We start from the raw sequence: 122,151 nt of genomic DNA, 5'->3' as shown, positions 1-122,151 counted from the left end.
CTTAGTCACGCAGGAACGGGCAGCGACCCATGTCCTGAAACACAAAGGGTGGCGTTCTGGCTATCTCTGTCTCCTAGGCGCACAGGACTCAGGACAATTGGACACGGTCAGGGTCGTTCTTTTCCCCCAAGCTTTCTGTCGAATGCTTCACTTAGTTGTTTAAATGCCAACACAACGTTGTCACCTCTGTCATCGTATAATTCACTTAGTGAGATCCTGTACGAGATGAAGTGCTTCCATTATTATCATGGTTTTTTGTACTTAAAGACGTTCAGCTGCTTATAGGAACTTCACATGCAGGGGCGTTTACTCTACCTGATGGTCTGAGTGACAAGCACAAAATCTGTGATTAACTTAAACACATCGCCCATGTTTAACCTATAGAAAAAAAGAGAGTAACATTGTAGGAATACATTTTGTTTTGATGGGTTCTCAATCTACAGCCAAGGAGAAGATAAAGTACCACTGAATTGCTGGCCCTTCCAGACACAAAATAAAGCCAGACGTGGAGATACCTCAGGACATACCCCTGTGCTTTGCAGCCAGAGCCTTACACTGTTCCATGTAGCCCTAAATTGACCAAACTAGTAATCGTTTGGCTAAAAAAGCATGGCTTTTAGTGCTCTTATAGAGAAGCCCATTACTATGACCAAAGCTGTTATTTTACATGTTAAAACAGTGCCAAATGTGAGTGATGTCACCAAAGACAGCAGAGCAGGCAGGAGGGCCCATCCCTGCACAGAAACATCAGAAACTCAAGCAAAAGCGGCCAGAAGGGTGGAAAATAAGCCAAGGTTTAACTCAGGGTCAAGAACAGGTTAGAAAAGTAGGAAAGCGCTGAGACATTTTTGTTCACCCTTTCCCCACCCTCCTTCCAGCTTAGAGTCAGCCTTGTTTCCCAGTCCCCGAGTCCCCAGGGACCAGAACCGGCCTTGTTCATCTGTCTGTCCTGACCTGTCTGGGAGCTGCCGGAAGGACTGAGGTGAGGGGCTTGTCTTTGTTTGGCTGAGCTCACAGCTCAGTCAGGGAGGGAGACAGCGAGGCAGCTGCTGAGGGTGAAAGATGACAGTCGAGACTGTCGACTGAAAAAAACGCACAGCGTGAGAGTTGTGAGTTAAGCTTTATCTGGGGCAAAATGAGGACTACAGCCTGGAGACAGCATTTCAGAGAGCTCTGAGAAACTGCTCCAAAGAGGCTGGGGTCAAGGTCAGTATACATGTGATTTTGGCGAAGGGGGAGTACATGCAGTCAAGCACATATTTTTTGCAGAAGGTTTCTGCCGGTCACGAGGAGCAGACGTCACCAAGAAAGATTTTAGTGCTTTTCTAGATACGAGGAGATGCAAGAATTGGGCTCACAAAATTGGCTCCGGAAAATATCTAACTATCTGAAGACCTGTTCTGCCCGTTTTCCGCAGAGCCCAGAGCACCTGCCTCATTCCTGCTCTCCACCCTGAACTCCTCTCAGTGGGTGCTGAGGGTCAGCAGCTGCAGCGGGTCAGGATTTGATCCTTGCAGAGGTAGATGGCAAGTGCCAATTTGTAGGTGACAAGACAAAACAACTGAGTAACGAAAACCTCTGAGGAAACTCTACACAAACCCACATGCGTCGGGGAATTCAGACAGCCATGCAGATGCCTAGGGCAGGACACATACTTAGAAAATACCTGAGAAGACCCCAAGCCTTCATTACTGCTGGTCTCCAGGATGAGTGCAGGCAGGACCTGGGGGTAGGGTGAGTCATAAAAGGCTTCAGTGTTGCAGGAGATCCCAGCACAGAGCCAATCTGCAAAGAACAGAAGGAAGATTTTTCTTTCCTTTTCTTCTTCTCCTTCTCCTCCTTCTTCTCATTTTCTTCCCGTTTCTCCTTTTCCTGCTCTTCCTCCTTCTTCTTCTTTCTCTTCTACCTCTCTCTGTCTCTCCCACTCCCCCTTGTGTTCAAAAAAATCTCTGTCCAAACACTAGCTGAATACAATCTAAGGAAACAAGGACTTCAGGGACTTCCCTGGTGGTCCAGTGGGTAAGACTCCGTGCTCCTAATGAAGGGGGCCAGGGTTTGATCCCTGGTCGGGGAACTAGATCCTGCATGCATGCCACAACTAAGAAGTCCGCATGCCATGACTAAGAAGTCTGCATGCCACAACTAAGACCCAGTACAGCCAAAATAAATACACAAAAATTTTTTTTAATTAAAAAAATAAAGAAACAAGGACTTCAGAGGCCATACATGGTGAAAAATATACACAGAATTTTATAAAAATAGTTCAGAAAAGTCACTAAACCAAACAATGCCACAGCGGATCCCTAGAAACATAAACCCTGAGAAAGGAGACAATTCCAGAATTACCACGTTATTGTATTCAAAATGTATAGTGCTCAAAAAAAATTTATGACACATAAGAGAAACTAGAAAGTATACCCATTGACAGATAAAATTGCCAGAAACTATCTCTGAGAAACAAAAAAGAGCATAAGACTTATTTTAAAAAATATCAAAATGGCAAAAGTAAGTCCTTCCTTATCAGTAATTACTTTAAATGTAAGTGGATTAAATTCTCCAATCAAAAGATTGGCAGAATGAATTAAAAAATACATAATCCAACACTTTACTGTCTATAAGAGATGAATTTTGGATACAAAGATGTTGAAAAGTGAAAGAACAGAGAAAGATATTCCATGCAAATAGTAAATAGAAGAGAGCTGGGGTGGCTGTACTAATATAAGAAAAAAATAGACTTTAAGTACAAACTGTTACAAGAGACAAAAAAGACATTATACGTGGATAAAAGGGTTGATTCATGTAGAAGATATAACACTTATCTAGAAGATACAATAAATATATAGACCCCAAATAACAGATCCCCCAAATACATGAGGCAAAACACTGAGAATTGAAAAGAGAAAGTGACAGTTCTAAAATAATAGTTGAAGGGGACTCTGGGAGTGTTCACGCCAAGGAGTACTTCCCAGAACCTCTGCTGCCACTGTCCTTGTCCCCACAGTGAGCCACAGCCACCCCCTGCCTCTGCAGGAGACCCTTCAACACTAGCAGGGAATCCTACTAGACAAGTCCAGTGGCTCCAGCACTCACACAGAAGATGCCTGCTCATCATTCACTTGTCTGAGAAAATTTCACCTCATGTATTGTCTCCCTCACTGGAATGCCAGCTCCCTGATAGCAAAGGTTCTTTTCACCTCTGTGCCTCTAGACTAGTCCTTAGAGGAGTGGCTGGTATATAGGAGGTATGCTTGGCACATGGAAAACTCAGTGCTCACTGAATTGCTGCATTCTGAAGAGAGTGATTTTCCAAAAATAACTAGAGTCTAAATGGCAGCTATTCAATACTGAAACTGGGTCATCAGTAGCCATCTACAGTTTGGCAGAAAATACGTTTAAAAATTAATCTAAGATATCAGGAAATTCGCTCAAGCCTCTTAGATAGCCTCATCCACCAGAGGGCAGACAGCAGAAGCAAGAAGAATTACAATCCTGCAGCCTGTGGAACAAAAACCACATTCACAGAAAGATAGACAAGATGAAAAGGCAGAGGGCTATGTACCAGATGAAGGAACAAGATAAAACCACAGAAAAACAACTAAATGAAGTGGAGATAGGCAACCTTCCTGAAAAAGAATTCAGAATAATGATAGTGAAGATGATCCAGGACCTCAGAAAAAGAATGGAGGCAAAGATTGAGAAGATGCCAGAAATGTTTAACAAAGACCTAGAAGAATTAAAGAACAAACAAACAAAGATGAACAATACAATAACTGAGATGAAAACTATACTAGAAGGAACCAATAGCAGAATAACTGAGGCAGGAGAACGGATAAGTGACCTGGAAGACAGAATGGTGGAATTCACTGCTGCAGAACAGAAGAAAGAAAAAAGAATGAAAAGAAATGAAGACAGCCTAAGAGACCTCTGGGACAACATTAAATGCAACAACATTCACATTATAGGGGTCCCAAAGAAGAAGAGAGAGAGAAAGGACCCGAGAAAATATTTGAAGAGATTATAGTCAAAAACTTCCCTAACATGGGAAAGGAAATATCCACCCAAGTCCAGGAAGTGCAGCAAGTCCTATACAGGATAAACCCAAGGAAAAACATGCCGAAACACATAGTAATCAAATTGGCAAAAATTAAAGACAAAGAAAAATTATTGAAAGCAGCTAGGGAAAAATGACAAATAACATACAAGGGAACTCCCATAAGGTTAACAGCTGATTTCTCAGCAGAAACTCTACAAGCCAGAAGGGAGTGGAATGACATACTTAAAGTGATGAAAGGGAAGAACCTACAACCAACATTACTCTACCTGACAAGGATCTCATTCAGATTCGATGGAAAAATCAAAAGCTTTACAGACAAGCAAAAGCTAAGAGAATTCAACACCACCAAACCAGCTCTACCACAAATGCTAAAGGAACTTCTCTAATTGGGAAACACAAGAGAAGAAAAGGACCTACAAAAACAACCCAAAACAATGCAGAAAATGGTCATAGGAACATACATATTGATAATTACCTTAAACGTGAATGGATTAAATGCTCCAACCAAAAGACACAGGCTCGCTGAATGGATACAAAAACAAGACCCATCTATATGTGTCTACAACAGACCCACTTCAGACCCAGGGACACATACAGACTGAAAGTGAGGGGATGGAAAAAGATATTCCATGCAATTGGAAATCAAAAGAAAGCTGGAGTAGCAATACTCATATCAGATAAAATAGACTTTAAAATAAAGAATGTTACAAGAGACAAGGAAGGACACTATATAATGATCAAGGGATCAATCCAAGAAGAAGATATAACAATTATAAATATATAGGCACCCAACATAGGAGCACCACAATACATAAGGCAACTGCTAACAGCTATAAAAGGAAATCAGGGCTTCCCTGGTGGCGCAGTGGTTGAGATTTTGCCTGCTGATGCAGGGGACACGGGTTTGTGCCCCGGTCTGGGAAGATCCCACATGCCACGGAGCAGCTGGGCCCGGGAGCCATGGCCACTGAGCCTGCGCGTCCGGAGCCTGTGGTCTGCAACGGGAGGGTCCACAACAGTGAGAGGCCCGTGTACCGCAAAAAAAAAAAAAAAAAAAAAAAAAGAGGAAATCAACAGTAACACAATAATAGTGGCGGACTTTAACACCTCACTTACACCAATGGACAGATCACCCAAACTGAAAATAAATAAGGAAACACAAGCTTTAAATGACACAATAGACCAGATAGATTTCATTGACATTTATAGGACATTCTATCCAAAAACAGCAGATTAAACTTTCTTCTCAAGTGCGCACAGAACATTCTCCAGGATAGATCACATATTGGGTCACAAATCAAGCCACAGTAAATTTAAGAAAATTGAAATCATATCAAGCATCTTTTCTGACCACAGCGCTATGAGATTAGAAATGAATTACAGGGGAAAAAACGTAAAAAACACAAACATATGGAGGCTAAAATAGTAGTTGAAGACTTCAATACCTCACTTTCAATAATGGATAGAACATCTAGACACAAAATCAGTAAGGAAAGAAATGACTTAACACCCTAAACCAACTAAACATAATAGATGTATTTCAAAGACCACACCTAGCAACAGCAGAAGATTACACTCCTCATAAGCATATCAAACGTTCTCCAGAAGAGACCATAAGTTAGGCTACAAAACAAGTTTCAATACATTTAAAATTACAGAAGTCACACAAAGTCTTTTCAGACACATTTCAGAGCACAGTGGAATGAAGCTAGAAATCATTAACAGAAGGAAAATAGGAAAATTGACAACTCTATGGTAATTAAACAGCACATAGACAATGAGTCAAAGAAGAAATCACATGTAAATTAGAAAACAAAGACAAATGACAGCAAAAGCAAAGCATACCAAAACTTATGGGATACATGAAGCTGCTCAGAAGGAAATTTATACCAGTTAATGCCCAAATTAAAAAAGATGGAAGATCTCACATCAGCAACCTAATTTTACACTTAAGGAACTAGAGAAAGAAGTGTGATCTAAAACCTAAGCTAGCAGAAGGAAGGAAATAATAAAGATTGGTGTGGTGGAAAATGAAATAAATAATAGAAAAATAGAATCAGTGAAACAAAAGTTGGATCTCAGAAAGGATCAACAAAATTGACAGAATCTTTAGCTAGAAGAAAGAAGATGCAAATAAAATCAGAAATAAACATAGGGAAAGATGCTACAGAAATAAAAAGGATTATATGAGGTTATTATCAACAAATAACATTACAACAAAAAATTAGATAATCTAGGTTAAATGGATAAATTTCTAGAAATATACATATTACCAATACTGATTCAAAAAAATAGAAAATCTAATAAAGCCTATAGTAATTAAATAAACTGAGTCAGTTATCAAAACCCTCCTAACAAACGAAAGTCCAGATCAGCTGGTAGTGAATTCTACCAAACACTTAAAGAAGAATTAACACCAATGTTTTTCAAACTGTTGCAGAAAAACAGAAGAGGAAGAAATGCTTCCTAACTCATTCTATGAGGCCCATTTTACCCTACTACCAAAACCAGACTAAGACATCAGAGGAAAAGACCAACTTCTCTTATGAACACAGATGCAAAAATCCTCAGCAAAGTACCAACAAACTGAGTCCAAAAGTATATTTAAAAGATTACACACTATGACTCAGTGAGATTTACCCCAGGAATGCATGGATGATTCAACATGAGAAAACTAATCAATGTAACACACCACATTAATAGAATAAAAGAAAAAGCCACCAGATCACCTCAGTTAGTGCAGAATAAGCATTTGAAAAAAAGTCCTTTCATAAAAATACTCAGCAAACTAAGAATATAACGGAACTCTCTCATCATGATAAAGAACATTTATGAAAAGCTCACAGCTAAGGTCAGATTCAATGATAGAAGACTGAAATATCCTCCCTAAGATCAGGAACAAAACGAGGATGTCTGCTTTCACCATTGCTAATCAACATTTTACTGGAAGTACTAGGCAGAGCCCTTAGGTAAGAAGAAGAAAAAGAAGGCATTCAAATTGGAAAGGAACAAGTAAAACTCCTTTTTTCACAGATGGCATGATCCCATATGTAGAAAATGCTGAAGAATCCACAAAATAACTATCAGAGCTAATAAACAAATTTGGCAAAGTCATAAAGTACAATATCAATACTCAAAAACCATTTGTGTTTCTACATGAAAGCGAGGTACTTTCTGAAAATAACATTAAGGAAAAAGTTCCAACTGCAATAGCATGCATAAGAATAAAATACCTAGGAATAAATTTAACAAAGGAGGTCAAAGACTTGTACACTGAAAGCTACAACATTGCAGAAAGAAATTAAGGACGACCTAAAAACGGAAAGATATCCTGTGTTTATGGATTGAAAGACTTAATATTGTTAAGATGTCAATAGTACTCAAAGTAATCTACAGATCATTGCAATCCTTATCCAAATTCCTACAGCCTTTTTTGCCTTTTTGGCAGAAGTGGAAAAGACATTCCTCAAATTCATATGGAATTACAAAGGACCTTGAATAGCCAAAATAGTACTGAACACAAAGAGAGTTGGAAGACCCACACATTTCACAGGCTATAGTTATCAAAACAGGGTGGTACTGGCATGAACACAGACAGATAGACTAACAAAATAGAACTGAGAATTCAAAAATAAACCCACATATCTGTCAGCTGAGGTTTGACGAGTTACCAACCCATTCAGTGGAGAAAGAATTCAACAAATGGTTCTGGGGCAACTGTAAATCCACATGCAGATGAATGAAGTTGTAAACTTATCTCATACCATACACAAAAATCTATTCAAAATGGATCAACAATCTAAATATAAGAGCTCTTAGAAGAAAACATAGGGAGAAATTTTCATGACCTTGGATTTGGGAATGAATTCTTGGATATGACACCAAAAGGATGAGTAACAAAAGAAGAATTAGGTAGGTTGCATTTCCTCAAAATTAAAAATTTTGTGCATCAAAGGACATTATCAAGAAAATAAAAGATAACTTACAGAGTAGGAGAAAATATTTGCAAATCATATATCTGACAAGAGCCTAGTATTGGAATATCTAAAGAATTTCGACAACTCAACAACAAAAGATAAACAACATAATTGTAGAGTTATGGAGGGCAAGGACTTGTAGAGTTATGGGCAAAGGACTTGAATAGAGATTTTCCCAAAGACTATATACATCTCTTTCATAACATAAAATTAAGCTCAAAATGTTTAGCATTGGGCTTCCCTGGTGGCGCCGTGGTTGAGAGTCCGCCTGCCGATCCAGGGGACACGGGTTCATGCCCTGCTCCGGGAAGATCCCACATGCCGTGGAGCAGCTAGGCCTGTGAGCCATGGCCACTTGGCCACTGAGCCTGCACGTCCGGAGCCTGTGCTCCACAACGTGAGAGGCCACAACAGTGAGAGGCCCGCGTACCACAAAAAAAAAAAAAAAAAAAAAAAAGAAAGTGATAGAAAGAAATTATCAAGATTACCATTTTAGTGACATGTAAAAAAGAAGAAAGGGTTGATAAAGCCAAAGCTAATTATTTGAAAATAATAAAATCAACAAAGTTTGTCATCATTTCTCAGGGAAAAAAAAGAGATAACAAAAATAAATAATTTTAGGAATAAAAGGGGGATCAGAACTACAAAAATGGCAGCAATTTTACAAATTAGAAAAAGTACTATCAACAGGTATATCATAAGAAATTTGAATATTTAGATAAAATGGAAATTTTCGTATGATATGCCAAGCTAAATAAGAAATAGAAAACTTTAGGGCTTCCCTGATGGTGCAGTGGTTAAGAATCCACCTGCCAATGCAGGGGACAAGGGTTTGAGCCCTGGTCCAGTAAGATCCCACATGCCATGGAGCAACAAAGCCCGTGAGCCACAACTACTGAGCCTGCGCTCTAGAGCCTGCGCACCACAACTACTGAGCCCACGTGCCGCAACTACTGAAGCCCGCACACCTACAGCTCATGCTCCACAACAAGAGAAGCCACTGCAATGAGAAGCCCATGTACCACAATGAAGAGTAGCCCCGACTCGCCACAACTAGAGAAAGCCCACGCAGAGCAACAAAGACCCAATGCAGCCAAAATTAAATAAAATAAATAAATTTATTTTAAAAAAGAAAACTTTAATAGACCGATAAACATTTAAAACTTACCCCAATCCTCTTCTCCAATTAAAAAAATAAAAAGCATCTTTCAAGGAACATATTATTCCAACCCCATCAAACAGTTCATAAATAGAAGATAAATAAAAAAGAAAGAATGCTCCCCAATTTGAGTCTAAAATAAACTTTTCAATCAAAAAAAATCAAACATAGGAAAGGAAATTTTCAGGTCTGTGTCATTAATTTATATAGAAATAAAAATCCTAAACAAAATATCTGAAAGAAAAATCCTAAACAAAATCCTAAATAAAATAATAGCAAACCTTATCCACCAAGGTATAAAGAAATAAAACATAGTTTATAAAACCCTTCCAAAATAAGTTCACATCTTTTATTGGCAATTTCCTAACTCTGTAAAGACCTCAAATGTCTCTAACCTGCTTCTTCAGCCCCAAAATTGGAATAATATCTTTCTCTTTGCAAGAATTAAATAACAAAATAATACCCTGTATGTGAGTCAGTGTTTTATAATCAAAGGAAAAAGAGATTTGGAGCCAGACAGATCTAGGTTCACACCACGGCTTGTGAGTTCTTCTGAGCCTCAGTTTTCTCATCTTTAAAACAAAGCTGATAAGCATAACTACTTTTCAGGGCTTCCCTGGTGGTACAGTGGTTGAGAATCTGCCTGCCAATGCAGGGGTCACAGGTTCCATCCCTGCTCCGGGAAGATCCCACATGCCGCGGAGCAACTAAGCCTGTGCACCACAACTACTGAGCCTGTGCTCTAGAGCCCTCAAGCCACAACTACTGAGCCTGCACGCCTAGAGCCCGTGCTCCACAACAAGAGAAGCCACCATAATGAGAAGCTCACACACCACAACAAAGAGTAGCCCCCGCTCGCTGCAACTAGAGAAAGCCTGTGCACAGCAGCAAAGACCCAATGCAGCCAAAAATAACTAAATAAAATAAATTTTAAAAAAAGAATAACTATTTTTCAAAGTTGTTTATAGAATTAAAAAATAACTTATTAGAGACTAGAGTCCAGATCAGGATAGCAGAGTTGGAAGACCCTGAGCCCCACTCCCCCAACGGACACACCAAAACCACAAGTACCCATAGAACAACTCTCTGAGGACGACCTGAGAACAAGCAGGATGGGTTTTCTAGGACTAAGGATATGAAGAAGGGCCACACGGAGATGGGTTGGAGGGGCAGAGATGCAGTCCAGTCAGAACCCACAGCCCCACGTAAGTGACCCACAAGCAGGAAGGTATCACAACCGCAATGTTCCCCTGAGGAGTGATGGGTCTGACCAGCTCCAGGAGGACAAGCCCCCATAGCGTCTGGCTTGGAAAATCAGTAGGGCTTCTATCCGGGAAGCCTGGGGGGCTGTGGGGAACTGAGACTCCACTCTTGAAGGAGATTCATTGACTAACATTAGGGTGGATGCCAGGCAGGCAAGGACCTGGGGAAACTTTCTCCAAGGACAGAAGTACTGGTTGGAGACCTTTTTTCTTTTTTTTTTTTTACTCTCCTTCCAACTAGCAGGCCCGGTGCTGGTGGGGTCGTTTCTATCACTCTCAATCAACCTACCTAACACCATGCGCCCTGCCCTGGTGTTCCCCTGAGGACCCGCCCCACCCAACCCACCTCTCCAAAGCAGCTCCTACCCCACTCAACTGACAGGCAGCCCTGGCCAGCACCAATGCCCCCAAAAGCAGATCCTACTAGAGAGGGCTGGCCCCACACACCCACAGCAGTCATGGTCAGGACAATCAGCCAGATGAGCTAGGGGCCAGCCCTGCCCACTGGTGCATCCACAACCACAATGGGAGAGCACACACAGCCCACAAAGAAGGTACCTCAGGAGCACCTGGCCCTGGGGACCAGGAGGCATTGAGCCAAAGGACCCCATAGGACACCTTCTATACAAGGCAACTCTCTCAGGAGTGAGAGATGTAGCTGATATGCCTAATCACTGAAACTAACACAGAGAGTTACGCAAAATGAGGAGACAAGGAATACCTTCCAAATGAGAGAACAAGACAAAACCCCAGGAAAATTACTAAATGAAATGGATATAAGCAATTTACCATATGAAGAGTTCAAACTAATAGTCACAAAAATTGCTCACTGAACTTGGGAGAAAAATAAATAAAATCAGTAAGAAATTAAACAAAGAGAGAAAATATAAAAGAGAAAACAAGGAACTGAAGAATACAGTTACTGAAATGAAAAATACACTAGAATGAATCAACAGTAGATTAGAGGATGCAGAAGAATATATCAGCAATCTGGAAGATACGGTAGTGAAATCACCTAATCAGAACAGAAAAAAGAATCTTAAAAAATAAGGATAGTTTAAGGGACTTCTGGGACAACATCAAGCTTACTAACATTCACCTTATAGGGCTTTCAGAAGGAGAAGAGAGAAAGGGACAGAAAACCTATTTGAAGAAGTAACAACTGAAAATTTTGCCAGCCTAATGAAAGAAACAGACATCCAAGTCCAGGAAGCACAGAGTCCCAAACAAAAAGAACCCAAAGAGATCTACACCAAGACATACTGTAATTAAAATATCAAAAGTTAAAGCAAAGGAGAGAATATTAAAAGCAGCAAGAGAAAGACAATTTGTTACAAGGGAACCCCCATAAGACTATCAACAGATTTTTCAGCTGATAAAAATCAGAAGCAAAAGAGAAGTTAGCAATACCACAGAAATACAAAGGATCACAAGTGATTACTGTGAACAATTATATGCCAATAAAATGGACAACCTAGAAGAAAAGAATAAATTCCTAGAAACACACGATCTCCCAAGACTGAATCAGGAAGAAGTAGAAAACATGAACAGATGGATTATCAGTTATGAAATTGAATTGGTAATAAAAATACTCCCAACAAACAAAAGTTCAGAACCAGATGGCTTCACAGGTGAATGCTACAAAACATCCAAAAATGTATTAACACCTATCATTCTCAAACTTTTCCAAAACAACTGAAGAGGAAGGAACACCTGAACACATTCCGCAAAGCCACCACCATCCAGTTACCAAAACCAGACAAAGAAACCACAAGAAAAGAAAATTTCAGACCAATATCCTTGATGAACAGAGATAAAAAATCCTCAACAAAATGCTAGCAAACCAAATACAATTCAATAAAAGGACTGCACACCACGATCAAGTGGAATTTATCCCATGGATGCAAGGATGGTTCAATATCCACACAGCAATCAATGTGATAAACCAAATTACAAAACAAGGATAGAAATCATATGATCATCTCAAGCGAAAGGAACTACATAATGCTCTGACTGAACAAATCAAACTGCCTATTTTCAAAGGGCATTTTACTTTCAAATTAAAGGTAAAGAGTTCCGGGCTAACTCAGTCTGCAGAATAGCATCAATATGATGAAAGATGCCCATTTTTAGCCAAGCTGTCAGCTGTGGTCAATGCTTTATATTAGTGAATTTTAACGGCAGTTGTGAGAGCCTGAAGAATGCAAAGGATTAAATATCACTCTAGATTGGGTTGCGGGAGGTGGAGAAATCATACAAATGTTAAAAAATGTTTGAAGCTGCAATGATTAAATAAAGGAACACATCAATTTGGAGCCACTGGGGAAAAAAATCATATGATCAGCTCAATAGATGCAGAAAAAGCATCTGGCAAAATTCAAAATCCATTGTGACATAAACTCCCACAAAGTGGGTATAAAGGGGATATACCACAACATAATAAAGGCCATATATGACAAACCTACAGCTAACATCATAAGAGTGACAAGCTAAAAGCTTCTCCTCTAAGATCAGGAACAAGACAAAGAGGCTCACGCTTGTCACTTTTATTTAACACAGTCTAGGAGATAAAAGTCATCCAAATTGGAAGGTAACAAGTACAACTCACTAATTGCAGATGACATAATACTATATAGAAAACCCTAAAGACCCCACCAAAAACCATTACAACTAGTAAATGAATTCGGTAAAGTTGCAGGATACAAAATTAATATACAGAATCAAACCAAAGTCATTAGAACTAGTAAATGAATTCACTGAAGTTGCACAGTACAAAGTTAATATACAAAAATCTGTTGATTTTTATATACCAATAATGAATTTTCAGAAAACTAAATGAAGAAAACAATCCCATTTATAATTGCAAAAAGAATAAAATACATAGGAGTAAACTGAACCAAGGGGGTGAATGACTTGTATCCTGAAAACCATGACACTAATGAAAGAAACTGAAGACTACACAAATAAATAGAAAGATATACCATGCTCAAAGATTGGAAGAATTAATATTGTTAAAATGTCCATGCTATTGAAAGTAATCTAGAGATTAAATCTACAAAACAAAACAAAAAAATGTCAAAGGCATTTTTCACAGAACTAAAAAAGACAATTCTAAAATTTGTATGGAACCACAGAAGACCCCAAATAGCCAAAACAATCTAAATAAAGGAAAATTAAGCTTCGATTGGTCATGCTCACTGATTTCAAACTATACTACAAAGTTATAGTAACCAAAACTGTATGCTACAGGTGCAAAAGTATACACATAGATCAATGGCACAGAATGCAGAGCCCAGAAATAAACCTGTACTCATATGGTCAGTCTTTGACAAACAAACCAAGAATATGCAATGGGGAAAAGTCAATCTCTTCAATAAATGGTGTTGGGAAAACTGGACAGCTACATGCAAAAGAATGAAACTGGACTACTTTCTCACACTAAATACAAAAATACATTCAAAATGGATTAAAGATTTAAATGTAAGACTTGAAACCAGAAAACTCCTAGAAGAAAATATAGGCAGTACACTCTCTGACATCAGTCTTTGCAATATTTTCTTTGGGTCTCTCTCCTCAGGCAAGGGAAACAAAAGCAAAAGTAAACAAATGGGACTTCATCAAACTACAAGCTTTTGCACTGTGAAGGAAATCATCAACAAGACAGAAAACCCAGGCTACTGAATAGGAGAAGATACAAGTAGACCCTGTTTTATTGCACTTTGCTTTGTTGCACTTTGAAGACCTTGCATTTTTTACACATTTGTGGCAACCAGCAAGTCTATAGCCATTTTTCCTACATTTGCTCATTTTATGACTCTGTGTCACATTTTCCTAATTCTCAAAATATTTTAACTCTTCTACCAGCAGAAAGAGTATGACTCACTGAAGGCTCAGATAATGGCTAGAATTTTTTTAGCAATAAAGTATTTTTAACTGAGGTTATTACATTGTTATTTTAGACATAATGTTATTTCAAACTTAAGAGACTACAGCATAGTATTAACATAACTTTTTACTCATTATGAAATCAAAAAAATATGTGACTTGCTTTACTTTGATATTCACTTTATTGCATTGGTCTGGAACTGAACCTTCAATAGCTCAGAGGTATGCCTGTATTTGCAAATGATATATCCCATAAGGGATACGTAAAATACGTACATCCCAAAATATGTAAAAAAAAAAACCTCACACAACACAAAATTAAAAGAACAAACAATCTGATTTAAAAGGGGGCAGGGGATCTGAATAGACATTTTTCCAAAGAAGACATGCAGATGGCCAACAGACACATGAAAAGATGCTCAACATCACTAATCATCAGGGAAATGCAAATCAAAACCACAATGAGATATCACCTCACACCTGTCAGAATGGCTATCATAAAAAGGCAAGAAATAACTTGGCAAAGATGTGGAGAAAAGGGAGGCGTTACACACTGTCTGTGGGAAAGTAAATCAGTGCAGACACTATGGAAAACAGTATTGCAAGACGTACTTTTGTGTTTTCCCCTTTCTAATAGGTCCAAAAAAGGAAAAGCTCATCTGGTGGGATGCTACACAGAGAAGTGCTATTTGACGTGGGCTTTAAAGCATAGCTAAGATATAGATAAAGAGGAGGGAAACTCAGAGCCAAATAATTGGTCTTAAAAAGAGGAAAATACAAACCTTATACTGGAGGACCTTCTGTGAACTCGTTTAGTTTGGCCAGATCATGAAAGATATGTTGACAAAGCATAGACAATATGGCTCCAAAGATAGTTTGATGCCAGATTGTAGAGGAAGGAGATAAAAGCAGAGCTCTGATTAGCTCCACCTCAAACTGCCTTGTTCATGCCCACTGATGCCAGGTTGGGGGAGGCTGGATGCCCTGATGACACAGTAGGGAAGCAGAGCGGTGATTTACTCTCAGCAACTTTCAAATACAGTTGATCCTTGAACAACATGGGTTTGAACTGCACAGGTCCACTTATACTTGGATTTTTTTTCAATAAATACACAGTCGGCCCTCTGAATTCTCAGGAGCTGTGTCCACAGGTTCAAACAACCATGGATCGTGTGCCATGATTACTATCCACACGTGGCTGAATCTGCAGATGCAGAGTCTGTGGATACAGAGGACCCACTATGGGACTTGAGCATCGAGGAGTTTGGTATCTGCAGAGGGTCCTGGAACCAGTCCTCCACAGATACCATGGGACAACTGTAGACAATACAGTATTATTACCTGCATTCACCATGCCATACATTACACCACATGACTTAATTTATAACTGAAAGTTTGTACTTTGGACCCCCTTCACCTGTTTTGCCCACTCATCACCTCCCACCTCTGGCAACTACCAATCTCTTCTCTACATCTATGAGTTCAGTTTTTTTGTTTTACTAGATTCCACATAAGAGATCATATAGTCTTTGTCTTCGTCTGATTTAGCTCATTCAGCATAATGCCCTCAAGGTCCATCTATGTTGTCATAAACGGCAAGGTTTCACTTTTTTTGGCTGAATTTTATATATATATATATTTATACATATATATAATGTATGTATATATATATATATATATATATAAATTTTTTAATCTATTCGGCCATCAATGTACACTAGTTGTTTTTATGTCTTGGCTATCGTCAATAATGCTTCATTGAAGATGGGGGTGCATACATCTTTGAGTTAGCATTTTCATGTCTTTCAGATAAACACTCACGAGTGGGATTGCTGGATCATATGGTAGTTGCAATTTTAATTTTTTGAGGAATCTCCATACTGTTTTCCATAGTGGCTGCACCAATTTCCAATCCCATTAACAACAGTGCATAAGGGTTCCCTTTTCTCCACATTCTTGCCAATACTTCTTCTCTCTTGTCTTTTTGATAATGGCCATTCTGACAGGTGTGAGATGATATCCCATTGAGGTTTTGATTTAGATTTCCCTAATGATTAGGGATGTTAAGCATGCTTTCATGTGTTTTTTGGCTGTTTGTATGTCTTCTTTGCGAAAATGGCTATTCAGACCCTCTGCCCATTTTTCAATCAAGTACTTGGGGGGTTTTGTGAGTTCTTTACATATTTTTGATATTAACCTCTTATCAGATATATGATCTGCAAATATTTACTCCCATTCAGTAAGTTGCCTTTTCATTTTGTTGATGGCTGCCTTTGCTGTGCAGAAGCTTTTTAGTTTGACATAATCCCACTTGTTGATTTTACTTTTGTTGCTTTTGCTTTTAATGTCAGATTCAACATATCATTACCAAAACCTATGTCAAGGAGCTTACCCCAATGTTTTCTTCAAGGAGTTTTATGGTTTCAGGATTTATGTTCAAGTCTTTAATCCATTTTAACTTTTATATGTAGTGCAGGATAGTGGTCCAGTTTTCCAAGCACCATTTATTGAAGAGACTGTCCTTTCATATTGCATATTCTTGCCTCCTCTGTTGTAAATGAGTTGACCATACGTGCATAGGTTTATTATTTCTTATAATACCATAAACATCTACAATTTTCTCAAAATAAAAATTTTTGATAAATGGCTCTTCCAGAAAACCCTTTATAGGCCCATTGCAAATATGATTTTCCCTCTCTTGGGAAAAAGATGGGAATAAATTATGGTGGGAATGATGATTTTCCAGCAATCTCATCAAGGTCTTTATACATGTTTCTCAGAAAAATTTCACATCGATACAACAAATGGAACATAAATCATTTTGTTTTCGGAGTTCCTATGTAAATTCATTCTTCATAAGTTGTTCCAAGCTACTCTTTAAAGTTGTTGCTAAAAATCAAAAAGGAAGCTGCCCATTAGACCCACCTGGAAGAGGTTAGGTGTAACTCCTTCTTGCGAGAGAATACCACGTTATAAGAAATAATTTTATTCTCCTCCTAAAAATTAGGAAGTCAGATTGGCTCAGTCATATGGAAAAAATCTTCATGTCTCCATCAAACTTACAAAACTACAAATAAGGGGTGGAAACCCATGTGACAATATAGTAATACTGTGTACCATTGTGTTTTAGTTTAGTTTTGTTTTTTTATTGGAATATAATCACTTTACAGTGTTGTGTTAGTTTCTGCTGTACAATGAAGTGAATCAGCTATATGTATACCTATATCCCCTCCCTGTTGGACCTCACTCCCATCCTTACCCATCCCACCCATCTATGTCATAAGAGAACCGAGCTGAGCTCCCTGTGCTATACTGCAGGTTCCCACTGGCTACCTATTTTACACATGGTAGTGTATTTATGTCAAACCTAATCTCCCAATTCATCCCACCCTCCCCTTACCTCCGTGTCCACATGTCCATTCTCTACATCTACGTCTCTATTCCTGCCCTACAAATAGGTTCAGCTGTACCATTTTTCTAGGTTCCACATATATGCACTAATATACAATATTTGTTTTTCTCTTTCTGGCTTACTTCACTCTGTATGACAGACTGTAGGGTCCATCCACATCTCTACAAATAACCCTATTTTGTTCCTTTTTATGGCTGAGTAATATTCCATTGTATATATATACCACATCTTCTTTACCCATTCATCTATTGTTGGACATTTAGGTTGTTTCCATATGCTGGTTATCATAAGTAGTGCTGCAATGAACATTTATAATGTGCATATATCTTTTAGAATTATGATTTTCTCATAATATATGCCCAGTAGTGGGACTGCTGGGTCATATGGTAGTTCTATTTGTAGTTTTTTAAGGAACCTCCATACTGTTCTCCATAGTGGCTGCATCAATTTACATTCCCACCAACAGTATAATAGGGTTCCCTTTTCTCCAGACCTTGCGCAGCATCTATTGTTTGTAGATTTTTTTGACGATGGCCATTCTGACGAGTGTGAGGTGATACCTCATTGTAGTTTTGATTTGCATTTCTCTAATTAGTGATGTTGAGCATCTTTTCATGTGCCTCTTGGAAAACTGTATGTCTTCTTTGGAGAAATGTCTATTTAGGTCCTTTGCCTATTTTTCAATTGGGTTGTTTTTTTTGATATTGAGCTCCATGAGCTGTTTGTGTATTTTGGAGATTAACCCTTTGTCTGATGCTTCATTTGCAAATATTTTCTCCCATTCTGAGGATTGTCTTTTTGTCTTGTTTATGGTTTCCTTTGCTGTGCAAAAGCTTTTAAGTTTAATTTGGTCCCATTTGTTTGTTTTTGTTTTTATTTTCATTATTCTAGGAGGTGGGTCAAAAAAGATCTTGCTGTGGTTTATGTCAAAGCGGGTTTTCCTCTAAGAGTTTTAGAGTATCCAGTATTAGGTCTTTAATCCACTTTGAGTTTATTTTTTGTGTATGGTGTTAGGTAGTGTTATAATTTCATTCTTTTACATGTAGCTGTCCAATTTTCCCAGCACCATTTATTGAAGAGGCTGTCTTTTCTCCATTGTATGTTTTTGCCTTCTTTGTCATAAATTAGGTGACCATAGGTGTGTGGGTTTATCTCTGGGCTTTCTACCTCATACCATTGATTTATATTTGTTTTTGTGTCGGTACCATACTGTCTTCATTATTGTAGCTTTGTAGTACAGTTTGAAGGTGGGGAGCCTGATTCCTCCAGCTCCATTTTTCTTTCTCAAGATTGCTTTGGGTATTCAGGGTCTTTCGTGTTTCCATATAAATTGTAAAATTTTTTGCTCTAATTCTGTGAAGAATGCCATTGGTAGTTTGATAGGGATTGCACTGAATCTGTAGATTGCTTTGGGTAGTACAGTCATTTTTCACAATATTGATTCTTCCAAACCAAGAACATGGTATATTTCTCCATCTGTTTATGTCATCTTTGATTTCTTTCATCAGCATTTTATAGTTTCCTGAGTACAAGTCTTTTGCCTCCTTAGGTAGGTTTATTCCTAGTTATTTTATTCTTTTTGTTGTGGTGGTAGATGGGATTGTTTCCATAATTTCTCGTTCTGAATTTTCATTGTTACTCTATAGGAATGCCAGAGATTTCTATGCATCAATTTTGTATCCTGCAAGCTTATCAAATTCATTGATTAGTTCTAGTAGTTTTCTGGTGGCATCTTTACGATTTTCTATGTATAGTATCATGTCATCTGCAAACAGTGGCAATTTTACTTCTTCTTTTCCAATTTGTATTCCTTTTATTTCTTTTTCTTCTCTGATCGCCGTGGCTAGAACTTGCAAAACTATATTGAATTAAGAGTGGCATGAGTGGGCAGCCTTGTCTTGTTCCTGATCTTACTGGAAATGCTTTCAGTTTTTCACCATTGAGAATGATGTTTGCTGTGGGTTTGTCACATCTGGCCTTTATTATGTTGAGGTAGGTTCCCTCTATGCCCATTTTCTGGAGAGTTTTCATAATAAATGGGTGTTGTATTTTGTCAAAAGTTCTTTTTGCATCTATTGAGATGATCATATGGTTTTTATTCCTTAATTTGTTAATATGGTGTATCACACTGATTGATTTGCATATATTGAAGAACCCTTGTATTCCTGGGATAAATCCCACTCAATCATGGTGTGTGATCCTTTTAATGTGTTGTTGGATTCTGTTTGGTAGAGATTAAGAGGCAGTAAAAACACTGCTTTGGTTTCTAAATGTCTGGTTGTTCAGAAATTGTTGTAGTGCATGTTTTAAAATAATGAAAATCAGTTTCACCAAAGAAAGGAGGGACCCCTAACACGGCACATGCAAGGATGGGTCAGTTCCAGGGAAAAGAGTATTCTTCTATCTCCAGACAAAATGAACCACAGGGGTTTTCTAAGCCGATGTAATCTGTGTATAAATAATGCCATACAAGGGATCATCTTTCAGTAAGACATCTTGATAGTAGGAGAGAGCAAACCTTGCCCTGAGGAAAAAAATGCTCTGTTCAAGTTTAGGGTCTAAAATAGGTTCTAGAATGATAAACTGAGGTGAGGCTGGGGCAGGAAAGTGACCATATATGAACTATGTTCTATAAAATGCAAATGTGTATGCAAGAGGATGGAAAGACATGTGAATTTAACACAAAGAGACCAACGGTAAATAGATTAAACCCATTTTATTTGTTTGTGGTTTTCAGTTTCTTATGTAGAATTAAAATCAAGCCAAATCATCAGGTATGTTTTTTTTTTTTTTTTTTTTTTTTTTTTTTTTGCGGTATGTGGGCCTCTCACTGCTGTGGCCTCTCCCGTTGTGGAGCACAGGCTCCAGACATGCAGGCTCAGCGGCCACGGCTCACGGGCCCAGCCGCTTCGCGGCATGTGGTATCTTCCCAGACCAGGGCACAAACCCACGTCCCCTGCATTGGCAGGCGGACTCTCAACCACTGCGCCACCAGGGAAGCCCCAGGTATGTTTTATTTAAAGCACCATGGAATTTATACCAAATTCCCATCATGTCTTATAAAAAGTAGTTTAAGTTCACTAAAAGGTACTCTTCCAACAGCCATATCTAAGTCATGGAATCACATTTAAATTAAATAGAGAGAATATATTTCAATGTCAGGATACTGTAATCATTTATTCTAGCCTTAATAGACTTTTTACAAATTATAACATTGAGGAGAAAATTGTTGAGAATGTAATATTTGTTTAGGCCTCACAGAGCAAACATTGTTCTTCAATCTCATACAAAATCCTTGCATTTCGCAATTAATCTACAAAGTAGCTGAGACATAACCATTGTTACTAAACGATACAAAGAAGCCAAGGTTTAGAGATACTAAGTGATTCATCCAAGGATGCTCACAGGAGAGCAGGGCAAGTTTGATCAGAACCCTGACTCCAAACTGCTTCCCTTTCTACTTCATCATCTATGTATTCCCAACAAAAAGCATGAGAATCATAAAATATGACTTTAAAAATGCCCAAGGCAATCTTTTAATTAGTTTGGATAGACTTCATTTTCAAATGTTCTTAAATTTTTCAGAAAAGGTTTTACTCAGTTGTTCAAATGCTAAGACCACGTTGTCCTCTTCATTTTCACATAGTTCACGCAAAGAAACACTGTAAATGGAAATACAGATACACATAAAACTCACCCATTCTAATGAGCGTCAGTATCATAAGAAGGGCTTTCCCCAGGGAGGTAGAGCTAAGTAAATCCCACTAGATGATGAAATGTGAGCAAAATGAGGAAAAGAATCATAAGGAACATATTTATCTCAAAAACAAAAAACAAAAAAACACCTTGTCAATGAATCAATCAATCAAGACAATCACCGTGCAGCTCCTCTCCCTGTATTTTACCAAGAGGATTTTTTTTTTTTTTTTTTTTTTTTTGCAGTACGCGGGCCTCTCACCGCTGCGGCCCCTCCCGTTGCGGAGCACAGGCTCCGGACGCGCAGGCTCAGCGGCCATGGCTCACAGGCCCAGCTGCTCCGCGGCATGTGGGATCTTCCCGGACCGGGGCACAAACCCGTGTCCCCTGCATCGGCAGGGGGACTCTCAACCACTGCGCCACCAGGGAAGCCCCCAAGAGGATTTTAATGGCCACCAAGTCCCATGTAACCAGATCCCTCCTCCCTTCAATAATAGCAACACAAATCCCCTTCTTTTTCCCCACATTTTTTTTTATGGAGTCATTTTGTGGGTTTTTTTTTTTCAGTATGCACTTAAACCCACAGGCAACTACCTCTACAAAAAGCAAAGCAATCCTCTGTTTACCTAGATGTATGAGAAAATTAAGAAAACATGGCATGATAAACAAAATAATGGCCCACAAAGATATCCATGTCCTAATCCCTAGAAATTTATAAATCCTTAGGTTACATGGCAAAGGAGAATTAAGGCTGTAAATGGAATTGAAGTTGCTAATTGGCTGACCTTGAGGTGGGGAAATTAACCTGGATTATCTGGGTGGCCCACTGTTGTCACAAAGGTCATTCTAAGTAGAAGACAGGGAGCAGGAGAGAGTGAATGTCAGAGTGACCTGATATAAGAATCTGCCCCCCAATGCTGGCTTTGAAGACAGAAGGGGCCAAATCAAAGCATCTAGAAGCTGGAAAAGATAATCAAATAGATTGTCCCAGAGGCTCCAGAAAGGAATGCAGCCTGACAACACCTTGATTTCAGCCCAGTGAGACCCATTTTGGACCTCTGACCTCCAGAACTGTAAGACACTAAAGTTGTGTTGGTTTAAACACTATGTTTGTGGTCATTTGTTACAGCAGCAATAAGGAACTGATACCCAGGTGATGAGAATGGAGAGAGGAAATTCAAGGATGGACAGTGCAGCTGGGCTCATCAAGGACTTGGAACAGTCAGGACCTGACCTTTCATCAGCCTTTTGTAACCTGTACCTGCCTTGATTCCACTAGAGGTCCAGTTTTTCCCTGGTGTCTTCATTGACCTACTGCAAAGAATGACCAGCTCTGTACCCACAATACTGAATTTCCTCCTAGTTACAGACTCACAATTGTGACTCCTGGACATTTCCTCCTGAACAATATTCAAGAGATATAATGTGACACATACCATCTAACTCACTGGTTTTTGTTCTCAGTCCTCAGATCTCATCCTCGCGCCTATGTTTTTACGTATCATTAACTAAAATGGAAAACTTGGTTGTGGAAACTGAGAACGTGAGGGTCTAGGGATTCTTGAAGCTTTGGGATACTGCTGCCTGTTGGTCTAAAGTGCCTGGGCTGAGGCTCTGGTCTAGGTGAAAGTTCATGGATTTTGGAATTAGTTCTATTATAGAAACAATGCAACAGAGAGTTGAGGAGAAGGTCTACAAAGTCTCTGGGGAGCTGAAATGCTTGGCACCTAAGAGGCTCAGGGGCACCTTTAAGTATGAGCTCAACAGTTTTCAAATTACCATTAAATTATTAGAAAATCTGAAATCAATATTTAAAATGTATATCATACCTGATAGATTGAATGGTGAGGCAAAAATCTTTCAACAACTGATAAGCAGCTCCTTCATTCATCCTAAACAAAACAACATTTTGAAAATTAATGGTATAAAGACATTAAAGAATTTATTTCATATTGAAATGTTGGATTGGTCATTAATGGATTACTTTTGTCTGTCAAGATGTATTTACTAAAATCATTTCTGCCACAGACTCCCAGATGATTTAATCTGTGAGAATGACAATTATGAACTCCAGTCACAAGTTCACAACCAGAGATACGCAATGAACATGGGAGGCTGACCTTCTAGGAGAAACCCAAGTCGCAAAGTCAAGATCAGGAGCGTGGATGGGGCCAGAGAGTCAAAGAGAAGAACCACGTGAATTACTCACTGGTGTCACAACTACTTTATTCACACTAATGAGTCCTACTGTCAAAAATGATGTGTTTCTCAAGAGGGTCAGAAGTTTTAAATACTTGAATTCACTAAAGATTGTTCGAAAGGTATTTAAAATGCACACTGAATTCCCGATGGTGTGACAGAATTCCCCTCCCCCAACACACCCACACACACGTCCATGTGCTCAGTGACTGGGCCAATTTCTCCATTCCCAGTAAACCCCTGCACACTGTTTTGAAAATGGTTTCCCTGCCAAAGAGTTAAAACAACTGTCATAGTCTCAGTCCTCAGATGTGTGAATTATATTCTTTTCATATACTTCTCTCAGACAATGCAGAGCATGGCATTATTTGTTATTGTTATCCATTTTTAACTATATAATAATAAATAGTACTAAATAAAAAACATATCTGTGACACAGACCTACTAGAGCATGGACTTGAGGATATGGGGAGGGGGAAGGGTAAGCTGTGACAAAGTGAAAGAGCGGCATGGACATATATACACTACCAAATGTAAGGTAGATAGCTAGTGGGAAGCAGCCGCATAGCACAGGGAGATCAGCCCGGTTCTTTGTGACCGCCTGGAGGGGTGGGATAGGGAGGGTGGGAGGGAGACGCAAAAGGGAGGGGATATGGGAACATATGTATATGTATAACTGATTAAATTTGTAAAATAAAAAAAATAATAAAATAAATTAAAAAAAAATAAAAAAAATAAATAAATAAAAAAAAAAAGCCCTTAAAAAAAAAAAAAAAAAAAAAAAAAAAAACATATCTGTGAACATGTGCAAATATTGATAACTGTAGTGTAAATCTTTACACTAAGTCAGCCTAAGTCTCAAGATTTTGCTGGTCAAACACGAATAACAATACCACCAAATGTATTTTCTCTTGCCCTTAGTCTGTAAGAAAAAATTTCAGTACATTTAGCATGATTAACCTATACTTGAAATTATAAGAAGGTGTTTGCCTAATATTCATTACATTCATTTATTAGATGTAAAGATGCAGATGAAGATGGATATAGAAATAGAACTGGAGGTAGAGGCAGAGGTGGAAATGACAGAGAGAGGTAGAGGTGAAAAGGATAGAGAGAGGTAGAGGTAGAGATGGGGATGCTGGGGATGACGGGGATGCTGAGGATGACGGGGATGCTGGGGATGCTGGGGATGATGGGGATGCTGGGGACGACGGGGATGCTGGGGATGACGGGGATGCTGGGGACGGGGATGCTGGGGATGACGGGGATGACAGAGATGCTGGGGATGACGGGGATGCTGGGGATGACGGGGATGATGGAGATGCTGGGGATGACAGGGATGATGAGGATGCTGAGGATGACAAGGATGCTGGGGATGACGGGGATGCTGAGGATGATGGGGATGACAGGGATGCTGGGGATGACGAGGATGCTGGGGACGACGAGGATGCTGGGGATGACGGAGATGCTGGGGATGACGAGGATGCTGGGGATGATGGGGATGGCTGGGGATGGCTGGGGAGGGAGATGGAGACGGAGACAGATAAAACACACCTGTTGTCCTGGACCAATCCTGTCAAGGAACCGTGTTTATAGAAATCGAGTGCATAAGCATTGAGCTGCATTCTTCTTCCTTGGTGATCAAATTCCTGTGGTCTCAGCACAGGAGCCTGAGTGCTATCAATGCCAATGGTGCGCAGAGTGACCTGAAGAAATAGAGCTCTCCTTAATTTATTATTTATGTGTAAAGAAAGTTTATGATTTCTTACATTGTGCTTCATAGTTCCTTCCTAGAATCAACATGTTTAAAGCACACTCTTCACAGTGAAGGAAGAGGGTGTCCCTCATACACACTGAGGTAGTGCTGTCCCAAGTAGGACAGTAGGACGGCTTGGCTCCACCGATGAACATCACTGCCTCACAATGTACAATAAAAATGTTAGCTACCTGGCCACTAGAATATAGCAAGACTCGCTAGGAAAGAAAAGCTAATTTAAAATTTTATGAGTATGCTAATTGGTGCAGGAAATACCTTTGTACACAGAGTGTCAGGGAGCTGGTGCCTTGCATGTCTGGAAAGAAGGCTTAAACTGAGGAACTCTGACAATCTTTGGATCCCAATTACTGGAACAAAAGGGAAAGGGAGGAAGATGGAGGGGAAAGGAAAAGGAAAATAAGAAAAGGAAGAAAGCACATCAGTAGTTTTCCATGTCTGCTCATTTTCTGAAAACTCTATGGGGTCAACAGGAACTCTAGTGCAGGGCCAGTGAGAGTGCACACTGGTACAGCTACTTTCTAAAATGACTGGGGAGTAGCTCAGAAAGTTATTATTATTAAAAGTCCTTAGAATATTCTTATTCCGTTATGATCCAGAAAATTGTTTTGACCCCGAAAATCTGGAAGATTTGCAATCAAGGGGAATTGGTAGATAAGTAAGGTAAAATTATGTGGGGGAATGCAGAATCTAAACACAAGAGGAAAAGAACTATATCAAAATTTAAATCATTAAAAGTTTTATTCTTGACTGTTTTTGACAGTTATGGGTGTTAAAACACTTTAGTATTTATATTCCATTTTATACATTTAAAAGGATGATGCAATGGTTCTATTTTAACATATCAACATTTATCTGAAAATGTAATCTGTATCATTAGAAACTATTTAAATATATGATAAAAATATATGTGTCTATTTAAAATGCACAAGGGTCTATACAGTTTTTCAAAATTCTCTGAAAACTGTGGAGGTTTCTCAAAAAACTAAAAATAGAGGTACCATATGATCCACTGATCCCACTCCTGGGCATATATCCAGAAAAGACAAAAACCATGATTGGAAAAGATACATGTACCCCAGTGTTCACAGCAGCACTATTTACAATAGCGAAGGCATGGAAGCAACTTCAATGTCCATCAACAGATGACTGGATAAAGCAAATGTGGTACATATATACAATGGAATATTACTCAGCCATAAAAAAAGAATAAAATAATGTAATTTGCAGCTACACAGATGGACCTAGAGATTATCATATTAAGCAAAGTCAGAAAGAGAAAGACAAACACCAGATGATATCACTTACATGTGGAATCTAAAATATGACACAAATGAACCTCTCTATGAAACAGAAACACACAGTCATAGAGAACAGACTTGTTGCCAAAGGGGAGGACGGGGTAGAGGAGGGATGGTTTGGGAGTTTGGGATTAGCAGATGCAAACTAGTATATATAGAATGGATAAACAACAAGGTCCTACTGTATGGCACAGGGAACTATATTCAGTATTCTGTGAGAAACCATAATGGAAAAGAATATGAAAAAGCATATATATATGTGTGTGTGTGTGTGTGTGCATATATATATACCTGAATCACTTTGTTGTACACAAGAAATTAACACATTGTAAATCAACTACACTTAAATTTCCACAGGTTTATTCCAACATTCAAATGGGTTATCCAGCATATTTGAAATGTATCTAGTTCTTTATACTTCATTTTTGACGTCACTGATCCAGAATATATGGGATTTACAGCGTCTACAGCAATATTGGGAAAGCCTGAATATAGTCTTATGTGCTCTTTTCACAGGAAACCTCTGTCAATCTCCAGAAAAGTGGTGGGGATTTCTGTATAATGGAACAGGGTTCCTCAGGCCAGGGTGAGAAGCTGGCCTCAAGAGCACCTTTTCCTGGATATTTCTGTTGATACATGTGAAATGCTTTTCAATTTGGGGAAGTTGAAGTCCTTGCTAAGCTGCCTGGAAGTATAAATCCAATTCTTTCTTAAAGACGTTTTATTTATAAGCCTCGTTTTCCACTTACATGGTCTGAAGTTTCTAGATGAAGCAAATTGCCATCAGAGTTCCCAGACAGACAGGCAAACGGAGAAACGGCTATTCTTCCTTCCTTGCAGCTCATCAAATGAGACACAAGTTGCGAGTCTTCACACTCTTTACCTGAGAAATCTGGCCATAAGAGGTTGGCACAAATCAGCTTTGAAGATGAAGCCAGATTGCCAAGCTTTACACACCTGCTCTAGACCAGGTGGCAAAGGGGAGCCATTCAACTTTCAAGGACCAACACTGTAATGAAGACTGAATGAGACAGATCACCTGCAGTAGCAGCACATCCTGGTGTAGAACGCATTCAATAAATGTTAGTTATTAACACTATTACCAACAGTGTAAGATTTTGTATTATATTTTAGTTGCTCGGATCAACAGGTCATAAAAGACTAAATTTAAATTGTATCCTCTTTTAGCCCAGAATTGTTATTACCTTGGTCCTTTTTCCCACCGAACTCAGACTTGGCTGCAGAATCCTTCTAGACAGGCTGATTGATTCAAGCAGCCACCATCCGCAGGTTTGGAAATGGCGTATGAGAAGCAGTGTGTTTTCCATTCCTCCCTTTGTAAAGCGCCAGAGGGCGCGTTCAGAGTGGGCTCTCATCTGTGACTGAGGCCGAACCTTCCCACTCCTTTTCTTCCTCCTCTGGATGCTCGCCACACCCACTGCCACTGTCTGCTTCCTGCTTTCACGCTGTCCAGGAAGCTACACGGTCCTCCTCCCTGACTTCTTCCAGCTGAGGATGTTAGGAAACCAGGAAATGGCTACCCAGAGCTCACCCCTTTCCCTGTATCCCTGTCACCGTTTCCAGTTTAGTTTCTCCTGGAAGATTTCCATCCAATAGCTCATGAAAAGTAAGAGCAAAGATTAGGAGTGTAGACTACGTGCTACGTGCTGTTTGGAGATAGTTACAGACATTGGCTTAACTATTTAAAGCTCACCCTAGGTGGACAGTGTCATCCTCCTCATTTATCTGTTGAGAAAATCGAGGCAGGAATATGGAGTCCCCTGCTCGAAGTCCCACTGCTAACAAGTAGCAGAGCCAGAGCTTGGACTCAGGTCATATGCAGAGAGTTTATGCTCATGACCACCATGCACAGCTCCTCTCAAGGAAAAAGTGACAGAATCGCTTCTTGTTTCTCCTCATCTCATAGGTGTCCTTACTCCATTTTCCAGGCGTGTCCCAAATCCAACCTTTAATCAAGATGGTTTATAAATGACTCTATTCAATGTCATTCTCCACTGTCCTTTACTTCTTCTTTTTTTTTTTTTTTTTGCGGTACGCGGGCCTCTCACTGTCGTGGCCTCTCCCGTTGTGGAGCACAGGCTCTGGACGTGCAGGCCCAGCGGCCATGGCTCACGGGCCCAGCCGCTCCACGGCATGTGGGATCCTCCCGTACCGGGGCACGAACCTGTGTCCCCTGCATCGGCAGGCGGACTCACAACCACTGCGCCACCAGGGAAGCCCTGTCCTTTACTTAATTCTAATAATCATACCTTCTTCCTTGAGAGAGCAGAAAGGACCCCCTTATTCTAAGGCAGACTGATCTTTCCAGGGCTCTATTCTTTTTATGGGATAAAATATTCTTAGGCAAGATTATTTATTTTTTAAACTGTTCCACAATGGAGCTAAGATACACTTACCTATTTTTGACAATGGGAGCTGATGTTCTTGTCTCATATCAGCCAGTTTGGAAACAATCAGTAGGAAAGAGGCAAAGTCCTTTGTCACGTTTGTATTATACTCATCTAGAGCAGCCTTGAAGTCCTCAGGGAGATCCTCCAGAAACACCTAAATCATCAAGGAGGTCATCCAAAAAAAAAAAGCAAAAAGAAAAAACTGGAGGCCAAATATTTTTCAGAGAGATCTATGTACCATCCTTGAAAACTGAAAGTTTAGAAGAACTGCAAAGAACAATGTAATATAATTCTATAGTTATCTATCTATTCAGTAATGTAACTGTTCCATTCTTTCATCTATGAAACTCAGGTGAAATTCATTTTTTATTCCTGTTTGTGTTATAAAAACCAATACCTTTACTCTTAAAAATTTGTTTTCATGCTATTTAATCAAAACTCTTTTAAATAGAAGTATGCCCTCAAATGACATTAGACTTGTGAATATTTCAAAGAATCTAGTGACATGTTTGGAAAGCAAGCAACAATATAAAGTCCCCTTTGTGCCTAGAATAAACCTCACTTAATTGTGAGGGTCTTTAAAAAACCACTGGATTCGTTCTTCTAATATTTTGTTAATTATTCTTCCATCTATATTTTCATAAAAGAGATGCATCTCTAATTTTTTATAATGTCCCTGTCAAGTTTTGATATTAAGTTTAAGTTTTGTTCCCTCTTTTTATATTCTCTAGAAGAGTCTGTGAAAATTTGCTGTTATTCTTTAAATGTTTAAAAAAGTTCACCACTGAAGCCATCTGAACCTGGGTTTTTTTAAATGGGAAATTAAAAAAATATGGTTACATTTCTTTAATAGTTATCAGATATGAAATTATTCATATAGTCCTTGGTTAGTTTTAGAAAGTTGCATTTTCTAGGAATTTGCCCATTTTGTCCAAATAGTCAAATGTTTTTTCCATTTGATGTACTACATAAGATCTGTAATTATGTCTCATTTTCTTTCCTGATAATTGTAATTTGTGCTTTCTCTCCCTTCTTTGTCAATGAGTCTTGCTGTGTATTCATCACTTTTATTATAAATCTTAACAAAGAAGCAACTCAGGCCTTGCTGATTTCCCTTTTTTTACAATTGTTCTCAATTTACTTTATTTCTGCTCTCATTTTATTATTCTTTTTCTTGTATTTCCCTTAGGTTAGATATTCTGTTTTATTTATTTTGCTTTGTTTTGTTTTCTCCTAACTCCTTAAGCTGAAAAGTCAAATCACTTGATTTTTTTTCAGCCTGTCTTCTTTTCTAAGATGTGGTTATAAAGGCTATAAATGTCCCTCTAACCATTGCATAAATCACATCTTATATTTGTATGTATTCTTCATTATCATTTAACTAAAATATTTGATAATTTCCATTTTATTTATTTTTTGTCTTATGTGTATTTAGAAATGAAACGAGTTTGTTCAATTTTAAGGCAATTAAGGTGTTTCTGGTCCAGAAACAAATTTCACATATATATTACCAGCATATATTTGACAAAGGTACCAATAACACACAACAGAGAAAGGATAGTCTTTTCAAAAATGTATTGGCAAAATGATATATACATGTAAAAGATTGAAATTGGACCCCTACCATATGCGGTACATAAAAATAAACTCAAAACGGATTAAAGACTTAAATGTAAGACCTAAAACTGTAAAATTAATAAAAGAAAATATAGCGACATTGGCTTTGGCCATGATTTTTTAATGTAACATCAAAAGTATAGGCAACACAAGTGAAAATAAACAAGTGAGACTACATCAAACTAAAAACCTTCTGCACAGCAAAAGAAATAATCAACAGAGTGAAAAGGCATTTCTGGAATGGGAGAAAATATTTCTAAACCAACCATCTGATAAGGCGTAATATCCAAAATACATAAGAATCTAGTACAACTCAATAGCAAAGCCAACAAACAAAAACACAAAAAACAAAAGCAAAAGAAAAACGGGCAAAGGACTTGAAAAGACATTTCTTCAAAGAAGGCATACAAATTGCCATCGTGTATATTAAAAGTTGCTCAGCATCACTAATCATCAGTGAAATGCAGATCAAAACCACAATGAGATAGCCCCTCATACCTGTTAGAATGGCTATCATCAAAAAAAACAAGATTATAAGGGGTGAAGAAAAATTTTAAATGTAGAAAAATTCGAACCCTATACACTGTTGGTGGGAATGTAAATTGGTGCAGCCACTATGAAAAACATACAAAGTTTTCTTTAAAATATTAAAAATAGAACTATCATATGATCCACCAATTCCACATCTGGGTATATATCCAAAAGGGTTGCAATCAGGATGTTGAAGAGATACCTGTACATCCATGTTCACTGAAACATTATTCACAACAGGCAAGACATACAGACAACCCAAGTGTGTATCAACAAGATGAATCGATAAGAAAGTGTGCTGTATACATACAGTGGAATATTATTCATTCTTTAAAAAGGAGATCAACATGGATGTACCTAGAGGACATTATGTTAAGTAAAATAAGCCTCACAAGAAGGACAAATACTGCATGATTCCACTTACATGGGGGACCTAAAATAGTCATACTCATAAAAGCAGAGACTATTGTCAGGGGCGGGGTGGAGGTGGAAATGGGGAATTGTTTTTCATTGAATATAAATTATTGTTATGCAGGCTAAATAATTTCTGTAGATCTTCTCTACAACATAGTACCTATGTTAACAATACAGTACTGTGTACTTTAAACTACATTAAGAGGATAAATCTCATGGTAAGTATTCCTAAATAAATAAATAAATAAAACCAGAAGAAAAATTTTGGACATGGTGGATATGTTTAGTGCCTTTGTTGTGGCAATGATATCACAGGTGTATGCATATGTCCAAACGCATTAACATGTATACATTAAACGTATGCAATTTTTATATATCAATTATACCTCAAAAAACTTTTTTTTTAGTATGTATGATGCTCTCATTTAAAAAAAAACTTTAAAAATAAGGTATGCATATCCTCTTGATATGTCATGAAACCAATCACAATATATTTACCGTTTTAACTTATGTTTAAAACATACGCTAAGTATCTGTACACATTCATGCACAAAAATAAACAGAGTGGAGTGAAAATTATATTCCCATTTTCTTCTGCCTTCCATTATTTTGGTCAGAAAGTCAGCTAACAATCTTATTATTGCTTTTTTCAAGGAAATGTTTATTTCGGCTCTAGCTGATTTGTGTTTTTCTCTTTGTTTTTGATTTTCAGTAGTTTTAATGTTTCTTTATCCTTCTTGAAGTTGACTAATCTTTTGAAACTATGGAGTGCTGTCTTTCATCAGCTCGGGAAAATTCCCAGCTATTATTTTTGAATACCCTCCTGCCATTCTTCTCCCTCCTCTTCTTCTGGGATTGCCATTATATTACATTAAACTTTTTGAATGTGATCTACATTCTCATATGCTATTGCTTTTATTTTCTTTTTTTTCTCCCTGTGCTACAATTCAGATACCTTTTATTGAGCTATCAGTCAACTCACTGATTTTGACTTCTGATATGTATATTCTGATCAGACATCACATTTTTCAATTCTGGACTGTCCAGTTAATTACCTGGTGAAATTCTCTATTCTTTCATCAATTTTGTAATTATCTAGTGAAATTCTCCATCCTTTCATGAGTTCTATCTCTTCACCCATTTTCTTGAGCAGTCCTTATATTCTAACTTCAATATCTGAATCATCTTCGTGTTGATTATTATTGCCTCTTTCATTCCTGCTAATTGGTCATATGTTCTTGCTTACTCACTTTTTTAGGTTTTTTCTTTTCTTTCACCAGAAGTGTTTGTAAAAGGACCTGATAGACTTCAAACAATGTTATCTTCCACTGGAGTGAGCTCCCCAATTTTGTGTTTGGCCAAGTGAGTGAAGATGTGATCACCTCAGTGTAAGTAGAGATTGAAGTGGATTGATACTGTTTTCCAGTTTTAGTAAGTCTCAGTCTACATCTGGTGCATCTCTGCTCCTAGGCCCTCTTGGGTTTTGAGTATGAGGCTGGTGGGTCTCAGTCTTCTCAGCCCTAAAAGATTCCCAAAGATCCACTTCATTCCTGTAGAGCTTCATAACCTACATTTACACCTTCCAGCCCTAGATGGCTTTAAAAATGCCTTGAGGGTAATATAAGCCTATGAATAAATTCAAACTCTTCCCTCTAGTGGGTTTTTATTTAATAAATGCTACAAGACTGCAAGAAATTTGGTGTAACACCCCAACGTTTCATGCAGATATGACCCAGTGAATGTCCTGAGTTAACACTCTCTCAAGTGTCTATTCTGTCACTCCAGCCCCATGGAATCACTAAAAGCTTTATTGTTTTGTTTTGTATTTTTATCTCACAGGAGAGGCTCTCTGGATATGTTAAGTACAACTTTCAACCTCATCCAGAATCAACAAGTTCTTTGAGAGAAAAATCATGGTTGGAGAGTCCAATCACACCTTGGATAAGTTCTTGCCATTTTATAATTTTAGCCAATATAATCCTCATCCCTTCCACAGCTCTCTGTTGCAACAGGAGTGATGGCCACCTAGCATGTCCCACCTGGAAGTGCTCAAATTTCTAATAATCTTTAAAGGAAAAAAGAGAGAGAAATAGGAGGCCTCCACTCAAAACCTTTTTTTATTGTACTTTTTTCTATCATAACCATCTGTGTAAGAATAGAGATACTGACTTGTCTTTTATAAGAAAAATAAGTTTACTTAACCAAAACAAATAATAGTCCAAGAATGTACATGTGATGAAAAAGATATGAAGATGAAAAGTCAATGACTAAAACTGTGTTCACTGGTCTAGAGAACATTCTGTGAGGGCTAAGAATGGTAACTTAACATTGTGATGTTAGACAATATAGATGAACTCTTCTCTTTTTGTTCTTCTTTGTCACCTTTTACCAAGGTTATCTGGTATAACCAGCCCTTCCCACTTTCTCAGATTCTAGTTAAATACATTAGTAATAATATTTGATGCTGATTTAATGACAGGGAATTATGATCAAAGAAGTCATTTCAAATAAAATCGGACAACAGTCTGTGTGTCAAGGGATGATTCTTAGATGACTATTCTATTTTTTCAGTGAGAACATTATAGTTTACAGCATACACTTCCTGTCCATAGACCTACTGCAAGGTAAAAAGATGCTAAAAGACCTAGAGATTCAATGATGGGAACTATTAGTTCATTTAATGTATAATTACGCACATTTTTTTTCTTTAGCCACTGATTGCTACACGTTTATACAATCCAATGGAAAACATGAGCAAAACTTTTTATCCCATTTTTCCTCAAGGCATTTAATCTTTTGATAGATTTATAGAGGAGACATGTGAATTAAAGATTAAATATAACACTGATTACAGAAGAACAAATTATTTCTATAAAACAAATGAACTCTATATTAATAAAATTCTACTGCTGTGGAATCATTTATGGTAGGATCTATTAAATGATCTTAATTATTTAATGTTATCAGAATCATAAATTTTACCTTGGATTGATAAAACTTGAGTGTAGTATCTTGGAACTTTGCTGGAAGATACTGTCTTCCAAACAGATTTGCCAGTACTAACACTAGCTTTTCCATAACATCTTGAGAAAATTGTTTTGAGCCTATACAAAATAAAATATCTTGTCATAAACATAAAAAGTGCATTAATCCCATTTTTAATGTTTAAACTGAACAATATAAATTGAATGTTATATTGCATGTTATTTCATGGAGACTAGAAATTTGTAACAAGTATAGCAACTAGGGAATGACTATCTCTGCTGGCAGTTTTACACCTGTGCCTTCTTTCTCCTTCTTACTGCTCCCCCTCTACTTCAGACTCTTGTAACTCCAACCAAAGATCCTTGTCCCCTTACCTGGGACCTTCCTCTTTAGTCTATGATTGGTTTTCTTAAGCATTTAATGATCATGATCTCACCTCCTAAAAAGCCTCTGATTGCATCTCAATGCCTCATAAACAAAATCCAATCTCCTCAGCCAAGCACGTAAGGGTTTCCAAAACTAACCCACAACTGACCCCCCATCCCCCTCCCCTCCCCTCCCTGCCACTCATGTTAATATACTATCAACCCCTAACACAACATGGTAAAGGAACTATACTCCAATTATATATATATATATATATATATATATATATATATATATATATATATATATATATATATATATATATATATATATCTCCCATCAACCTGACTCACTCCCATCCTCCACAGCACGTGACTGTTACATGGTCATGTTAACAAGTGCCACCTTTAATAACTTGCTCATATTTGAATCTTGGCTCAAGACTTACAATATTTAGGTTTTGTGACCATGGCAATTTGTTTAACTTCTCTGTTTCTTCATGTACAAAATAGCAACGTCCATATTATCTGCCTCATAAAGCTTCTGTCTCCATGTTTATAACTGCACACACCTCCCTACATACACACACACAGCAATAACACAACTGCACTTCTTGTTGCCTGAAATTATTTCTCCTCTTACAGAGCTTTTGGGAGACAGAACTTCCTTAGTATCCTTGTTTCACAGAACAATGCACATTCAGAGCCCACTGACATTGTGTAAAACAGAGTGTTCCTGCCAGTCAACGACGGAAGATAAAGCAAAGTTATGCTGTGAAAGGCAAGGAAATCAATAGGCATCAGGAACTACAATGAACTTAAGCACAAAGACAGAAACATTTCTTTTAGGGACATAGTTTAAAGATCTATGGTTTAGTTATAAAAATTAAAGGCTTTTATAAAAACTGCATTAAATGAAACATTAGATGGGCTTTACAAATGGAATTCACAAAAAATGTACACAATTTGACAAAAGCAAATCTGGGGGAAAACAAGTTTCTAGACCATGCAACTAATATGATATCAGCTATTTAAATACACTATAGAATTATATTCAAAGAAAATATGATTGGAGGAAAATATTCACAAATACCAACAGTGAATATTTTTTTAACATGATGGTTTCCTATACCCTTTTTCTATGAGTATATATTACATTTAATTAGAAAAATATTTATCAAAAAATCATATATTAATATTTCTGAATCCTGGAATCAAGGAATCTCTCAAGTTAATAAGAAGTTGTTATTTTTAAATAGTTGCCACAAAATATGGCTTTCTCCTAGGTAATCTATATTAGTAGGTATATAAAACTTTATTTTATCTAATTTGGTATCTCCAAATTATCTAAATATTAACTTGTATTTTCTTTGTAGAAAAAAAAAATTTCCTGAAGTGTTAGCTTCACTAGAGCATCTTTGCTGTTTTTAGACCATACGTATGAAATGTCAAGCTTACCTTTCCTGGTTGGCTGACAGAGATTATGGAAAAGGCCTCTTACAAGAAAACTGACAAAAACAAGATTAGAAGGCTCGTGATAATGCAAATGTGACACAAGTCCAGCAAAGCCTGTAGGATTACCTTCTTGATCTAAATAGCCCTAAAGAACAGACATAATTTATTAGTTTGACTCAACTCAACCACATACCTTAATTAATAGACAACTTATTAAATGCCAGTTTAAAGTAGTACTTAATACTGAGAACTAAAACATTGCCGGCCATATCAGTAAACAAAGGATGTTGCAGCCATCAAGCCATCACATTACAGCAGCCTGGACAGCGAGCCCTGAGGGAACTCAGGATGGAGACAGGATGCTCCACCATCAAGCCCTCAGCCACTGCAGCCCCCACAATGGTGCACCTGAGGACACTCAGGATGGGAAAGCACAGGACGCTGGCCCCAGAGAGCTGAGGTGCAGATCAAAGGAATGATTCCAGTGAGCCCAGACTTTGCATCTTCCCATACGCAGAAAAGCGCTAAACTCCTTAACTGGAGGTGTCTGGTTTTCTTTAATGAACAGTCATCTTTTGAAGTTCTGACTACTGGGTCTTTATTGCAAAAACCCCTACAGATCCTAGCTCCTCCCTTGCCTCTTGGGAGAAGCCCCTCAAGTGTTATTTGAGATGCTATGTCCTGGGCTTGAAGTCCTAAGAATGTCCACTGAATAAAACATAATTCTCAACTTTCAGGTTGTGCTTTTATTTTTTCAGTCCACAATACCAACATAAGAGAGATTAGTACTCATTACCTTGCCCACTTTGATCATTAAATCAACTGTAAGTAGTAGGAATCCTTGGCTATCACCTTGGAAAGACTGGAATTAGTTCAAGATGATGAGAAACAGAGATGGTACGGATCCTATCTCACAAAAAGGCAAACACGGTCCTACCTCCTTGACCAGGAGTTGCAGGGAGAACAGAAAGTACAGTTTCAGCATCTCCAGCGCCCGGGGCTGCTTGAAGGACAGCAGTGAGTGCTTGAGCACGGACAGCACCTGAGGAGAGGAGCCTGTTAATTCACACTGTGCTCCTGCTGAGAAACACACTCCTGGATGACAAGAGACGTGCATTGGAATTTAACATTTTTTCCTGCATATTATGATGTTTTGACATCTTAAAAACCTTGCTGGCTGGGCAGAGACTGATATTCCCAGGGCTACTTCCTAAAGATAACAATAACTTGACAAAGCTTGCTTTTCCTCTACAAACCAACCAATCCCAACTTTACGCCCCACCTGCTGCCTTACCTGAATCTCACACACCAAGCCAATATTCCCCTGTCCTAAAGCACCCCAGGTGCCAGGCAAATAGACACCACTGCAGCTCCCAAAGCCCACCCAAATTATTCCAACTAGCCGGTCCCAAACTATTTACTCTGAGATGCCTTGCCTTTCCCATGGATCCCCTCCCTCCACTCGTGTCTCTTGCCTCCCGACCATCCTGGGGTCTCATGAAGCCCTGCATGGTGCACCCTGCCTGCATTTCTAGGACCTCTGAGTTTCTACTTTGTTCCCCTGAGCCTCTTGTCTGTCTCCTCTTGTGGCCATATCCAACTGACCAGTTCATAAAAGAATATAAAACAATCAAATATATATTACTAATATCCATTTCACCCCACAGATACCAGACCCACCTAAGATTCAGTGGGATTTCACATGACTTGTTTTACCATATTCTTACATGGCACACCCTTTCCCTAACAAAACGGAACATATAAAACAGAATCATTGGAAATGAAACATGTTGCCAAATAATCTGGTAATATATGTGAATCCAGTTTAAGAGCTTACAATCTTGGGTTGTTCTGGAAGAAAATACGATATTATTGATACATTATCCCATGTCCTGCAGTATCGTTGCAGAAACGATGGAATTAGGTTGATTAAGGTCAAAGTAATAAAAATATTGAGATAGTAAAACAGCATCGAGGTAACAGTTCAGATATCTTTCAACTGCCCACCACAACGTTTATGAGGTTCAAGTAAAAGGAGAATTTCCCAACATCACCGAAATTAAACGTGGCTGCCTTTAGGCCTGGGAGTTCACAGTACCCGGGAAGAATCTCTAGTCAATGTAAGGCCAGTGGACTAGGAGGAAGGAAGGAAGGAAGGAAGGAAGGGAGAGGGGCAGGGAGGGAAGGAGGGAGAAGGAAGGAAGGGAGGGGGTGTACCATCCATCACCTCTCCTTTGGGGTGACACGTTCTCAGGGAGCCATGAATGCCCTTTCCTGCAACTTCTCTCTCTCGCTCTACATTTAGAGCAACAGCCAGGAAACAGCAGAGTAGTAAGAGGGTGAGTGACTTCTGGTGGTTCACTGTAACTCTGGAAATGCAGACCACGTCACTAAAGTCTTATTACGACAGTAAGAGTTCTGACTGCAGTGCCTACTGCAGTTCGTGGTGACGAATGGGTTCCACAGGACCAATCTGTGGACCAATCTGTCAGTGACATTGGCAGAAGATGAACTTTCAGTCCAGAAAGGTACATAACTTGAAAATATGCTAAATGTTGAGGTTTGGGCCAAAAGCTATTCATCTAGCTTCACATTTAAAAGGGTATTTAAACAGCACTGAGGTGAGCAGAGAGTGAAACAAAAAGAAAAATCATGCACGCTTCTTTCTTGGCAAACCACCAGATCTGAAGGGATGTACTTTCCTTCAAAAGTGAGAAAACAGAAAACCCCACAAGAGATCAGTTCTTTTAAGGAAACAGACCAACTTCCTAAAATTATTCAGTCATGCTACAACTATTTATTGGGTGTTTGTACCAAGAATTAAGACAAACACCTTTGGCCTAGGGTGCTTACATTCCAGTGGGAAATATAGAGAAACTAAACAAAAACATGGTAGAGATGGTAGATATAGACAGAGACAGAAATTTGCAGCTGTGTAAGGCATGGTGTGTGCTACGTATAAATGAGCAGGGGTCACAGTCGGCACAGCAGACGGGGGTCCATCGACAGCGCAGGAGGAGTGGTGGCAGCAGGCTAACAGCAGAGCAAGAAACTGAACAAGATGGAAGAGTGAGACTGTGCACACATCTGGGGGAAGGTTCTGGAAGCAGCAGAAACAGCAAAGCCATGCCCCTCGGACTGTTACGTGCCTACTGTCGGTGGAGCAGGTAGTGGGCTCATGTAGGAGAGCAGGACGTGGTGAGTCCAACAAGGGAGCCTGGGACCAGGCTCTGTAGAAACTTACAGACCATCACAAGAACACTTGCTTCTACCCAAAAGTAATCTGACCTATGAAAACGGGTTTTTTTAGAAAAACGTATTTTGGAAGAATTCTTTGGCATCCTCAATGGAGGCCAAAAGATATGACCTCTTATGAAACAAGGCACAACTGCATAAGGTAAATGGACAATATAAATTGACATTTAAAAAATATTATTATGATATGAAAGGGTGACACAGGAAGTAGTGCACAATCTCAGGGAAACAAGTCCAGCAGCAGAATGAACATCCACATGGTATCCCCTAAGGAGTAGATCTGAAACTTTAGAGGGTGCATCAGAGACACAGGAGATAAACTCAAGTGTCCTCTCATAATGAAGAAAAACAACAGTGGAGAACAGGAAAACGACTTTTGATTTAAAAAGTTGTAACTTTTCCTGGAAACTGAACAAATCAAAATGGAAGCAAATATCAAAGATCTAACTTAAGAAATCTTTTCTTAGCTCCAGAATGACCTGAGCCCTGCACAACGCAAAGGTTCTTAACATTACCGAATTGTACACTTCAAACCGGTTAAGATGGCAAATTTAATGTTACATGTATTTTACCATGATAAAAACTTCTGAGCATGAAGACTGAAAGTTTTCATCATGTAATAACCAAAACATCAATAAAACATAAAAGGAAAGACACACAAAATAGAAAATTCTGGGGAAAAGAATTTAAATATACAGACTTTTAAAATACTCATATAATTACATAGGCAGAAAGAAATAAACTATAAGAAAACAGGAATTAGCACAGTTCCTCTAGAGGAGATTTCAAGAGTCTGTTCCTCTATGACTGTAAATGCCAGAGGGCAGTGAAGTGATTCTAGTTTGATGTGATAAGTAAAAAGAATATTCCAAGAAATTTATGCCCACACTTGAGTCTTTTATGTGTGAAGGTTACAGAGAAAGCTCCTCACACAGGCCAAGGCAAAGAAGACCAACGACTCTGAAAACCTTTTTGAAAAAAATTAAAAAGTTTGCAAGAAGACGTATGCTTCTCTCCTGTAGAGAGGTAAAAAATAAGAACTCAAACATGGGGACATTTTGGTCTAAAATGATATGCACCTGGCCTGTAGGAGCATCAACAACATAACAAGAGGCTACTCATCACAAAAGTCCTGGAAGAATCCTCACCTTGGCAAACAGGATCCAATTTAGAGGGCAGGCTAATCAATATACAAACGCAGGGAGGAATGGGTCCCTTCACAATGCATCTTCATAAGGATGAAACCAAATATTAAATTATGAATTTTAAATTTCTCATTGTGGAATTAGATTCAAAATATTTATCTGAGCAGAAAATTTCATGGTAAGTTTATAACCATAGCCTTAAGTCCAACTAAATATAAATATATCTTTGCAAGGAACCAAATACACACCTATACTTAGAAATATGACTGAAAAAAATAGCAAAATGAGAATGTGACTGTTTTTGGAGAGCAAAACTAGGTGCAGGTGCTTTTTTTCTTCCTTCAACTTTCTGCATTATCCAAATATTCTTTGATGAACCTGGGTTACTTTTTTATGAAAAATAAACTCTTTTATTACAAAATCATAAACACAAATCTTTTTGTAACCCAGATCTTCTTAAATCCATAGCTAGCACCCTTCACTCCTATGGGGCAATGTTTATCATACATGAAAATAGTCATCTGGGGCAAATCCAAATGCCCATTGGCCATAAATTCTATGATTGACAGAGACAACAAAACTAATTGTTACTCTCCCCACCTGCCCCCAGTCCTCTACCAGCCAAGACACCACCAAGCATTAAAGACTGGTGACTCCAAGAAGCTATCATTACAGATGTAAAAAAGAGCCCGGCCAGTAGCAGAGACTCAGCCCCAGAAACCGTCCCCACAGTACCTTTGCCTTAGCGTCCTCGGGGTCATCTCCCTTGGAAGCCAGGAGCATGAGTCTCAGGATCAGGGATATGCTGAGAGGAAACTGCCCTCTCAGCTCAGGGACATTGGATTTGATGAGCTTTTCGATTTTAGGGAGTGGAATATCAAAGAAATACACATCTCCCCCCAGGTCTTGACCTCGTCGTCCGGCCCGTCCAGACATCTGAAAAGAGAATAGAATCACAAAGTAAATCTTTCCTGAACAGTTTCTCCATCACAGTAAAAGAACTGAGCCTTTTATACTGCATTAGAGCAAGTAAACTGTGCAGATGTCCAACCATTACAGAACTGAGATGAAAATCCAACTGGGTACCAGGCAGGAAATTCACCGTGGCTGAGACAGAACTGAAAACGAGACATTCGTCATCCTGATGTGCTTATTTCATTCCCAAAACTGTGCTAGATATTCATATAATGATATACAGAAGACAAAACAGCAAGAAGAAAAAAAGACGAGACCCTGGTTTCCAGTTCACTTACAGCTGATCTTACTAGTCCTCCTCTCTTCCTTCCCACCCCCCTCCTTTGTCCCTTTTCTCTCTCTCCCCTACACACGTGTGCTGAGTGACAAATCACCATAAAAATTGTGCACAAACTGAGGAGATGCAAGAGTGAGATAAAATTCAGAAACGCTACTGGTACAAAGAAAGTTAAGAACAAACTCTTTACACAAGTTATATTAGTTCTCCTTTAGTAAGTGCTCAGAATGTGCTAGGTCCTTTACCCCTTTTTTATAAAGACCCTACAATCACTACCCTATGAGGTGAGTGTAATCATTGTCTGCATTTTACAGTAGAGTAACTGGGGCTTGGGAAATAAGAAACTCACTGTAGGCAAACACCAAGAAGTGAAAGACCCAGGACTCCAACCTTGGCATTTCCACTCCCAAGTTCACCATCCATAACGCCGGCCCCAGACCCCTAAATGAGAGATTCCCAAAGATGATATGGGGGGAGGGTTCATGCCCAGAACAGCAGCAGAAGGAGAAATCAAAAGGACAGGGGTTGGTAAAATGGAGGAAAAACTAAGGATGTTGTATTGGGTAGGAACAAGGCCCATCAGGGAACAGAAAGGAAGTGTTCCGTGAGGAAGTGGGGGGGGCGCACTTGGATAAAACCTGTAATGTCGGCTGATAGATGTAGCAGAAATATTCACCAAGTGATCCTGAGCAGGAAAACCATCTGCGTTCAGGACACAGTGGAGTCAGGAGACCTGAAAATTAGGAAAACTGTTTAATTACTACAAGCTAAAAATGTATGATGAAAGATGGCAGAAATGGAAATTGCAAGGCCAAAATCAAAACCACTGGAGGAGAATAACAAAGTCGGCTTGGTAGTACAGTGCACAGCAGGGGCAAAGACAAGAGAAGCATGAAAGAGAACCCCAGGCCGTAAACTCAGGGGCACAGGGACTGGATGAGGAGAGAGTCCTCAAGCACCTTGCACGTGTGTCTTCCCTACAAATCACTTCATTGAATTCTTGCAAATGCCATGGGACCATCCTTATCATCCCTATTCTGGAGATAGCAAAGAAGGACCAGGCAGGTTAGATATCTCACCCAAGGTCACATAACACCAAGCCCGTGACCTGCCCGCTATACCACAGCTAACCATGACTGTCAGGTTTGCAGGAAAGTCCCTGTGAATTGCAGCATGTTTGCAAACCAAAGGCTCGCCTTTTTTACTCTATTACTGCCCTATTTTAGCAATGCAATAGGGAGTTTCTGCATATCACAATACCTGTCTGTAGTTTAAGGCATCCAGATAGACTGAGTTTTGAGCAAAAACCACAGATTTACAAGGCATATTGATTCCTAAAGCAAGTGTCCCCGTAGCGGTCACCACCTAGAAAGAGAATAAAACAGTTACTTCATAAAATAGCGTTTCAGTGGAATGCCATGGAGTGACTGAAAGCCTTGAGCTACAGGCTCTAGCATGTTGGCGTTCTTGCTATGTCATATTTCACTGCTCAGGGCCTTGCCCCTCACTCTGCTCTGCCCAGAATATTCTTCTCCCACGTGTCCATTTACCTGGTTTGTTCAGTCCTCCGCTCAAATGTCAAATAGAAAGTTCTGGACCACCACATCCAAAAGGACGGCCCCGTCCTCATTATCCCTACTCGTGGCATCAATGACCACCTCAAGTGTACCATCTGTGTGTTTACTGTCCTGCCTCAGACTCCAGGTCCCTTTCACTATCGTGTACCCCACCCTCCAAAAAGAGTACCAGGCACATGACAGGTGCTCAGAAAATACTTTGTAATAAATGACTAGAAAGGGAACTTCCCACAACAGGGAATAATACTGTTATAGACCCACGTATGGGCAGTGGCCAGCCTCATCCACTATAACTTATCTGTGAAGATTATTTCTATGGAAATAAACTATCTAAGTAATAGAGCAAATCAAGTTTCACCTTTTTCCCTGAATTGCCATAATAACGGACCAGAAAAGGAGTAGGGCAAATTTTAGTTTCTTAAATAATCTATTTTTACTCATTTTTTTCATATAATGCTGGGTATTTCTAATTGTTATTTCTATTGATTATCATAAAGTCATAGTTAAGGTTAATGGTGAAGTATATGGAATAATTTTCTTTAATTATTCTGAACCTGATATCGATACTCTGTCAAAATGAAACACACCATTTATTGTTTTTATAAAGTTCTTCAATAAGAACATGAATGCAAAAACAAAGAACATTAAATTTAGACTATAACTAGAATAAGTACCTTTTGAAAGATGTGTTCTCAATAACAAAGCTAACTCTATTTCCATAGTACTTTTCCTAGAGGGATCTAGTTATCCATTTACTAAGCTACTGGTAATTGAGCAACTACTATTTAACAGATACTATTTTAGACCCAGGATATGCTGATCAAAATGGTTGTGCCTCCTTACCTCAATTCATAATCATGTAAAAAGTTTTGTTTCTGGTTATTGACTTTTAAAATAAATAAATAACTTGTTATTAGTTAAGAAAAAAGCTAAACAAAATTGTTAATGATAGATTTTGGGTTTTTTTCCAGATTACAGAATTACCCTTAAATTAGGATGTCAGATTTTCTTCAAGATTTATTTATTCAGATTAAAAGACAGTCCCTAGAGTAACAGAATCAATCTCTCCCCTCCCCACCACACACAAATATAATGTACATAATTCAAAAAATTAATGTGGCAAATTAGAAAAAGTCAGGGTCTATTTTAAAAGATTATTCAAGGTCTAAATTAACTAGGAAATCACATAAAACCTCTTTGTGAATGTATCCAGAGTATCCCCTCACATCTTTATGGGACACACCAAATACAACATAACAAAGGCTGGGTGTCAAGTGATTCAGGGAACCTTCCTCCTGTCCGCCACCACGGACAGGACAGAGTATGAGGATGGCGCTGCTAAAGTCTGCCGAGCCGTGCAGCAGGCCCCAGGGAAGCAGTACATCCTTGTTCTTATTTCACCTATTACACCGGGAAAAGATCTGATCGAAATGCTACCCTGAATGTCCTCCACACCCATGAAAAGACATCTACAGCCAAAATCACATGAACAGCTGACAAAATGCCATCGACATTATAAATGAAAAGTGGGCATTTATTCCTAGATCGCCACAGGTATAATTCAAACATAGTTGGAAATAGTTGGAACAGTACTTGTTTAGGGGATACTTGAATCTCACGAAAAAGAGATAAACTGAATGAGAGATTTCAAACCCCCTCCCTCAACTAAATGAGATGGAAAATGCAGTGGTATCATGGGACGTTAAAAAAAAAAAAGACATAATTAGATGGGAAAAAATGGTTATTTTCCACTCGTTATGGGTGCTCAGCTTCATATAGACAGAGTTTCAAGTTTTAAAATGAAGAAATTTACTTACCCTAATAAATCCTTTCCTAAAAAGAATCTCAACTAACTGCTTTTCTTTGGTGTTCAAACAGCTGTGATGATATCCAATCCCCCGAGCTGCCAAAGCCTTCAGTTCAGCGCCTTTCCTTGAGAATTTCACTCGGTCAAACACCTTCTGCAAAGTCTGAAAGAAGCAAGGGTTTTAGGGATGTTGATCATCTCTTATCTAATTTTAATTTAAATCAGAATTTAAAATGGTGAAATGAAAATAACAGGCACACTATATAATAATTTAGCTAAATGAGGCCAATTATTTGAAATTAACTCTACATATAAAAAACATTTTATGGGAACAACAGTAACCATCAGAAATGTTCCAAAGTCTTGGAGCAGAATGTCTCATGCTGTTTCACCCCATTTCAGGGGTGAGAAGTACTAACCAAGCAGTAGACAATCCCCAGAGGAGGTGTGAGTGTGGCTGCTCCAGCCTGAGGGAGGTCAGATCAGCCCTAGGAGGTCTCCCTGGGGAGAGCGATTTCTCCAAGCAGAGCAGGTTCCTTACCTTATATGGTCTGGGAAGGCTACCTTCTCACTGTAAATTGGTCACAGATAGCCTTAAAAATATCCCTGCCCTAAGGAGGAAATCCACTTGCATGCAGAGTTTTATGTGCTAAAATAAACACTGCTTATGAAAGAGAGAAGAAAAGAAAAAACCAAAAACCCTAAGAATCCAAAAGCAAAATACCCTCCATGTACAGTCAACTATACAATGGGATATCAAGGACCCATGAAAATAATGATGGTTCTCGAAAAGGAGGAAACCATGAAATTTACAAAAGAATGTATACAATAGAATGCACATATACACACACAGGCATATGCCTGTATGCACCTATATGTGTATGTATGTGTGTGTGAGCATGTGTGTGCGTGTGTGTGTATGTGTGTGTGGTCACAAAGATATGAAAGGTTCATCCAGAAGGGCAGTGATTACTTCTGACGGTTGGCATGGCTTTTATTGTTACTAATTTGTGTTTTCAAATTCGTCTACCAAACGTGTGCATTATTTGCACTATAAAACATTTTGAAGAAGAAACGGCATACCAGATATTTCAATGTCTTTTTGGTGGCATGTTTTGACTATAACACAGAAATCCTGAGCTTTAGAGAAATTGTGTATATATTATCTCAAGTGTATTGGACCACATGTACCGAAATATTCGGTTGAGGCGTGTGAGACCGGAGCATAGAATTCAGGCTGTGAAAAACAGTATTGCAGGAAGAAATAACGGGAGGGCAGCCACCCCCAGGGGTTAACTATTAACAAGCAAGAAATCCATAAACCTAATCCTGTCTTCTTCAAACATGCTCTGCCGAGCCCTCAGGGTTAGGTACAGACAGAAGGCCACGCACAAGGATTTCTATTCTGGAAGCGATGGCATTGAGGCATCACATCCAGCAGCGTCTGGAGCTGCGCAGTAGTAGCGGGAGTGTGAAATGCTTTCCAGGAGCACTGCTCCATCCTGAGGGCTCACCTCAGCATCTATGGCCTTCTGATCAGCATATGTGCAGTCCTGAGGGATCTCCGAGTGCTTCTCAAGAACCTTGAGCAGATTATCATGCTCAGTCTCATGGATTAGGCTTTGATCCATTTTTCTGGGATTTTTCTGGCTTCTTTTATCTCTGTTTATAAAAACAAATTTTAAGTAATGAACGGCCACATTTGGCCGCCATAGGAAGCCCGGGACATCCTTGATCCCCTCACCACCCAGACATTCACTGCTACATACACCCAGACCACCCTGAACCAAGCTTCTCCCTCGGAAGCCTCTGGAACTTGTGGTCCCTCATCAGAAAAGTCCCCTATTGTGTCTGAACATTTGCCTCCCTTCCTCCTACTCTAAGCAACCTTCTTGCCAAATCCAGTTCTCCCAATATGAGCCCCCCGTCCCTTGCTAAAGTGACAAGCATTTTCTCTTTCACAGGCTTGGAGGAAGGTAGGTGCCCCCAGCTCCACATGGCCGAGTGCAGGCCAGCTCCTTCTCTCCTCCTTCTCTCCTCCTGCTACAGCAGCTCTGAGTTTGGTTGCCAAGGGCTCTTGGCGACACCATCCCCTGCAGAATTGCCCTCTGCTGACAGGAGCTCCCAAGAAGTGCCTGGAAGGTTACACCACCTCCTGGGACTGGGAATGTGGCTCCCAGCCAGTACCTGACTGATAAGAGGTACACGAAACAGCCCCCTCGACCCACGCTGACACGATCCTGCAGTGCACCCAGGCCTCCCGGTTGGCTGGGGTCAGCAATATTCCAGCAACACCACACCCTTACGCCTCTTCCTCACTTCTCCTCTGTTGCTTCCTCGCTTTCTTGCAGGTCCCGCTCAGGCACACCCCTTCAACAGATCACTTCCATGAGGTCCCATCTCAGATCTCTGCGAGGAATCTGGCCTAAGACACTGCCCCACAAACACTGGCTTGGACTCAGTCACCAAAGCGCATTATCCATCCCTCCTCACGGGAACCGCCTTTCACAGACACCCACATCTCTGGTCCTTTCTTGGTTTGTCTCTCATGAAGGAGAAAAGCTGCTGCCTATCAGTAAACAAAGGATGCTGCAGCCATCAAGCCACTACAGTCACTCCGACAGTGAGCCCTGAGGGAACTCAGGATGGAGACCCATGGGCTGCCCACCGCCAAGTCCGCAGCCTCTGCAGCCCCCCTCCATGGTGCACCCCGAGGGGACTCAGGATGGGAAAGCACAGGACGCTGGCCCCAGAGAGCTGAGGTGCAGATCACAGGAATGATTCCAGTGAGCCCTGACTTTGCATCTTCCCAAACACAGAAAAGCGCTAAACTCCTTAACTGGAGGTGTCTGGTTTTCTTTAATGAACAGTCATCTTCTGATGTTCTGACTACCTGGTCTTTGTTGCAAAAACTCCTCTACATCCTGGCTCCCCCCTTACCTCTTGGGAGCAGCCCCTTGGAGCTGTCTGAGAGGCTGCCTCCCAGGCTTAAGTCCTCAGAAAGTCTGCCAAATAAAACCTAATTCTCAACTTTTAGGTTGTGCTTTTTTTTTTTCAGTCGACACTCTCCCCTTTGCACATAAGACAGTTCCTAATATGAGAATATGTGCTGACCAGTGTCCCGTCTAACTCCATTTCAGGGGTGAGAAATACAGACCAAGCAGTAGACGCACCAACTTACTTCCTGTGACATTCCCTTCACCTCCAGGGGCAATGCCAGGACCAGCACAGGCAGAGGACTAACGGACGCCCCCTTACTGTTGTCTAAGGATTTCTAAGTTTTAAACTGAGGTACCAAACTTCCAGATAAAATACACCCTCCTCCTACCCTGACAAATAGAGCTCCGTAACCACCTGGAATCTGAAGGGTGAGAGTGAGCTCCAGAGGGACGTCTCCTGAGCTGCACCAACTCCTAATTTTAAGGGAACGGCTGCAGATGGGGAGGCCAGCGTGGGGTTCTCTGAAGCACAGGGCCCAGGGCAAGGGTCCCAACACCCTCAGTGTAATGGTGCTGAACGAGGTAGGAAAATGCTGACTGAAAGAAAATGCACAACCTAAAAGTTGAGAATTATGTTCTATTCGGTGGACATTCTTAGGACTTCAAGCCCCGGAGACAGCGTCTCAAATAACTCCAAGAGACTGCTCCGAGGGGGTGAGGCGGGGCGGGGGGGTGGTGTGCAGGGAGCCAGGAAGCGCAAAAGTGTTTGCAACAAAGACCAGGTGATCGGAACATCAAAGGATTACTGCTAATTAAAGAAAACCAGACACCTCCAGTTAAGGAATTTAGGGCTTTTCTGTGTATGGGAAGATGCAAAGCCTGGGCTCACTGGAATCATTCCTTTGATCTGCACCTCAGCTCTCTGGAGCCAGCGTCCTGTGCTTTCCCATCCTGAGTCCCCTCGGGGTGCACTGCCGGGGAAAGTGGTGGCTTGAAGGCTGCAACAGCCTTTGTTTACCGATATGGCAGCAGCTTTCTTAGTTCACGAAAACATTCGTCTTATGTTTAAAGCTTGACTTGCTGGTCACTAATGCAACTTGACATCCTGACTGCCAGCGTCCTGAAGAAAAGCTGTCTAAGGACTAGTGATTGAAAAGGCTGAGACCTACCATCACTTCCAGGGAAACAGCACAAAAGGCAGAAGGAAGATGCACAGAAGTGTCAGCAGGAAATCCTGACTTGCTCCAGAATGTGAAAAATCTGAGCCCGAGAAGCTCTAAATGCTGTTTCAACTTTCAGGGAAGTAACTACTAATCATTGCAAGATATTTATGGACCAGCTGTGACCTGCCAAGCAATGTGTTAAGACTGTGTAAGCAGCGATTTATAGGAAACCGCCCTCAGCAGGAAGCCCCTTTCCTTGTCACTTTAGCAGAGCTGTATTGTGACTTTTCACCAGGCATCCCGTGCCTTACTCATCTCCAGCCCAAGCACAGCTTTCAAGTCTTTTGATCACGCAATACTTTGCCTAACTTATCGGTTCTTTCTGTAGATCAAAGAAGGAGGAGAGAAAAGTCAGTAATTAACAGGTGACCAGATCTCTTCCCAGGCTTCCCCTTCAGTAATCTCCTGAACAAACTGCGTGATCAAGAGAACACCTAGAGGAAGATGATGAGGATTCCACAAGCCTGCACACAGTGGGGGACGGCGATGACCCTGACCCCCCATCTCAGTGATTAACTGAGATTACTCTCCTCCTTCCCTTTAAAACTTCCATGGCCGAACAGAATCTCAGAGGTGGTTTTGGGGGGACACTGAGTCCACCATCTCCCCACGTTGCCAGCATCCTGATTAAAGGAACCTTTCCTTTCTGCCGACATCTGTGAGTATGTAATCGGGTCCAGCGAGAAGCAGTACCCGAGTCATTCGATAACAACTGGATATATTAATAAAAAGAGGAAAACGCACGGTCCCTGCTGTGAGAGAGCTTAACAATTTAGGAAAAAGACAGCAACACATCATAATCGACCTACTAAATACTGCAGCGTAGCAAGAGCCCGGGAGAAAGGGCACTAAATCTAAGTGGGGCATGAGGGCAAGCTTCAGACAGGGACAGTGAACTCACGAGCAGAAGCTCTGGGGGCGAGCGGGAAGGAGGGACCTCAAGGCAGAAGGGACATGTCACGGGAAAGCTCAGGAGGACGTGTCACACAGGGAGAAGAGCAAATATTGAGTGTTGTCGGATGACAGTAGTAGGACGTGATCTGGAAAAGTGAGGGCAAAACTCCAAACGTGGCGGTCCACCAACAATGGCCCAGGAGAAGGAACAGGGAGTGTGGGTAAGTTCATCGATGAGAACATCAGCAGAGCGGTGGCAGCTACACTGCAGGGTGGGGAGCCTCGAGCTCCCAAGTCCAAGAAGAAGACCGCTGTGATCGCCCGAGGAAGACGCGGGCCCGTCTAGACCAGGCTGCCACTGAGGATGGGAGGGTGGGAGGAAGGGAAGATGCATCTCAGACCCAGAGTCATCAGAATTAGACACCAAGAACAAGGCAGGAGCCAGGAGCACACACAGTTCTCCGAAGCACAGAACTGGCCTGCAAATAAGGGACAGCTAGGATGTCTGTGTAGCCCAGTGTACATTCTTGTTGGGACTTGTGACGTATTTCAGCCTTCCAACCACCAGAGTGTTGAGTCACATACTCACATTGTCTTCTGTGCCTCAAGGGATTTTCTAACTTTTCGAAGTTTTTTCTCCATGTCATAGGCCTCCTTATCAGCCTTGAGGGGGCTTCTGCTCTGTTGCTTTATCTCTAGGAGCCTTTTCACACTTCTAGCGCTTCTCTCTACAGCCCCTAAGTTAAATCTGGAAACAAAGGAAAAGAATGCTTGCCTTGAGAGTAATGTGATAAATACAATTCAGTCATCTAGCCATCCACTGCTGTCATCCTGACACACAGCTGTTGAGTTTTTATGGGTTTTTCTTTTTTTTTTTTTTTTTTTTTTGCGGTACGCGGGCCTCCCACCACCGCGGCCCCTCCCGCCGCGGAGCACAGGCCCCGGACGCGCAGGCCCAGCGGCCATGGCTCAGGGGCCCAGCCGCCCCGTGGCACACGGGACCCTCCCGGACCGGGGCACGAACCCGCGCCCCCTGCACCGGCAGGCAGACTCCCAACCACTGCGCCACCAGGGAAGCCCTGTTGAGTTTTTAATCTCCACTTTTATGAGCTTCATCCTGAACAGGCACACGAGGTGTTCTGGGTCGGCAGACCCATCATTAACCGCCTTACAGGAAATAAGAAGTCCCCTCCTGGGGCAATGGCAAGCAGAGCCCCCAGAGATTTCTCCTGGAAGAGGGGTCAGGCACCCCACAGGCAAGGAACGGATAACAGTGGATTTTCTCTATTTACAGAAGAGAGATGTTCCTCCTCCCCCTCTTAAGAGGTGAGAAAAAAAGTTTTTACTCCTTTTTATTTATTTTTATTGTTATTGTAGTTGTTCTTGTGTCTAATTCCACTGGTCTTTAGGTCTGTCTTGTAACAGAATCAAAGATGCTTAGTATTAGATAAATATATGTAAGTCCAGATATTTTTTTCCCAAAGTATAGTTGATTTACAATATCATGTTAGTTTCAGTTGTACAACATCGTAATTCAGTATCTTTGAAAATTCTATTCCATTTTGGTTATTACAAGATCAGGGCTATCATTCCCGGTGCTGTACAGTAGGTCCTTGCTGCCCATCTAATATATGGTAGTTTGCATCTATTAATCCCAAACCCCTAATTTGTCCCTCCCCACTTTTCCTCTTCCCTTTGGTAATCGTAAGTTTGTTTTCTATGTCTGTGTGACTGTTTCTGTTTTACTTATACATTCATTTGTATTATTTTTTAGATTCCACATATAAGTGATAGCATACAGTATTTGTCTTTCTCTGTCTGACTTATTTCACTAGAGAATATTATGGTTAGTGAAATAAGTCAGATTTTTTGATGGCCAAATCTTTTGTGAATTTTAGTGCCTCCTTTGCTTTTCTCTGTGTTATTTTGTTTTCAGTTTTATTGAGACATAATTGACATATAACACTGTATACGTTTAAGTTATACAAAACATGACAAGTTGATAAAGGTATACATAGCAAAATGATGACATAATAAGGTTAGTTCACAAAACCACCACCTTCCAAAGTTACCTTTTTTTCCTTTTGTGGTGAGAACATTTAAAATCTACTCTTAGCCACTTTCAAGTATGCAATACAGTATTGTTACCTGTAGTCACCATGATGGAATTAGATCCTCAGGACTTATTCATTACATAACTGGAAGTCTGTACCTTTGACCAGCATCTCTCCCTTTCTCTCACCCCCATGTCCCTGGCAACCACTAATCTACTCTCTGTTTCTATGAGTAAGGCTTTTTCAGATTGCACATACAAGTGAGATCGTACAGTAAAATTTTGCTCTTTTAGGCAGGATGGAGAGAATTGGGGGTTTTCATCCTAACTTCTTGGATTGTGACTATTTCTTTCTAGAGACCAGGTAAACCCAGGGGTTACTGGCCTCTACAATACAGAAATGTCTCCAGAGTCTGGGCTTTATACTTTTTGACATGGAAATACCTAGGGACATATGGTCCAGACTTCCTGGCACCTTGGGACTTAAACTAGCATATTATAAGGCTACTTTAATTTTATGTGGGGTAATTGTGTGCATAAACATTCTATCTCTTTTGTAAAAAACCTAGGTATTGACTGAAACTTAACAAGACCTAATTAAAAATACACTAGTTTATAGTAAAAGAAGAAGAAATGGAGAAGGAAAACCAAATAAAGAAGATGATATGTAACAGCACAAGTAAAATTATTTTTGTAAGAACTAAACTACAAAGGTGTAGTTTTAAATATGCACTCTAATAACAAAAGGGCACCAAAAATCGTACCGAACACTATTTTACAAGGGTCAAGTTTGTGTAACTTCCCGCTACTTAGAAGAATGCATCTAATACAAATTACAACCAAAAACAAATTAAATGACTTACAAAAAAAACAGTGCAGGTAACTTCTCCATTTGCCATAGCTTTTCAACAAGACGTGGAAACGTAACGGCCATGTTTTTTGAACTAACAACCGGAAGAGGACGAAGATTCCTCAGAACCATTCTGGCCTGTGGCAGTGAAAAGAAAATTATTGTAAGTTCTGCATAATGAAGACATGAATTCCTGCTTCTGGCTAAAACATTTTCATAGCTATCTAATCTATATTTCTGTGGTTCTTTAATAGACAATGTAACAAAAACAAAAATAATGAAAGTATAAGATAAAACATTGCAAAAGAACCATCAGAGAAATATATAAATCAATATTTATATATCATATACGAGAGAACAAAAAGATAAACAGTAATACCCACGTGCGTGCGCGCGTGCAATTTAACATGCAATTTTTTAAGGCAACACAAATCAGTCAGGAAGAGGATTATTTGGTAAATGATGCTGGTTCCACTACATGGCGTGGAGGTGGGATAAGTCAGTTTCTCTCTACATAATGTAACATATATATACATGATATAAGTTTCTATATCATGTATCACTTACAAATACATTTTAAAGGTTTTTCTTGACAAAAGAAGTGGAATAAAATATAATTATATAGGAGCAGGAGGTAAGTTAAAATAGAATGGGAAAAACTCACCTGAGAAAACTCTATAATATATATCACACCCCCAAAATCAGAAACCTTAATATGTGACAATAGAGCAAACTCCAAAATAAAAAGACCAGCAACTTACTTAAAACAAATATGCATAACTCATAGGACCCTGGACTAAGGTTGTAATACAAAAATCGTTCCTACAAATTAAAATAAAAATCATAAAAGGAAATAAAACTTTCCAGATGAAGAAGAGATAAAGGGACGAAAAGCTCTTCTCAGCTGCTGTCACTGTGATTCCATCCCGAGCACCATGACCAGGCAAGGGCCCCTCTGTCCTCAGCCGTAGAATGTGGAGCGCACGTCAGGGGAGGGACGGAGGACAGGACACGGACACAGGTCCTTTCTCTCTCTCTAGTCTATCTCAGAATCACTGGACTTCATGCTCAACTGAAAATCCTACAGTGGAAGTTGAAGGTTAAAAAAAGCCAGAAAATAGTAATGACTGCACAGCACATCTCAAGGGAACAAGGACACAGAGGTGCTTCACCCGAAGCACGTGTGATAATTACCTCCTGGACGTGACCGCTCTTCACCCAGCCTGTCAGTTCTGCCTTTAAGCTCTCTCCATACTTTCTAGCGTCCATCTTTCGAATGACTATTTTATTCTTAAAATGAATGAATTCCTCCGGACACAGCTCCTTGAAAAGGGATACCACAAAATTCAATGAAATCATGCAAGAAAATCCAAAAGTGTTTCTCAGCAATATGTCTCATTAACAGAATTACAAACGTCTTGAGAGTAGAGGTTGAACTTCTATCTCCCCATCATTTCTGGTGTGTAAACCTAATAGGATGGTGAACTCTTAAGGCAGAATGTGCAGCAAAACCAAACAGGAGACGAACAAAGATGGACAGAGAGAAGGGAGGGGCGTGAGAGGAGAGAAAGGCAGGAACAGAAACCCAGGACCCGGCGCATAGGAGGGGAGATGAAAGGATTGTCCTATCACAGAAAGTGAAAGAGGAAAAGCGCGCTCAGGAGTTCAGGGGCATTCCGCCCAGTTACAGGAGAACACAGACTGTCAGGAGGAAGGCTGTCAAGAGAAGGGGCAACCTTATTTTGGAAAGAGTCCACAGGTAACTTTCAAAGATCAGATGCAAGTGATCAGAAAGAGTGAGAGCTTGTCTTTGTGAACAGCAGTTACCATCCACTTCAATCAATTCAAAATAATGGCAGAATTACTATTTACCTGAGCCCTGGGCCAACTTTCCCAGAATTCAAACATGGTATCATAAAGCTGGATCATTTCTCGAGGTGAAAGGGTAAGATCAGAAGGGAATCCGAACTTTTCAATCTATGTATAAAATAAAATTGAAAAATTTAATATTCCTTCTATTCCATCTGATGTTCCATCCTCTGCCTCAGAATCACTCATTATCATCAACCCAACGACACTGAAAACAGCACTGATCTAACATGCTCAATAATGGCTCAGCGCAAACAAAATACTAACCGAGAGTGTCCCTGATTTACTAAGAAAGGAAAAAACTCAAAAGCCCACCAAAAGGTTTTTGTATTTCCTAAGACCTTTCAGCTGAGCCAATTCTCTTATGAGGGCTGGGAGGCTCAAAGATCTGTGGACTCAGTTTAGACAAGAACACACAGCCTCCACCCTGTAACTGGAAGTGGAACTGATTTAATTATGAATATGATTCCTGGCTTTTGAGCACCAAGCCAGGCTAAAAGGGGCAAATCTGATTTTCTCAAGTCCTATGATAACTTGAAGGTCACCTTCACGACACTCAAGGAAACTTCTCCCCAGGTTACTGACTTGGTTCTGCTAAGCCTTCTGGATATCCACGTCATTATTTTTCCACAAATATTTTTAAATATAAATTAAAAATTCCTGTTCTCCAAAAGCCTGTACTGCAGTAAATGTTACTGGATTCAACCACTGTTGCTAAGAATCCACTGCCTGTGAAACTATGATCCCTGAGACGCTGGCAGGTTTTCTTCAAAAGAAAAGTTGGGGACGGGGGGGTTTATTCTAGGAATAGGCTTCCTCAAGGGTTCTCACTGGAAACGTTAAATCTCCAAGAAGGGGCTACAGTATCCAGATTTCTCCAAAATTATTTGACAATAGGGAACTTGTTTTAGTAAACAGCTGCTAAGTTATGAAGCTCAGGTTTGGAAGTTCTGGGCTAAAAAAAGCCACCCCAAACAATACAGCTGAAAAAACTTGTTTGGTACGATGGAATGTGCAATCAAGTTTGAATCAGAAGATCTAGTTCTAATTCTACCTCTAAATGCTAGTTCCTCATCTAAAATAAAGGATCAAAATATCTGTCCTGCCACCTTACAGACTGTGCTAAAAGCAAACAAGATAAATACATCAGTACAGGTTTTTTAAAACTTTTTAAACTCGTAGAGAAATAAGTCTTGAAGAGCTAATGCCCAGTATGGTAATTACAGAAAACGAAGCTGTATTATGAACACCAAACATGCTAAGAGACTAGATCTTAATTGTGCCACCACAGAAAAGGGATGAGGGGCTTCCCTGGTGGCTCAGTGGTTAAGAAGATGCCTGCCCCTGCAGGGGCCATGGGTTCTATCCCTGGTCCGAGAAGATGACACATACCGCGGAGCAACTAAGCCCGTGCGCCACAACTACGGAGCCTGCGCTCTAGAGCCTGCGAGCCACAACTACTGAGCCCGTGCACCACAACTACTGAGCCCACATGCCTAGAGCCCGTGCTCCGGAACAAGAGAAGCCACCGCAATGAAAAGCCTGCACACCGCAACGAACAGTAGCCCACGCTCGCCATGACTAGAGAAAGCCTGCGTGCAGCAACGAAGACTCAACGTAGCCAAAAATAAATAAATAAAATTTAAAAAATAATAAAAAGTAAAAGATGTTAAAGAAAAAAAAAAGAAGGGATGAGGACTCAGACTTGACACAGGGGGCAGACACACTGCAAAATAAATGTATCAAATCAACATGCTGCACCCCTTAAACTGATACAAGGTTGTATGTCAAATGTATTTCAATTAAAATCATCAACCAGGCTTTGAATGAGGCTTGTAAAAATCTATAGGATGCAGGTGATTTCCTGGAATCACTGTTTAGCATCTCAGTCTGAGTAGTGAACTAACTGAACAGAAAAAACGACATTTTGCCAAATAGTACGTGAATATGTTATTTTGGAATGTTAGCATTTTCTTCTCTTATTATTACTACTTAAGAGTGGCAACTTATTTTGCCTAAATAAAATAAAATAAATCCAAGAACTATCATAATTTTTAAGACACAAATCTTCTGTTTTGGTCACGAAAATTCTTATGATTTCTTAAGGCTTTTAAGCTTTTTAAAAAGTCTGCGTGTCCTTATTTCTACCATGGAGGGCAATTCTGCCTTTGCCGCGGATTTGTTGTCAGAATTAAATTACATAATACATGGCATCGGCCTAGTAAACTGCCTGGCACGTGATCCGATGCCTCAACTGTCGCTGTGACTGATGAATGACCAACCTACAGGTCTTAATGTTTTTAATCAATTTCACGACTCCGTGGCTAAAAGCCGGGCATTCCCTTCAGTTGGTCTTCACTATACGTATGATAACTTACGAGCTGGTAAAAAACTGAGCCAGCCCAGGTGTAAAAGGAAGAGACATAAAAGGTCACAGATTCACACTCTCCTTCATTTATGTACACACAGCATGACCCACGATGTTGTTTGGGCAAATCACATCGTCCCCAGCCTCGCAGGTGATGGAAGCATTGCTCCACGTGCAGGCGAAAAAGACCAGTGGCTCGGTTCTTCCCACACTTGCCGGGGCTGACACCGTCATCCCACCCCACCCCCGGCAGCCTGCAGCTGTCCCTGGGGGGCCGGATAACTCTCCACTCCACCAGAAACGAGCCTCAGGTGAAGGTGGGCACTCCCTCAGCTCACTCATCCTGCCCCCCTCTCTTCTGGGACCACCCGTGTGACAGAGCTACAGAGCGGACGCCCAAGGGGGACGGCCCTTCTCTTTACGTTGACGCAGCTCGTTACGCTTGTCCACGCCGCCCACTCTCACACATCAATCTGAGGTCTGCTACACAAGATCAGGAAGCACCTCCTTGTTCAGAAAGGCCGACTTGCTTTTTATCACTGATGCTTTAGGAAACATCCCATACACACAGCTGCCAAGATACATATTTAACACTGTCCAAGCCCCATTCCTATTGCCAGAGTCCAGGAGCCTGAAGGAGACTCATGCAGCAGCGTGACGTTTGCAGAGGTCACATGGGGTTAGAGGAGCCGGAGCAGCTTCTCAGTTGTTCCAGTAATAGGTACTGAGATAGAGGAAAGGCACGTGGACCAAGATGCCCGCCTCGCCAAGTCCTCCCAACCACTGTGCTCACCGCTGCTTAAAGACAACCTGCCCCGAACCATCCAAACACAACAAATGACTGTGAAAATACTACGCTACTTAAAAACGCCAGGAAATAACATGGAAAGAGAAGAGAAGAGGAGAGAAAGAGAAAGGAGTCTTGTTATCAATTTGTGGGTTATCATCACTATTCTAGTTTGGGGATGTGAGTTAGGTCACAGGAATTTTGCCCACATTTTAGTTTTCTTTAGAGTGTAGACAGAGCCACTGCCACACAAAAGAGAAAGTTCCATAATAAAATCCTGTTGGAACATTACCATCGCTAGGATTCATTCCGTTGCTTTTAGAAGCTACTGCATCACAGCCCGAAGGCTATAAAGTGATTCTCACTCCCTCCCTCACCCAGGCATTTGTCCACCAGATTGTTCAGAATACAGTGATAAGACTGCAGGCTCTGGGATCGGTCTATCTGAGACTGCACCCCAGCCCCACCCCTTCCTCAGGGGTACAAGTTCTCTCTGCCCCACCTTCCTCACTTGCCAAACGGGAATATCAGTACAGCATGTATCCTAAAATTGTTGTGATGGTTAAAAGAGACAAAATACGTAAAATTCTTAGAACCCAAAGTAAGTGCTCCATTTGGGTTGGCTATATTTGTGTCATATACATTTCAATTTTATATACATAGCAGTTAGTTACAAACTACAAGGACATAAAATCTGTCTTCAAGGACTTAGTCTAGTAAGAAGACAAGCACGTAAAGAACTTCAGCAGCAAGCTGACCATAACTGTTGTCATACAAGAAAAATATAGACAAGGTGCTATGGAGAGAAGATTCCATCGAGCTAAGGAAGTCACAGAGGATTCTGAAGAGGTTTCCCATTAGAAGAATCATCAAAGATGAACAGAGTCTGGACAATGGGCACTTTGCATCTGTGCTGAAACACTCTAGTTTATATATAAATCATGAGGGCTTCCAGGTAAAATCCATCAAGTGGATGAAGAGAAAGGACTTGGGGCCAGTTCCTAGAAGACCTGGGAAGCCTAGCTAAGGAGCTGTGCCTTTTGCCGGTTCCAAAGAAAAGCCATTAGAGGCTCGGCAGGATCAGAATTATCCTTACTAATTATTTATCTGAATTAGCTTTCTGATCCAGATGATTATTTAGGCAGAACATGGAACTACTCCCTGTGACATCAAATATTTTAAACAAAGAAAACTCTATGTGGCTTAAAAATTGTCCATTTAGGGGCTTCCCTGGTGGCGCAGTGGTTGAGAGTCCTCCTGCCGATGCAGGGGACACAGGTTCGTGCCCCGGTCTGGGAGGATCCCACATGCCACGGAGCGGCTGGGCCCGTGACCCATGGCCGCTGAGCCTGCGCTCCGCAACGGGAGAGGCCACAGCAGTGAGAGGCCCGCGTACAGCTAAAAAAAAAAAAAAAAAAAAAAAAAAATTGTCCATTTAGAAGGCTCATCTGACAACAGAATTTAGAGTATATTTAACTTATCCAGTCTTGGAAGGAAGGCAAACTATTGCTTAATTATCACTTTGAGAGGCAACCAGAGCTTTAATGGGCCATTCCTGAAAATAGAAGGAAAAAGGAAAAATAATATGCAAGAAAAATTAAGAAATCTTCCCCCACTCAAACCCCAGTGCGCCAAATGAGGTCCCCTTAAGACCTCCACCTTACTGATTCACTACCAAAAAGTCATGTGATTGCTATGCTAGGGAAAAGCGTCTTTTCCCTGTTTGACCTAATTCACAGCAATCAGATTCTCACACGTACAAGGTACTGTCCACACACAGTTGTAGCTGCATTAAGAGAAGAGGCAGTGTCCTCGAAGGTGGACAGATGGGACACAGGTGCTGAGAAGAAGGAAAATGGGCAAAGAATAAAGAAAATCGACCCAAAAAAACTTCAGGTTAAGATGTCCAGTCATTCTTAAGCTTTGCAGATGGAGACAACACTGAGGAGCAGATGAAAACTATGCAGTTATTCTTGTTACTCTTAAAACTCAGGTTCAATATCTGTTACAGAGCATCGATTCTGTAATTCTGATGAGCGTAGCCCAGGCAGCTTTGCAATATGATACAAACCACCGATGTGGCTCAGAACAAACATGGCGAAAGCATCACTCACATGGTCCGTGGTCAGCGCCGCGCATGGGTGAAAATGGTCAAAGGAAATGTCATGATTGTTTACTGAACATATGTGCTTCTCTAAATCATTGTATCTCTCTGCATAGAGCACTGGAAATGAAGAGCAAGGATTTCCAAATGAATGAACACACAATGGTTGGAATAACTTGAAAAGATAAAATTCCTATGAATATGTCAAACATACCAAGTCTCACTTTATACGACTGCTTCATCAGTAAGTAGTCTTGGTGAGAACTGGCGCGGCAGCCAGCCTTTCTTGAAGCAGTATTTTTTTCCATCATACTGTCTGTTCGTTTCCAGTACTGTTTTACGGATCGTAGCCACCTTAAAAATTAAAATTACATATTATTTAGGCAGAACATGGAACCACTTCCTGTGAAATGATTTTAAAGTATTTTAAATAAAGAAAATTTTATGTGCCTTAAAAATTACTTAAGGGAATAGGCCCTGGAGCCAGATGACCTAAGATCGAATCCTAGCGTCCTTACCATGGGCTGAAGCTCTTGGTTGGATCACAAAATCTCTCTGGGCCTCATTTTCCACATTTAAAATGGAAATAATAATAGCAGTATGGAAAAGACTATCTAACAGTAGTAATGAAAATAATAAATCATAAGGGTTGTTGGCCATTTAAAATAAATTAACATATGCAAAGCACTTAGAACGGCACCTGGCAAATAGAAGTCTTTGCTATAATTGTTGTTAGTGGGCAAAAATCTAGCCCAGTGAATAAATAATAGGTGTTTTCAACTAATAAGCCTTCACTATCTTTCTAAACATCTACAAAGTGGGACAACATAAGAAATCTCAAGGTCCATGGCAGAGCATGTCATTATACCATTTTAATCTTATTTCTTGGTAAAGGACAAAGAAAAAGAAACATAAATCGATAACTTCTGGTGAACCTTTTTTGAGATATGGGGGAAATTTCCTAGTCAGCTGCAGATCCAGCTGGGACAACCCTTGATTTTCCTTTATAGAGTGTGGCCTTGCTCAGCACCTGCCAGGAGGGGTGACTCTGTTCCTTGAATATCCAGAGATAAGGTAATAAATTCACCAGAAAGTTATGAAACTCTCCAGAACCCAGATAGAAAGCATGACATTCAAACATTCAAAACAGATAAGCATTCTATCTGGACTAGAAGCTAATGCCTACTCAGTGAGATGCTCCGGGTTGCTGATGGTAGCAGAAAGGGCCAGGAAGGGGCAGCGGATCATGACAAGGAGATGCTCCCAGACTTCTGCTCCAATTTCTCCACCAAGACAGTGGACCTATTAAAGACAAAAATTCTCCATTAAAAATGAGCAGAAGGTCTGAAAAGATATTTTTCCAAAGAAAACAAACAGATGGCCAGCAGGCACATGAAAAGATGCTCAACATCACCAATCATCGAGGAATGAAAATCAAAACCACATGAGATATCACTCGCATCTGTCAGAATGGCCACCATCAAAAAGAACATAAATAACCAGTGTTGGCAAGAATGTGGAGAAAAGAGAACACTTGTGCACTGTTGGTGGGAATGTAAATTGGTGCAGCCACTGTGGAAAACAGTATGGAGGTTCCTCAAAAAACTAAAAATAGAGTTACCATATGATCCAGCAATTCCACTTCAGGGTATTTATCCAAAGAATACAAAAAGATATAAGCATCCCCCGTGTTAATTGCAGCACTATGTATAACAGCCAAGATATGAAGCAATCTAAGTGTCCACTGACGGATGAGTGGATAAAGAAATTGTGGTATGTATATGCAGAATGGAATATTATTCAGCCATTAAAAAGGAATGAAACCTTCCCACTTGTGACAACGTGGAAGGACCTCAAGGGCATTATGCTAAGTGAAATAAATCAATAAATCAGACATAAAAAGACAAATAATGATCTCACATGTGAAATCTTAAAAAAAAAACACACACACACAAAAACAAGCTCAAAGACATAGAGAACAAATAGGTATTTGCAACAGGTGGGCATGGGAGAAACGGGTGAACTGCTTTTGTTTGTTTTAGTTTAGTTTAAATAAATTAAATAATTTTTCAGTTGATTTAAAATCAGCGAATGAAAATAAGACAGGGAGGGCTTCCCTGGTGGCACAGTGGTTGGGGGTCCGCCTGCCAATGCAGGGGACACGGGTTCGTGCCCCAGTCTGGGGGGATCCCACATGCCACGGAGCGGCTGGGCCCGTGAGCTATGGCCACTGGGCCTGCGTGTATGGAGCCTGTGCTCCACAGCGGGAGAGGCCACGGCGGTGAGAGGCCCGCGTACCGCAAAAAAAAAAAAAAAAAAAAAAAAAAAGAAAAGAAAAGAAGACAGGGAAACTTGAATCATCATACATGGTCTCCAATTACCTTTAATCAACCATGCCAAGTTTACACAAATATTGGCAAATTCAGGCAATAGAAAATCTTGACACAAATTCTTTTAATTCCCATAACCAATCCATCAATAATTCCTCTTTATCTTACTTTCCAAAATGTCTTTCAGATCTAAGCATTTTCTCCATGTCCACAGCCCCCAAGTAAACCACGATACCCTCCTGGCCACCCTCCTAGCTCCCCAGGCCATCCCCTGAATTCTTCACATCACAGCCAACAGGTACGTCTCAAGGATGAATTCCAACAGGCCATGTCCACAATTAAATTTCTTCAGTATCTTCCCACTGCATGTGGAACAAAATATAAACTCCTGAACAGGGCGTATATGTTGTGCTGGGGGTAACCGCCCCCCACCTGCCTCTCCAGCTTCATTCAAGCCTCTCTCCCATCCTGCCCTCGCTTTTCTCCAGACACACTGAACTTTGCTTTGTTCCTTGACCACAACTTTCCTACCCCGGAGCTTCCACATATATTGCTCCTTCTGCTCTTACCCCCTTTTGAACTTGCAGAGTTCGGCTCAATGTCGCCCTACTGGAAGACTTTCTGACCAGCCACCGCAGAGCCGTCCCCCTGCTGTCTCCCTGCCATCACCACAGTGGGGTCACACGGATCCATCTCGTCACCATACACACCGACGTGGGCTGCCACCGTCATGGGTAGGCGTAGCTGTCTACCCCCTTTTTTCCAATGATTCTGTGACTTACCCTGGGCATTCCCAGCACCAACAGTGCCTGGCATTGTGGAGACACTCCTTATATATTTGCTGAATTAATGAATGTTCTTTGACCAAATAAAGCAAATGGAACTAGATTTAAGGAAGATTCTCAAATGTGGTCTCCTTTAAACAGATTAAACTATGACACCTGGCAATCAACTGGAAAGAACTTATCATCAGAGCCAGACAATTTAAAAAAAGAAAAAACTTCCCCTGCCCATTTGGCTTTGCCCTAGTCAGATAATACACCAGTCCGCTGAGTGGTGACCTTAGGCTTTGTACAGATAACACACTTCCTTGGTTCTGCCAGAATAGACATCAGTCTCCAAAGACCATCAGCTTTACCCTGACATAAAATTGGGGAAACTGAGGTACCCCATGTCACAGCATTTCAAAGCTTTGAGACTAGAGTACAATTCAAGGTTCTCGATTGCAAAGACAAAGCTGTTGGATTTTTTTTTCAATATGAATATTCAAGGCCCTCAGAATGTAGCATATACAGAATGAGCAAAAAAAAAACCTACAGTAAGTCAGATTCAAACCAATCAAAAGCACAGCTTGCTTGGTAGCTTCAAGCTTACAACAGAAAAAATTAAGTGAAATACAGGCTTATCATCATTTTCCCCTTTAAACTGAAAACCCCTTGGAGCAAAAGAATTCTTTTATAATGCTTTAAGTCTCTTTGAATAAATATTCTTAATTCTGCTGTAAAAACTTTCTCAGTATCCTTCATTTGCTCTATAAATGTCCATCATTTTCCATCCTGCTCTCTCTGTCCAGGGAAACTGACCCACAGAGGCTACTTCAAAAGAGCTCCAATACTCTCTGGTTCCATTGGCTTTGGCCAAAGGAGAGCCTGGGAAAGAGACCTGAAGGAAATGAGGGTGAGGCCTTTGTGCCATTGGCAGCCTTCCTGGCAGGTTACCCTGAGCCAGGTGTGCTCCTCGGCTAAGGCAGCTGCCCCTCGCAAAGCGGCCAGCACGCTCAATCTCCCTGTGGGTCTCAGTGACCATATCTTTCCTTGTCCCTTTAGGCTGAGGGGTAACCTCCTGGCCCTGGGCTACTGAACTAACGGCACAGTTCCCCCATCCACACACCTTTGCAAAAAGCTCTTCTTGAATTCTTCCATTTTGCGTGTGTCATCTGTTTCCTGGTGGGACCATGACTGACAAGATACTGTACCTAACTGACATCATTGTTATAGCCCCAAACTTTTCGCTTTGGAGATCAAAGATCAGATTTTCGGAATCTCTGTCCAGGAAAACTTATGCCCTGGTGGTGAGTTCTGCTCCGCTGAAACGGTGGTCACCAAAGACGGCTCCTCTGCCATCCAGAGGTCCGCAGACACAGATACCCTGTCCTGAGCCAGAACAGGAAAACGGAGCCCAAAGACTGGTGTGATTCACAGGGGAAAGCCAGTGTCCTCCGCAACCGAAACTCCACACAGACGATGAATGCCCCGAAGCAGCAAATGTCTTCAGTGTGGTGCTTATGCAACCAGGAACTCAACCCAGAGAAATAATACCAAACCTACCTCATCAAATATAACGTATCTGATCCTTTTCACCCACGCCTGGCGATGCGGAGCTAACAGCAGAATTTCAAAGCAGGCAGGCACTGTGATAAGTACCTAAAAGCAAGAGCATTGGGCAAACAAACGCTTTTGAGCACCTGCTACACCCAGATGTAGTTCTAAGAATACAAAAGAGAGAGTTAAAACTCCTGAATGGACCTGCTGAGTAAGCAGAATATGATATATTCTTTAGAATCTTGTGAAACTACAAGTTTTATAGGTCAAAATGGTAAGATATCAGATTTGAAGTTTAAATTCTGATTTATGAGCATTCACGGTAATTACAATAGGAAGAATTCATTGTCGCAGGTTTATTCCTTCAAAAGCTGACCCCGAGGTTCAGTTTAGGTTGAAAACCGTTTGCTAAAAATGAACAACTATGGAAGTTGGGAGAGGACGGGGCAGAGGAAGCAGGTGACTTCAGAACACACCTGGGGACGCTTTGGCCCACCTGGCTTGGACTCCGGAGCGCGTGGCAGCTGTCAGTGCTACTCCACACGCAGCCGAAATGGCCAATGTCTCTGCCCCAGCCCCGCTCAGTCCCAGGGTGCCGAAAGTGGGGCAGCACAGGGGCCGACAGCCGGCCTTGTCGGACCTCACGCCCCGTCCCTGGGCAGCGGTGCTCTTACAAATGGCGATGTGGATGTCACATCTCACATCTACCATGCAATGTGCTATAGTCACGTTTTCACTTTCTGTTCAGCTGTAACTGTTTTCAGTGAGTTTAATAAGGAGGGAAACTGTCTGATTTACTTAACACCATGAAATCCATCCATAAATACAAATTTTGAAATTATGATGAGTGTCCTTCCCATCAAGAAAGGTCAAGAAACAGTTATTCTGAATGGAAATCAGTTTGTCAGTTTTTATAACATGGGGTTCTTCAGATCATTTTCGATCCACTTATAAACCAAGATGATGCCATGAACTATAACTGAAATCTGCAATCAAAAGGTAAGTGTCCTTGGGCCTCCCTGGTGGCGCAAGTGGTTGAGAGTCCGCCTGCCGATGCAGGGGATACGGGTTCGTGCCCCGGTCTGGGAGGATCCCATATGCCGCGGAGCGGCTGGGCCCGTGAGCCATGGCCGCTGAGCCTGCGCGTCCGGAGCCTGCGCGTCCGGAGCCTGTGCTCCGCAACGGGGGAGGCCACAACAGTGAGAGGCCCCGCGTCCGGAGCCTGTGCTCCGCGGCGGGGGAGGCCACAACAGTGAGAGGCCCGCATACCGCAAAAAAAAAAAAAAAAAAAAAAAAAAAAAGGTAAATGTCCTTGAGCAAGATGAGCTCCATTTCTTACTCTCTGGAATATAACACTGTTAATTTTCTCTAAAGCCACTTCATCTTTTATAAATTCAAGAAAATTACTTCTACAAGCCCTTGTCAAGATATTGCATTTCTACTGAAAGAGACTTCTAAGTACTATCATATAATTCGATAACAAATGCATTAATTAGCGTAGGTCCTACCTGAGAGTTTAGAGCCTCATGACGATAGTCCCGTGTAAAAACACCACACAGATTTTCACCGCTTGGCAGATTTTTGTTAAAACGATTCTCAACAGTTGCTGCAACCTGATTGACAAGGGCCTGATTGACAGGGAAAAATATCCATTAATCGCATAATAAAGTACAGGGGAAACCTCAGAGAGAGAACGACAGGCACTGTCTAAAAATACGTACTGCTGGGAGGGCAGGAAGCTTCATCACCCCTTTCTCTTACCATCTGCCTAACCCACGGGCTGTCTCTGAGCTCTGTGACTGCGCGTGAACTTCACTTATAACCTCAACCCAATGTAAAATGGGAAAAACCGGCTTCATCAGAGGGAAAAAGCAGGAAATGTTGCCCACACATGACAAACAGCTGATACCTCGGCGACCAAGGCTTAGAAAGAAACCGTGCGTCTATGTAGAACGGCCAAGGAGGGCAGCCGAGATGGACGTGTGGTTCTCGTATTTGGGGGCATCCCCAGACCTCTACCTGCGAGTGTACAGGGGACCCACACCACAGACTAGGCAGGTGGTGGCCAGCGGAATCTGAGCGTGTGCAAACCCATACATATCTCTGTATTTCACACTCTATGCCCAAAAAAGTCTCACCTAGATTAACATGTAAACTTTAAAACATAAGCATAAAGATACTGGAAAGTGGACATTTTCACATATTTTCATATATTTGAGCACACTCGGAAACACTAAACGGAAATATTGATAGATCTGACTACACAAAGATATTAACAAAATATCATTAATATAACCGCAATATAGCAAAAAGATAAAATGACAAAAGTATGTTGGTTATACTTTACAGAGAAAAAGTAATATACTTATTATACAGACTTCTGGCCAATCAATAAAAAGGCAATCCCCTTCCACTACAAGAAAAAGAAAATGGGCAGATGTCATGAACAAGTAGTTCATGATTAAAGAAATATCGCTGCCCAGAAATCATACGGAAAGGCTCCCCAATCAGTGATCACAGAAATGCAGATTTATCATGAGATGGAAATTTCTACCTAGCAGTATGGCAAAAAGTGTTTGAAGACCATAGGAATGTTGGAAAAAAATAAAGGATATATATACTTCCATATACTGTCAGAGGGAATAAAAATGGATTTAAACTTTTAGAAGAGTAATTTGGCTTCTAAAACCTTTAGAAGAGGAATATGTATTGTGTTGAATTACCAATTCCACCTCCAGTAAGCTTAATTTTTCTTGATATATTTTATTAATTTCCTGCTATGAACACTTACTGCTTTCGTAACCATGAAAAACGAAAAACTACAATCAAAACTAAAGTGCTAATTTCAACTAATCATGTTGATCAGTCTGGTTCTGAGCCTGATCCCAAGTCACTCAACACCACGTTTTCCTAGAAACTAAAATGGAGTGAGATCTCATTTTAATCTGTAGAATCAAAGTTATCCCAAGTAAATCTGCCTTTCTTAAGAGTAATCGCATTAAAAACAAGGGGTTGTAAATGAGGATATGCAAACTTATACTTCCTGTAAATCAGCCTTTCTCCTAAATGACAAAGATCATACTTTATGTATTTAAGTTTGGCATTAGGTGGTTCCAGCCATCAAAGAAATATGGCAAAACCACCTGGCATGAGAAACACACCAGGCACTGACGCCCAAGAGCAGACAGGATGCATACCATCAAGGGCAGAGGCAACGCAGGCTTCCTAAAGACTCAACATTGCCCGACAAAGTCGGGATGCTTCTCTCAGTTTGAGCAAAAAGCTGAATGACAAGATCACAGGACCAGACCTCTGCCTCACAGTGCTCTAAGGGAAGTATTACTTTGGCCTCTCAGACTGGAAGGAGAAAATGCAGGTTAGAAAATAAAGTGAGACGCATGGAAACAGAACAGGCTGGTGGTTGGCTAGGGTGGGGCTAAGGGTGGGTAGAAGGGGTGAAGGGGGTCAAAAGGTACAAACTTCCAGTTATAAGATAAATAAGTCTGGGGATGTAACAGTGACTACAGTTAGCAATATGGTATTGTGTACCTGACAGTTTCTAAGACAGTAGATCTTAAAAGTTCTCATCACAAGGAAAAAAAATGTATAACTATATGAGGTGATTCATGATTCATGTTCACTAGAATTATGGGGGTGATCATTTAACAATACATACAAATATTGGCCATTATGTTGTACACACGAAACTAACAGGTTACATGTCCATTTCATCTCAATAAAAGTGGAAAAAAATAAATTGTGAAAAAAAATAAAGAGAGCTAGATCTACCACATGACTACGTGCATTAAACTAGAAGAGGAGGTTCGGGAGTGAAAGAGAAAATTCAAGTCACTTGAACGACCCCCCCGCCCCCAGCCCTACCTTGGTGGGGGCCACGTACACGACCACCCCATCGTCGCCCTCCCGCAGCACCTTCTCCATGCAGTAGTAGGAGGCGTAGGTCTTCCCTGAGGACGTGGGGGCCACTATGACCGCAGACTCATTGTTGTCCACGACGTCCAAGAGCTCTCGCTGCGGGGTTCAGAGCACCGTTGTGTCAGCACCAGGAGAAGCATGTTAGCAAAACAAATACCTTAAGACACGTCCAGCATAATTCTCTGAGCCGCAAAGGAGCGGCTGCGAGTTGAAAACACACCAAAAGATACACGGGAACTTGTGAAGAACTCACGGCCTCTCTCAGAACAGAGAATTGCAGTGCTTTTGAGCGTCTGGAGGTGGGTTTGTGTGGGAAAAACAGAGAGTGGGTCTGAACAAAATATCTTGTCCTTGGGTAGATATTCTTTCTTATTACTTGTCATTGACTAAGTGCACGACGGCTCTGAGAAATGAAGATCTAAGAGTATGTATTTTTGTAAGGGTGAAAAAGTAGCTAAACAGAAAAAAAAATCAATGATTAATCATTTTACTACTTATCTTGTACTTTCTAAATAGAAGGATGCCAGCCCCTACTTTGGAGGGCATGTGGGACCTTCATTAAAACAGACTCCCGGGGCTTCCCTGGTGGCGCAGTGGTTGAGTCTGCCTGCCGATGTAGGGGACACGGGTTCGTGCCCTGGTCTGGGAGGATCCCACAAGCCGCAGAGCGGCTGGGCCTGTGAGCCATGGCCGCTGAGCCTGCGCGTCCGGAGCCTGTGCTCCGCAACGGGAGAGGCCACAGCGGTGAGAGGCCCGCCTACCACAAAAAAAAAACAAAAAAACAAAAAAAACAGACTCTCATCCCTTTAGTCTATGCTTTTATTCATCAAAATGAGGACTAGTCAAAGGGTCATTAGCCTGTGTGATGGGCAGAAGATGGAAAAGCCCCCGCAAAGCCCCATCCTGCACACTCTCTGAATCCAGGTCCACTCTGGGCCACACCTCAGAGCAAAGGCGACATCAGAAGAAGTGCAGCGGAGCGGGGCGTAGATACCTGGAGGGCCCTTAGCTGCTTCGTGTTCTGCACTTCAGGAAGGAAAGACCTGGTCCCCCTGCCCCTGAACAGCAGGCCGGGAGTTTCTGAGGCTCTCCAGCCTCATCAACACCGGAGGATAAAGTCAGCTTCTGATAAGACCACCTGTTAGACTGAGCCTCTGAAATGGCATTTTCAGAGCTAAACATGTGGAACTGATAAGGTTCGAGGCAATTTTATAAGGTTGAATCAACACAGAAACGCACCCTTCTATTCCTAGTTTTCTAGCCATCAATATTATTTTACACTTGTTTATAGAAAAGTAGCTACTATGGTCACGGGTACAGGCTGTAAATATCTAAACAACTGTCCCTACTGTTTAAACTCCTTGAATGTCTCTGTCACATTTCTATATTTACATAGGATATCCTGCAGACAAAGGGAAGCCCCGGAGGATGCTCCATAATGATACAGTCGGATAACAAAGACAGAACTTCAAATATATACGTGTGAATCCATCAGAGTACCTCCAAGAAAATGGTCTATTTATGAAAAATGGATGATATGAAAAATTCACTTTCTTTAAATGGGAAAAAGTCTACATTTGACATTTCCCATGACAATTTTAAATGAGATGACTCAACATTAAGAATTTCATGCCAGATGTGCTGTGTGGAATCATGAGAAGCTCCTGAGATCAGATTTAATAATAAAATACAAAAATGTTTCTTTCATCCAGTCATTACCTGCCAGGTGTCAGGAATAAAGTCCTGGACTCTGGGGTCTGGATCTTTCCTCTCTTCTCGTACCAAATAGTGGCCCATGTACTGCAGCTGAAACCGAGCTGGCCCAATGCCAACTGAGTATTTGTTCTTCTTCTTCTCCTTTATGTCATTTCCTATGACCTATAGGAGTTTACAAGCCCATTTTGATTTTAAATTATAACATCCTTTAAATGATTAAAAACATTTTTTAAAATAACTGAAAACTAATATTTATGAGAAAAGCATTTTACCATCTTTCAAATTTTGCAATATTTATTGAAGAAATCTCTTACCACCTAAATCATTATCTTAACTAAGAGTAAATAGCAGACATCAAGATCTTCAGATATCCATCACGGCACCTGAGCTACAATCTGATATCAAGACAACTGAACAGTCGCTATATAGTTCTTAAATGTTTTGCTAGAATTAAACACAGGATTAGTTTTAAGGGTCTGCAGAGACTATCTGGCATTTTTGTCCAGAGAAGCTTTTGTAAAATTTTCTAATTCTAGGTTACTTCAAGTTGGGGGAGCTGGATTACTAATAATGATTATGAACTTGGAGTAAATATTTTCAGTAAAAAAAAAAAAAAACCCAGGTAACTGTGCTTACAAGACACTTGAGGTGCACTTAATAATTACTCTACTAGAATGGAGCTATTCTGAAAACATTACCTGTGCTGGATGCAAAGTACTTGCCAACTCCTCAAATCCTAAGTACCTAAGGCATCTGGCTATGAGTTGCCGATCTGCCTCTTGCAAAAGTTCTGGGTATTTTTCCATCACGGAGTAGATCCTTTTCATCATTTGAACAGCTATACTTAAATCTTTTGTGGTTTCACCTTGGTAAAGAATAAACAGCAAAACTGTTATAAAGGCCATCAAAAATAATAAATGTTTGATTGTCCAAGATTAGTCACTCAGGCTATCAACCTGACCCAATTAAATTCATTGTCTTACTTAGCATTAATGGATGTTTTGGAATACAGAAAACTCAATCAAATGAAAGTGCAACTAAACACATTCCAACATCTCTGTGGATAACTGAGATGTAGCTCTGTAAGTGTTGGGAGAAAAAGGAAAATCTTGTAGCTCATGATAGAAATAAGATCACTAAAGCCCAAGTTGGTCTAAGTTCTAAGGAATACAAATCTTTCCCAACTATTATTTTCATGCCTTCTCTACTATGTTCAAAGAAAAATGTCCAGATGAGTTTAAATATCTGGTTAAAAACTTGGCAACATTTATTGAATCTTAATGGTGACCAGAGATAAGTATCTGGTGTAATCACCGGAGCCTTTAAATTCAATCAGTCTGTTACACCTGCCAGATCCAAACTTTGCTAATCCCTGTCCATTTCTTTACAGTCACATACATCCTTTCTAGTCCTCCTCACGGCTGGTCTTTTCATACTTCACGTTAGGGCAGTTTTGATTCGCCCTTTCTTCCAATCAACCTACATTTTATCTATTTAACAAATATTACCAAACACATACTGATGCTATAAAGGCTACAAAAGAAATTTAAGCCACTGTTAATCCTGATCTCTCTCAGGCCAACTGCAAATCCTGACACATCTTAATTAGAGAGACCCACAGAGGCCAAGTCTTATGCTTCTCACTGGGATGAAATCTTCAGGGAAGTCTGTCGTTGCAGGGGCAGATTGAAGTTTGCAGAATGACAGGGTGAGGGGGAGAAGAACCCCCAGGGACCCCGTGTTCAACGGATTCAAGTGTGGAGACGACCCAGACAGACAGGTCAATGAGGTGTACTCGGAAGTACTGTCAGTTGGAGGCATACTGGCCCCTCATCATTTCACCTGCCATCAACTTACACGTCTCTACCCAGCCATGTTTCTCCCTTGCCTGCCTCTTCTTTTCTTTTCTACTATCTATTGTAGCAGTTGTAAAGTAGAGCACATGGAAACCACAGCAACTTCTGGAAGAACTCAGCATGCCAGGCAAACATGATCCGAGTTTTGCCCAGAAAGAAAATGCTCGCACTTCAGATCTCAGAGATGAATGACAGACAGACTCTCCCTGGGACCTCGCCATCTGTGGGTCCCCTTAACCATGCCCACAACTCTCTAAGTGGTTGTTTGTAAACTTTGGGAATTGACTTGAATTTTTTTATTGGAGTGTAGTTGACTTACATTGTTTTGTTAATTTCTGCTGTACAACAAAGTGATTCAGTTATACATACACATTCTTTTTCATATTCTTTTCCAATAGTTCCCTGTGCTCTACAGTAGGACCTTGTTGTTTATCCATCCTGTATATACTAGTCTGCATCTGCTAACCCCAAACTCCCACTCCATCCCTCCCCCTCTCCTTGGCAACCACAAGTCTGATCTCTATGTCTGCATGTCTGTTTCTGTTTCGTAGGTAAGTTCATTAGTGTCATATTTTAGATCCCACAGGTAAGTGAGAAGGAATTGATTTGAATTTGCTTATGAATGTGCTGTACCTTTGCTACTGGGGCCCCCTTTGAGACTTCATTGCTCATTGATAAAGTAGAGGTAATAATACTTGGAGGACTTCTCCAAGGACAAAATCAGATAATGCAGCTAAGGCTTCCCTAAGCCTTCTAACACAGACTTCCAGTTAATAAATAACAGCTATCATCATTAGATTTTTATGCTTCTCCAATGTACTCAAACAAACAAATCAAGAAGAACGCACAGCCACATACCTTCAGCACGGCAATGTTCTTTCCACGCTCTCAAGCAGGCAGTAATCCCCACCATTTCAACTCGAAATTTCACTGAGCTACTTTTACATGATTTCAAAAAATCTTCTAGGTTCTTTATTCCAGAGTTTAAATTCTCTTTCAGCTCCTCCTCAATAGAAAAGGACAGAACATTCCATCTTTTCTCTTCTTTTTGTTCTTCCTTGGCAAACAGCCTCTCCTTATTCTCTCTAGTAATTTTTTCAGCCTTGGTCTCCTGCCCCAAAAAAAGAAGGAAACATGTTGTAAAACAAGTTGGAAATAGTCCAAGATGGCATTGCATGAATGAGACCATAGTTTTAAGTGTATATTGATTATTTTGAACGTAATCCCGTTCTTTTTTTTTTTGCGGTATGTGGGCCTCTCACTGTTGTGGCCTCTCCCATTGCGGAGCACAGGCTCCGGACACGCAGGCTCAATGGTCATGGCTCACGGGCCAAGCCGCTCCGCGGCATGTGGGATCCTCCGAGACCGGGGCACGAACCCGTGTCCCCTGCATCGGCAGGCGGACTCTCAACCACTGCGCCACCAGGGAAGCCCCGTAATCCCGTTCTTGACAAGGCACAATTTTCATTTCAGTGTCTGTTTCTTAACATTGAAGCCTCTGTGAATTGAAATCTTTGGACAATCCAATTTAATGACTATAAAGCCTCTGTGCAGATAATTTTTCTAGATTTCTAAGTGGTGTAGGTTATAAATTGAAGAGTAAATGTAACACAATCAGAAACACCAGGACCCTGGTGTTTCTGTCTCCTGATCTCTAGGGAATTGGTTTTCCTCTTCCATCCCCCATGGTCACCTCCCTCCCCCAACTTGTGCTTCTAGATATTTCTTCCACAAAGCCTTGCTCAACTCTCCCAGCCTGAGTACGGATCCCTCCCCTGCCCGGGCGTCTCTCTATCAAATGCCCATCACACGCAAAGCAGTTGGATTTTCCTTGTCATGAGACAGGAATGTGCCATAGTTGTTGGTGTGTCCCAAGCACAGCACAAGTTCATCCTCTTTTATGGGTGAATGAGCAAGGGGCAGGTGGGAAGGAACATCATAAATAAACCGGTTTGCTCTGTCTAGACAAGCATTTCCAACCAACTTACACACAATATAGACCCACTTCTACTACACTTTTACCTACTTGACTTATTAATGTGCAAAGAAAATTAGAGAACTGTTGTATCCATAAGGGAACACTGACACACCTTCCGTTATTCTGCTTAGTCATGAAACTCATATCTAAACTTTGCCTTTAATGAAGTCAATTTTCACTGTCATCACTTTCTTAGTATTTAATTTGAATCAGTGGAGCTTCTCCAATGTTTCAACTTCCCAAATGTACTGTCCTGTCCTGGGATAACTCGGCATGGTTTGGTCTCAACAGGACAAGAACAAGCCCTGGCTCTTTGCCAGGTACAATGTGTTTGTTTTAGCTTGAAGTGTTGCTGGAAGAGCACATTTACATGGTGCTGAGGTTGTTTAATCTCCACGAGATAAGTTATTTAATTTCCAATAATGTAGAAGATAAAAAAAACATGAAATTTTTTTCAGTCTTTATACCTTACACTAGGTAATTAGAATTTTTGCCAACTTTCTATTTTATAACCTCTCTCGAAAAAAAATAACTATATAAAAGAAGCTTTTCAGGAAATAAAAAAGGAATAGTTGTAATTGGATGGTCTCACTAAAGATAAAATTGGCTGTGAAAATAAAAAGGAGGTTGTCGCCACGAGGAGAAAAACAAAGACCACCAAGCTGGGCCTGAGGTGGCTGCTTGTTGACTATTAAAGCAAAAGTCCTCATGTCTGCTCAAATATTTTTTTAACTTTAGGTATAACTGAAAAATTGTAGGATATTGAAAGTGTACGTCATGGTGGCTTGATATACATGTACATTGTGGAAGGGTTCTCCCCACTGAGTTAATTAACGCACTCATCAACTCACGAATGTATCTTTTGGGGGAGGAGGGGAGGTGAGAATATTTAAAATCTACTCTCTTCGCAAATTCAGTGATATGATGTAGGGTTATCCACTCGAGTCACCATGTTTCTCCTGTTTCTATGAGTTTGACCTTTTTTTTCTTTTGGATTCCACGTGTAAGTTACACCACACAGTATCTGCCTTCTCTGTCTGCCCTACATCACTTAGCAGCTCTAGGTCCAACCACGCTGTCACAAATGGCAGAATTTCCTTCTTGTAACTGAATAATATTCCAATATACATACAGACCACATCTTCTTTATCCATTCCTCCCTTGCTGGATGCTTACATTGTTTCCGTATCTTGGCTGCTGTGAATAATGCTGTCATGAACATGGGAGTGCAGAGATCTCTTCTACATCCTGTTTTCTTTTCTGGGATAAATACCAGAAATGGGAATGCAGAACTATATAGTAGTTTTATTTTTAATATTTGGAGGAAATACACCATTTTCCATAGTGGCTGCACCAATTTACATTCCCATCAACAGTGCACAAGGGCTCCCTTTTCTCCACATCCTGGCCAACACGTGTTGTTTCTTGCCCTTTGGATGATGGCCGTTCTGACAGGTGTGAGTCGATATCTCATTGTGGTTTTGATTTGATTTCCCCTATGACTGGTGATGCTGAGCATCTTCTCATGTGCCTGTTAGCCATCTGCATGTCTTCTTTGGAAAGATATCCGTTTAGTTACTCTGCCCACTTTTTAATCAGATTGTTCTATTTTTTGCTATTGAGTTGTATGAGTTTTCTGTATATTTTAGATATTAACCCCTTATCAGATCTATGACTTGCAAATATTTTCTCCCATTTTGTAGTTAGTTGCCTATTCACTTCTTTGATGGTCTCCTCTGCTGTGAAGAATCTTCTTAGTTTGATACAATCTCACTTGTCTATTTTTGCTTTTGTTACCTTTGCCATTGGTGTCAAATCCAAAAAAATCATCACCAAGACCAATGTCAAGGAGCTTACGGCTTATGCTTCCTTCTAGGACTTTTACAGTTTCAGGTCTTGCAGTCTGTGATCCATTTTGAGTTAATTCTTGTGTATAGTATAAGATAGGGTTCCAAGCCTCATTCTTTTGCATGTAGCAGTCCAGGTTTCCCAACACCATTTACTGAAGAGGCTGTCTTTTCTCCATTGTATATTCTTACCTCCTTTGTCACAAATTAATTGACCATACATGCTTGAGTTTATTTCCGCGCTCTCTATTCTGTTCCATTGACCCATGTACCTGTTTTTATGCCAATACCATACTGTTTTGATTACTGTAACTTTGTAATATAGCTTGAAATCAGGGAGTGTGATGCCTGTAGATTTGTTCTTTTTCCTGAAGATTGTTTTGGCTATTCAGGGTGTTTTATGGCTCCATACAAATTTTATGATTGTTTGTTCTATTTCTGTGGAAAATGCCATTGGAATTTTGATAGGGATTGCATTAAATCTATAGATTGCACTGGGCAGTAAGGACATTTTAACAATATTCTTTCTTCCAATCCGTGAGCGCAGAGTATCTTTCCATTTATTTGTATCCTCTTCAATTTCTTTCATCACTGTCTTGTAGTTTTCAATATACTGTAACCTCCTTGGTTAAATTTATTCCTAGGTATTTTATTCTCTTTGATGCAATTGTAATTGGGATTGTTTTCTTAATTTCTGCTTCTGATAGTTCATCATTAGTGTATAGAAACACAACAGATTTTTGTATATTGATTTTGTATCCTGTGACTATACTGAATTCATTTATTAGTTCTAAGTTTTTTGGTGGGGTTTTTATATAATATAATGTCATCTGCAAACAGGCAGTGTTACTTCTTCCTTTCCAATGTGGATGCCTTTTATTTCTTTTACTTGCCTAACTGCTCTGGCTAAAACTTCCAGTGCTACGTTGGATACAAGTGGTGAGACTGGGCATCCTTGTCTTGTTCCTGATCTTAGAGAAAAAGCTTTCAGGTTTTCAGCTTTATCATTATATAATGACCTTCTATCTCCCTTATTACAGTCTTTGTATTAAAGTCTATTTTGTATGGTATAAGTATAGCTACTCCTGCTTTCTTTTGGTTTCCATTTGCATGGAGTATCTTTCCCATCCCTTTACTTTTCTAAAAACGTAGCATGGAAAGCAACTATCAAAGGGACTGAACAAATAACAATAAAGGACAATGAAAAGTAAAAAAAAATTTTGATAGAATGAATATAACCTACCTGTGTCTTCTTGCTCTTGGGTTCACAGAAATTCTTCTTTGGCTTGATAGCTTGAGGTACAACAAATTTTGAAGAGACTGATTCTAATGACTTCCCATAAAATCGTTGAAAACGATGATACATTTGCAAGGATCTAAGATGATAAGGATCTCTAGATTTTGCTGGAAAAGAAAAGGCTTAAAATGCAACACTACTACATATTTTCAACAGTGTTCTCACTAATCCTTCACACCATCCCACACACACGTGCACTTTTCTTTTTAGTTTGGAACAGTAACTTAGGCTGATGACTTTTGTTAAAGAAGGAATCTTAAATCACACTATCTCTTGTCCACAGAATGATTCCTTACTTTATTTAAAGGATGCAAGCAACAAAACACCCTTTCATTGTACACCTCTCAAAGCAAATATCAGGATGCTACAAAGAATGACAGATTCTGGGCATTACTTCTGTTTTGTGCCCTGTGAATGAAGTTAAGAAGGGGGAAGGTAGGGCTTCCCTGGTGGCGCAGTGGTTGAGAATCCACTGCCAATGCAGGGAACACAGGTTCAAGAACTGGTCTGGGAAGATCCCACGTGCCGCGGAGCAACTAAGCTCGTGCACCACAACTACTGAGCCTGCGTTCTAGAGCCTGCGAGCCACAACTACTGAGCCCACGTGCCACAGCTACTGAAGCCCACGCTCTGCAACAAGAGAAGCCACTGCAGTGAGAAGCCAGTGCACCACAACGAAGCGTAGCCCCCGCTCACCACAACTAGAGAAAGCCTACGTGCAGCAACTAAGACCCAATGCAGCCAAAAATATAAATAAATAAATAGATAGATAGATAGATAGATAGAAGGGGGAAGGTCAAGGCCAAATCAGGAAGATGTCCATCTAGGGTATCATGGCTTCTTGTATCACTTGACAGAAAAATTCTTACTCCAGACCATGGCCACGGAGCCAAGAACTTGGCAGCTCAGAAAGACTCACTGTAGAAAAATCCAATGACATAGGAAATCCCAACACTCAAGGTATGACTTACTCCCATCCCCAGAGAAAACTACAGCACTCACTTTAAGCAGGCTGATTTTTCTAGATCTGTATCTACATATGTAAATCAAACAGCTCCGAAGGATGTTAATGATTGATCTAAAAGCTCTCTTGTCTTTTCAGGATATTAGTAGTTGTTTATAACAGCAGGCTGGGAAGTGTTTCGTGGGAACATGCTTACTAGGTCCACTCTTAGATTCTTCTGAAGGTAAGTTCTGTCCACTGGAGGAAGGGTGGGGGCGAGCATGGGGCAGACAAAAGAAGACAAGGGATGAGCCGGGGAGAAGGGCCCCTACGTCAGTCTCGGCTGACTTGCTCTCAGTGGTGCTACAGCCTCCATCCCGAGCGTGAAGGTGGGTAAACTGCTGCCCTTGCCACGGGTGACGTGAAAGCAGCTGCCACTGCTTGAAAGCCTAGAGCCTCAATATTTCTGCCATCAAGGAGCACACTGATGTCTTAAACTATAAACTGTCGTAGCTTAAAACAGCTTCTAACTCTTGTGGGACAAATGCCATCTCTGTGCACTTGCTCCTAAGACAGCTGTGTGCCCGTGTACACGTGACGGTCAGCAAAGTGGGGCTCTTTCCTCACCCTCTTTACTGACATATATCTACATATCTTGTACGTTATTGTTATTCAAGAAATAGAATAATGTTTCATTGTAACATAAAAGGCAGAGAGTGAAATAGATTTTAAGGTATTTCAACAGAATCACAGAGCTCACCATCCAAGTGACCCTTTGTCCTGTCATAATCATCACTAAGGGGTCTGTGGGAATGCCAGTGCACAAGTTCATCAAATTCTTTCTGCTTGACCAGTGAAGTTACAATAGGATCATCGCTATGAGAAGAAAAGAAATATAGGCACATTTTAAATTGCATGCCTCCAAATATAGCACAGCATAGGTCTCATTTTTTAATAATTAAAAAAAAATCATAGCCACCTTTCCTCTTTCCGAGATATAATGTGGGTGATAGAATCCAAAGAGCAGTTTACTGGGGCTTCAGAACCCAGAATCCACCCCATATTTTGTGCCATCGACATCAACAAATATTCATCCACTCATGCATTAATTACAAACACACAGCTGGAATGATTTTACTCTAAGGTTAAAATTATGTTGATTTTTAAGCTAGTTATGATCACAAGACACTGTTAAATTTGAAACTAAACTCATTATGTGTTACAAACACGTTACATCTAATATAACCTCTTTATAAATAATCTGTCGAACTGTGTAAAAGCTTTAATGAGTAATTCATCCATTCCACCCAGTGGCCCCCCATACCTCGTTAGGAAAGGCAAATCTTTCAAAATGTCCCCAGCAAACTTATCAACCACCTGACATGACACTGGAATAAAACCCAAATTAGCCATCTTTTCCTTGGAGGTATCTGTAAAAAAGTAGTAAGACAAGGTCAAATGCGAAACTTTAATACAGCAATGTTACACATCATTTTCTAAAATTTCACATTTAAAAAAAACATGTTTCATTGATCTTATTTATTTACATTAATCAATTCTAGCCCTTCCCATAAAGCTATTTTCCACATTAAGACATTCTGGAACATGGGAGAATATAAAGAAGTAGGCAGCATTTAGGCATGTAGGTAGGTAGATAGAAGGATAGATAGACAGACGGATGGATGGATGGACAGATATACACTGACAGACAGAAAAACACCTATGTTTCCTATTTCAAATATTTGTTCCTTTTCTTATTTCCTATTATGAGACAAGGAATTTAAATATGGAAGTCTCACTCAGAAATCTCTTACATATATACTTTTATAAAAATAAACAGAGGGAAAATACAGATGTCAATGACATTATGTGATATCATTAGTCTTCCCTTACATCCTCCTTGAGCTCATGCCCATGTACACCTACACATGACAGATGGGTATCACACGTCACATATTGATCGCATATACAATAGCTGGCTAACAAATGCCCCTTTATCCAGTGTCTGGTTCATAATTCCAGGTGAGCTGCAGTTGCTCTGCTCGTTATTTCCTTGACGTTCACCGTTCCCATGTTTGCCTGAAACCTTCCCATGAGTTCCCACAACTCTCCCCGAGCACTTTCTTCTTACAGCCTTGGGTGCAGCCAGAGTCCTAAGGGCTTCATGCCCCCCGAGACTTGACGAAAGTCACAAGGTAAATACCCCAGCTACCTTGCTCTTGGGGTAAGACATCTCCAAAGTGGTTTGCACACAGTTCTAGGATTCCCAGTAAAACTCACCTGTAGTTGCCCATGTGGAAACCTACGCATTAACACGGCCTGCACCGACTGTGTTTTCTTCCTGGTATTACCTAAGCACTCCCTTATTGGATCTTCCTGGGAACAATAAACTCCTTGTTTTCAAGCGTCTTTGTCTGGTGAAACTCATTCTGACATAATGAAAGGGGATATATATTCTTCCCCTTTACTCTGAAAAATACACTTGTATCGATATATATTCTTCCCCTGTACTCTGAAAAATACATTTGTATCGATACGTCCCCAACCCCCCCTTAGCTTGTTACTTTCCATCCAGGGTCATTTTATTCTTCCTGAAATTCATGATACAGAAATGTCTCCAGTGATGACAGGATGATGGATAAATCAGCATTTGTATTTTGAAAAATGTCCAAGCTACTCATTTCTTAAAACTGTATTTTAAGAATAACATATGATTTCATTATGTTCTGACTTCTATCATGATATTTGGGAAAGTCTATTATTAGAGACTAATTTTTATTCCTTTGTAAGTAACTCTGGTCCTTTTAAGATATTTATTTTTACATTCTCTAATCCCACTGCATTGTGCCTAGTGTGTGTATTTGTGAGTGTGCATGTGCATACGGTTGCTTTGTCCCACTCAGGACTCATCATATGCCCTGAGTGTGCAAATCCCTGTCTTTCATCATCCAGGCAAACTCCAGCCACAGTCTCGTCAAATATGGCCCAATCTACACTGGCTTGGCCTCTCCTTCCAAATCTCCAAATGAATGAAAGGTTAGACAGCTTCATTCTGTCTTCCATGTCTTTTAACATGTATTTTATCATTTTTTAAATCTCTATTTCTTTTGTTTGTTTTTCGGTTCTTTTAAAATTTCTCCAGCTTGAGATATAATTGACATATAACCCTGTGTAAATTTAAGGTATGTAATGTGTTCATCATTATTGTACCTGTAGTTCTTTTGATTTATTTCTAGCTCACAAGTTCGCTCTTTAGCCAAATCCAATCAGCTTTTGAACCTATCCACTGACAGTCTTTTCATTTCTATAACTTTGATTATTTTAAAATGTGAAGATGTTTTCTATCATTTTGTTATTTTTTGTTTCAAATTTCATATTTTATTTCTTCAAGCATTTTTAAACACACATATAGTATATTCTACTTTTGATAATTACAAAATCTGAAATACTTAAGAGTTCTCGTTTTGCAGCTTACTGTTTGTCTGGGGGCTTATTTCTCTGCTGTTTATAAATTTGCATGTGCACACTCGTATGTGGCAGAGAAGCCCTGTAAAACCAGGGTATGTGATGATGTTCCTCTACAGAGAACACACCAGATTCCTTTGATCGCTTTAAGGTTATTTTCCGGCTTAGAGTTGTCTTGACTCTGCTGACTGAGTGCACTGAAACCCAGATTCTTAGGAGGGCAGACCTACAATTAGAAATTCTCAGAGTGACCCAGAGATCAGTCTCTCCCTTCATGTTTGGCTCCTGGAATTTCCCTCCTATTGTTTCAAGCTTACTTACGATTTTGTAAAAAGATGTCTGGTGTCTCTTATCTAACATTTCCATCATTACGCACAAGAGATTTTTCACTTGATCTACACTTCAGATTGATAGAAATGGAAGTCACATATATCTGGCTTTCTTAAAATTTGGCAACAACATTAGTTACAAGGAAAACATATCACTGTTCAAAATTAGACTCAAAGTATTATCACCCCAAGGATATGACAGTATAGGTCATTTTAAATGCACAGTACCCGAAAATTATTTATACTTGCAACATTTAGTTACTGGTGCTTTCAAAACATTTTCAGAGGAACGATGCTTTTATTTCAAATTAATTTAGAGATTTATTACCTTTGATTGGTGATGGATCCTTTTTAAGAAAGGGAAATTGTTTTGTTCTCAGAGGAAATGGCTTTCCAACATCAAACTTTGTGACCAACTTTGATACAGTATCCCAGAGATGTTCATAATCTTTCATAATGACATTTCCCAAATTCAGATGTAGCCCTACATGAGTTCAAAGTAGTAAACACTGAAAGTCATTCACACATACACAGAAGCACACATTTTGACTAAATTCACAGAGCTCTGAAATACTTGTCAAACAGTGAAATTTTCTGTGACTGCTACACTGAACCTACAGCCAAACGGTCCCTAGTGCTGTCTGTGGGACTGGAGACTTTAAAGTTTATCCTGTTTCCCTATTTGATAACTATTAACTGTCTTAACTAACAATAACAGATGGTGAATATCTAACTATTCTTCAAGGTAATAAAAAATGCTATGTCACACATAACTTCATAATCAATAAAACAATAAAACTATGATTTTTCAAAAATGAGAAAGTTTGTAGAGGATTGCTAAATTTATTTGTAGCTAACTCATTCTAACACTTGTAATATGTAGGAACCAAATCTTAGAGGTCAAAGAAGCTTCAATAATGCTCAATCAGTTATAGTTCTCTTAAAATGTCTTTTATTTTTCTTTGACTACGAATAAACAGCAGAAGATTTCTTCTAATAAAATTATTCAAAGAAAGAAAAATTAATTATGTACAACAAATATATAAATCAGCTTTATCTTTGGAAAAACTTAAAATTCCCTAAATACCTAATAGTAGTATGTAATGATTACATTAATTAGAGTAAATATTCTGAAAAATGTTCTGCATATATTTAACTGAAAAAATCACCTGTTAAAATTATCTAGAAACGCCAAGTTCCCAAAGATGTATGTTTTCCAAAAATACTTGTGGAGTAATATTAAGGTAAAAATATTTTAAAATACAACATTCACTCTGATTGCAACTAAGTAAAACTTATACACATGCATAAATAAATATCTGAAAGAAAATGACTGCTATATGTTACAAGTGTAGAAAACAATTTTGAAGCTTTAAATCCTTTATAATGTTTATCTCTGGGTAAAGGCATAATTATTATAACATACTAGGGTGGTACCTTGAACACTTTCATTTTCATAGTAAAAGGCTATATTCTTCAATAAAAGCTCATCACTTAAGTCGGAAAGGTGAGTTAAATTCAGATTCCAAAATTCAAAAACGTCTATATTACTTAGGATGAAGTATTCACACCACTTTTTCTGAAATTGGAAATAAAAACCAAGTCAGTGACAATTTTTACATTAGCAAGAACCTAGAATACTTCAAACATCTCAATAATCCAACTGAAAGGCAGGTGGGCTGCGCTCTTCCCATTCTTACGGATGTGAGCCCTTCCAGGCTGCGTCATAATGAATGCGTCACACCTTGAAAGATTAAAGTTAAAATAAAATCAGGCTGACCAAGAATGATTCAGCATAGTCCTCATTCCCAGTCACAGAAATCCGTACTTGACTCTTACAACTTTTCTCCCACAGATACGGGACTAGAGAAATACTTCTGCTTTCACATGTGCCTCTCTCTGTTCTTTCCTCAGGGTTTAATGCTTCCAGTGTTACTGTCAGGTCAAAACAGCATTTAAAAAAAGAGCATTTGATTGTTTAGGAGATCCTTCGCAAAGATCCCCATCCACCTACATTCCTGGGCAGCTGTATTCCCGCCTGTCACAGGCAGAATGTCTTCAGCAGCAGCACTGAGCTCAGAGCAGGGCAGACACGACTCCAGCAACCGCAGCGCACAAGTCAGCGTTCGAGTTTGGGGAGTTGGGTTGAGAGGGAAAAATGGAGGCTTCTCTGCTCCACACACGATAACACACCCAGGCTCTCCAAACGTGGATGTGGAACTTTAACAGTAGAAGTGTTCCACTAGAAGTGGAATGCAGGCAAACTGCATACATTACCTTAAACTTTCATATGTTTCTTAAACTTCTTTCACATTAAAAAAAAAAAAAAGCTGGGCTTCCCTGGTGGCGCAGTGGTTGAGAGTCCGCCTGCCGATGCAGAGAACGCGGGTTCGTGCCCCGGTCCGGGAAGATCCCACATGCCGCGGAGCGGCTGGGCCCGTAAGCCATGGGCACTGAGCCTGCGCGTCCAGAGCCTGTGCTCCGCAACGGGAGAGGCCACAACAGTGAGAGGCCCATGTACCACAAAAAAAAAAAAAAAAAAGCTGAAATTCATTTTATTTTATTCAACCCAACATACCCAAAATATTGTCATTTCAATGTGTAATGAATATAAAAATATTCACAGGGCTTCCCTGGTGGCGCAGTGGTTGAGAGTCCACCTGCTGATGCAGGGGACATGGGTTCGTGCCCCGGTCCGGGAGGATCCCACATGCCGCGGAGCAGCTGGGCCCGTGAGCAAAGGCCACTGAGCCTGCGCATCCGGAGCCTGTGCTCCGCAACGGGAGAGGCCACAGCAATGAGAGGCCCGTGTACCGCAAAAAAAAAGAAAAAAGAAAGAAATAGCCAGCGGCCACTACAAAATGAGCTAATCAAGAGTGTGGAAGAAAATAGAAAAATATGTGAAAAGAAAAAAATTATATATATATATATATATGTATATATAATTCCAGTGTTAGAAACAATAACAAATAACAGAAAAAAAGGTCTATGCATTTAAAAAAGAATAAACCAAAATATTAACAGTTATCAGAATTGACTTGAGTGGTGGGCCTCTGGGTAAGATTTGCTTTTGCTTTTGCTTTTTTAAAGTTTACAGATTTCCTCTAAATGTCCTCTAGAATGGATGAAGATAATCAACTATTACACTGATTTCTTCAACTACGCTCAAGAACAGAACATGACAGAAGCCATCTCTTATAGTTGATGGCACAAAATCCTGATCTTAACACAGACCAGAAGGGGGGCTATGATACATCCCCTCAGGCTGAAGACACACCAAGCTGTTGGTTTTTACCCCCCAGAGTTATTGAAATTGGGAAGTGACTTATTTAGGCCTTTACACCTTTAAAGCCGCCAAAGGGCTGCCATTGTTCCCATACAAATCTGTTTTTGAAGGTCATTGTGGTTTTTCTACATCTAACAACTGAAACAAAAAAACAAACTAATCAAGGGTATACTTACCATTGTTAAGAAAGTCTGAACGTCCTCAATCCAGTGGGAAGTGATGAATCTGGTACATGCTCTTTGGGAAAGAGGTAAGTGGAGGAGAAATGCCACGCTGAGACAGTGCAGTCTACACCAATCTGTCACCCCCTCCAGGGTGAGGCAGCTCCTCTCCCCCTGCATCAAATAAAGAAGGTGGGTCAGGGGACCACGGGCAGGACACCGCCTGCTGCCTGGGCGCCTCGAGAAGGTGCAGCTGCGCCACGTGGGCAGGAACCACGCGCTCTTGTGCTGCACCACGTGGGCAGGAACCACGCGCTCTTGCACTGTTCACGCTGCATGTTTGCAGAAGTTCTTTTCTTCACATAACACACACGTTGGGTAAGAGGGACAGGGAAGCGCCAGCTTAGTAGCAGTTTACATAAAGCAACTTCCTGTGTTCTTAGTTGAGCCCAACTTCACATGAGCTGACCCAGCAGCGCATGAAGTCAGGAGCTCACAGGATCCTGCAGGGCGGGGCCACACGTGAAATGCTCCATATCTTCTCTCCCAGGCGTCCTATTTTAAAGGTTATATTGAAAATTACCAGGGTGAGGAAACTGGTACAATCTGAAAACATACCCAAGTGGAAATAGGGTAAAGAAGTGGGCATATTTAACCTGATGAGACAATGTTTGCAGGGCTGTCACTGGAACCAGACTGAGGCTTATTCAGTGTGCCTCCACAGGGCCAGACGGGGTCCAATGATGAGAAGCCCCAGAGACAAGTGGTTTAGTATCACTTTTGTGATCATTTAAAACGGCATGCCTAGTCATCTACGTTATTTTGCAAAGACACTATTCAAGCAGACCTAAAGGACGCAGGAGAAAGATGATGAGCCCTGTTCATTTCTGAAACTATGAAAGAAAGAGACCAAACTGCGTTTCTCTTTCATAAGAATCTTCAACCAGGAGTTCCCCAGCACTCAGGGTGTAAACAACACAGTACGTGTACATGTGTGTGTCTGAGTGCACGCGTGCACATGTGCAGACACACAGGGATGGCTTGTTGGTTGGAGAACAAACCCACACCAGTCAACAGAGTCTCAATGGCCTCTGTCAGCCCTACAGAAGTTGTGGCTTTAGCATCTGTCCAGCCAGGACAGCAGGAAGGTCCTTGCACAAGGCAGCAGACAGAGGGGAGCTTGGATCAGACAGACAGACCTGGTTTCAATCCACACTGTATTTCATCCTTGGGTTTGACAAATGTTCCCTGGACTCTCTGAGCCTCAGAAAGAATCACAGCACCTCTCTTAAACTGCTGTCGTGAAGACTTAATGGCACAAGGCATGTAGGAGCCCAGAACATCATAAGGGGGTAAACTCTCACCAAGGGCCACTTTCTTATCTTCCTCTGGAGGGTTGGACACATTTGACTAAAAACGTACTAAGGGAAACATCTGTGAGTAGAACACCAACCCATCTAACAGCACAATAGATGTTTCAATAAAATCAAATAAATAAAATTTCGTTGGTGTTTCATGGTAAACCTATCATACCTGTTGGATGTTAGCTTTCTGAGCATCAGTGGTCTTCGATCTGTTTTCTAAAAAGTGATGGTATAAACTCAAAGACAAGGAGCACGAAGTAACACAAAGAACTTGCCGAATGTCAGATCCTTCTGGCCACAGTTGCTTTAGCAGAGAAATAGTTTCACATGCCTGTCACAGAAGGAAATTGTAAAATGTCGTGATATTTAGAAAAATATTTTCAATCATAAGTGATCTTACTAGAAGAACTCATACAGAAGAGAAAAACAGATATGACTACACAGAACTATAAACATTTCTGTTTAAAGGAAGAAACAAAATTCAAAATGGGAAAATAATAAGTATTTCAATGAAATTATTACAAGTTTAAATATGTAAAGAGCTCCTATAAATCAATAAAACATCTAAGCCTTTAATAAGAGATGAGCAGACAATTCACAAAATACAAATATTAATAAGTGTTCAACCATTTTAGTAACAAAAAGGACAATTAGATAGCATATTTTTACTTTCAAATTAGCAAAGTATATTTTAAGGATAATAGCACTGGAAATCATGTGACGTGTCATTTCTCTTATATTTGCAAATCAGAATATACATAGGCACAGAGTTACTGCAAAGCTATTTGGCAATACATATGATTATCATTATGTATGCTGATACTTTCTGATTGACTATGCAAGTTCTAGGTACGTAGGTTAGGTAAGTTATACAAAATGTGTACCAAGATTTATGCTCCAAGATGTTCATCACCAAGTTATCTGTTAAAGCCAATTTTCAAACAATTTAAATGTTCAGCATTAGAGAAATACTAGGCATCCAGTAAAAATAAAATTTGTGAATAATTTTTCTGATAATCGGAAAAAGTGGTGTATTAAAGTCTGTTATTAATATGTTTGTCTGTTAATATTATTATAGTGATATTAATTTCCTAGTTTGACAAATGTACCTTGGTTACATCAGATGTTAACAATGGGGGAGGAAGCTGGGTGAGAGGTATATGAGAACTCTGAACTATGTTTGAATTTTTTTTAGTAATTAAACAATTCAATCGAATAAAAAGTTTTTTAAAACTTTCAGTACCTCTTCCATCATATTTTTCCATTTTAAATTTCCAAAAAGACGTCCTAATGCTAAAACTCTACATTCCTCCAATTGCTTAATCAGGGTTTTATAAGCATTCTCAAAGTTCTTTTCATTCTGCAAAAGGAAGGCAAGTCACATAAATCGTCATGAATAATATATCACATTACTTTCCAACTAAAGAAAATCATATATTGAAGATAATATTGTTACAATATATTTCTAAGTAAAAAGAAAAAAAATACACTAATGTAATTACAGATCATCAACAATGCTTTTAAAGCCTGCCAAAGAGCACTATGCTGTCTTCGCCAAATTAATTTTTGTCTAGGTCCATTTTATTTTATTTTATTTTATTTTTATTTTTTATTTTTTTTTTCTTTTTGCGGTATGTGGGCCTCTCACTGTTGTGGCCTCTCCCGTTGCGGAGCACAGGCTCCGGATGCGCAGGCCCAGCGGCCATGGCTCACGGGCCCAGCCGCTCCGCGGCATATGGGATCCTCCCAGACCGGGGCACGAACCCGTATCCCCTGCATCGGCAGGCGGACTCTTAACCACTGCGCCACCAGGGAGGCCCCCCATTTTATTTATTTATTTATTTATTTTTTCCTTTTTTTTTTTTTTTTTTTTTTTTTGCGGTATGTGGGCCTCTCACTGTTGTGGCCTCTCCCGTTGCGGAGCACAGGCTCCGGATGCGCAGGCCCAGCGGCCATGGCTCACGGGCCCAGCCGCTCCGCGGCATATGGGATCCTCCCAGACCGGGGCACGAACCCGTATCCCCTGCATCGGCAGGCGGACTCTTAACCACTGCGCCACCAGGGAGGCCCCCCCCATTTTATTTTTTAACAACTTCATGAAGGTATAATTAACATGACACAAAATCCACTCACTTTAAGAGTACAATTCAATGGCTTTTGGTAAATTTACAGAGTTGTGCAACCATTGCCATAATCTAATTTTAGAACATTTTCAATATCTCAAAAAGAAACAATTTACCCATTTAATGCACTAGATTTTATTAGAAAAAAATTCAAATAGACACAGAGAGAATAGCATAACCGCCTCCCCCAGGTAATGATCATCCAGCAACAGCCATTATCAACATGCATGGCATTTTTATACACATTTCACATAGTCCTCAAATTGATCACTGAAATCACCTCTTTAAGGTGAGTGTTCAATAAGCTAGGAAATAAGTTATTTTACCAGAAATAAAATCCTCCATTAAAAAATGTTTTTCTTGAGGAAAGACTGGTAAGGAAGTTTGTAGGGACTCTTCAAACACAGATTCAGAAATTGCTCTAAAAGAATTTAAAAAATGAAATGAACGGATTAGAGGACCTCCTGTCACTATAAAAAATAATTTTTTAATTAAAAAAAAAACACACGGACTTCCCTGGTGGCACAGTGGTTGAGAGTCCGCCTGCCAATGCAGGGGACACAGGTTCGTGCCCCGGTCCGGGAGGATCCCACATGCCGCGGAGCGGCTGGGCCCGTGAGCCATGCCCGCTGAGCCTGCGCGTCCGGAGCCTGTGCTCCGCAACGGGAGAGGCCACAGCGGTGCGAGGCCCGCGTACCGCAACAACAACAACAACAACAACAAAAAACACACACACAAGGCTGTTTCTACTCACAGCAGGCAACCAGAGTTGGAAATAGTTTAATGACTGAAGTTCTAACGAAAGCAAAGTAAACTATCTTATTGGATTTTGTGATAACCATCCAGATATTGGCAGTGCCACGAGGGGTGTGACCCTAAACTCAAAAAATTGAAAATGTTAACTGACACAAAAATCATTTTGATGATATATAGAATTGTCTTCATATTCTAAATTCACTATAAGTAGTAAAAATTAGACAGAAACCAAATTTATTTCTAAAATTGGTGAGCATTTTTGAACTCCCAAACGTTCAAGACAGTCATTACCAATTATACCAATACAGCAAAATAATAAGATCACAGGATTAAGATTCTAAATAGTTTAAAAATTCTATTAATGATTTAATGTTAAGAAATAATTTTATTTCAGGGATCTCCCTGGCGGTCCAGTGATTAAGACTCCATGCTTCCGATGCAGGGAGCACAGGCTGGATCCCAGGTAGGGGAGCCAAGATCCTATGTGTCATGCAGTACAGCCAAAATATTTTTTAAATTTTTTTAAAAATTGCATTTCATCAACTTTCTCCATTGTTTTCTCCTGAAAAGCTACCATATTCACCATCATTTCACTAGTATGTGGACGCATGTCTGGCCTTCCTAAGTGGAGGTGGAACCCCATGCCACACTTAAGCACAGAAGGGCTGGGGTCAGGCTGCCTCTCTTAAAATCCAGGCTGTATTAGTGGATTTGGAATTGACAATGGGCAGATTATTTGTTCAAGTATCTATTTCATCATCTGCAAAACACAGACAACACTAACACCTCCCTCACAGGGTCATTGTGAAGGTTAAATAAAATGACCCATGGGAAGTACCAAGCACTATTGTTATGACAACTGCCCAATAAATGACTGCATTTTTGCTTTATTATCATTTCTATTTTTCTATACCTCTCTGTTAAACCTATGATAATTTCCATAAAAGAGGTAGAAATAAAACTGAGTCAAGTAATGTAGAAAATTTCGTGAAATTCTAAACGTTTGTCTTTTAGGTGCATACTACCTTCTGGAAAATCATCTGGTTTTTGTACGTGCTCGGCATAAAGTACGCATAAAGTCGTAGGACATCGGATGCTTGGCCCGAGAAGAGCACGGCATTGACGTTCATTGCCCAGGACTGAATGATTAAAAAGTTGAAAAGGTGTACTTGTAGATGGCTCAGGCTTTCATCGGCAACAATCAGAAAATATGGGTAACTGTCTTCCAAAAAAGTTTTCCACTCTTGTGAGAAGCACCCAGAAAAGTCTGTTCGAACATCAATATTGGTATTATGCTGAAGGTGGAGAATTAATGCCTTTCTCAGAGGAAGAAATTCAGGGATGCCGTTGTATGCATGCTCAGCATCCTGTGGGGTAGACAATTTTGAAATCATCATTTAGCTGTCTACTAGTTTTCTTGGTTAACACATACCATGAAAGTCATTAAAGGAATAGGCTCCAACACAGTTGTATTCTGTTTTATAGTCAGAACATAGACCCTTGATCCTTGACTGTCATTCTGCAAACACAGGCCACAAATCACAATTTGGGTTTAAATACATCACACTTTCCCTCTCCATTCTAATTCTTCTCCTCTCCGATCTCACTTCAAAAAGAAAAAGGAAGAAAAATATGGAAAAGCAAATGGTAGCTATAAATCATCCACAGGGAAAGCTGGGGTGGATCACTCTGCAGGGACAGTCCCAGGTCATCCGGAAGTAGCCCCGGTTTTTATCAAAAGCCCACAATTCATGCATTGCTTGCAGGCAGTCAGCAATGTTCAAATATCTAACAATAATACAGATCACAAAAGAACTGAACAGACATGCACCAAAACCTCCAAGAATAACACACTGGCTACCTTTAGGGATAGAATGAGGAGGAGGTGGTGGTATGATACATACATGTATTTGAAACTGAAGACCAAGTATCTTCCCTTGGATGTATTTACGGCAGAGCAAATAAGAACGAAGCAACATTGGTGAGTCTGATCCACCTCTGGGCTCAAACAAACTATTTTGTTTTTGTTTTTTTTTTTAGATGTTGGGAGTAGGAGTTTATTAATTAATTAATTTATTTTTGCTGTGTTGTGTCTTCATTTCTGTGTGAGGGCTTTCTCTAGTTGTGGCAAGCGGGGGCCACTCTTCATTGCAGTGCGCGGGCCTCTCACTATCGCGGCCTCTCTTGTTGCGGAGCACAGGCTCCAGACGCGCAGGCTCAGTAGTTGTGGCTCACGGGCCTAGTTGCTCTGTGGCATGTGGGATCCTCCCAGACAAGGGCTCGAACCCACGTCCCCCACATTAGCAGGCAGACTCTCAACCACTGTGCCACCAGGGAAGCCCCCACAAACTGTTGAGTTTTGAAGACAGAGGTGGACCTACTTGGAGTTGGGAGATTAGAACCCAGAGATCAGCTCAGTCACTTCTGAGGACAGCCCTCCCCCTCCTCCAGGGTCCTGTGTGTCCTCACAGGAAAGCTCCATGAGGGCAAATAAAAAATAATCCTCTACAAATGACCCAATTTCATTCCTTTTTATGGCTGAGTAATATTCCATTGTATATATGTACCACATCTTCTTTCTCCATTCGTCTGTGACGGACATTTACGTTGACCTGGCTATTGTAAATAGTGCTGCAATGAACACTGGGATGCATGTTTCTTTTTGAACTGGGTCGTCTGTAGAGACGTGGATGGACGTAGAGACTGTCATACAGAGTGAAGTAAGTCAGAAAGAGAAAAACAAATATCGTATATTAACGCATATATGTGGAATCTAGAAAAATGGTACAGACGAACCGGTTTGCAAGACAGAAATAGAGACAAAGAAATAGAAACAAACGTATGGACACCAAGGGGGGAAAGGGGGGAGTGGGAAGAATTGGGAAATTGGGATTGATATATATACACTAGTATGTATAAAATAGATAACTAATGAGAACCTGCTGTATAGCAGAGAGAACTCTACTTCACTTGGCTGTACAGCAGAAACTAACACAACATTGTAAAACAACTACACCCCAATAAAAAATAATAATAATCCTCAATGTAGTCATTTCTGAATGCTGGGATTATGGGTCACTTTTTTTTTTCTGTTCTTCCCTTTAAATTTGCTGAAGTTTTATAGATCTACTTCACTTTGAAATAAGAAAAAAAGAAACTACTTATAAAACAATGTCATTGTAGTCTTAGTTCTCAAATCATAGAAAAGAACCCAACTGTCAAGTTACCTTGAAGAAAACAATGGCAAACTGTCCTCCTTTACTAATTAGATCCACAAGGTAGCGTTCAACCAGGTAGAAGAAGTGCAGGCCCTGTTCAGGCCGCAAGGATTTCTCACAGACGTGTGTCATCAGCAGTGAGTCTCCATCAATCAGAAAAAACTCAGATTCAACAAAATCATTGAAGAGACTGTCATAACTAAAATACAAACAGTGAAAATGAATAATTACACGAAGATGAAATCAGGCCCAAAAGGCAGCAGCTTTATTATCATCATTATCTTCATCATCATTATCATCAAGAGCTTGATTTACTGAGTAATTCTTTCATGTTGGTCTCTACACTGCCTTGCCAAAGACACCCACACGCATGAGTGTCCTTCACAGGAAGAATCAGCATCACCTCCGCTCAACAGGGAAGGAAACTGAGGCTCGAAAAAAGAGCACTTTATCTAAGGCCAAAATGTGGGCTGGACTCAGGGACTGAACACCTATATCTGAATATAGACCTTCCTGCTTCACCAATCGCATCCTTTCTAAAGAAGATGTGGCACATACATACAATAGATTGTTACTCAGCCATAAAAAGAAACGAAATTGAGTTATTTGTAGTGAGGTGGATGCACCTAGAGTCTGTCATACAGAGTGAAGTAAGTCAGAGAAAAACAAATACCGTATGCTAACACATATATATGGAATCAAAAAAAAAGTCATGAAGAACCTAGGGGAAAGACGGGAATAAAGACACAGACCTACTTGAGAATGGACTTGAGGATATGGGGAGGGGGAAGGGTAAGCTGTGACAAAGCGAGAGAGAGGCATGGACATATATACACTACCAAACGTAAGGTAGATAGATAGTGGGAAGCAGCCGCATAGCACAGGGAGATCAGCTTGATGCTTTGTGACCGCCTGGAGGGGTGGGATAGGGAGGGTGGGAGGGAGGGAGATGCAAGAGGGAAGGGATATGGGAACAGATGTATATGTATGACTGATTCCCTTTGTTATAAAGCAGAAACTAAAAAAAAAAAAAAAAAAAAAAAAGACACAGACCTACTAGAGAATGGACTTGAGGATACAGGGTGGGGGAAGGGTAAGCTGGGACAAAGTGAGAGAGTGGCGTGGACATATATACAATACCAAACTAAAATAGATAGCTAGTGGGAAGCAGCCACATAGCACAGGGAGATCAGCTAGGTGCTCTGTGACCACCTAGAGGGGTGGGAAAGGGAGGGTGGGAGGGAGGGAGACGCAAGAGGGAAGAGATGTGGGGACATATGTATATGTATAACTGATTCACTTTGTTATAAAGCAGAAACTAACACACCATTGTAAAGCAATTATACTCCAATAAAGATGTTTAAAAAAATAATACATGGAAATTGTACGCATGATTTCAAAAAGATTGAATAAGTGCTCTCAAATACGGGGAAAAAAAATCTCATCCTTTCATAAAACAATGGGTTCATTGACAGCTATGGACAATAAAGCAAGAGAAGACTGTTTCCACTGACCATCAAACAGCTCTAAAAGTTCTGTGTTCAACAATCTCATATATATATAAAATATTATAATACGTATACTAAGATAAATGATAAATAGATTAGAAATATGGATAGATGGAAGGATGAATGGATAGATAGGTAATAGATAGACGGTAGATGATAGATAGATGAAAGATGGATAATCGCTTTAAGGCCAATCCGATACACAGGGAATAAGATGTAGAAATTTATATCTCTTGATTTATTACAACAACACTCACTCAGCTTTTGCCATTTGATCCAAAATCAACTGTGACATTTTCTCTAAAAGCCTCATGTACTTTTCTAAACCTAAAAAAAGAGAGCGAGAAAGAGAATGAATTATTTTCCATCAATTCTTTTTAAAAGAGCTATCATTTACAAATTATTTGAGAAAGAAAAAACAGTCATAAAGTTAATTCTATTAAATCTGGTAGCTTGCAGAATCAGTATTTTACAATTTATAAATATTTTAAATTGAAAATTACCCATTCTTGCCACGTGCCTCCAACCTGATGGAAAATATGAAATACAGCAAATATCCTTTACTGTGGTACCTCTAAGTGGCAGATGCTAATGAAAACGGCAGACCTACAAAGAAAGAAACATTAGAAATGAATTATTCCATCAACAAACAGTACTGAATGACTACTGTGTGTTAAACAAAACTTTAGGCACTGGGAATAGAAGAATGAACAAAAGTCAGAATGCTGTCAGCTCCCATGAAACTTAAACTTTACCAGGAAAGATAAATATCCATCAGAAAATCATACAAACAATGGAACACTGCAAATGCGACCAAGTCAAAAGGTCAGTGGAAACTTCCCTAAAGAAGCAATGCTTGAGCTGAATTCTGAAGGATAAGATGAGAATTAATTAAACAAAGGGGTGGGGTGGGTGGCACTGCAGGCAGAGAGAACCCAGAACACCTGGTGCAAAAGCCTTGTGGCGGGAAAGTGTGTGGATGGTTCTAGGTCCCGAGAAGAGGCCAGCCGCGCTGGAGTGCAGAAGGCCGCAGAAACACAAAGTCATGCAGAGCCTCTGATCGCATGTTTGTCATCCTAAAATCTACTGATGGATTTTAAGCAGGTAGTAATGTGATTGACTTTGCATCTTGGAAGATTACTCTGGCTCCAGTACAGAGAATAGATGGGGTGAAGCAAAGACCCCGCTATTGAGGCGGAGAGAAAGCCACTGTTCTAGAACAATGGTAGTAGCTGCATGCAGTGCAGCTGGACAGTAGTTTGAGGCACATGTTCATCTTAGACACTCAGAAGGTGAGTTTGACATGATGAGGCAATGGATCAGCTACGGATAGAGAAGTGGAGCCCCTTAGGATTCTACCTGATGCAATCGGATGGAAGGCGAGGCTGCTCCCTGGGCTGGAAACCCTGGGATGCGGCCAACGTCAGGGAAAGGTCCTAAGTTCATTTGTGGTCAGCCTGGGTTTGACTTACTGTGGGATATGTCCTGTAAGTAATTAAATGTACAGGTCTGGAGATAAGACATGAGGTCTGGGCTAGACCTCAGTGTGAGAGCAGTTTCAGTATTATGGTTAAGTGAGGCCACCGGTGTGGATGAAGTCGCTTGGACAGAGAGACACAGCATCAGGAAAGACAGTATCAGATACACAAGATGAGATGGGTTACATCACAACATCCCAGAGGTTCACGGTACCCTTAACGTCTCAGGACTTTTTTTTTTAAATCGTACTCCTAGGACAAAATGAATACCTAATAGTTCATGTAGTAAGCAGTGAGCTCCAAACAAATTAAGTCCTAACACCTTCATTTGAAAATACAACGCACATAAACTGAAAGAGATAATACAGGTTTTGAAATTAACTAACAATGACTAATGGGGCATGAGTGCATGCTGGACACCGGGCAGATTTTCAACCACAGCTATGTTGGCAGAATAAAGCCCCCTTCATCTGACAGGTAAGGGACTCCCGGCCTGTTCCCCCACCCTCACACATCCTACAGGAAGCTCTTTTCCATATTAAACTTTACCCCAAACTCGTTCTCACCTAAACATCACACAGAATCCATAATCATTATGCTCAGTTCTCTCTCATGTAAGGGAGAAACATGCTAAGGAAAATAAAACCAGCTACCTATCATAATAACCACGAGTGAATATGTACAAAAAATTAGAATCGCTCGACATTTAAGGGGGGAGAAAAGAAAAAATAAGAAGCCAGATGAACAAACATGATTCAAGGACAGAGTAGTCCTTTTAAAAAAAAAAAACTCCAGGGCTTCCCTGGTGGCGCAGTGGTTGAGAGTCCGCCTGCCGATGCAGGGGACACAGGTTCGTGCCCCGGTCCGGGAGGATCCCACATGCCGCGGAGCGGCTGGGCCCATAAGCCATGGCCGCTGAGCCTGCGCTCCGCAGCAGGAGAGGCCACAACAGTGAGAGGCCCGCGTACTGCAAAAAAAAAAAAAAAAAAAAAAAAAAAAACTCCAGTTAGATTTCTCAATAATGACAATGACATTAACTAATAAAATAATAACACGTTGCTACAGCAAAACAAAAAAAGTAAATGCTCATAAAAATTTTAAATACAACTTCAGAAAAATAATTTATGCACAGAACAATGGAATGGGCATGCTGAAATTTCAAGTTAGCGATCTAGGGGTTAAAATCCAGGAAATTTTTTAGAGGAGAGAAGAGAAAATCAAAGGGATGGAAAATAGAAAGATTACTAAAATATGGAGGAGAGATCAACAAGTTCTAAGTCCATTTCACAGTAATTCCAGTCACAGAGAAGTACGATTGCACAATGGGGTGGGGATAAATTAAAAGTAATCAAAGATATAATACTTAGCATAACATAACGATATTAGGCCAGAGTTAAAGAAAAATATACTTTTTTAGATTGAAATTTTTTTCCAAGAACTGAGCAGAAATAATGGCGAAAGAGAAAACCATGCTTAGAGACAGCTTGTGAAACCCGAAGAGCTCCAGGAATAGAGAAAGACAGAAGCACCACAAAGAGGTGTAAGGCAAACAGGCAGATGTGAGCAGAGAGAGCATGGGCGCTGCCAGCAGGACGCCGGGCTTCTCACCCCAGCTGTGAACATACTACAGTTGAGGTAAGTTACTTTCTCTGTCTCACTTCACTCATCCACTCGTCGGACAATCATATTACTCCCCCGGCTGTGTTTTCAAGCCATTTAGAAGTATGAGCTGATACATACAAATGGATTAAAATAGTACCTGGCACACAGGTACAACACATCAAAATGAGAGCATTACTGGATGTCTTGATAAAAGAAAAGAATACTTTCAGAGTTCTGGGAGGAAAATATTTTGAACTAAGAATTCTGTATCCAAACAGTCATTCAATTCATCAGGAGGGGAAAAAGACAGTACTGCTAGACATTTAAGAAGTCAGGGGCTTCCCTGGTGGCGCAGTGGTTAAGAATCTGCCTGCCAAGGCAGGGGACACAGGTTCGAGCCGTGGTCGGGGAAGATCCCACATGCCGCGGAGCAGCTAAGCCCGTGTGCCACAACAACTGAGCCTGCACGCCACAACTACTGAAGCCCACGTGCCTAGAGCCTGTGCTCTGCAACAAGAGAAGCCACCGCAATGAGAAGCATGCGCACTGCAACTAGAGAAAGCCCACGTGCAGCGACGAAGACCCAATGCAGTCAATTAAAAAAATTAATTAAAAAAATTTAAAAAGCAGTCAGAAACCTCACCAACTACTCATCTTAAGTGAAAATTTATTTTAAAAGATAGTACAGAAAATTGAAGAAAAAAGATAAAGAGGACAATTGAGAAACATTGAAACTATGTATGGTCCACAAAAATTAAAGGAAGCTAAAAAGAAAAATAAGAGGATGCATGACACTTTGAATTTTGAGAAGTATCCATTTCAAGCAGTAGTCTTAATGATATAGAACTATGTTTCCCAGCCAAAGACAAAGACTTCCTACAACTGTACATAATCATAATTTTGTAAGTGCTGCTAACTGGTTTTCCATTTTTGAGTCAACACAGAAACAAATCACAAGAATTAAAGTCATAAAATACTATAAATTATGACAAACACTGATAGTATGAAATTAATACAATTAGCCAAATTGGGAGGTTCATACATGGGGAGGCTTCATTTCTGTGAGGCCGGGGGTAACCCAGCTAACAAACAGAGACGAAAATGTAGAACTGGGTGGTTCCAGTTTACAGCTTCTAGTAAATTAATCGATCTCGGCATTTTTAGGTGATAACACAACAAAAATAGAGGCAAAGAGCTGTTTCCATACAGAACTACACCAGTGTGGAAATACTCCGGGGGGGGGAGGGGGGGAATCTTAAACCTGAATTTGATCAAAACTCTGGTAGCGGGCCTCCCTGGTGGCGCAGTGGTTAAGAGTCCGCCTGCCGATGCAGGGGATACGGGTTCGTGCCCCGGTCTGGGAGGATCCCATATGCCGCGGAGCGGCTGGGCCCGTGAGCCGTGGCCGCTGGGCCTGCGCATCCGGAGCCTGTGCTCCGCAACGGGAGAGGCCACAACAGTGAGAGGCCCGCATACCGCAAAAAGAAAAAAAAAAAAAAAAAAAAAAACTCTGGTAGCAAGAACTGTCATTTAGAAATTTAGAAAACAGAAGAACATGTTAAATGTTAAAATATACCAAGAGGACTAGTAGAATCACTACAAGACAAGATTTAAAAAAACAACAACCGGGCTTCCCTGGTGGCACAGCGGTTAAGAATCTGCCTGCCAATGCAGGGTATACGGGTTCCAGCCCGGGTCCGGAGGGATCCCACATGCTGTGGAGCAACTAAGCCCGTGCGCCACAACTACGGAGCCTGCGCTCTAGATCCCGTGAGCCACAACTACTGAGCCCACGTGCCACAACTACTGAAGCCCACGTGCCTAGAGCCCGTGCTCCGCAACAAGAGAAGCCACCACAATGAGAAGCCTGCGCACCACAAGGAAGAGTAGCCCCCGCTCGCAGCAACTAGAGAAAGCCCACGCGCAGCAACGAAGATGCAACGCAGCCAAATAAATAAATTAAAAAAAAAAAAAAAAAAACCCCACCACCAATATAAACTTTCAAACAAAACCCCCAGCTTATTAAGAAATCAATTGCAAGAGGATGAAAGAGATGGTAACAAACTTCCAAACACAGTAGTGTCAGAACCTTGTTTGGGTTCTGATTTTAAAATCTTAAATCCAAAGAAGGGGGAAAAAAAGAGGAATCGTGGACTACACGTTGGAGGAGAGACAGCCAGAGCCAGAGAACACGGTCCAGGCGATGGTGGAGCACGCAAGGGGACCGCTCCTGAAACATGGCCTGGAGAGGAGCCGACCCGCAGTGGGCAGGATCTGAGGGTGGCCTCTGAGACCCCAGCCTCCCCGGTGTGCCCCGCCCCCATAACCTGTCCCCTGGGCGTAGGCAGGACCTGTGACTTTAGTGGGACAGCGTCTCCCCCCATGGGGGTACATCTGCGAGACTATCATACACACAGGAGAAAGGAGATTCTCCTGCTGGCTCTGCAGACCTAAAGCTGAGGCTAAGCCCCTCAGCGGGGTCTCTACAGGCCAGGAGGAGCCTCGGGCCAACAAGAAACAGGGAGCTCCAACCCCACAGCTGCAAGGAACTGGATCCTTCCAGCCAGCGGATTCGAGCCGGGAGACGCAGGTCCGGGCTCAGCCCCCTGCCTGGACTTGCCATCCACCGAAACTCTTAACACGGTGAATTTCGACGGACTTCAGCCACTGAAGGGGTGATCATTTGTTGCACAGCAATAGAAAACGAATGCGTACCCCTTGACCGTGAATACTTCGTTAAAACAATAAATTCTTACAGCGCTAAGCCACTGGAATGTAGGAATCACCTGGGACACCTTATGAAAATGCAGCCTCTGATTCTGCAAGTTTGGTTTGGGTCCGAGGCTCCGAAGGGATGAGGAAGATGCTTAGTGCTGCCCCGTCCAGGGCTCACCGGCCCTGCCCGCCTCTGACGCGCCTTGGTCTTCCCAGCAGCCCCATGCCCACCCTTTCTCCGAAGAGGACCCTTAGTGCCTGCGCGCCCGTCTCCGTCCTCAGACCTCAGACCTCAGCGCTCCACGGCCCCGCCCCCGCCAGCGCCCACCTCCTCCTTGCAACTCCCGAGCTCTGCGACGCACCGCCCCCCGCAGCATCCCGCATCCCTCGCCCCCGCCCTGCATTCCCGGAGCCCAGCGCCTGCGCCGGGCACCTCCCCGCGCCCATCAGGCCAAAGACCTCGAGCCCCTGCGAGTCCGCAGCGCCCCGGGACCCGCGACCCGCCCTCACACCCTTTACCCAGGACCGAACCTGGAGCCGGACCCGCAGCGTCTGCAGGGCGGCTGAGCGCTCCGCAGAGAGGCAGGAGGGCGCGGAGCGCAGGGCAGGTGTAGGGAGCGGGCGGGGCGGGGCGGGCCCCCGGTAGGCCAGAGGTCCGGGAGGCTTTCGGTTTCCTTTCTCGTCTCCAGCACTGCAGTTTCAAGTTTCGTTTCACCGCGCTTCAGTGTGTGAGCTGGTGGCGGAGGGGGGGGGGGCCGCTGAGCATCCTTCCGCCACAATATCCAGCAAGAGGCGGCAGAGGACTTGGGGGTTTGGGCATGAAATAGAGGGAAAGGAGGCAGAGACGTCCGGGAAGAAGAGGCGGGATGAGAAATCGGGGAAATGGGTCCGCCTAAAACACGGTCACAACCTAGACGTTGCGGGTTACGTTTTACTCGGCAGGAAGCTGTAGGACTTCGAGCCCAGGAGGCAGCATCTCAAGAAACCCTGAGAAACTGCTCTGAGGAGGTGAGGGGGGCGGAGCCAGATCACATCGCTTTTGCAAGAAAGGGCAGGTAGTCTGAACGCCGGAAGATGATTGTTAATGAAGGAAAACCAGACGTCTCAAGTTAAGGAACTTAGCGCTTTTCTATGTATGGGAAGATGCAAGGGTCTGGGCTCACTGGAATCATTCCTGTGATCTGCACGTCAGCTCTCTGGGGCCACGGTTTTCACATCCCGAGTTTCCGCGTGGCTCACCGCAGGGAGTGGCCGCAGTCTGATGGCTGCTGGATGGCAGGTATTCTTTTCCTTCCTGAGTTCCCTCAGGGCTCACCGGCTCACTCTGGAGGGCTGCAATCGCTGATGACTGTGACGTCCTTTGTTTAATGATGGGGCAGGAAATATTCCATTTCTCAAATGTAAGGTACTGTGGAATCTGAAATTCCACCTTTATGCAAAAAGAAAAAGAAAACCAGTTAAGAACGCGTGAACTTGGAGTTTCTGTGATGAGAAGCTGAGAATTACCGTTCTGTGTCAACTATATTTGGAGCTTTCATGGACCGAGAAACATCTTTCTGTAAAATCGAAAGCGCAACATTCTCACTGTTTTTTGCTGCACCACGTGACTTGTGGGATCTTAGTTCCCCCACCAGGGGACTGAAACCCAGGCAGTGAAAAGGCAGAGTCCTGACTGCTGGACGGCCAGGGAATTCCCTATTTCTCACTTTAATTGATGTTATTTTTACGTAATTTCTGCCTGTTGATGTTTGCAGTTGCTTAGTGTGCTCACCTGCTGAATTTCATGAACTTCCTGAGCGTTATAAATGTGCCATTACGTTGGAATTCCAGGAGGTGGTGGGTGGGGGAATCTTAGCAACAGTGGGAAGCCAGGAGCTGCTCTGTCCGCAAGAAGAGAGGTCCAGTCTCTCACTGCTCCACAGGGGAAAACAGACAGATGGCCATAGACTGGAGAAAAGGGCAGGGGATGAGAAGGTGGACGCTTCTCCCAGCCATCAGGCTTTTATTTACTGATTATTTATTTTGCAAGTTTGTGATGCGTTTGTTGTGATGACAGTGACAAAGAAAACGAGAACTTGGAACTTGTCACCTGACTGGTCCAAAGTGACACTCCGTTTGTGTCCCTCCTTCTCTAAGCTCTCTAAGGCACTTGCCTGGGGCCAGCTGGGCAATGCCCCTCCCTCCTCCTGCCCAAAGGTCAGCGTCCTGACTCCTGACACACATGAGATCAGAGCAAAGGTATCGATACTTTGCAGGATGGACTGAAGTAAGGCTCTGGAGCTGAGGAAATGATTGGTACTTACGCAGGGGGCATGGAGGGTCCTTACCAGAGGGAGGTGGAAGCCACCTTCTTTTTGGCATGGTGGACTCTCGTGGTCTACACGCACTGTCTACACCTCTTCCCCTCCGCCGAGTCCTTGAGCCCCTTTATTCCAGATCTGCCTTGAAACAGCTCTGTCAGAGACCAGTGATGAGTCAGTGATTGAGAAATCAGAACAATGGTCCTCTGGTCCACGATTCACTGACTTCTCTCTCTGAAATTTTTGAAAGATTTTAGCCAATCTCTCTTTTCCTAAGAGCCTCTTCTCCCTCGGTTTCAGTGACAGTATTCTTTACATCTATTTATTTCCCTCCCATCTCTTGGGATTAATGGAGTGATCACGTAACAATTGCTCAAATTAGAGCCTGGGGACTGTTGCTGAATCTTCACTCAAATCCCAGTGAACTTGAGCTCCTAACATGGATGGAATCTAGCAGCTCTGTGCGGCCATTTTCCACAGGCCAGTGCGGGCACCACCACTTCTCACCTGGATGGCTGAAACAGCTCTTCCCTGCTGGACTGCAGTCAGTCCCTCCATCCCATTTCCACCTGCTGCCAGGGTCACCAGTGAACATGGAAAACGGAGCCTGTCCGGTCCCTGTTGAACACACTCCAATGCTCCCTCATTGCTTCTGGATTAAAGCAACCTACTAGTCGTAACTCTTTGGGACCCTCCAACCATTGGATAGGTCTCCTTCCACCCGCCCTCGAGTCAGGGGCCACAGCCAAGCGCAGGACCCCTGTCCTGCACAGACGTGATTGACAGGTGGTTTGTTCCATGTACTCACAGTCCCGGAAGGAGCCAGCACCCCAGACAGGGCACACAGGCCAGGACCAGGGAGCAAAGTCACCAGGCGGGACTGCAGAAGGCAGACTCGGTCATAACCAGAGGGTGGGGTGACCCTGGTTCCCTTGGGAAGTCATGATTGCTTGCTGAGATAATCGTGCTGGTGGTCAGGGAGTGACAACTCCTGCGTCAATGCAGCTAAGCTGGAGGGCAGAGGAACTGGCCGGGGTTGGAGGTCGGGCATGGGGGTATATCTGCTCTCACCTGACAAGCCCCCCAGAGAGCAGATGTGCCCCTGGAGGGACTCAGGGATCCCTGGGAGGCTCAAAGACATCGAGGATGTCAAGGCAGTGAAGCTTCCCCAAAATATGGCACCTCAGCACATGGAGCATCTCAGCTGGACGGCAAGAAGCAGGAAGGTCACTCCAACCTCCAACCACCACCTTTACATTCTTCCCTGAAATCAGGGGATACCCCTCACCCCCATCCCCCGGGACCAGGGAACACAGGGCCAAGGAGGCAGAAGGCTGTGTGAACTCACCTGGTCACTTCTAACTTCTACTACCCCAGCCCAAAGCCCTCTGTCTTGCCAATTCTTCACATACTTATTGCTTCTTTGTCTAAAAAGTATAAAATCTTCCTGCTCTGCATGCACCCCTATGTTCATAGCAGCCCTATTCACAACAGCCAAGACAAGGAAGCAACCTAAATGTCCAGCAACAGAGGAATGGATAAAGAAGGTGTGGTCCATATATACAATGGAATATTACTCAGCCATAAAAAAGAATGAAATATTGCCATTTGCAGCAATGTGGATGGACCTAGAGATTATCCTACTAAGTGACGTAAGTCAGACAGAGAAAGACAAATATCATATGATATCACTTATATGTGGAGTTCTAAAATATGACACAAATGAACTAATTTACAGAACAGAAACAGACTCACAGACATAGAAGACAAACATAGTTACCAGGGAAAAAGGGAAGGGATAAATTGGGAGATTGGGATTGACATATACACACTACTGTATATAAAATAGGTAACTAATAAGGACCTACTGTACAGTAGGTCAATACTCTGTAATGGCCTATATGGGAAAAGAATATTAAAAAGAGCAGATATATGCATATGTATAACTGATTCACTTTGCTTTATGTCTGAAACTAACCCAACATTGTAAATCAACTATATTCCAATAAAAATTTTTTTAAAATCTTTCTGCTCTTGTCACTTCTTTTGGACTTCATTCTCTTGTGAAGGGTCCCAAGTACATGGAAAAATTCAATAAAATGTGTATGCTTTTCTGCTGTTCATCTGTTTTACGTCAATTTAACACTTAGGCTCAGCCAGAGACCCTAAGAGGGCAGAGGAGATCTGTCCGCCTCTACAGCAACATATGGAATTGTAGGCCTTACGATACCTTGACATCCATTTAAACCTTGGTGACCCAGACTTTTAGGGAGCAGGACAAATGCCTCTCCCGGAAGCAAAGTGGACCCCTGACCAGGCAGGAGAGAGTCTGGTGGAGAGGCAGCCAATGGAAATGTGAACTTCAGAGGTGCCCGTCCTTGTGGGCACTAAAGGGAGTCGAGGGGTCTAAGTGGCAGGAGTGGGGGAAGTGCAATCCCCAGGGGCAGAAAGTTGGCTAATCAATGCCTGTGGCAATGGTGACGCCCACCGGGGGGCCCATGTGCTCCCTTGTACCTTAAACCAGAGCCTGTGAAGAGTCCCTCGGTCCTCTTAATTAAACAAATTAAATCAGCTGCCAGGGGCGTATAGGGAAGGTGGCAATGGCACTGAACTTCCTTCAAGGGCCCAGCACTGTCTTCTGAAACAGGAAATGAGTCCTCACCGTGGGTGACGTCTGGGTAACATCTGGAACTCCTAAGGGGACAAGAAATGTCCCAGTGAGGTCGTCGGGGGTTGAGCATGTGTAGAGATGTCTGTTGCCTTGCTTTATATGTGAGTATCTGCAAAGCAAAGATCCCCAGATTTCTTCACCCCAAAAGGAAGGATTCGCAGGCCACCAGCCAGACATACGTGAAAATGCACAGATGCGGACCGTCATCGGCCAGGCATCAGAGCTGGGACAGCTGCCTAAAGGGTGGCCGGCTGTGCCAACCTCGGCCCCCCTCCTCTGCCAGGACACCTGGTTTAAGAGACAGGAAAGCAGCCACGTGTCTCTGAGCTCCTTCACACACGGTGATGGTGACTCCATCTATAAACTCTGCAAACTCCCAATTCTGTTCACTCAGTTGATCCCAAGCGGTTCCCCAGGCAGCCGAGGGGTCTGGGAGCGGGGGACTCCTCCAGCTCCTCGGCATCTGGCCTGGACTGAGGGCAGGGGCCACGGAGGACGTGCCCCGCTCCACACTGGGACCTGCCAGAAGGTCCAGGTCCGGCTCCATCCTCTAGGGAGAGGCCTCGTCACAGATCCATGCTGTGGGGCACTGCTTTTATGACCCAAAGCAATGAGTCCAGAGAACAGAGGGTCATGGGCTCACAGTCTGTGAGAGCCTCTGCTTCCGGGAGATCCCAGCATGCACAGTGCAGAGCTGAGAAAGGGCAGCGTTTTCCGTCAGAAGCCTCTGGGTACCACGGCCACCGTAGGTGGTTCAGACACTTCAGGGGTCTTGAAAGGAGACTGTTAATGCCTCGAGTGAAGGAGTCTCGGAAGACACTTACGGAGTGCACGCTGATCTCAGTGTGGACTGACGTTACATCGTTTTGTGCAGGGGGCCCACTTAACGTGGACTGACTTGCACGTTACACCTTCAATCAGATTAAATGAGTGAATGTGGATCACGTGTCTCCAGAACCCAAACAGAACTCAAAGCCGTCGGAGCTGCATCCACACTGTGGAGGCAGGTACTGGCTGTCGGCGATGCAGCAGCCCTCAGCTCACCAGACAGGTCTCAAGCATCTCTCCTGGTGTCCCACGCTCTCTGTGAGACAACGGCGTCCCCCCTGGGCCAGGCACTTCGTCAGAATCCGTGTGTCCGGGATGAGCATTTTAAGTGAACAAACGGATCTCCTCAGAAGACGATATTATCAGTGCCAGGTCACCTGTGTCCCTGGAGACAGATGGACACAGTTAAGACCTCACCTGCAAGGTGTGTGCAGCAGCAAGGCTGCTGTCCCCACGGGGAGCCTGGCAGAGGTACATCATGTCCTTCAGAGATGGGACCCTCAGACAGCAGAGAGGCTGTGGACACAGGCACAGAACAGAACAGCTGTGCCATCTCTATAAAAGCCAGTTATGCACCGGCTGCCAGCTGGATGGAGTGACGGGGGTGGGACCCTTCCCTGGGCCCACGGCGTGAAGGGGGTGGAACCCACTCTCAGGGTGAGAACACATCCAGGTGGTCTAGTGCCTGGCGAAGCAACGAGGATAACCACCCCTTCATTCATTAGGTCTACGGTTCAATTCATAAAAACTATTTGTCAAGGGTGTAGCAATCAAATACTACATTGTTTCATTTCTTACTTTTCTTCTGATTATGCTGTGATTATTGTTTCAGGAGCTTACATAACATGTGGCTTTGTAAGGAATGCAAGACTTACTTTTTCAGATGTAATAGCTTTTTTTTTTTTTTTTGGCTACATCGGGTGGCGTGTGGGATCTTAAGTCCTCAACCAGGGATCGAACCCGCACCCCCTGCATCGGAAGCACAGTCTTAACCACTGGACTGCCAGGGAAGTCCCATAATAGAGGTTTTTTTACCACCAAGATAGTTGCATGCTTTCTTAAGATCATAATGCCAACACCTTTTATTACCAACACAGTTCTTCTCTACTAAATTTGCTTTGGTTTGAAGTGTATAATCATAACCTCAATATTAAATATACAAATCATAAATAAACAGTGGAATTAATAAATTTGTATGTATCCCTATGGAAAAGTGTCATCAAAAATTTACTTACCTCCTCATCATGAAGAAATACACAAAACATTCAAACAAAATCACAGGGTCCAGCATAAAATTAAGATGAGCCCCCGGGTCCGCGCCATTTCTGCCACAGGCTTCTGCAACACCTGCTCCTCCATCCGTCAGAAGAAACCTCGGGGCTGAAGGCACACCAGCTCGGAGCAAATTCCTTCCCAGAACGGCAAGCGCTGAGAAAGAGCGAGTCCAGCAGAAGCAGACGGAGCAGACCTGGGATTTCTGTGCCAGAGCAACTGTCCTCCACGTTGGCGTTTCTTCAGCATCTAAATCCTTCTTTGCTCCAACAGCTGGTTTCCCCCTTTGTCACATTCTTCCTTCCTTTCTGCTTTCCCGGGAGTGACGGCCGCATGGTCCAGGGCAGGCTCCTCGGGGGTGGCCCCTGAAGCTGGGGGCAGCTGTCCCCCTGTCCCCGCCTGTCCTGCAGCAAACGCCCCCTGTGCAAGGCTGATGCTCCCCCGCCCCGAGACTCCCTGAGGAAGAGAAAATGCCAACTTCAGGAGAAACAGGGGCTGTCCGTGGTGATTTACGTCAAAGAAATCTCAAAGCCACTTTTAAATATCAAATTACCCTGGTAGATCTGCCTTTCCCCTCTAATGGAGAAAACAAACAAACTGCCTCTTCCATCAAGGCTTTACTTCCTTTTTATCAACTCAACTGAAAGGAATACAATCTGCCAACATAAAGATGCTGCATTTTTAACAATGCATTCATACTGTAAATACAAATGATTATTACTTCTTTTCATTATCATTCTACAGTACGTTTTTTCTATGTGATTATAAACATGTCATAAACATCACTTTCTACGACCACTTTAAAATCCATGAATTTACTTAACCATTCCATAAATTGGAGATTTAGGCTGTTACTGATTTTCTGCTGTTATAAATAATGTTGTACGGAACATGGCATCACCTATATCCTCAAGAAGAGTAGGAGAGAATGAGTGGGTCAAAGGATGTGAACTTTTTAAAGTGTGAACCTTTAAAGTGTGCAGACACTAATCTACTTATAAATGGATCTAAAGATTTGCGAATACACAGATGAGAGCTGGCCTGGACTAGAGGACACTTTGTTTCAAGGATTTAAACTCACTGAGGGTCACTGTAATGCTCTGCATAAACACATATGAGGTTTGAGGGTATTGCTCTAAGCCTCTAAATTTGGGAGTAGTTTGTCACACAGCAGTACATACTGATAGATATTTTGACTTAGGATTTTGGAAGTGGAGCATGAAAGTGTTGCTGCAGAATCAAGGGGTGGAAGATGCACAGAGGCAACGATCAGCAGGTGCAAGCAGGTAAAACCACAAATAGGAAGCAAGATGCCAGGGCATGGAATTGATAGACAAGTGTGCTGGCATTCCCCAGGATTATGGCAGGACTTGGGGTGAAGAAGAAAGTCAAGAGCCCAACTAGATCCAAAGTCTTGATTAAACAAGGTGGGTGAAGGACAGTCCACTCAAAGGACCAACACTTGAAAGAGCAGGACTTTTTATAAGAAGAAGCGATTGTTTGGAAGGTGAACTGGGACCCAAGGAAAGGCCACTGACCCCACCTCCCAACCTCAGATGCACATGGAAATGGGCTCTGGTGGTAAATGGGAAAGTGCATGGGACTCGTTTTCACCACATCACCTCGGGTGAGGCATGGCAAGGCCAGAAGCGGACCAAGAGCAGACACCAGAAAGAGCCTGACAGCTTTGTTATTCAAATTCTCAGGGAGGGGGGGAAGTACACCATGCTGGGCCACTCAGAGGAAGCATCAGGGTCAGTCAAGCGGCAGAGGAGAGGGAGAATTGTGGGCAGTGCCTTTACTGTGGTTTCCATGCAAAGGAATTGGTAAGCAGTTTAGGATTAGCTGATTTGAATAAATTCCACAGGCTCTGGGCACAGGGGCTATTCCTGGTTGTCTGGTACCTGGCCCGGGGGGTGATTAGGGCAGGTGTATAGTGGCCTGGAGTGTGAGAGCCCTATATAGGAGGTGGCTGGGGTGTGGGCTTGAGGGACTGGCCAGGAAACGGAAATGAGCAGCTCCTAGTCAGGGTCTCAAACCTGGTCAAATCAATGTGTTAAAAACTACATCACACTCACCAAGGCCACAGATTCTGTGGTCAGGCCCCACAGTTGTTCCGGCAGCCAGACCCCTGCCCCCCCGCATAGCCTGGGAGCAGCTGCAGCCTCACCACAACAGGAGATGCATGCAGCCCCTGGGTGCCTGGCTCTGGCGGCCGGGCGGGATTGTGCCTCTGAGCACAGAGGAAATCTATATTCTCCACTCCTTCCAGACCAGGAGAGATAGCTGACTCACCAAATATGCAGAAACAGAGATTAGACAAAATAAGGAGATATGTTCCTATCAAAAGAACAAAACAAAACCTCAGAAAAATAATTAAATGAAACAGATATAAGCAGCCTAACTGATAAAGAGTTCAAAGAAATAGTCACGAAAGCACTCACTGGACTCAGGAGAAGGCTGGACGAACACAGTGAGAACTTCAACAAACAGTACTGTTACTGAACTGAAAAACACACCAGAGAGGTTCAACAGCAGGTAGAAGACGAATCAGCAAGCTGGAAGACAAAGCAGAGGGACTCACCCAAACAGAGCAGCAAAGTGAAAAAAGAAAAGTTGTATAAAGTGAAGACACCTTAGGGGCCCTTCGGACAACATCGAGCAGAATAACGTTTGCATTATGGGGGACCCAGAAGGAGAACAGAGAGAGAGCACGAACCAGAAATAGTGTCTGACAACTTCCCTAATCTGAGGAAGGAAACACGCATCCAGGTCCAGGAATCCCAGAGAGTTCCTCATAAGATGAACCCCTAGAGGGGTGGGATAGGGAGGATGGGAGGGAGGGAGACGCAAGAGGGAGGAGATATGGGGATATATGTATATGTATAACTGATTCACTTTGTTATAAAGCAGAAACTAACACACCATTGTAAAGCAATTATACTCCAATAAAGATGTTAAAAAAAAGAAAGATGAACCCAAAGAGACCACATCAAGACACATGCCAATTAAAATGGTAAAAGGTAAGGATAAAGAGAGCATCCTGAATGCAGCGAGAATAACACAACTTGATACACACAAGAGAACTCCCATAGGGCTATCAGCAGATTTTTCAGCAGAAAAATTACAAGCAAGAAGGAATGGCATAACATATTCAAAGTGCTGGAGAAGAAAACCTCCAAAGCAAGAAATCTCTACCAGCAAGGTTATCACTTGGAATTAAAGGAGGGAGCAAGATTTTCCCAGATGACAAAAAGCTAAATGAGTTCACCACCACTGAACCAGCACTACAAGAAATATTAAATGGACTTATTTAAGCTGAAAAGGAATGACACTAATTAACAATAAGAAAACAAATGAATATAAAATCTCACTGGAAACTGTAAATATAGAAAAAAGGTAGTGTATCAATCACTTATAAAGAAAACACAAAGGTTAAAAAACAGAAGTAGGAAAATTAAAATTACAATGATTTTTAAGGGATACATAAAATAAAAAGATGTAAAACATGTCACCAAAAGTATAAAACTTGGTGGGGTAGTAAAACTATAAAGCTTTGGAATGTGTTCAGATTTAAGTTGCTACCAACTTAAAACAGGCTACTGTTTGCATAGGATATTACATGTAAACTCCATGGTAACAACAAAGGTAAAAAACAAAGTAAATAAATCAAAGAAAATGAGAAAGGAATCTAAACATGACACTAAGACACCACCAAAACACAAGGGAAGAGAGAAAGAGAAGGTCAAAGGAACAGAGTGAAACTACAAAAACAGACAGAAAACTAGTAACAAAACGGCCATAAGTACATATCTATCAGTAATTACTTTTGATGTAAATAGACTAAATTTGCTAATCAAAAGACATAGAGTGGCTTAAAAAAAACACTCTATGGTTAAAAAACAACATGGATAAAAAAACAAGACCATCTATATGCTGCCTACAAGAGACTCACTTCGGATCTAAAGACACACAGACTGAAAGTGAGGGAGTGGAAAAAGGTATTCCATACAAATGGAAATGTAAAGAATAACAGACAAAATAGACTTCAAACTAAATACTGTTACAAGAGACAAAGAAGGGCATAATATATATAGGCTCATCCACCAGAGGGCAAACAGCAGAAGCAAGAAGAACTATAGTCCTGCAGCCTGTGGAACAAAAACCACATTCACAGAAAGATAGACAAGATAAAAAGGCAGAGGGCTATGTACCAGATGAAGGAACAAGATAAAACCCCAGAAAAACAACTAAATGAGGTGGAGATAGGCAACCTTCCTGAAAAAGAATTCAGAATAATGATAGTGAAGATGATCCAGGACCTCGGAAAAAGAATGGAGGCAAAGATTGAGAAGATGAAAGAAATGTTTAACAAAGACCTAGAAGAATTAAAGAACAAACACCTAGAAGAATTAAAGAACAAACAAACAGAGATGAATACAATAACTGAAATAAAAAATACACTAGAAGGAATCAACAGAAGAATAACTGAGGCAGAACGGATAAGTGACCTGGAAGACAGAAAGGTGGAATTCACTGCGGCGGAACGCAATAAAGAAGAAAGAATGAAAACAAATGAAGACAGCCTAAGAGACATCTGGGACAACATTAAACGCAACAACATTTGCATTATGGGGTCCCAGAAGGAGAAGAGAGAGAGAAAGGACCGAAGAAAATATTTGAAGAGATTATAGTTGAAAACTTCCCTAACATGGGAAACAAAGTAGTCACCCGAGTCCAGGAAGCTCAGAGAGTCCCAGGCAGGATAAACCCAAGGAGAAACATGCCGAGACACATAGTAATCAAATTGACAAAAATTAAAGACAAAGAAAAATTATTGAAAGCAACAAGGGAAAAATGACACATAACATACAAGGGAACTCCCATAAGGTTAACAGCTGATTTCTCAGCAGAAACTCTACAAGGCAGAAGGGAGTGGCATGACATACTTAAAGGGATGAAAGGAAAGAACCTACAACCAAGATTACTCTACCCACAAGGATCTCATTCAGATTTCATGGAGAAATCAAAAGCTTTACAGACAAGCAAAAGCTAAGAGAATTCAGCACCACCAAACCAGCTCTACCACAAATGCTAAAGGAACTCCTCTAAGTGGGAAACACAAGAGAAGGACCTACAAAAACAAACCCAAAACAATGCAGAAAATGGTCATAGGAACATACATATCTATAATTACCTTAAACGTGAATGGATTAAATGCTCCAACCAAAAGACACAGGCTTGCTGAATGGATACAAAAACAAGACCTATATACATATGCTGCCTAAAAGAGACCCACTTCACACCTAGGGACACATACAAACTGAAAATGAGGGGATGGAAAAAGATATTCCATGCAAATGGAAATCAGAAGAAAGCTGGAGTAGCAATACTCATATTAGATAAAATAGACTTTAAAATAAAGAATGTTACAAGAGACAAGGAAGGACACTACATAATGATCAAGGGATCAATCCAAGAGGAAGATATAACAATTATAAATATATAGGCACACAACATAGGAGCACCTCAATACATAAGGCAACTGCTAACAGCTATAAAAGAGGATATCGACAGTAAAACAATAATAGTGGGGGACTTTAACACCTCACTTACACCAATGGACAGATCATCCAAACAGAAAATTAATAAGGAATCACAAGCTTTAAATGACACAATAGACCAGATAGATTTAATTGATATTTATAGGACATTCCAATGGTGTGATGAACTGGGAGCTTGGGATTGACATATATACACTAATATGTATAAAATGGATAATAAGAACCTGTTGTATAAAAAATAAATAAAATAAAATTCAAAAAAATAGAGAAGGGCATAATATGAATGACCAAGGGATCAATCCAAGAGGAAGATATAACAATTGTAAGTATATATGCATCCAACATAGGAGCACCTAAATACATAAATCCATATTCATGGATTTAAAGTGAGAAACTGAGAGCAAACCAATCATCGTAGGGGACTTTAACACCCCACCTACTTCAGTGGACAGGTAAGCCAGATAGGAAATCATTATGAAAACAGTGGACTTAAACAACACATTAGACCAAATGGACTTAATAGACACATGTAGAACATGCCATCCAAAAACAGCAGAACACACATTCTTTTTGAACGCACATGGAACATTCTCCAGGATTGATAGACCACGTATTAGGTCACAAAACGAGTCACAATAAATTCAGGAAGATTGTAATTGTATCAAATCTCTTCAACCTTAATGGCCAGGATTATTTTATTTTTACCCTAAGGTAGAATTCGTCACCAAACATTCCTGAGCAGAAAAATCCTATGAAGTAGAACAACTACACTGCCTGTCATTTGCAGGACAGAATGGAGTGGGAGGAGAGAAGACCCGTGGACAGGGTTACAATCATCCAGGGAGAGGGTTCAGGGTGCAGGGTGGATGCACACTGGCTGCAAGGACTCTGAGACAGACGTCTGAGAGGCCCCCCGGATGGTCTTTGTACACAGGGAAAATCAAGGGCAAAGGAGAGACAGCATGGAAGGGAACTCCAGAGCAGGAGAGTGTGCCAGGGAATGCACGTGCACCCTCCAGGTATCTCTTTCCAGCTTCATCTAATCCTTACAAATGCTGTGGGTGGTGATTATCACCCCACTGGATTATCACCCAAACCCAGCAGTTTGGGGCCCTCACCATGTGTCACATATCTGGTTAGCAATAATCACACAACTCCAAGTTCACGTGCATTCCATGATAACAGTTCTGTGATAACCACAGCTGCAGACTGCAGGCTGGCAGGGACAGATGCAGAGTGTGCCCACTGCAGAGAAGACAAGACAGCCCCACAGCTTTGGAGCATCCTGGGTCATCCTAATGACACAGGCTACCAAGGATACAAATCCCCGCACAGAATTCATCAGAATAAGTAACAGAAACAGTGAAAGAACCAGGGCAATCCCAGTTCCCTAAAGGAGGGATTATCAAGGAAGATTGTTTTTTTTTAAAAAAGGAGAGTTGATTGTTGAAGAGGGGCTAGGATTCCAACAAGGGGAGAGAAGGAAGATTCCCCAAGAAGAAGAAGATGGACAAAAGTGCAGATCAACAGGCCCAGCAGAGACTGGAGGTTGATGACCAAAAGCGTGTGCCAGAGGCTCCACACTAAGGAAGAACCTGAGAAAAATCTAAAACACACACGGTGGTGGTCAGGATGCAAAGGTCTCTGCTAGTGACAGCTGGCATTTATCGAGCACGGGTCATGTGTGGGGCACAGTCTGAGTGCTGGACAGTTTCCGTTAGTTCTCAAAACCTCATTGTTGTTTGACAATTGACAATTGACAATCAAATTACTATTGTCATTGTGAAAGAAAAATGTTGCTGCCATATCAGTAAACAAAGGATGTTGCAGCCATCAAGCCATCACATTACAGCCGTCCAGACGGTGAGCCCTGAGGACACTCAGGATGGAGACAAACGGGCTGCCCACTGCCCAGCCCACCTAGCAGTCAACTGCTGCAGGACCCACAACTATGCACCTGAGAGACTCAGGATGGGAAAGCACAGGACGCTGGCCCCAGAGAGCTGAGGTGCACATCAAAGGAATGATTCCGGTGAGTCCAGACTTTGCAACTTCCCATACACAGAAAAGCACTAAGTTCCTTAACTGGAGGTGTCTGGTGTTCTTTAATGAACAGTCATCTTTCAATTCTGACCACCTGGTCTTTGTTGCAAAACCTCCTGTAGATCCTCGCTCCTCCCTGACCTCTTGGGGCCAGACCCTCAGAGCTGTCTGAGATGCTGCATCCTGGGCTGAAGTCCTCAGTTTTGTCCACTGGATAAAATACAACTCCGAACTTTTAGGTTGCTCTTTTTTTTTTCAGTCAGGTTTAAGTGATGACTAAAACAGCTCCAATAAATAAATAAATAAGTAAAAATAAAACAACTCTGGGGCTTCCCTGGTGGTGCAGTGGTTGAGGGTCTGCCTGCCAATGCAGGGGACGCGGGTTTGTGCCTCGGTCCAGGAGGATCCCACATGCCGCAGAGCAGCTGGGCCTGTGAGCCATGGCCGCTGAGCCTGCGCGTCCGGAGCCTGTGCTCCGCAACGGGAGAGGCCACAACAGTGAGAGGCCCGCATACCTCAAAAAAAAAAAACACACACACAAAAAATAAATAAATAAATAAATAAAAATAAAACAACTCCATACTTAAAAGATTTTTTTTTGATGTGGACCATTTTTAGAGTCTTTATTGAATTTGTTACAATATTGCTTCTTTTTTGATATTTTTTTCTTTGTCTTTTGGCCACGAGGCACGTGGGATCTTAACTCCCCAACCAGGGATCGAACCCGCACCCCCTGCATTGGAACGTGAAGTCTTAACCACTGGATCACCAGGGAAGCCCCAAACAGCCACAGACTTAAGTGATAACTAAAACATCCCAAAATTTGTGCCAAAAAATGAGACTTCGGGGAACATGGGAGGTGGTGAGTGTGTTTTTGTTTGAGGAAAGTGAACTGGGGAAGGGTATTCACAACTTTTTATCACCCCCTCCCCTGGAATGTTGGGGAAGAGTCGTTCCTTACAGAGAAAGTGAAGGTAATGGGGATCCCCTTTGTTCTACAAGCAAAAATGCCTGTATTATGTAACAACCTAAATGGAAAAAGAAGTTGAAATAGATACATGTATATGTATTCATGTATAACTGAATCACTTTGCTGTACAACTGAAACTAACACAGCATTGTTAATCACCTACACTCCAATATAAAATAAAAAATTTTTGAAACAAAAAAACGCCTACAGGACTTGAGGGAGGTGAGAAAATGCCTAGGAGCCAATCCTGACCATGTGAGATGCACGATAAGCGTCACTGTATAAATGAGTCCATAGTTTTTTTTTTTTTTTTTTTTTTTTTTTTTTGCGGTATGCGGGCCTCTCACTGTTGTGGCCTCCCCCGTTGCGGAGCACAGGCTCCGGACGCGCAGGCTCCGGACGCGCAGGCTCAGCGGCCATGGCTCACGGGCCCAGCCGCTCCGCGGCATATGGGATCCTCCCAGACCGGGGCACGAACCCGCATCCCCTGCATCGGCAGGCGGACTCTCAACCACTTGCGCCACCAGGGAGGCCCCATAGTTTTTTTAAAGACAGAAAATAAAAAAGACCGAAAGGAGAAAGTGGCATGCTAAAGAGAAAATCTACGAACCTTTTTTCAATAAATACAGTAAAATACGAGGGTGTGGCCGGGATGGCCAGGTCGGAAGACCCCAGCTCATCTCCCAGGGCCCCCAAACCACCACTGTTTGCAGAGCAACTATGGATGAGACAGAGTGGACTCTAGCAGAAAAGACCTTCTAAAACTCAAGAGAGAAAGAAGGAGCCACAATTACGGGGGAAGAGGGCGGGTGGAGATGTAGTCAAGGCCCCCAGCCTGGGGCGACCCACAAACATGAGGATGATCACAACAGCGAAGGGTCTCCCACAGCAGGGAGAGGTTCGGGCTCCACCTGGGGCTCCCCAACCCCGGGGGTCCTGCCCGGGGAAGACCAGCCCCCAGAACACGCGGCTCTGAAGGCGGCAGGGCTGACTTTCAGGGCGCAGAGATGCCGCTCCCACGGGGCATAGACCCTCCCCCACTGGGGACCCGGGACCTCAGGCAGAAGCGGTGACTTGAGAGGAGCCTGGGTCAGACCCAGCTGCTGGTCTGCCCACCTCCAGAGGGACAGGACAGGTCCTGGGCCCCGCCGGACGTGGAAATCCCAGTGGTCACTCTGGGAGCTCACGGTAGCGTGCGCCCACAGCGCCAGGGCACATGCTCGCACCCTCCTTCTAGACGGTTCCCCACGCACACCCGCCAGGGGCCTCAGGCTGAGCAGCCCGGCTGGAGGCCAGCTCCGCGATGCCGCAAGATGCCTGTGGACCACGTGCCGGAGATGCGGCTAAGTAGGCACGAGAGCCGGGGAAACTCCCGGGAGCACGCGGGATGCTCAGGCCTGCCCACTGCTGCCCGGCCTCTCCTGGCCGGCCAGTCTGGAAGCGCCCGGTCCACTCTGGCCCCGAGCCACAGCTCCTGGCCGGAAACCCCTCTTCCCCTGTACTGTCCAGAGTGACCGAGGGGCTGAGATGGACCGCGTTAGCGAGCTAAGCACTTACTCTGCCGTCGTTGCAGGGGCGCTGGCCAAGGCAGGACACTCCTGGGACAGACGAAGGGCTTTGTCACCCGGCTCGGCCAGCGGCAGGAGCATCGCGGGGTCGGTCCCCTGGTCCCAGGGAGCAGCAGGACGCGCAGTGCATTGTGTCCCCACTAAGCATCCTGAACTTGAAAAACCCAAATCTTCTGTTAATGGGCTCAGGCAAACCTGCCCCTTTGACCCAAGAGAGACGTTTTCTTTATTACCCTGCAGAGAAAAACAAACAAACAAACAAAAAACACGGCCTTTTCTCTAGAAGGCGACACTATCTGGTAACTAAAGCAGCCCCAGGTTTAAGTGATAATTAAAACAGCTCCAATAAATAAATAAATAAAAATAAAACAGCTCCATACTTAACAGATTTTTTTTTTTTTTGATGTGGACCATTTTTAGAGCACCCACAAGGCTGCTCACTTTGCAAACATCCTCGAAAACAGTCTGGGAAAAAAGCAAGGCCCCTGGCAAATCCCCTCCAGCGGCAAGGTCCAGGCCCCCGTGGGGTGGCTTCCCTTCTCTAAGGGCCCTTCCCGCTGCGGGGCCTCAGCCTGCCTGCTGGGCCTCTTAATTCCATCCACCTGTTTGGAAGAGTCATTTATTACTCTGTACCTTACACTAGAAAGTCACATACGTTCACGAGGGCAATGTTCTTCCCATGCTTTTAAGCCAGCAATTAACCCGATCATTTCTATTCGAAATTTCACTGCATTAGGATTTTTAAAAACCTTCCAGGCTTTTTATTCCAGAGTTTAAAATCTCTTTCATTTTCTTTTCAATAGAAAATAACGTTACCTCTTTCAAATGTTTTTTTAATTCCGGGGGTCTATGTTTGTGCCCAAGTATATAGCGCAGGGCAGAGGGCAGATCATTTCCTCCGAGGAAAGAAATAGGTTTGCAGGAGCCCCGCCCTCTCAGGAGGAAAGCTGCTCTCACCTTCAGCCCAAACAGAAGTCCCCAGGAGATGAACTGCATGAATAATTTATAAACGTTTAGACAGTTTTCAAAATTCAGACAAAATAACAAAGCAGATGAGTATGTTAGACCTGTTTTGAGCAACTACCTGTAAAAAGATTTTCATTCTAATAAACTAATAAATAAATGTTTCTGTTAACTTAAAGTGGGCAATTCTAAATCCAGGCTTTGAATGCTTTCATGCCTTAGATTCTTTATAAGTCTACCTTTTATAACAGAAAGAGGATAAGATGTAATCTTATTGGAATTTATAACAGCAAATAAGTAAAATAATAACTCATTTGTAAACAAACATAAGAAAGAAAAAGCATGGGGAAAAAAATCTCCAGAGACAAACATCAGTTTAAGGAAAGGAAACAATGTAAAAAAAAAAAAAAAAAATGAGGTAAAATATGTGGAATGTACCTGTGATATTTCACAATCCTCCTTTGACTGGGTAGTTCAGTTACAATGACTTGAAGAGACTGATTCTAATCATTTCCCATAAAATTGCTCATTAGTCTGATTCTTTTCACTGACATCAAGAACCCTTGGATCTCTAGATTTTTCTGAAATAAAAAGACTTAAAATGTAAAAATGCATTTAGAAGCACAGCTCCGCAGTGATACAGTGTCCTCACTACTTCTCTGCACCTTCTCACCCACACATTGTTTTTTTTTTAACTCCAAAACAGTCATTTAGTCTGATAACCTTTGCTAATGAAGTCAGATTAGGACATGCAACAAAAATAATTCCTTATCTGAGCAAAGAGCTCTGCTAAGGCCCTCTCCAGGGGTACTTGCACGCTGCCCGGGATGGGGCAGGGGAGGAGAGGCAGGTAGGGGCTCATTCAGAACAGAGGTCAGCAAAGTAAGACCCACGAGGGCAAGTCGGACCAGCACCTGTTTGGGGAAGATTTTATTGATTTTGTTTGGTTGTTTGTTTTGATTTTCAAGCTAAGCATGTTCTTTACATTTAAATGGCTATACAAGTACCTACATCAGAGCCTCAATTTTGTCTCCTGGCTTCCAAAGCCTAAAATATCAACTACCTGGCCCTTTAAGAAAGTTTGTGGATCCCTGATCTAGAATATTCCTGAAAAGGAAAACCACTAGTCTGGCCACAGCCCAAGGTTCAGGAGCTTACAGCTGAGCAAAACTCCTACCCATTATCCTTCACCTTGAAAAATTCAAACGACACAGAAAATTCCAGCAGACAAGGTAAGACTCATTCTCAATCTGATGAACACTCTTTGCAAACATAAAAGCCACAAATGAGCTGGTGTTTTGCTGGATTTTTTTTTTCTGTGTCTCTATTTATATGCGACCACAAATCAAACCATTCTAGAGGTACCTCATGCAGAATCTTGGTAGCTAGTTATACAAATAGCCTTCTTTACATATGCAATTGTGAGCTTACTTTATGTATTTCTAGATTCTTCTGAAAAGAAGTCTTGTCAGTCCTAAGAAAGGTGGAAAGGAACACGGGGCAGGAGGAAGACGCACTAAAGGTAGAGAACGAACCAAGAAGAAAAAGATCCCCCACGGACCCAGTTTTCATGGTTTCACAGGCTCGCTTCACTGCAGGCTCAGCCCCTCCTTGGTACTGACTTTCTGTGGGCACATTATACCGGTATTTACAGCACATAAACACTGGAAAATGTGTGCGTGCAGAGAGCGGAAATTTCTAGGAAGGCTAGGGTTATATCAGCATAGTTACTTCTAGGAACAGACAGATTCCTAAGAGCATCAAGTATCTTTCCCACTTGTAACAGCATCCGGTATTTTTAGTGACAATGCCGTGTATGTGTACTTCCTGTAAGACGAATAAGCCTCTATTTGGTTTTTTTTTGTTTTTTTTTTTTTTTTGCTGTACGCGGGCCTCTCACTGTTGTGGCCTCCCCCATTGCGGAGCACAGGCTCCGGACGCACAGGCCCAGCGGCCATGGCTCACGGGCCCAGCCTCTCCGCGGCATGTGGGATCTTCCCAGACCGGGGCACGAACCCGTATCCCCTGCATAGGCAGGCGGACTCTCAACCACTGCGCCACCAGGGAAGCCCGAATAAGCCTCTATTTGAAATAACAGCTACATCTGCGGGCATCTACACATGCACGCCAGGCAACAGAACGTTTTTTTCTTTTTTTCCAGAGAGTTTACCTCCTAAGGTGCTTCCCCAGTTATGCATGTACTAATCTCATCCAAAATATAATTTTTCTTTCTAATATAATACTTCTTCACTGTTCAATGATGAGCAGAAAAGGCCTTTGTATGTAAGCTCCGTCTTATCAAAGTCATAGAGCTCACCATCAAAGTGAAAGTGAAAAAAAATAAAAAAGACAAAGTGAAACTGACACCTGGTCTCGTCAGGGCCACTGCCCAGGGGTCTGCGAGCCGGGCCAGTGCCAAAGTTCATCCCATCCCTTTTGTTTACCTAGTGAAGTAACGGCTGGATCATCACTGTAAAATATATTTTACATACATTTATATTTTATCATAGGTATAAATAAATTTAGGCCCTTCTAATGCAGCTTAACAAATTCAGCCTATAACAATATAGAAGATAAATGTCAGCCCATAACAACGTAGAGATCCTACAACCCCTTTTTCTATTTCTATCCTATGACGTCAGTTGTGAAATCTCAGTGGTTTTTTTTTTTTTTTTTTTTTTTTTTTTTTTTTTTTTTTTTTTTCTTTTTGCGGTATGTGGGCCTCTCACTGTTGTGGCCTCTCCCGTTGCAGAGCACAGGCTCCGGATGCGCAGGCCCAGCGGCCATGGCTCACGGGCCCAGCCGCTCCGCGGCATATGGGATCCTCCCAGACCGGGGCACGAACCCGTATCCCCTGCATCGGCAGGCGGACTCTTAACCACTTGCGCCACCAGGGAGGCCCTCAGTGGTTTTTAAGGGACACAGAACTGTGAATCTCTACCATTCCTTCAACAGCATCATTGTTATCAACAACTATTTATTAAGCCTTAAAAAGCTGCAGTAATCTTACTGTAAGTTCAAAACTATATAGATTTTTATCTAGTAATGCTCAAATCACACTGATATATTAGATATTATACTCACGCCAATATATTTATGTTACAGTCACAGTAGTACATCTGA

General features: G+C 41.6%; 1 protein-coding gene across 1 annotated transcript; it reads right to left on the bottom strand.

Annotated features, from left to right (window-relative positions):
• Positions 1-21,276: 21,276 nt before the first annotated feature.
• LOC132492237 (probable ATP-dependent RNA helicase DDX60) lies at positions 21,277-101,550 on the bottom strand. Its single transcript, XM_060101607.1, has 38 exons — positions 101,381-101,550; positions 95,558-95,660; positions 95,312-95,381; positions 93,556-93,745; positions 91,354-91,695; positions 88,693-88,809; positions 87,619-87,780; positions 86,101-86,259; positions 84,076-84,217; positions 82,967-83,122; positions 80,169-80,274; positions 79,605-79,720; positions 77,848-78,008; positions 73,638-73,890; positions 71,622-71,788; positions 70,927-71,085; positions 69,154-69,303; positions 66,780-66,899; positions 65,278-65,373; positions 61,807-61,922; positions 60,835-60,974; positions 60,631-60,740; positions 55,365-55,469; positions 54,687-54,815; positions 53,506-53,630; positions 51,179-51,337; positions 47,048-47,195; positions 45,544-45,696; positions 43,410-43,514; positions 41,633-41,833; positions 37,435-37,539; positions 36,501-36,642; positions 34,675-34,796; positions 29,137-29,284; positions 27,469-27,611; positions 25,199-25,350; positions 23,275-23,337; positions 21,277-21,411 (listed from the first exon to the last, which is right to left on the bottom strand). Exons 2-38 carry the CDS (start codon positions 95,559-95,561, stop codon positions 21,312-21,314), a joined length of 5,136 nt encoding a protein of 1,711 aa, XP_059957590.1. The 5' UTR covers positions 95,562-95,660; positions 101,381-101,550; the 3' UTR covers positions 21,277-21,311.
• Between the last annotated feature and the right edge of the window lie 20,601 nt (positions 101,551-122,151).

The sequence above is a fragment of the Mesoplodon densirostris genome, chromosome 6 (genome assembly GCF_025265405.1).
Source record: "Mesoplodon densirostris isolate mMesDen1 chromosome 6, mMesDen1 primary haplotype, whole genome shotgun sequence".
Classification (NCBI taxonomy): domain Eukaryota; kingdom Metazoa; phylum Chordata; class Mammalia; order Artiodactyla; family Ziphiidae; genus Mesoplodon; species Mesoplodon densirostris.
Note: the sequence above shows the minus strand (reverse complement) of the source record. Positions and strands in the feature narration are given on the sequence as shown.

Coding starts and splice junctions, on each gene's coding strand:
- LOC132492237 (XM_060101607.1), bottom strand. Junction 86,260..87,618: donor AGAAAGCTAACATCCAACAG/GTATGATAGGTT, acceptor TATTTGATGCAG/GGGGAGAGGAGCTGCCTCAC. Junction 21,412..23,274: donor CTCACCATTCAATCTATCAG/GTATGATATACA, acceptor TTCCATTTACAG/TGTTTCTTTGCGTGAACTAT.